This window comes from Ochlerotatus camptorhynchus, unplaced genomic scaffold, assembly GCF_037179485.1.
Source record: "Ochlerotatus camptorhynchus isolate MF236.1 unplaced genomic scaffold, CSIRO-AGI_Acam_v1.1 ptg000137l, whole genome shotgun sequence".
NCBI lineage: Eukaryota > Metazoa > Arthropoda > Insecta > Diptera > Culicidae > Ochlerotatus > Ochlerotatus camptorhynchus.
The window spans coordinates 146575-266714 of NW_027040627.1; the positions used below are offsets into that span (position 1 = coordinate 146575).

General features: G+C 38.9%; 3 protein-coding genes and 1 non-coding gene across 6 annotated transcripts; 2 read left to right on the forward strand and 2 right to left on the reverse strand.

The window, feature by feature from the left end:
* Positions 1-11431: 11431 nt before the first annotated feature.
* LOC135700494 (NADP-dependent malic enzyme-like) lies at positions 11432-80704 on the forward strand. Of its 3 annotated transcripts, XM_065221029.1 has the most exons (5): positions 11432-11620; positions 23854-24133; positions 53083-53377; positions 78528-79461; positions 79523-80704. In XM_065221029.1, the coding sequence occupies exons 2-5, from the start codon at positions 24090-24092 to the stop codon at positions 80200-80202; spliced, it is 1953 nt and encodes a 650-aa protein (XP_065077101.1). In that variant the 5' UTR covers positions 11432-11620; positions 23854-24089; the 3' UTR covers positions 80203-80704. The 3 variants fall into 3 exon arrangements, with proteins under 3 accessions (XP_065077101.1, XP_065077100.1, XP_065077099.1); XM_065221028.1 differs by lacking the exons at positions 11432-11620; positions 23854-24133 and adding an exon at positions 42535-42658; XM_065221027.1 differs by lacking the exons at positions 11432-11620; positions 23854-24133 and having other exon boundaries at positions 52919-53377.
* On the reverse strand, positions 68858-68930 carry TRNAK-CUU (transfer RNA lysine (anticodon CUU)). The gene has a single exon. It is a non-coding gene; the product is annotated as a tRNA-Lys (tRNA).
* Positions 80705-92280: 11576 nt separating the features above from the next.
* On the forward strand, positions 92281-94428 carry dind (diamond). The gene is made up of 3 exons (XM_065220974.1): positions 92281-92580; positions 92641-93255; positions 93310-94428. The coding sequence occupies exons 1-3, from the start codon at positions 92545-92547 to the stop codon at positions 94348-94350; spliced, it is 1692 nt and encodes a 563-aa protein (XP_065077046.1). The 5' UTR covers positions 92281-92544; the 3' UTR covers positions 94351-94428.
* A 14706-nt stretch (positions 94429-109134) lies between these two features.
* On the reverse strand, positions 109135-110364 carry LOC135700457 (uncharacterized). The gene has a single exon (XM_065220975.1). It carries the CDS (start codon positions 110326-110328, stop codon positions 109135-109137), a length of 1194 nt encoding a protein of 397 aa, XP_065077047.1. The 5' UTR covers positions 110329-110364.
* Between the last annotated feature and the right edge of the window lie 9776 nt (positions 110365-120140).

Consider the following 120140-nt stretch of genomic DNA (forward strand, 5'->3'; position numbering starts at 1 on the left):
TCCGCTCATCTCAAATCCATGCGCCCCTTTCTAGAGCGCTCATAATTATGATATGGGAGTGCATAACTGTACTTAATATCCCCTAAATGACACTGGGGTATATGAAGAACTTTTCTGCAATTACCATTCAATAAATTATAAAAAATACTTACAGGGAAGAGCACAAGTCATAAAATGCCATCAATTCGATGTGTTAGCAATCGATAATTGAGACGCAAAATATGTTTTCCAATTAAAGTTGACCGAGACACTCGCCTTGATTAATCACTGAACATGCTTGTTTCACTGTTTTCGTTCACAAATAAGAATTGGGAAGCGATAATAACGAAACTCTTCACAGCATTACAGAGAATTAGGCAAGAGACGAGTTTTATTAATAAATATAATAAATAAATTAACGAATAGAGTAGACAGGGTAACTTTAAACCTGACTGTTATTTGCTACAGTCAGATATTAAAAGTAAGGCAAAGCATTTAGAGTTCCTGCAATTTTTCAATTGTTCATAGAAAAGTCCAGAATTTTCTTAAATTTTCGGAACTCTTAACTTAATTTCCTTGAAAATCTAAACTTTCGTGAATTTCTCATAACTTTCTCGAAAATCTCTTCTCAAAGTTTAGGACAAATTCAAAGTTTCCTATCCTATCTACTGTTGGAGCTTATTTTTCACCTGAACGTTGAACTTGAGTTAGAGCGTTTGAAAACAACAGCAATAGATAACCTCCTACCTTGAACCGGTACGAGGTCAAACGGAATTTTTCTTGAAGATTATAACCGATTGATAAGAGAAACTTTCTCTTTCCTGGGAGATCGATTGTTAGTGGAAGAAAAACAAACTGCCGGTTAATATGTTTACTGCGAGCATTTTTTTTTGTTGTGGACGGTCGAGCGCGTAGTTGCCACGGTACCGAAGGAGGACGCGTGCGCACGACGAAAGTACACGTGGATTATTTGTGCACTTCCTGAATAATTAAAGATAACTTCAACACTTGCATGCCATCGTATACATCCTATGCCACTATCACAGTTGGGTATTTTATCCTTTTTCAGAGGAAAACAGTATCAAAATCGGAGAATAACAAATCCAGGTATGTAACATTAATGTTTATGCTAGGCTCATAAAATGATCAAAACGGAATCACGATCACTTTTCATCGATCTTTCGAAACATATATCTGATCGGGGGGAACAATAGGACAAAAGGATGCACCCATATAAATCCTGGTTAAGAGTAAATCAGTGTAAACCGTGCCACAAGTGGAAGCTTCTAGACTTTGAATAATCTTCAGGACCTTTAGTAGAGGTAGAGGATTTGTCGATCTTGAGCAAAATATTCAAGATCCCATGCTAAGTTGATGTCATACTAAGATTCATGACTTGAAAGGATAATAGACATCTCATGAATATGAATTTTCTATGAAAGCCTGAGATAGAAGAAATTGATCTAATGTCGGCCTAAATACCCCTAATTTGGGCCCATACATTAATTCAGCAATCGACTATATTTTCAATGGCGACCAAAAATATCCATTAGTACCATCCCAATGACACGTTCATCTAGATAAAATTGATAAATAGCAGATTTTTAGCGATGGGCCCAATCCTAGATCCATAGGCCAATATTAGAGCCATTTCCCTTACATTCCAAAATTGTGTGATTTGGGAATTTAATTAAAATTTATTAAGTCCGATATCTCAATTCAATTTCAATAATCACATAATTTTGGAATTTCTCTCAGGAAGTTTTACTGTTGATATTTATAAAACATTGATTAGTTCTCGGAGTTTCGATACACTGATCAATAAGATCTACTCTCGACAAGACGCCTGGCATTGCAACAGCTGGTCATAAAGGCTGACTAAAAATATATTGGTATGCCCCTCGCGCGCCGCTAGCACGCCTCTAGTGTTGGGAATCGAAAATCTTTGGCATTGGTTTGATTAAACTTCTATAGAGAACAACTGGTGCAAGTTTGTTCAAAGTAGTCGATCGCGTTCAGAAATAACGTCAAATGAAACTCGAAAGAAGATAAAATATTGTGCACAAACACCTGGAAAATCCGGAGTGGTCCGGTTCCAAGCTGGCTAAAGTGCTGAAGATGCCGAAAACAACAGTTTGTCGAGTGCTCAAAACCTACAAGGGAACCCTGAGTGTGGAAAGGAATCAGCGGACCTACGAAAAAACTGGAACCAGGGATCGTCAACTGTGCAGCAAAGTGTGGAGGTGTGTTAAAGCCAACCCCGGTCTTCCGATCCGAGATGTGGCCAGAAGGTACAACGCCAACTTTCAAACGGTGCGGAACAGGAGGTGCGACACATCTTAATCTTAATTTTAGATGGTCGGAACTCCCGCTAGCAAATCAATCTACGAAAAATCTTTTTTCATCTCTTGCATCTACATCCATCTTCATGATCTCAAAATCAAAATCTTCAAAATCTTCATCAATCTTTTATTATCTACTAAGTGTGCACGCATCTCACAACAGCAAAGCGAAATTTTTCCTGCATCGTAGATAGAGTCGCCCCCTTGGTGCGGAACATCCTTGACAGGGAAGGATACAAGTCACCAGTAAACATCCGAACCGGCACATGACGCAGAATTCCGTGGCCAAAAAGAGTGCCGTGTTTTGACGAAACACAAGGGCTGCACTTTGATCGATGACGAAACATGCGTCAAACTTGATTTTAAGCAGCTTCCCGGGGAGATTCAAGTTCGTGTTTGCCGACAAGTTCGCAAAGAAGGCCATGATTTGGCAACCGATTTGCAGTTATGGCCTGAAAACGGAAACATTCGTCACATCGATGACATCCCAAGTTTACATCGCCACTACTCCAAGGTGATTCTGGAGTGGTATGCTGCCAACAAGATCGATTTTGTCCCCAAGCTAATGAATCCTCCGAATTTCCTGGAATTTTGACCAATCGAAAATACTGGGCAATTTCAAAGCAGTCAAATACATCCAGCAAATGCGGAAAAAATGGAAGAAATGCGCTGATTCCTTGTTCGTTTCCACTGTGCGGGCGCTGATGGGCTCCATCAAGAGGAAGGTTCGAGATTTAGTTCTAACTGGAGAAATGTAACCATCTAATGCTGTAACTTTTAAGCCTTAATAAAAGTACTGTAAAGCAACCAATAACCGACTTTTTAAACTTATTGAATCACGAATTACAGGTCTTTTTTTGCGTACCAATTTACTTTTAGTCAGCCTTTAGATGAAAAACATTGACTGTCCAGGTCTGCTGCAAGAAGTTACACTCAGCGTGCCTCATCGTCAACTACGGTATCCCACTCTCATCGTCATTCCCGGACACAGAACAAGTTATGGGTTCAATAGTTCCTGCCTTAGAGCTTTCAGTTCTGATTTCAATATCACCAAATATTAGGATAAGGTTACATAGGATAAGCTAAAATTTGGCTGTACGTGCCAGCGAAGACTTCTTTTAATTTAGTGCCAATCACCGACGGACATCGATTGCCATCCATTGACGGCAAGCGAATGTGCAGGAAGTCAGCCTTCACACCTGCGTAGAATATCGCACCCATTCAACACACATGGGCCGGGACAAATGCCTTTACATCCCTTCGGAAGGAAGACGTGACCAGAGATGTTTATGCCTCAGAAAAATCCCACCGACCTCGGCTGGGATTGAACCCAGACCCATTGGGGTGAGAAAGCAGTCACGCTTACAACTACATCACCGGCGCCGGCAACCAGCAAATACAGTAAACAATAAATAAATGAATAAAATGCGGGAGCTTTTCAAAGAAGTTTCGTTAGCTCCAATGATAGGGGGAACTCCACGGGGATCTCAGTTCCGTTAGTTTCAGAAATCTATCGGGAAATTTTGAAGAAGTTTCCAGATTTTCAGAGAACTTCAGAGATGTTAAGAAATTTTTTTGAGTTATTCACATAAGTTTAGAAGTTCACGGAAGATTAAACATTTTTAGGACAGTTCAATTAAATGCAGGGCAGTACAACAAGCTTCATGAGAACAGCAAAACTTTTGAGAAGTTTCTAGAACTTCAGGAAAGAAGAGAGAAACATAAATGTTAAAGAATTTTCGAGATCTTCAACGAATTTTTAAAACTTTAGAGAAGATCCATGATTATTAGAAAAATTGATAAAATTTTAGGAAGACCGAAAAAATTCAGAGAAGTTTCAAAATGCTATGAGAAGTATTGTAGGCATCAAGCTAGTTTTTCAAGTACAAAAGAACTTCACTGCGATGACTACGTTGGTCGTAACGAGAGGAGCAACACAATAGTTGGGTAAAGAAGAATTGCATTATAACACACCATCGACTGGAAATGCTTTCGGCAACGTGGGGTTTTGGGTAGAGATGAAACGTCACTAGAACTATTCCACAGCCGCAGGCGGTATTTGAGCAAAGTCAGGCGCACACTTTTTGCCTGTAGATCTGAAGACATATTTCAAATCTCCGCGTACATTGTAGGGTAAACGCTCCTATAGTTGCGGTACGTTAGAAGCGTTAGGTTCCTATAGTTGTGTATTGAGTCTCCATACACAACTATAGGAACCTAACGCTTCTAATGTACCGCAACTATAGGAGCGTTTCCCCTACGGGTTAGTCAAATAGTGTGCGTTTGACTTGCACTGTCGTATTAATGGCCCTTCGCTAACTTTCTACTTCTATTCAATTTTCATACTGCCTTACTCTAACGAAACTATCTGCCTACCCTTTTCTAAGACCATTATCTAGCTAATAAATTATCACACTAAAGGTTCATGTTAGATAGCATTTCCAACCAACTCTGAACTTCAAGGTAGTTCTATTAACATCAGGCAATTGGGAGCTCAAAAAAGTCCATTCCATATTCAAGGAGATTTATTATGGAAATTCACTTAGAGTTTTCCTCAGCATTCGCTTTGTATTCTCCATAAACTCCCTTGGAATTATTGTAGAAATTCACTTGGAACGCTTTTCTGAATCCTTTAAAAATATCATCAGAATATACGTAGGATACCTCTCGCATTTCTATCGAAATGTTCCTCAAAATTTCGATGGAATCATCCTCCGAATTCAATTTTGATTGGTTTTTTTTTCGGTGAAACCATGAAATTCTCATCAGTAAGAAACAAATTGGACAGATTCTCAGAATTTTCATTGAATTCATTTCAGATTGCCTTTTGATTTTTACTCCATCCCATGCATATCTGCTCACAAATTCCATACATTTCTCCTCGTAATTTGTTCCGTAAACTCTCCTGGAATTATTTTCCGAATTCCGAATTCCAGAACATGTTCTGAAACTACGTTGAAGTGGAACATTTATTTATGTTTGAGGAGCTTCGTAGAAGTTAAGGGAACACTATATTATTCAATTGATCGGGAACCTCTATATAATTTCAGGAAACTTTCTTGAAATCTCATGGATTTGGAATAGTTGTGGAAATTACGTACAAATTCAAGAAATTTCGTTCGTGGAACTTCACGGAAAATCAACGAAAAACGTAGAAGTGCAGCAAACTTTGTAAAAGTTTTGCGAATTTCGTAGCATTTTGAGAAGTTACGTAAAACTTCATATAAGTGTATGGAATTTTGAAACAGTTCAGAGAATTTTGTAGACAGCAGGAAATATTCTAAAGATCTCCATATAGACGAAGATATTATTCAAGTTCTCTAGATATATTTTCCAAGATTTCAGGTTGGTCAAGTTCTGAGGATCTCCAACTGTTTAATAATTCAATGTTCTTTCAAGACTGTAGGTTGTTCAGGAAGTATTCAAAAGTTTTCCAGCTAATTGAATCTGATGGCATCTTGAATCATGAATCTAGATTTTATAGCGGTGGCGGTGGTGTAGTGGTAAGCGTGATTACCTCTCACCCCACCATACCTGGGTTCAATTCCAGTCGGTGCCGCCGGGATGTTCTTAGGCATAACATCTCTGATCATGCCTTCCTTTGGAAGGGAAGTAAAGCCGTTGGTCCCCGGTTCATGAGTTGATGGGTCGATAAGTAGAGTCCAGGTGTGGGAGCTGCCTTTGGTGCCCAGCACGGAAAACAAGATCGACGGGAAACAATCAAGGTAAAAAAGAATCTAGATTTTATGGTCATGTTTGTACATTCTCTATAGGGAAAACCCGTGCTTTGGTGATTTAGCTATATTGTCAAGGATTAGCACTCCATCCGCTGAATTCCACGCATACATTTAAACGAAGAGATGGAAATTTCTACAGTTAATTAGTATGAATAAATTTCTTTATTTTCTATGTAATTTATGCGCGGACTTCAACTGCAGGATACATAACGAAATCCGTTATTTTTGTTGTATTTGTGTAGAACACTGAAATAGCTCGTGTAAATAATAAATTCGTACCGACTGGGTTTAACCAAAACTAACTCCATTTAAAAAAAATCCCAATGGCTTTGTAAAAATAAATTCAATTATTATCTATTTACAAACAGAGACGCAATCATTCATGTTTTGAGTTCATTCCTTTCGATAAAAATTAAAGTTTAATCTTGATTTTATTTATAGCTGGAAAAACTGGAAAATACTTTCAATACCCCACAATATGGGTATCTTTGGAATCGGAGTGACGTGTAGGGACCATAAATCGATGTTCTGGATTATTTTAAACACACTTGCTCTAGTTCCGTTGCCTCCGAACGACATGGATTTATGCAGAAGAGCTCCACTGCATCAAATCTTGTGCAATACACATCTTTTATAATTCGCGAGCTTGAAAAAGGCGAACAAGTTGATGCTAACGGGTGTTCAATAAAAAATGAGCATGAATTCAGTGCCGTCCAGCGCTCTTAAGAGAGAATTGCGACTAAGTTGCGTCGTATGGCTGACCAGGGCCCCTTCTCCAATATTCATTGACGTTTTTTTTTTTTTTGAAGAATAAACATTACAATACTGAATTCGTTGAAAAAAAAATTGTTTTGCTTGCAATATAACTGAAAAAAATCTCATTTTTTATTGAACACCCGTTATCTACACGGATCTCTCTGCTGCGTTTGATAAAATAAACCACAAGATTGCTGTTGCTAAATTAGAGCGATAAGGCTTCCATGGTCCCCTTCTTAATTGGCTTCGTTCTTACCTTACCGGTCGTCAAATGTCAGTGAAAATAGGTGACCGTATTTCTCAGTCGTTTCCGGTTTCTTCTGGTGTACCCCAAGGTAGTCATATTGGGCCGTTTGTATTTCTCCTGTATTTGAATGACATTCACTATTCAATCAGGTGTCCGAAACTATCTTATGCAGATGATTTTAAACTGTATATTGTCGAAAAGGATCATATAGTGATTCAGTTTTCCTTCAACAACAGCTGCAGAAAAAAAAATCACCCATCTGCTTAACGTACAGCCTTCATGGTCAGACACTGAATCGGGAGACTCAGGAGTCATGTTAGATTGTAAACTAACCTTCAAGAAGCATGGTCATATGTCTTCTCAGCTTGGCTTTATTTTTCACTTTGCTAAAGATTTCAGATACCCTTCGTGCTTGAAAACGCTTTAAAAGGCGAACACGAAATTATTGCGACACATTCAACAGGGCATAACTTTTTTACCATTGGGTAAAAATCAACCAAATTTTGCACACTCTCTCATTGATGTGTATTGTGTACATGCTGTCAAACTCGAAGTCGTGTTTTTCGATTCAACGAAAATGGAGGTGAACCAACGCGAGTTGAGAGAACAAATTCTTTCCAAACACCTGGAATTTCCTGACCTGTCGCACCTGTCTCCAGAGTGTTGAAGCGGTTCCAGGAGCGGTTGACGTTGGACCACGGCAAAGGAGCTGGAAGAAAACCGGGACCGGAGAACAAAAAGACGGAGGGAAAGGTGAAGCGGATGATTAAAGCAAATCCCAACGTCTCAAGCCGTGATTTGGCTAAAAAGATAGGCATGTCGCAGAGCTACGTCCGGAATGCAAAGAAGAGAGCTGGACTACATACATACAAGGTACAGAACTTCCCAAACCGCGATGAGCGGCAACAATCGACGGCTAAAACTCGGGCACGGAAGCTCTACGAGAAGATGCTGACAAAATATGGCTGCTGTGTGATGGACGACGAAACGTATATAAAAGCCGATTTTAAGCTAATTCCGGGGTTGGAATTTTTCACCGGCAAGAGCAAGTTCGATGTGGACGACAAATTTAAGAAGAAGAAAATGTCGAAGTTCGCCTCCAAATATCTCATTTGGCAGGCCATCTGCTCTTGCGGACTGAGGAGTGAGCCTTTCGTGACAAAGGGCACAGTAAATGGCGAGATCTACAAATCTGAGTGCCTCGAGAAGCGCCTTTTGCCGTTCTTGCAGCAGCACGACGAAGCTCCGCTATTTTGGCCAGATTTGGCATCATGCCACTATTCTAAAAGTGTCCTGGAGTAGTATGAGGCCAATTCTGTCCATTTTGTTCCAAAGGACATGAATCCGCCAAACTGTCCGGAGCTGCGCCTGGGCAATAATGAAGTGGGAACTTCGGAAGAGCAAGAAGACAGTCAAAGACGAGAAGGACATGTTAAGAAAATGAAAAAAAAAACTGAGAAACTGGTACCGAATGACACTGTAAAGACTTTGATGGAGGGCATCAAGCGAAAATGCGTTCAATTTTACACTCAAGGCTCCATCGATTAACTTTTCTTTTGATTTTTGGAGTAAATATATGTATAAAACTACCCTATAATTTTGGTTTGATTCTAAACATTATAAGAAAATTGGCATGACATTTTCGGTGTCGCAATAATTTCGTGTTCGCCCTTTATTGTTCACTAGTCCGTTCGACACTGGAATACTGTTCAGTAGTTTGGGTACCGTTTTACAATAATGTCACGAATCGACTTGAGTCTATTCAGAGGAGATTTGTTCGCTACGCTCTTCGTTCGCTACCCTGGAGAGACCCAGTAAACCTCCCTTATTATGAAAGTCGATGTAACTTGCTGAGCCTATAACTTCTCAGTGTTCGCCGTGACGTCGCTAAGGCTGTCTTCAAGGCCGATCTCTTACGTTCGGACATTGACTGTAATCCACTTTTGCAACAGCTTAACATTAATATAAGACGAGTCAATTTGCGAACCCACTCTTTCTTTATGATCCCGACTTCTCGCACAAACTATGGTGGAAACGAACCAATTACCAGCATGTGTAAAATTTTTAAAAGATGTTATAACTTTTTTGACTTCAATGCTTCCCGTGCTAGCCTTAAGTAATTATTCTATAAGGTTGTATCATCCTTATTAAGTAAAGATTATTTTTTCCAGAATTAGTTTAAGTATATATGTATCTGTAGGATTTTATGTTATCTGTTGATACAAAAAGAAGAGGGGCAAGGTTGGTCCTCGCAGTTTTTACGAACTAAATCCCAAATAACGGGGTTTTTTTACGCACTAATTCGATTTGCGAACCTCCGGTTCGGTTCGTAAATGGAAGTTCCGGTGTATATCGTTTTTTAGTAACAAATTCTTGAAAACATATGGATTTGGGATTTCAAAACTATTTTTGCTTAAACATTTAGAATCTTGATAATTGTGCATGGACATATATCTTGAACATTTTCCTAAGTCCAATCTGTATGAAATTTATTCTGTGTACACTTTGCCATGTTTCAAGCTCCTAGAATTTAATTTTGGTTCCTATGTCTTAGTCTATGTCTATGAATTTACTTAAGTTTTATATGCTTAAATTTATGACATCCGGACTCTAGGCGTTTTATTAAAACCATGAACAAACGATCATTGCTTGTTCAAAATTAGTAAGCTTTTAAGGCTCCCCAATTAAGGTCCCAATCGTTGTAAGGAAATAAATGATTAAAGCCTCAGTGTCATATTATTGGTCACAGAAAAAAATGTACCCAAAGACAAGTTGCCTTGACGCAATTTGATTGAATAGCATCTTTGTGATGTTTTTATTTAACCGCAGTATAGTAAAAGGCCCCCTCCAGATAAATTATCTAACTACGCCAATGGGTTTGGCCGTAACTGTCTATGGAATATTTCGCTTTAAAGGTTCACACATAAGTGTTTATGAGATACTAATTGAATAAGTCTAACACATAAACATTTATTTGGTGTGCCATCAGATCCGCTATTTTTATTCTCTCAGTTACTTTTTAGTCACTTGTTTTCCACAACTAAGTCACGATTTGGTTGCTTATTTCTTCAACATGGTCAAACAAATTACTATTTTTGACAGTATTGATCGCTACCAGCCTTTAGTTTATCATAACACACACACTTAGAGATTATTACCGACTTCGGACTGAACGTTCGGTAAAACTTTGACCCTAATTTTAAAAGCTGTTTCTCTAAATTTTAATTTAATACCACTGTCAGTATTGTATAAATAATCGAATCTTGCCTTTGCCTTGAAGTTTTCCTTGTTGAAGATTGTCTTATTTTTACCGACTGTTGAAAGTTCAGTAAAAAATTACCGAACTCAGGATCTCTGTTTAAGTGTGCAGGTTTAAGATTTTCGTTTCTTTCTTATGGAATGTGAATGAAATGTAATTCTTATGAAAAATATGCTGCTTTACGCGAAATGAGCATTTTCAACCTTGCTCTGAAATAACTAACAAATGCCTAACCCACCCCTCATCCTCCCACCTGTCTTGCACTTTTTCAAAATTCTTGATACAGCAAGTACAGACATTTTATAAGCTTTCGCACAGACATTTTGCAAAAACTACTTGGCATCGCAGGGGTGAACATGAACAACAACAAAATTCGAGCGTACTTGAAATACTTTAAAAAAATATTATTTCAAAAGAAACGCATTTCAATAAAGTTTAATATTTATTTGGAAAATCACCTGCTATTATCGTGAACCATGAAAACCTTGTTCCTTTGTTGTCGTCTTTTAAATGATGTCTACGATTATTTACAGATTAAAAGGAAAAATTATTTAATTGAGACAATTACACTCATCATAATGATAATTATCACTGGAAGGAAACCAATCCGTTGACGTTGCCCGTCGCTTAACAGACTAGACGATCGTTATCAGATCACACATGGAAGATTAGTACGACGGTGGGTGTGTTGAAGTGTGTGATGGATGTGATAATACCTCGTTCGGGGCTATTTAACTAAACGACGGCGCTTTTGGCGCTCGTGTAAAACAAGAGACACAGATTCGTTTCCAAGTGGATCAACCAGCTTAACGATTGACCCCCAAATTCAACATTCCATTCAACTGCTATCACATCATAACAATCCTCTGATCGATCCACCTGTAATAACTCAGATCCATATCGGACACACATGCATGAGAACATGATTGTGTTTACTTTGAGCCGGGAGCAAGCACGCAATCCGTTGTTGTGGTGTGCCGTATTGTAGTTACCCCTCAGTTGAACCAAAAGCACAATCCTTCGGCTCAGTCTGTCGCGAACTCGTGCCACGCGTGTTTCTATCTCTCCGTTGCTCCAGTCAGTCACTGCAGTGCATAGTGTGTTGTTTTCAACCTGCCGAAGTTGTTGATGTGTTGATTTCGAGTTGGCCTGGCCTCTCTCTCTCACTCGGACGGGCAGTCAGTAGTGCGTTAAACGGTCATTATTTTAACAACTATTGGTTTGCCGCTTCAAACCGAACCGTAACCGATTTGTCGTCATACCGCTAGACAGTGCGACGGCCAATTTAGCTGCCATTTGTGTAAGCCTGTGATTTGGAAATGTTACTTGACGAGTGAAACGACTCAGCACGGTTATTTCATTAGTTAGGTGCCCTCAGAGGTTGAACCGGAGGACATTGATGCACTCATTAAGTTACAAAGGCTAGTTCAAAGTGACGAAAGTGTTAAATGTTTAAAAACTAATTCGTAGCACAACGCTCAGCACCAACTGAAAAAAAAACAAACAAACGTACCAGTAGTGGTTCCATTGTGATGTGATTCTGGTGTCAACAACAGAACGGACAATCTCTTGAAAACAACTCCTTTAACTATTGTGGTATTGGGGTAAGGATTCAGCTACATGGCGAATGAAAACCATCCAAATGTGAGTTTAGCTCACTCATAAATCACATAAAATTCAGCAACTCACCGATGAGTAAATTTGCTCCATGTTTTCCCAGGTTTGTCCAAGAAAAACTTTCCGAATATGAGAAAAGTAAAGATTGGATTCACTCAGTCTATTGGTACTACTCCTAGACTGAGTATTATTATTATTATTTAGCTTTATTAAGGAGGCTTTCAGCCTTAGGCTGGTTCGCCTCCAAAGCTCCTAGACTGAGTATTATTTTCGTCAATTCTCAGATTTTTCTGAGTTTCTGCACTTTCTACGATTATCAGTAAACTAAACTCAAATTTGGGTCGTTCTCATTCACCGTGTACGTGGTGCCAATAACTTTGCACAATATTGGTCTTTCATCAAAACAAACAATTTCAGCTGAAGACCAGCCTACTATATATAGGCAAACATTTGCTGCATAAGACTAATTTTCCTTGTATAAGCTTAACTGCAACTATAATTGTAAGTTGGGATATTAACAATTATATTAACACCATAACTCTTGTTAATAATTATTCCAAAAGCCTATCATATCTTCTCAAAAGCAATTAGTACACTTGATTTTATTATTAAAATATTCCTAGTGGTGGTTAATAATAGAACATCAAAAAAAAATGCAGGCAGAAATTTTTGCCGTGAGACAAACGAAGCGGAACACTTTGTCATTATTCCTGATAAATTGATTCATCTGAGATGCTCCAAAACCTGATCTACAGTTGAAAAATTTAATTCTTCATCGTTTTTGGCGGATCCTACTGGTGTTCAGGAATATTTTTGTTGTGAAAAATGGCAAATTGGAATAATGCTTTAGTGGTTAAGATCTTCCGGATTTCTTGTGTGTGACTACTTTAGATGCAAATCAGTTCCGATCTGTGGAAAATCGTTAAATAAGGCAATTACCGATGGAATTTGACGAAAGTTTCCAAAACAAATTCTTTAATTACCCAGAAGCAACCCAACCTTTAGGCTGAAAACCTCTTAAATAAAGAAAAAATTCTTTAATTTACGTGTGTAAAATCTTTATTTTGATGTAAACAAACAGTTTGGTTGACGTTTCCTCTTGAACTCGCCTGGCGCACTCTACGTTGGTGGTGCATTAAAAAGGCGTATCTCCTAGTAATATTTTCATAAATTTCAGTTGATACTAATTCATCCTCCGCTGATTAAACACATACAAAAACCATGTAAATGTCGGTGCTCTGAGACTGGCATATATCTAAGAGCGTCATTTTTGACATAAAAACATGAGAGATCACATTTACGTTTTGTCGACTAACGTGTTTTTCGATCTCAGAGCACTGAATTTTGTGATTCAGTAATTGTAATTACGTTTGAAAACAAAGACGTCAATCACCAATTTTGCATGAATAAAAACTCAATCGCAGGGCGTGTAGCAGGTCACTTTGTACACCGTTCGAAAAATTCATGTAAATTTCTGCGATATATAGCGCACATAAAATTAACGCTAGATGTGGCATAAATTTACGTGATATTTCGTGTAAATATCAGCGCAAAATCGCATAAGTTAGCAATATTGTATGCAAGTTTGTAAACGATTTCGCTGTTTAGGCCAAGTATAGCTCAAAATTAAACAAAGAGAGATTTTACGCGATAGTTAAAATACAGAATTTTTTTCTGTGTATTGGCTAGGTCACCTTTTTCAAGGCATTTTATTTTTACTGTCGTACAGGTTTAGCCCGAAAGGTCTCAGAATGTTATGAAATTTAAGCCACAGGTAGAGTTTATGGTTATATGAACAAAACAATATTTCAAAAAATTCGAGGTGGTTAAAAATCCCGGAAAATTTTAGATAAGTTTACAGATTTTCCCGGACATCAAGTAAAATTCATAGCTCTTGAACCAGTACTTTGTTTACTGAAATGATAAGGAAATTATCTCAGCAATCCATAAAAAATATCATCTGAATATTTATCAATACCGTCACAGCAATCATTCAAGTCTCATCATAAAATGCCATCAAGATTTCTCTTAATACTTATCCTCGAAAATTTTATTCGCGATGGCTAAAAACGCAATGATTAATTTCCCCCCGTTTATCCATGGTCCGCTGGATTACGGTAGGGGAAATGACGGCTTCGGCATGACAGACTATTTTCGGTAACCCAAATTGAAACACTATTTTCACTGGATTTTCTTACGAAAACACTTCGCTGAATGCATGCAAACGATTCTTTATGCTTTCAGCTTCAATTTGACTATATTTTTACCACTGAGAAAAAGCAATCTAGCAAGGTTTTCTTGAAATGCAACACACGCACTACAAATTGTAGCTGATTTCGAGTTGCCGATAATAGAACAGAAGATTTACATGCAGTTCAAATGGAACGGTTGCCGAAGAAAAACTGGTTGCCGACAATACTCGCTCTCACTAGAGAAGATTGGAGCTTTGTAAAAGCGTTTCAAAACAGTTTTTAACAATTCTTTCGACTGAAATTGTTAGAGCAGCTGGCAGCAAAAAATTGTAAACAAACCAATACTGCATATGTGTGCGTTCTATAGAGAAAAAGGCTATATAAAGAAGGTCGCTGCTTAGGTTGCCGAGAATACGTAAATTCCCCTATTTGTCTAAACATTGAGTAAAAATTGTCGCAGAATCTAGAGTTCTTTCCTAACTAACTAGAATTCTACATGTTCATATCGAAAATTAATCCAGGACCGTACATTTTTTTTTATTTGATGGTGTTAGAAATCTCGAAATCTTAAGTCCCAGCATCAAAAAAATGGTCCAAAATCTCTAAAACTAATTTCTGAATCCAAACATGTTTTAAAGATCAAGATCTTAAGCTCTAGACACTCTCTTTCCATATCTCCATATCTAGACAGGTCTTTCCATATTGGAAATTTTCCAAGTTCCATAATAATGAGATTTTTTCTAAGACTGCGGTCTAGAAAAGTTGCCTAGGTCCCAGTGTTTTAAAAAATGTTCTATTTTTCAAAAAAAATAATATCCTAGATCTTTCAAATTTACTGTCTTAAAATTTTCTGATATTGTATTTTTCTCTGTGGCAATTTTTCGTATTTAACACAAATTCGCGATCGTACTATAAAATCAACTTAGTTAATTGTTTGTTTTAAAAAATCGAGGTAGCTAAATACGCCTTTTTAATAGAAACTAATCGATCGATTCAACCACTGGTGGTGAACATGAGAACGTCAAAAGGGTGTTGTGAGCAGAAATTTTTGCCGTGAGACATTGGAAGCGGAACACTGTTTTCACTTTTCCTGATAAATTGATTCATCTGATATGCCCGAAAACGTGCTCTATAGTTGAAAAATTTAATTCTGTTTAATTTTTGCAAGGATTGTGCTAGTGTTCAGGAATATTTTTGTTGAGAAAAAGGCAATATTCCAATAGTGCCTTAGTGGTTATGAGCTTCCGGATTCCTTGTGTGTGAATAGTTTAGGTGCAAATCAGTTCGGATGTATGGAAAATCGTAAAATAAGACAATTACCGATGAAAACTGGCAAGGTGTTCAATGAAAAATGCTTTAATTTGCGTTGAGAAAAATCCTTCTTCTGATGTAAACAAACCTTTACATGATGACGAACTCGCCTGGTGCCCTCTACGTTGGTGGAGCATTAAAAAGGCCAGAGTGAGGAAAGTTAAAGGAAGTTAAAATTCGACCGTGCTCCAATATTCTCCCACTAATGCTCTTATTCAATTAATGATTATTTTTCGAAAGCAAATTTATGGGATCCATAAACCCATATCCATGTTTTATTTTAAAGAAGAAATGAATGCATGCAAAATGCTGATGATAAGTTTGTGAGTTTAAAATTTTCCGGGGTCGCATTCAACAAAAGATTGGAATTATATCATTCTGATCAATAAATATATTATTGGAAAAAGATATATGAGGTAATTCTGATGGTTGAAATTGTAATGAAATCCCAAAACCTTCATGATATTTTTGAATATTCTGATTTTTCACGTGATTTGTGTGTGCTGTGCTCATGCACTTCTCATACTCGTTGCTGGCGTTGCTAGTTCACTGCTCCTCCATCCGTTTACGCTGCAGCTCCGACATAATCTGAGTGACTGCTCTGGTGACGTGCCCTCCTTTCGACACATTTCATCGACGACATTCTCCACGTTTAGGACGGACATCTCCCTTCGCACTGCCTCGAACCTTGGACAGTCGTAGACCACATGCTCCGGTGTTTCGTCCACGTTGTCGCACTCCGGACAGAGGGGTGACGCTTCGTGATCGAACTGATGCAGGTATTTCCTTAAGCAGCCGTGGCCAGACAGGAACTGCGTTAGGTGGAAGTTAACTTCTCCGTGTTTTCTGTTCACCTAGGTCGAAAGAACCGGTATTAGTCTACGTTCTCTGCCTTGTTACACTCATGTTGCCACTTAGCCAACGGCTCCGCTATCACAACTTTCCGTACTCTTCCGGCTTCTCTCTGACTGTAACACTCGCTGTCCTCCGCCAGGGATCATTCCAGCGATAACGCATAGTTATTCCGACGAGATGGTTCTGTATGCACTCACAACTCGCATGGCCATGATCCGAAACGTACTGCTCAGTTTCCTTTGGTTCTACTTGGTTTTCAGCGCTGCAACCCAGGCTGGACCTCCATACCATATCAACGACGATACATTGGCCAAAAGACGCCTCTTTGCTATCTAACGTGATGGCCTTCAAAGCCTGCTCAGAGGCATATTCGACGTGGCTGTTGACGTTTAGCCGGTCATCGATCATCACTCCCAGGTATGTATTTCAATACGCGCATCGAGGCTATGGCGTGCTCCCCCGACGGTGAATTCTACCCGCTGCACCGCTTTACAGTTACTGGCCAATAGCACTTCGGCTTTGTGGTGTTCTGCAGCGTCGCTCCTTGCATCCAGTTACCAATCATGTCGATCGTCTCGGTCGCCAACATTTCCACCTCTTCCAGCGTCTCACTTGGCCGCAAAGCCAACAATCTCAAATCCTTTGGGCAGCTTCAGCGTGAGCACGTCGTTGTACATCCCGTTCCGGAACGTTGGACCAAGAATGGAGCCTTGTGAAAAAAATCTGAATTTTAACTGTCGAGTAACAACGAAATTGTTTACAAGTTTGCATACAACATTGCTGATTTATGCGATATTGCTAAGGGGTAATCAACTCCGCACAACTCAATCAGCGCCAAGCGCTGTGCTGAAGCGTACGAATCAAGTATCCCATGAGTTTGGCAACCCTGAAGTTTTAATGACTTTTTTGATAGTTTGTTACTGTGCAAGAAAAAATAGTGTGATGAATTGATGTATCCTGCCTAAAATCACTGCTGCAGCCGGAAACTCCACCCGTCTAAGCAAACTGAAGAAAGTAAACCAAATGTGTTCCAAGATTCGGTTTGTTTAACACCAACAAACCACTGATTGTAGCCGTAGCGAACGCCGGTACTGAAGCTCAACTCCGTCGAATCCTCGTATATCCGGGATTGCACGTAAACCACAAGTACATTCTGACATTGTTCGAGTCTACAATTCGAGTTTCTGATGGATTCTGGCCAGCTGGACGTGGCTCTACATCCGTGGCGTTGATTATGAAACAGTATGACAGCGATAACAACTGTGAGGCGGCACACAATAGGGCATCGTAATATTTATTGAAAGAATCCTGATTATTTAAACAGGGTGAGTGACCAGTGGTTCCGTAGATCGCTCATCCCGGGAGGAAGTTGCCTTAATTGTATGACGCTGTACCTGTGAACCATGATTACCGGAAACGCCAAGCAAGTTGGTTGCAAAATGGGATGACCCTAAGAATGACCCACTTATTTTTTTCTTTTTGTAACTATTGGAAAAACATCAGTAAAAACAGTGATGCCATTTTGTATTATATTCTGTGTTATACTAGTCAAAGTGTGTATCCAGCAGGTATATAGGTCTAGGATCCCTCAGCGGTTTTTATGGTTTCGGCAGCAACACTAGTTTCTGTATCTTACACCTGTCAGGGAAGGGAGCCTCATCCAGGCATTTGTTCACTTTCAATCCTTTCGTCACTGCTATGAGTTTCTCGTTGGTAACTAACGTTATATACCTCTCCCTCTCCGAACGGTGTAGGTGGCCAGGTCATTTGGTCGTGATTCGGGAAATGTCCTTCCACTTAATTTTTTTCGCCGAAATTCCAACAACCGAGTATTCCTGCAATTTATTTGACTGAGATTTTGTAAAACAATTGCCGAGACTCAGCTAAAAAATAACATTTTGCTGAGATATCAGCTAACAAACAGATATTTTGCAGAGATATCAGCAAAATTAAATCCCGAGGTAATCGGCTGTTGGAGTTTTTACCGAGCTAGATTACGTGTGTTCCACGATGACTTCCGGCTTCTCTGGGCACATTACAGCGGGAATCATCGGACCTCTGATCTTCGCCATCACGACACGGTATGCGTCGCCCCAGGGGTTGGCATCAGCGTCTCGACACAGCTCCTCAAAACAGTTTGACTTGCTCTGCTTTATCTTTCGTTCCTCTCTGTCTGCTTCTGTTCTTGCTCTCTGAACACGTCTTCTGACTCTGAGACAACTGGCGCGGAGGGTGCTAAGTGCCTAGTTCCACTACGTGGATAGAAATTTCCTTATATCTTTTGGCAAATTTCTATTGCTGATTATTCATGTATAAGGCTGATGTTTTGGCAAAAATGTATAAGTGAAACACATGCATAAAATAATTGATTTTCGTTTCGTGTAGTAAGCTGAACGGCATCTGTTATTTGGCTCCAGATTCCTCGACATGGTCGTGTCACATGCTCTCACTAACGTTTCTGTCAGCTAGTCCACGTTATGATCCGCGGGGCCCCTTTCCACACGGAGTGCTTCAACGAAAAGATCCTTTTCGAAAGCCTTCGTCTTCTACTGCCGGTCACAAGTTCTCGGCCTCCGTACTGCTGTGTGTGTACGCGTGTAACAAAATATTGTGAACCGTGTTTTTCAGCATCCGCTAAAATTGGACGCAATAACCACCCAATCCGAGGGGGGTTACACATCTAAATCTCAATTCTAGATGCTCAACAAATCTCACACTATCGAATCAATCTTTCATTTCTCGCATCTACTTGCATCGTGCATCATCTTTTGCAGGAAATCTTCAGAGTCGTCATCAATCTTCTTTCTATCTACTCAGCGTGCGTGCACAGCTAAACACAGCAAAGCACTATTTTTTCTGCATCGTAGATAGAGGTGGCGCCAACTGGGATTAGACCCAGGCCTGCTGGGGTGAGAGGTAATCACGTTTACCACTACACCACCGGCACCACTTAAGATTGAGCAATTGTTTTTAAATATTTCATCTGAAAATAACAAAACAATAAGTTAAGAAACTCCGAAGTTAGAAATTCGATTGAGCCTTTACTTCCATTGATATTTATGAGTGAAGGGGCGAGGGGGAGGGTACACTATCCCCTCCCCCCCTCTCCATCTACGTATATGAGATAAAAGTATTGTTTTTGAATAATTCATCTGAACATACCAAATGGAAAAGATGTGAAACTCCGAAATTATTTCAGTTTGGAATCTGACTTCCCTTGTTACACCGGCAGTGTTGGCAGGAAAAGTGATTTTTTTTTTGCATTTAATTCGAAATAACAATCTTTGAACAGCTATAACTTTTTTAGAGGCATTCTAGCACCGTACATTTTTTGGCAATGTTGTGAACTATACTTTCACGTGATTAATGGCATGGTTCCTAGGAATGAAAATTCAAAAAAGTAGGTTTTCCCATACTAATATACATACAAATTTCAAAGGCAATGCGGAAAGCCGGGTTAAAAGCAATCATTCCCAAATTTCGCACAATTGTTTGGGACCTCAAATGGAACCAAAAAAAAAACATTTTTCTGAAAAAATGATCATGATGACTCACTCTAGTGTATATGTATGTGTGTATGTCATCCTCTACCCCTCATCCAGTTGGAGGCGTTGGACAAATAGCACTACGAATAATTTGATAAAATCCAATGCTCTGTAATGATGATTAGTATTTTGAAAAGGATAACTTTTGAGGCAAGACAGAGCGTCCTCAACATGTTTAAGGAAAAGGATGTACTAATGTCAGGAGACTGGCAACCCCATATCAATCCTATACGATCGACAGTAGGCAAGATCACGGGCCTTATTTAAGGCTATGAACCATTTGACGAGTTAAATTTAATTCGTGGTTAAAAGTGACATTTCGAAAGTTATTTTCTATGTTCGAAAATCCCTGTGCTGCCGATCGACCGGTTTTCGAGAAGAACTTAACCAAGGTTGTCAACATTTAACTTCTTGTCTGTCAGAAGTAACCACGCTCGGATAGCAGGGTTAGGCTGTGAACCATTTGCCGAGTTAAATTTAACTCGTGGTTAAAAGTGACATTTCGAACGTTATTTTCTATGTTCGAAAATCCCCGTGCTGTCGATCGGCCGGTTTTCGAGCCATGGTTGTCAAAATTTAACTTCTTGTCTGTCAGAAATAACCATGCTCGGATAGCAGGGTTAGTCAATAACTTTCCATCTGTCAAATTTTAACCAAAACTTAAAATAATCCACCAAATGGTTCAGAGCCTAAATACGGCTCGCCTGACGTATACATGAAGGACAGGAACGCAAAATCGTGTTGTAAGCAGAAAGACAAGAGCAGATGAAAGCATCAAAAACATGGCCGCCAGCCAGGCCCCTGACTAATGCCCACAACAGGTACAGCAAAACATCACATATACGCCCTTATTCGCACTATCTATTCAGGGGTAGAAGGAAAAGAACAGCCACCACAGCCAACAGAAGCTTGGACCGAGAACCTGGGTAATCCACAATACCCTTGACAACAGCCAGCAAACAATGACCTGTCATATTAAGTAATATAATTTTAATTTTATCTAATTTGAGCCGACTGGCTCAAATTGTTCCAAAAGCAGTATAAAACCCAGTAACGCTTAAAATACCAACTACTCTCCGGTGAATCATCGAACTGGATATATCAAAGCTCAACAATTCAGTCAAAGACTGCTTTATGAATACTTGAAACCAAATACCAACACAAAATGGAACGCTTTTAATGCAAATGGCCAAATTTGCATATGAAAAACACGCAGCAAAAAATAAACATGTTTGCCTTCAAGCGCGGCCTACTGCCCTCTTCACGAATAAAATCTATCATGTCAAGACCAACAATTAAAAAGACCTTAACTCCATTTTGTAAACAAACCTTTTAAGGCCATTTCCTCGGGAACCGAGATCTACATTCGCAAACCTAAAACACAATCGACCGAACAAGGTTTGTTTACAAAATAGAGTTAATGCCTTTTCAATTGTTGGTCTTGATGTGGCACCTAAAATCACATTCGAATTAAAAAAAAACTAGTTCAATACAAGCCAGATGAAGTACCCATGATCACACTGGCCGCATCCGAACATGTTCCGGGTACCGCCGGGGAAGTGATCAGGTTCTGACTAGGGTCAAAATCCGATATCTCAAATCACATGAGAATTCAAAAACCAGTTCAATTGAAGTCATTTGAAGTGCACAGGAACACATTGGCCACATCCGGATATGTTCCGGATACCTCCGGAGAAATGGTCAGTTTCTAACCAGAGTCAAATTTCTGCATGCGACACTACTAATCACAAGAGAATTCAAAAACCAGTTCCAAGGATGTCATTTTGAGTGCCCAGGACTACATCTGCTACATCCGGATGTGTTCCGGATAGTTCCGGGGATGTGGCCAGTTTCTGACCATGGTCAAAATATATCGATACTTGAAATCACATGAGAATTCAATAACTATTTCAATTGAAGTTATTTTGAGTGCCCAGGACCATATTGGCCACATTCGAATATGTTCAGGATACCCTCGGGGAAGTGGTCAGTTTTTGACTAGGGACAAAATCCATAATGTGATAGCTTAGTTCACATGAGGAATTGTTTATTATATCACATCGTATGAGCAATTTGTCGGAATTCATATTAGTAAGAAGGGTCAGATCTTACCATAGGTGGATTAATTCAGGTTTTTCTTTTTTTTTGCCGATTTCCATCGTTAGTAAAACGCAATATTCAAGAGTAAAGGGCCACCCACATTCGATCCGTTTGCGTTGCGTTGACGTAAATTTGACAGTTAGACAATAGATTTAGCTGTCACTTTGCCGCAACGCGTCCGATCCGGATCTAATGTGCGTGGGCCTTAAAACGTTAGATCACTCCAACAAATATTTGAGATCTCATGCTCAGAAAATATTTGAAGATCTCGGATTGAGAATTTTTTGACGTTTCTGTTCATTAACTACACACTAAAAAATCTGAATTTTACTGGTGATGTAAACATCCATTCATGCAAACATTCATGCATGTAAACTTCCTTTTCACGTAAACTAGCAGCTTGCAAGAAATGTTGCAAACAAAGGTGGAAAGTTGCATACAATATATGGAATATTGCATGACATGTCTCATAAATCTACACGATTTATAATGTAAATTTGTATGATTTATGACGCTCCATTTATGTGCATCATAGTAACGGAAATTTACACTACTTGTTTTTAGCTGTGTACGTAGACATTTTAGGTGGCAATTATCCACGGCCCATACAAATTTTAAAAATTGTTTATGCACAATTGTCTATGGAGGAGAGGGGGGTCAAGAATCCCAAAAAACTGTCTACGTAGTTAATGCACAGCCCTTAAGCGATCATACTTTGATGGCGATAAGCTCCAACTTGGATTAACTTTTAATTAAACGTTTCTGTTTTGATGATCTGCAAAGTGATTGCTTAGAATCGTGTTGATTAACTCTGATGTGGACATCAAAGCAGCCGGACAGCCTTGATCGGGATTTAATCCGAAGATACTACCAGTTGGAGCTTACGACCATGAAATATGCAAATATATGGCCAATTCAAGCTAAACATTGCATTACGTCCTAAGTAACATTGATCGATTCTTTTCGTCGACTTTCTCTTTCTTTAATAACTTGAGCATAGAATCGTTTCGTGATATGTTATAGTCATATTAGATGCTAGATAAAAGCTTCTTTTATCGATCTGCTGAAAAAACCTGGGAAAGTCTTTACATGGCCGTAAGAATGCAAAGAGGAAGTTGAGGAAGAGAATCTGTCAATGTTACTTAGGACCTAATGCAATGTTCAGCTAGAATTTAAGACCTCGCCTTCGCCCCTTGTGGCGCATTTTCATACACCAAATACATGTCCGGTCACAAATTTTGCAAGCCTAACCTCCTTGTCAAATGATAAGTCATTTATGTATGATCCATGAGTTGGTCTTATGAGCCGCTATTTCGTGTTTTTAGAATTATATCATACCTGTATTTGCATATTTATAGTGCTTTCAATGTTGAAAATATTGCATTGAAATGCGCTTAATTTAAAAAATTAAATTCCATCGCAACTTAACAAATTTTTAATTGTGCAATTATTCTAGAGAAAATTGAAAAAAAAATAATAAAATTTACATTTTTTTTTAATCTACATCAAAATAACTTCCAAATTTTTTCATATTTCCTTGATGGCCATTAGAAAAAGCGTGCATAATAAAAAAAATGCCAATAGAGGTTTTGATTCAAAAATGCCCATCACAAAAGTTTTTCTAGCATGTTAACTTTTGATACAAAAAATCCCTAGAAGAAATCATTTTAAGGATGTTTCTAACCGCCCTGCGTATTAATAGGCTGTCATCAACAACGATAGATTTATCAAAATATACATACAATTTCCTACCAAGGCCTTAATTTGGATCCCTATCATTTATGACCAACAAATCAATTCATAAACAAACTATCCAAAATGTGAAGTTGACATCACAATCACACCACTGGCGTTCCCCCGCCGACTTCCGTATTCCAATTTGATTAATACAACCGGTGTGCAACCTTTTCCAGTTGTTGACGCTCAAAGGAGACAACGCGATCGGTCTACTAAATCTAGAACAGTGTCATTCAAACAAGCATCCGGTAGTGACATACTCGAGGCAAGAGTAAACAAAAACCGACCAATTAGGTCCGGCACCGTGGAAGTGTATCATTAGCCTACTAGACAGAGTGGAAGTGAACAATCAAATTAATTTTACCAGCAGGCATCTACTCCTACCGATCGAAGCAACCAGTCACTGGCAACCATGGGAAACGCATGCTCAGACAATTCCAAATCTCCAATACCCGGGTGAGTAAAACCGCTTCTTAATAAAGTCATTAGCCAAAATTTACTTCCTAGTTGCGTAAAGGTAGTTAGGGTTAGGGTTGAAAAAGTGACAAATCAAATTTTGAACAATAATTCAAACTAATACGTGTGTTATGGCTGTTGAGATCTCCCCCACGCCGCTGTGATCCATATGTGAATTGTTTTGAAAGGCAAGGTTGAAGGCTTATTAACTCACAACTTACCCTGATTGTTTTGTCTTTCGCGAGACTGCTTTAAAGTTACAGTGAGAGTTGGATTTTCTTAACATCATATGAATATGGTGAAGTCAGAAATGACCTAACATGTACTCCTGTATGAAAATTCAACTGTTCCAAAAATTGGGTCTTTCCTTCCATGCCCGCTCATAATTCAGTGCGAGAATCACATGACCTATGACACAACATCCCTGTGGTCTTGGAATCGACTGGCGAATAATTTATTATTTTAACATGAACAGTATAAAAAGCGCCGTTTCACCTGCTAGGTATCTCAATGGAAAATTAAACAAGATCACGATTGTCAGCAGCGCACTGCGTACTCTCGGTTATCCTTGAAAAGATCGAGCATAATATATTGACTTATTGAGATTGAGACATAGTGCGTTGAATGCTACACGGTCTACTAGAGGAAACCGTATAACAGTAAAGGTATTTTAGCAGCAGCTAAGGTGCTAAAATTCCTTGAATGTAACATGCAGTTTTCACTATTATGGTAAGCTATGTTCAAGCCTGTTGAGCAAAGGAATTTCCAGGTCAACTTAAATGTCAGTCTGTTTTCTGGAACCGGAATGTTGTTCCATTTGAACTTTAGACAAGACGGCGACGCCCAGTGGCAGTTGCGTAACTGCTATAAAAGTATAGTTTCAAGATCAGCCGTAAATCGAACCATTATTTCATTAATTGTATTAAGCGGCGGAAAACGACGGTTGCGACGTTCTCTCGACCTTCGCCCTTGATAGAAAAGTAATACTGACACTGACGCTAGAGTGTATAATAAAAACGTCACCGCAAGCCATAATAAAGGACCACGTAGCGCACGACGGGTTAGAGCACGTGATAGATCTACTGATCGAGATTGAGATCACTATCGTACTGATTACAGACTGATCAGTTGGATGAGAGCGTTTTGTTTGGTTGACTTTCTAAAGGTTGAATTGCCATGTCTAGTTCAGTGGATTCTCCCTTAGTTCAGTCGGTGAATGTTTGGCTACAAAGCAAAACCATGCTGGAGACGGAGGGATCGATTATATGTCTAATAGAGGATTTTTTAGGGTGAAAAATGTTATTCCTGTTGTACCGGTTTGCACTGAATTATTTTATTTCATTAAAGCCCAAGGTGTTTCACAATTGAGAAATATGTATGAATGATGTATGGGCATATAAAGCAAGGTAGCCTACATTTTCATGAAAAATTTGAAATTCTATGGTAAAGTTCCAAACAAATTCTTCAACTAGTGTCCTCAATTTCTGCTTAATGTTGATTGTTGTAGGTCTTTTAACTATAAACAAATTTGACTCAGTTTGGCCCATATTGGTTTTGGAAGTAACTTTGCCGAAGACATCGTTCATCTAGCACTTCGTATAGCAGAGTTAGAGGAATTTTAAAGTTTTTAATTAGGGTGTTCCTAAAAATAAAAATTTTCTCTTTCTATCATTTTTTATTCGCATTTCTATAAAACAGCTAGTTCCAGTTTTGTTTTGTTCATAAGACTGCATGACCATTCAGGTGGTTATGGGCTAAACGTATTTTTTTTTTTTTAATTTTAAAGATTATTTTCGCAATTAAATAAAACATGCACAGTGGTCCAGAATGCAGATTTAGGCGGAATGATATGTTTTGAGCCTGAAATTGAAACTTTAGACTAAAAGACTCTTGTACAAAGTTGTTCCTTATAGTTAGGTGCTAATTATTATGACATTGAATTCTAGGGTGGTTCTTATTATCATTAAAATCAAAAATCTAACTTTTTTGTTTGAATAAATTAAGGTATATATTCTTGGGCAAAGTTATAGCTGAGCTAATTTCAAGCAACTTTGTTGAAAACAACTTTTTTGTGTCTCTTAAATTGGCCGATTTAGAGCTATTAGGCAACAAATTTCGCTATAAAACATTCGCCTTAAAGAGTATTAAAAGTCTATAGAAAATGACTTTCATGAGAAATTTTGCGCCTTCTAAAGATCTAAAAGTCTTTTAAAGCCACCTTTGCTGAGAAATTTGAAATAAGAAAACTAGAGCAAAATAACTGTTTTTTTTAGCACCACCCTTACTCAATTCAAGAAAATAGCTCTAAATCGGCCAATTTAAGAGATACAAAAAAGTTGTTTTCAACAAAGTTGCTTGAAATTAGTTCAACTATAACTTTGCCAAAGAATGTATACCTTAATTTATTCAAACAAAAAAGTTAGATTTTTGATTTTAATGATAATAAGAACCACCCTAGAACTCATTGTCATAAAAATGAGGGCCTAACTATAAGGAACAACTTTGTAGAAGAGACTTTTAGTCTAAAGTTTCAATTTCAGTCTCAAAACATATCATTCCACCTAAATCTGCAGTGGCTTTTCAGTTGCCGAATCAAGAATCGAATGATTATCTAGAATGTCGAGGGGCTTCGGTCCCCCAAGACCCTATTAGAAGCATCAGGTAAAAAATAACAGGATGTCTATTATTTGTTAAATCCTAAAAAACTTGGGAAAAATGAGAAAAACTGCAAAATCTAGAATTCTCAGAAAATTTTCCAATTCCTTTATCAAGTTATTTTTTTAGAATATAATCTATTGTAGACGTCAGCAAACTTTCTCATGAATTTTTAAATATTCTTTAATATCGACAGTCTACTTTATCTTACTTTGTACATCATAATCCTGGAGGGAATTGACATTTTTATATTTTTTATATCTTCAGTAATATCGTAAATTCTTAGGTTTGAATTATGTTTTTTTTAAGTTTCTGGAACATGGATAATTTTTACAATTTGCAAACTTAGACTATTTATTTAAATCTTTGGCCTAATGTTCACCAAATGAAATCAAATTCGGAGAAATTTTCAAGAAACTGGAGTGACAAATATATTCAAAGCTATGGACATAACAAACATTCCAAGAACCCAGATTTCAAATAAATTGTGGGCCGTGCAAAATTTGCAAAACCTATGATCGTTACTGAATTAATTTGATGTGAATTTTCAAGGTTCTCCAGGAATCAGTGCTGTTAATTTTCATATCATTCGATTGAAGATGAACCAATACAACCATTCAATCAATTCTGTGAAAACGAATTCTCACATGACCATAATTTTAAGAACCCCTTTCTCATTCGAAGCTCATCGTCACTGTCAATTGAGTCGTCAATTGACTAAGCAACTGTTTTCACCCATTCGAAGGAGGTTCCCTTTGATAGCGGATAGCTGCTTTTCTCATTTTCATCAAAAATGTTCAATTGATTTTGAGAATTTACAGCACAGCTAGGAATAATTTCACTTGAATTGAAAGAAAAATATTACAGGATGACTTTTTTTTTTGAAAATGAGGATTCCTTCCAAATTAGTTCTGAGGAACTTCAGACTCTAGGTGAAATGAAAGGAGAGTTCCAAGATGCACTCAAAATACTCGTTGACAGTTTTACTCTGCCCTGTGTCAGCCAGAGTCGCTGTTATAATAAGAGTCCCGCCAAGAGAAAATGTTAAGAACAAGCAGCACTGTTTGTGATTTATTTTCCGTCAGAGTAAACGGCAACCAGATTTTTTGCGTTAGTATCATTCAGAAGTGAAAAATTTCATGTCGAAACGGAGCTTGTGGGAGACAAAAACAATTATAGAACCTGGAAAATGTTCAAACAAGCAGTGCTGCAAAATATCCAAAATAAACGGCGATATTCAAAATTCTGCTTTGGTCACTCATTTGAGCTAACACTCATCACAAGGCAAACCATGTCGATTATCAGTGACAATGTTGTCAGTGACAAACATGTGGAGATTTTTTTTGTTAGTCAAGTTTGTAACGAAAATAAATGACTTGAGCAAAACAATTACATTGAGCCATTAAAGTGAACAAGCATCTTCGTCCTGAACTGCTTGGATAACAATAATGTGACATAGAATGCACGAAATTACACTTATTGTTACCAGATCAATTTTTGTCAGTGACTATGTGAAAAACAATTTTGTCAATATCGCGCGAAAGTATGTCAATGACAATCACAAATCGCAGAACTGCAAACAAGTGCTTTGTATAACTTATAAACACCACAATGTACTAAATAAAGCGAAGAAATGTTTTTCATCTAAAATTACTAAAATATTGTCAGTAATGAATGCAGTACTTGTAGTTCACTGGCTATGGAAAAAATAATGTTTATTTACTTTGCTTGTTTGGTACCTCGCTTAACAGTTCGATTGGTACTTCTGGCTTCACTCTTGGCGGGACTCTTTTTATAAAATTTTCTCTGGTGCCAGCCATTGATGCCGTTCAGTCAAAATTTGCAGAAACGAAAATCGATGAAAAAGCTCTTTAAAAAATATACTGCGCCTGCGATTGAGCATGAACGCATATGAATGCATTCCGCGCCACGTGACCGAGAGAACAATTCAAACGTGTAATTGACCTCTTACAAATTACACCAAATTTGGAGGGGATGTTTATTTTAGTCTAACTTTTAAGAATCCAAATTTTTAGGACGATTGATGCACCACAGACAAACGGACAACACTCGCAAGGTGTTCATCGAATACGCATTTAACGGTCAATTTAAATGTTTTTTGTTGGTAGTAACGCCACCTGTGGTGCGCATAGTCAATTCCCTTGCGTTTGACGTTTACACACTACCGTTATCTATTCAGCGTACTACCCATCACAGTATACTCAACAGATGGCGGTAGTGTTTTAGCGACGATGTTTTATATTGAAAAATATTAAATGTGTTATGTCTGTTTGTCTATGGATGCACCTTTCGGTCCAAGAAGAGCATTTTCTATTTTTCGTGATTTTCAAGAAAGCACTACTTTCTTTTATCTACGGAACATGTAAAGGTACAATTAAAATCATACAGTGTTTTTATGAGAAAATTAGACAAAGAATCTAAATATGAATTTGCTATTTTTGTACAGTGTTGCCAAATATTTTATGTATGTGTTTAAAAACTTAAAACGCAATTTTCTCAGAATGGATGTATTTATATTTACAATCTGACAGCAATATCATGTTCCTCATCCTTTTTTACATCAGAAACACTTATTGACAAAAAATAATTTACGTATTTCCTGAGATACAGCATTTTGAAGCAAATAAAATCAGAAATAGTGAGATAAAAATATGTTTTCAATTTTCTTTTTGCGCGCTCTTCCAAGTAAGAGATATGATTTTTCTCGCCTACTGTTTCAAATGTTTTTAAGCAAGAAACATTAAATCAAGTTAAAAAGAATATAATATGTTGCCAAACATAAGTTTAATTATCCAACTAAACCATTCATGAATTTTTAGTGGATCGTCTACGATCGCCCCAAAAATTTGGATTCTTAAAAGTAAGACCAAAATAAACATATCCTCCAAATTTGGCCTAAACTGGAAGAGGTAAATTTCACTTGCCTCGGACACTTGGCGAGAAATGACGCATGTGTGTGAGTGTAAGATGAAATTAAGCTGGTGTGCGTATCCTAGAGTGACGTATCAATGTAGTAGTGCAGTCTAAAGCCCTCTAGTTAAGGTATGGACGACTGTCACCACAAAACTGAAAAAGCTGTTTCAATCGAGCAAAGCGGTGCATTTGACGGTTCGATTGTAACATCTTTTGACAGGCGTCCATACTTATACTGTAGGGCTTTAGTGCAGCCTGCAGACACGTGGGTGATTTTTCTTCTTCTTGATTTTGTTTCCGTCGATCGCTACCGACGCCAGGGAGACAGCTCCCACACTTGGACCCTACCTATCAACCCATCAACTAATGAACCGGGGACCAACGGCTTTACTTCCCCGAAGGAAGGCGTGATTAGAGATGTTATGCCTCAGAACATCCCGACGGCACAAACTTGTATTGAACCCAGGCCTGCTGGGGTGAGAAGTCATCACACTCATCACTACATCCTGGTAGTTGAACTCTCAAAGTTGAATCATCAAAGCAAGTGATTTTTGGGAATTGTCTGCCACGTAACTGCATATTTTCGGAAAGGAAAATTTTTTCGTCCTCATTCCGAAAATATGCATATTGTAAGGAGTTTGAGGAGTTTTCCGTAAACCGGAAGTCACCATCTTGCATTTCAACATTCCAGCCTCTACAATCGTTGTCTGATAACATTGGAATGCAAGATGGTGATTATAAGATGGCAACTTCCGGTTGACGGAAAACCCTTCAATACCTTTCAATATGCTTATTTGCGGAATGAAGACCAGAATGAGTAGAGGCTGGAAATCAGTGCCTGCCCAGTTTGGAATCAAAGAAGGCTATTTCCGGTTTACGGAAACCCTCAAATATCATACAATTGCATATTTTTGGATATGGAGGTGACGTGTAGAGGCCGAAGATCTTTGTCTGGCTATTTTGGAATCCAAGATGGTGACTTCCGGTTTGAAAAAAAAAACTCTTAAATAGCATACAATATGCATATTTTCGTCATGAAAACGAGGCCGAAGTCCACTGTCTCATCTTTTTGGAATCTAAAATGGCGGCTTCCAAATTACGGAAAACCCTCAAATACCTTACAATATGCATATCTTGGAATGAAGATGATGTGTAAAGACCGGAAATCGTTGTCTGACCATTTTGGAATCCAAGATGGCGTCACCCGATGCACGGAGAACCCTCAAATACCTTACAATAAGCATATATTCAGAATGTGGATGACGTGTAAAGGCCGGAAATCGTTATCTGACCATTTTGGAATCCAAGATGGTGAGTTTTTGTTTACGGAAAACCCTGAAATACCTGGTATAAGAACGACATGTTGAGGCCTCTATATGCTATTTATATTCACAAAATATGCATGTTGTAAGGTATTTGAGGATTTTCCGTAAACCGGAAGTTGCCGCCTTGAATTATAAATAATCAGACAACAATTTCCGGCCTCTACATGTTATTTATATTCAGAAAACATGCATATTTTAAGGTATTTTAGGGTTTTCCAAAAATCGGAAGTGACCATCTTGAATTTCTAAATGGTCACATGCTACATGTCCTCCCCATTTTAAAAGTATGCATATTGTAAGGTATTTGATGGTTTCCGAAAACTGGAAGCTGTCATTTTGAATCACCGGGTGAAGGTTTTTTATAATCCGGAAGTCTTAATCTTTAATTCAAAAATGGTTTGATATCGACTTACAGTCGTTAAACGAATCTGCTGTTTTCCATTTTTTCAATATCGGTAAATCTTTAGATCTGGCAACACTGTTGTAAATATGCGTTCCACACGTTCCACCACATTCGTATTTCACAACGGGTTATGCCACTCAGCAAAGTGTGCCGAAATTAGATTCGACACAGCTTGGGCACATCCATCGGCACACCTTCGATACAATCTCGTAGGCATTGGTTTGTTCAATAAATAACGTGGGAGCACTGCTGAACAGCTGTCATTGAAGTTGTTCACAACATTAGTTGCTGTTTGACTTTAGAGGAACCCAGACCAGTAGTTCAATTCTCGGTTGACAGTTAAATTTAAAACGTATGCTTCCGAGGGCTGTCGATTACTATCGATGCTGGTCACAAATGTTTCAGCTACACAGCAAAAAAATAATTTTGATATCACGTCAAAGTGGATGCACTACAATCATGTCGAAAATATGGTGTAATATTACTTGCTAAAAAGGACAAAATTATCATTATTACAATGCATGAACTGACATTACGCTGCTTTTACTGCATTTGTTTATTTATGTGGTCATAAAAATTACATGAAATTTTCGACATGATTGTAGTGCATCCACTTTGATGTGATATCAAAATTAATTTTTTGCTGTGTAGTACTCAAATGGAGTGTACTACAAACCGGAATGCAAGAACAATTTGGATGGTTTGGATCATGCAGTGGTGGTGGTTGGATACGGAAAACTCAAAGGAGAAGATTACTGACTAATCAAGAACTCCTGTTCCAACTACTGGGGCAATGATGGATATGCTATGCTTAACACCAATGAGACGTATGTAAAAATAAAGTGAGATTTCTGTTAAATTAGAATTAAGTAAAAGAGTAGTTTTATTTTCGGATATGTGTCATCTTATACGAGATAGAATAAATGGTTTTCGATTTTTGTAACATGATAAAACAAAATGTATGTTAATTAGGTTGAGTGGCAGCAATAAAAATTCCGTATGATTGTATCGTGAAAAGTAGTTCGGTATTGTTCAAATAAGTTTGGTTTGGTAGATGACCAATGGACCGAGGGCTGGTGATTTGCTGCTACACGGCACAATCACATGAAGTTTTTATTACTTCCATTCAACCTAACCCAACTTTTTATTACTTCCGTTCAACCTAACCCAACCAACAATTTTTTAACCGGATTTCACTGGTTAATGTACTAAGATCGATTTCTCCCGTAACTCCAACCCAATGGCAAAACCGAACGTCTTAGCTTGGGATGCTCCTTCTTGGCATAATCCATTCCGACGTCGAAAACCTCCGAGCGTTTCTTGCCCGGAATCATCACCTTCAGCAGTTGCTCTTCAAGATTTATCAGAAAGGTGTAGTGCTTCTGAATCGTTTCCGTCGGATTGACCAGCAACGTTTGGACGACATTGGAGCAGTAGGACTTTTAATGCGCATCCAGTGCACAGATGATCGATTCGAAGTGCAGATAGTTCTTGTCCTGAAAGAACTGAACTTCAAGGTGTAATTGCCAACCGACTGGATAACACGACAGTTTGGCATGTTTTACTTTCTTATCAGCAACGATAATCTCCATGATGTGATCCTTGAGATACTTGTCGAACACGTCTACCGTTACAAGGCCGGCCTTCTTGATGGTGATAACCTCGGAGTCCTGCTTGGAGCACATGATGTACCCGATTGGGACGCTGATGTCCACCGTGTTGAAACTCTTGTCCTTGACGAAGGCTCACCACGATTCACAGAATTCACCCGGGAAGTTGTCCTTGGCAAAGACGCCCAACGTTTTACCATCCTTGGATCCCTTGATAGCCTCCAGTAGTTTTTCAAAATTAGCCTTGTCTTTGTCGTTCTTATCCCGAACCAACAGCTTCACCGACGGAATGGCCTCCTCACTGGCCTTCTCGGTCTGATTCAAGAAGTCGACCTTTTTCTTGCTGGTCAGGAAAAAAGATGGACTTTTCGCACAGCACCGTAATCGTATCGGTCAGCTCGTATCCCAGCAGCCAGTAGTGCAGCGAAGTGGATTTTCTGTAGATGGTTTCCTCGTCTACGCCGATCGCCGTCAGGATGTAGTCCCCCTTCTGCAGTGAATCATCATGCGAAAACTATGGTTCCTTCCAGTTGGCGTAGAGGCGTTTTTTTCGTTGGTAGAAGTAATTCTTATCGAGTACGATATTCGACATGTTCGGGGCCGTTGCGATTGCAAACATTCAAGCTGTCAGAAATACCGGGGTGCCAAATATACCATAATATTCGCATTTTACAAAAAATCGCTGCTTGCTCTATGACCGGCACAATCGGCACATCTGCGGCACACTTTGACCCAAGATTGGTGTGCGGAGTACCCCTTGGTATTACAACATAAATCTCCGGAGACAAACCAGCCTTGGAGTGAGAGACACCTTAATAAAGAAACATCAACATACATACACCTTAGTAGGCGGATATTACATAATAGTCTACACGGAGACGAAAAACTGCCCAAAATTAAGTACTTTGGGGTTCAGCCCAATAACCCAAACTTGAGTAAATAGCATATAGTAGCACCAGCAAAAAAATACTTACTTTTTAGTATATTCTACCTAAAATTAAGTTTAATTCACGTAAATTTGAGAATATGCAATTTACTCAAGAGTAACTTACAGGGTGCGTGACGAATTTTTGCAGTAAATTTCAAATAGTAATTTCTCATGCTTGTGCATCATGATTTAGATATATTTGGCAGCACTGGATAGCTTATACTGTTAGGTGTAAGATTTAAACAAACAATGTTGAGTAAACGTAAAGATGTAGAAACAAGAGAGCAATCTGTCAGCCGTTGTCGCTTTGTTGCGCGCCGGAGTATGCATGAAAGAAATAATTCGGTCGGTAAATGTGTCTGAAAGAACAGTGTATAATATCAAAAAAGGCTTGGGAAAGTGATAAGACGGAGCACCTGCTCATACTGCTAATATAGCACAGAAATGGCTTACGGAAAATATTTCGTAAAATTTGAGGAAGAAATTTAGCCCCCAAGCAGTCCCGATATCAATCCGTTGGATTATTTTGTATAGGGCGTCGTCAAACGGGATACCAATAGAACCCCTCACACCACACTTAAGTCGCTAAAAGCTAAAATCAAGGCAGTGATGACATCTATGAATCGAAAAATTTTGAAACGTGCATACTGCAGTTTCCGGAAGCGTCTAACTACAGTCGTCGAAAAGGAAGGCATTTTTTTTTAATAAATTTACTTACAACTTCCATATGTTGCGAAACAAAATAAATCGCACAAAATTCATTGCAAGAATAACTAACTGGTGTATTTTTTCTCAAATATGCCATTTACTGCAAAAAATCGTCACGCACCCTGTATATGGCTGTCCACGAGGCAGTTGCGATCAGCTGACTTTTTTGTTTACCAAGAACTTTTGACAGATCACAGTTGAACTGGCAATTTATTCTCACATGAATTTCTGCTTTGTTTATGTTTACATTCAGCACCATTAATTAATTAACACCAGATCACTCACACACTCTAGATTTCTAGCTGTCAGTTCCAATGAGAAACATCTCTTAGTCAGCGTTGCCAGATATACCGATTCACCGATTTCCAGAATAGATACCGATATACAGATAAGGTTCCTCAGAATACCGATTTTTAAGATTTTATACAGATTTATACCGTTTTTTTTAAATAATCAAAATTATTATTGCCTGCCCGTGCTCGAATTTTGGAGAATTTTTTTGTGAGAGACTTGTATCTTTTTGAATACACCTTATTTTTGTGCCTTCAAAATTCTAAACAATCATCTCTAAAGATGCCTTATCTTTCGATTAATGTTTGCATTTCCTCACCCATCAATCGAGAAATAGTCGATGGCTCTTTCCGGTTATTCCTAGGGAATCGAAACATGTATTTAAAACATTATTTAACTTCCGGAAGTTTTTATGCATTTTTAAACTTCCTGAAGTTTCATCCAACTTTTCCTGGAATTTTCTTCCACCTTACCTTGGAAGCTTCTTTAGCCTTCGCTCGAATGATTCTTTCATCTTCTCTCGCCAGTTTTGTTATTACTTTCCCGGAACTTCAAGGATGCTATCAGATTTTTATTGCGGATCCACACTAGCTGCCGGCACATTTAAGAAGTTCTGAAACTTCAGAAAAGTCCAGACTTTTATGTAAGTTTCGATAAATTAAAGGCAGTTTCATTCAATTCTGTTAAAATTTGAAAACCCGAAAATTTCAGAAAAGTCCAGCAAACTCCAATGAACTTAAGGAAACATCATAAATATTTTGGAAACTTCACAAGTCTAAAGAACTTCAGGTAAATTTAATTGTTTTTTTGGAACTTTAGTGAAGCTCAGAGAGCATCAGGACAGACCAATTAATTTCAATGAATTTGCTGAAATTATAAAGGAGAAACTCAGGCAATTTCCGAAAACTTCAGCAATGTCAATGCAAATTTAGGAAACGTAAGGGAAGTTACATGAACACATTAGATCATTGTGAAAACATTTGATGGGAAGTTCTATGCTTTTTAATGGCAGTATCGATAACTTTAAAAAAATAAAAAATAAATCGGGAAGATCAGAGAACTTCAATGCTGATGTTTCAATAAATTCAAGAAAATTGTGAGAGCACTTAAGAGGTTTTGTTATCTTCAAGAAAGTCCAGAGACCTTCTAAGATGATTAGAGATATTCCAGTAGTCTTATTATAATCAGGAAAGATCCGAGCGCTTCCAGGATGACCAGAGAACTCCAAAACAGCCCCTAATTTTAGGAAAATTACAAGAACTTTTAAGGAATTTCGAGGAATTATGGAATATTCCTAAGTGCATTTCAGAAATGTTCCGAAAACTTCAGGGAAATTTTAGAGTCTTCAGGGATGTTTTTTGAATATCATGAAAATTTTCTGGATCACCAGTTCAGGTTGACGTATGCTGGCGGTCGGACGTACGTTGGTGTCTCTGCTTGAGTGTCGTGTATTTAACCGTAGTGCTTTTTTATTTTGAAATTATTTTAGTCAGCGTATGTTCCTGGCAAGCATGAAAACCGTGGAAAGTGATTTAAATCCAAAATCCGCGATTGTTGATAGCATTAGAGTTTATTTAGTTGCGATTTTGAGTGCTTATCGGCGTAGCTCGAACATGGAAGCTTTCCGCCTGATATCGGTTTCCTCCTCCTTGTTGTGTGCGTTTGTGTTGCAAAACAAAGCAACGTTCTTCGGTGTGATTGTGTTGGTATAAGAAAAATATTAGTGAGTGTGTAGTGCTGCCGTACAAATTTGGAAGAGCGGGCAATAGTTAGCTGGCGAGACGGCGATGTTATCATCTCAGGCGTGCTGTGACATATGCTGACAGCAACGTTCAACTTCATATGCGAAAAAAAAACATCACGATGGCGATAAGTGGCATGCTGTGTTTATCATGGTGGAGAACTTGGTGAGAATGTTCCATTACAACTATGTTTTTGATTTGCTGTTTTTTTTTTAATATTTGGTATCGACGGTTCCCTTCTGGTTGCCCGATTTTTTGTTCAACCTCTTGTTTGCTCGCTTTACATACCATTAAACTTTATTGTTCCGAGCATCCATTAATTACGTCACAATTTGATTATTATAAATAAACTTTCCCTTCTCATTTTCACAACGCTTTTCGTATAACATGGGCTGTTTGTCACAGATTTCTAAAACCCCCATCGACTCTTCTTAAAGCGTGACGAACTGAATGGATGGCCCCTTTTGATGCCTTTCGGGCTAGAAATTTTTCCTGTTTGTGTATGTTTTTTTCCCCATGACGATGTAAATGTAGTTGTCTCGTGTTGCTTTTGACTCATGACTAGTAGAGGAGAACGAGCGGTGTGAAACTGGTCGTCCCTTTCTTTTGCTCGTGTTTGTATGGTACAACGTGGTGGATGAACTGTTCAGTGTTTGAAACTAATTAGATTCTTCCTCTTATTGACATAAGTTTCGCATAGCATGAACTTTTATGTGAGTTTTCATGTGCGTGGTGCTCCAGAGCTGCAGTGTACGGGAGCTTTTTTAACAAGTGTTAGCAGAATGACCGACAGTGCTTATAAGAGCTAGATGAATGATTCTCCATTTCCCTAATAATTATTTAAATCACTTTTGTCCAGATATTATTTATTTATTATTTATAGGTTGTGGACCAGGTTTTTGTTTTGGTACTTCACATTGTAATAAAATGGAATACATCATTGTTTAACATCAATATTTCTCATTTTGTTTCAGTCAAATTAGAAATCCGTTAGCCCACAATGCCAAATGATTGAATTAATATTATGCAACTTACTGAACAATATTACACAAAAAGCATTATTTTCTATTGGCCTAGCTTAGCTGTAAATATGTTGATTTCTTGAATACAATTTTTCAGTTCAACATACCTGCATACATTTGTCAAATTAATTGTATTTGTCATTACCTTGATTATTCGTTCAAATATTAATTTAAATTTTATTAGGTAGTCGCGAGGGACGTCAAGTGATCTTATGCCCGCCTTAATTGAAGACACCAACGTGTACGAGGTATATCCCGGATTCCATGGTCTCTACAAGGTTGTCTGTTGAAAATTATACTTATGTATTAATTTGTTTAAAATCAATGTTTCTCTAAAGTTGCAGACAACAAATTATTGTTATGAAATTTCATTCCTTAACAATAAATGTTATTTTATATTGGCTGAAATGATGATATGTTCTTTTTTTATTTTTTTTTTTTTACATAATTTTTTAGCACAACAAACCTGATTTTTTTTTTCATTTTTAGAATAAAGTTAATGATTTAGAAGGACCCTTGTGATTTTAAAACATTAATGCATTGCTATCAACATGAAAACATTTCAAACAAATACTAATTAATACACTATTGTGTCATAATTATATTAACGGATCTTCTCACAGTAGCAGCACATTGAACCCCTAGTGGCTTTAGATGGGATTGATTACAAGTCTTCAGAAGTAAGTGCCAATCTTTATTCCGTATTGAAATTTGGGTAAATAGAGAATGTTTTTAATTATTTCATTATTCTTTTTCAATCGTTGCTACAATGTCATCTTTTATTTAATGGTATTATATGTTCGATCAGACTGTATATTATTATTATTATTATTTCATATCATTATATTATGCTACATTTTTAATTACAATTTATGTTCGTTCATCACATTATGTATTGTTTAATAGTATTGTACTATGTGTAAATGTTATTACAGACTTCATGTTATATTATATTATTATACATGCTTATTTATTTATTTTACTATTATTCCTTACTCCTTCTTTTCATATGAAATTGTGTTATATAATATTAATTTGTATTTCATCCGTTTATGGCATTAGTTTTCAAATAATGTGATATTAGCTTTTTATATTCAATTCATGGTAAAGCATTTTAGATCATCCAGGGCATCTGTAGGAGCGATTCCGTTTTCTAGTTATCGGATTCCAATAATTAAAATTTTGATATTCAATGACAGCTGACTGATTTTATTTATTATTTTTTTTTTTAATTTCAGAATTAACATAACTGCAATATATAGATACATACATTTGTTTGATATTATTGCTCATATACTGTCTGCGGCTGTGGAATAGTTATAGCAACGTTTCATCACTACCTGCAGCCCAGCAGTGCCAAAAGCATTTCCAGTCGATGATGTGTTATAATGCAATTCTTCTTTACCCAACTATTGTATTGCTCCTCTCAAACGTCAATTGATTGCATGTTTATGCAATTATGTGTAAGTTTTCCATCCGTTGATGCAGGAAATAAAAAGCAATGAATTTTTGTACCAGAAAAATAATCGGGGTGATTTTTCAGCAGTTGAATTTTGCGAGCCAAAATTCATAGGCGAATAAACTCACGCACGAGATTTGAGGTTTCGAATTTTTCCAAACACTGATCTTGATATGTGTTTTTCAGCCTTTTATCAACTTTTTTCAACTTTTTTCAGCTCTTCAAAGGAGAAACATCTTTAGATTTGTATTGTAATAATTTATTTTTTCAGCATTCGTTCAGGTTAATTCAAGAATAGTCTAATGCATCGTACTTTGACGCGAAGCGCAGTGGATTATGAGATGCTCGATGACCCTGGAGGGATCGTATTTGCTTACTGAGCAGAAAATCATGGGTTCAATCCCAAGCTCTCCGTCATGACCCTTAAAATTCATGATCACTATACAAAATAAATATATTTAATTGCTTAATATATCCTATACATTTCAGTGTTGCATCCACTTACCATTGTGAGCTGAGGAGGTATAAAGCTGCATCTTATTATATGTAAAATACTTTTTCATTGCAGTAGCAACTATATTATCTTATGTAATATTTTAATGTTCTGATATATTTCATTTCTCCATTGCATATATATTTTCATTATATAAATAAATACTGGGTTGGGAGGGAGCATCAGGGTATCATTCAAACTGAAACTGGACGATGGTATGATTGACAGCCGGAGTCTAGGAGGGAATAAACACTATCATTTTCTTTATCCTACCGATTCGATTGTGGTGGTGTGAATTCTACTCCAACAGTTTCAGGGAGATTGACGCGCCCTTCTTAACAAACCATCCAGTAGAAAGCTTAATAAGTATTGCGAATTGTGTTATTCGATTTGTTGGAGCGTACCGTTGGAAGGAGATTCTTAAATTCCCGTGGATTTCGCGTAAGTGTCTCTGCTTACGGGTCCGCCCTTCCGTTTTTGGCCCTTCATACAGCGATATTGTGAATTCAGATCGGTAGCTCAAATTGATCTTGCTATTAAGTGGAGCTGCATACAAGACAAGTCTTGAAAGGATGGTGGCTACTTTACATACATACATACATACATCATGAAAATTTTCTGGATCATTAGAACATCCCCCAGGAATCTGTTTCTTCCGGAATTATGTCCTTTTTTCTTTCGACTGTTCCGTAAGCGGTCTGGCTTCCGACTTTCTTCAGATGTTTCTTCCAATCTACCTTAGGAAGTTTCTGCCAGCGCCTCCAGGAAGTTTATTTCGTTTTCTCAAGGAAGTTCAATTAATTCTCCCAGAAATTTCTTTCGTCTTCTTCTGGAAGTTTGACCATAAGCCAAAGGTTTTTTTGTTCGACTTCTCTTGGAAGGTTTTTCCGAGCTTCTTCTGGCTTTCCCTGGAAATGGCTACTTCTGAAAATTTACTTCTGGTTTCCGAAACTTTTCTGGCTTCTTTTGGATGTGACACCCAATTTTTTCCGATAGTTTATTTAAATTTTCGCCACCAGTTTCTCAATTCGTGTCTTGGAAGTTTCCCGGAGGTTTTTCTAGTTTTTCTCGAACTTCATCCAGAAGAGCTTCTTTCGTCTTTCTCTGGATGTTTTTTCAGCTCCATTCAGAAGCTAATTCAAACATTCCCCGGAGTTTTCTTCCGGAATATTCTGATCATAGTTCATAAACTAAAATTTTGCTGTGATTACCAGCTTTCTCTGCGAAACTGAGAGACTCAGAAAGCCGTCAAACAAAGCAACTCCCCTCAATCTCAAATTTTCGCTTTCAAAAACGGCAAAAATATAAAATTAAATAAATGGTAAATACTTATAGATACCGATTTTTTAATACCTTTTATACCGATAAGCATTAAAAGAAACTGGCAACGCTGTTGGATCACCTTATTGGGCTGAACCTGGGAGGGAGAAGCAGACTCGAAAAATATGAACGTCAAAAGGAGCCAAAATCAAGCTCTCACGAACCGTCATTTGGAGCCAAGCAGTTTGATGATGCTTTTCTTACAGTTGAACAAGAATACACAAGGCGGTATTGAAATCTTGCATATAATAAACTGTCGTTTCCAGCTATCTTATTCAATAGGACATCGTCCAAAGTAATAACGGTAACAATATTTTTTTACAAATGTCTGAGAACAACTAGGGAAATTGCGCCAGCTATGGCACTCTCAGTAGCCATTCGGTCTAAATCAAGTTAAAATTATGTTTTTCAAAAAATATCAACATAGACATGCAGAACATCATTGAAACTAGCATCCTGTGAAAGAAATTTTGAGTTTGATGAAAACTTTGAGCTTTTGACCACTAGTGGGGGACTACTAGGGAACTAGTAGTGCCATAATTGGTACACTTTCCCTAGTTAATCTCGAAATACATCCATTGCACAGCTTGTAGTTTTGCTCGTACACCACCGGAAACTGCTGTATTTTTTGCAGCACTACTAGAATGATGGTCAATCTTGATTCGTAGAATTCTAAAAGTCACCGTGGCAACTAACCGCCTCGATCCACCTAACACCAAAAAATAGCAGTCATATCTGTATCACTAGCCCATGGTATGATCTGCACCGATCACTCGACTCTCAGACTGTGTGCATCTCGCAACGTGTGCCTCCTCTTCCTGATAGGCCATTACCTACACCATGCGATCATTACGTAAAATTTACCGACTGCCCCCGTTCGTTTGTCGGACGCTTTTCCATCGCGTTGTGGATCTTGCCGTGGTCCTGTAATCTCTTACGATGCAGAACGACCAAAGATGACTGTAGGAGCACGAGTCGAATCGATCATTTCCCACGAACGCAGACTCATCGATGTCCCGGACGAACGGACGTTTGGGATCGAGAGTCGCTCGGGGTTATATTTTGCTAATCATTTCGAATACGTAGAAGACTCACTTTGCAAGGTGGACAGTGTAGGTGAATCGATAATGGTGAATGTCGAAAAGTCAAACTTACCGGTTAGTAAACAATCCTGGACACAACTGGTTTCAGCGCTTACTTGGGAAACAAAGTATCTATCCCATTCTACGTCACATTATAACGTAGGACTTTTACATGACTTCCTCAATTATATTGAGGTTTTTTTTTGCGCGATTCGGATGACATGTGAGCACGAGTTCTGTTATCAGTAGAAGCGCTGGAAAAGATGCCGTCCTAGTTGACGAAACAACTTCTGGCTTATCAATCAGCTGTTCACCGAGGATGCCTTCTTTAAAACACTGTGGCTACCAGCTCGTCTGCCAGTTTAGTTCAAGAAGTGATTCCGTGAAGGTTTCTGAACTAAAAAACTTCATTTCTAAAAAGTGTCTCAATTACGCGGGTCGTAATTTGTTATCTTTGCTTAATCATATAGTGTGTACTTAATAATCAATCAAACAGAAAGACAAAAATGGCTGCTGAAGTTTACAACTATCCAAGCAGTAAAAGCTTCATGAAGTAAGTAACCATTTACCTACACCCAGCCGAATATCGTGAGTCTATTTAAAAAGTAATTTGGCGTGACCTAGTCGAATCCAGTTGTTGCGAACAAAAGCACATGAAACTCGAACAGACGAATGATAAATTTTGCACAATTGTTATGAAATTGAGTGTACAAGAAAGAAGTGAAAATGCGAAGCCGCGCTTCGAAGGCGAAACAGCAAACAAGTTTCTACGGTTGGCTTGATGTTTGTTTGGGTGTTTTCGCGTCGCCGCGTCGATTGTGAAGCTATGAAGAAGGTCGTTCGGCGCTGGTCATGTGAAGCAACGCTTCCCAAATTATTTGCGAAAGTGAATGTAATTCTTGGAACGGAGTCTAGCTGGACTTATGTATTGTCGTTACAGCTGAAAACTGGAATCGACTTTACTCTCGTTCTAAACGTTATATGTACATACACATTACAGTGCATCATTGTGCGAATACAGCGATACCTACAAAAATATATCTAATCGTTTAAAGTCAAAAGTGACCGACTCTATTCATGATTTGAAACCGGCTGATGTTTTTTCCGCTGTAGATCGTATGACGATCACCTGAATCGTTTGGAATTAGCGGATTAGAGGATGAATTAATCGCGCCAATCGTCATCATCATCATCATCATCATCATCATCATCATCATTAACATAGTGGTCCGATGGGTATAGACAAACAGACGCACTCATCTCCTTCTTTTAGTTTTTGCATACTTTCGAGCACTTGGCAACAGCCACATATCGGTGCGCTTGCTTTATGCACTGCACGTGTACCTTTCCATTCATGTTGTTGGTGTTTGGCACTGTATTGCGATGATCGCCAGCATCTAGAAGTATGATACACTCTGTTGCAGCATACACCAATACAAAATAACCCTTTTGTGTATTTTGGGTGGCGTGATATGCGGCAAAACAGTGTGAAAACATACGGGGAAGTATTGTAACCCAGCTAACTACGGTATTGAATTTCCATAGTTTGCGCTTCTAAGGTATGAAACACGTTTATGCTTTCACCTCACATTGACGAAATATCTTCTACTTGATAGCAGAAAATGTGAACAACCTGAAGTAATGAAGTCATGAAATTGGGTTGTTAGCGGAATATTTTAAATAAAACAGCAAAAAGGGTTATCTTCCATTTAATTCCACTTAATTAATTTTCATATCCATGACAGATACGTATTTCGACTACAATGTGCACTCTTCATCAGTGTCATTCCCACTAAAGAACTTATCAAAACCTAACCCCCTTAAGTACTCATACCCTGTAAAAAAATTTTTTTAATTAAATGGAAAATAACCTTTTTGCTGTTTTATTTAAAGCTAACAACCCAATTTCATTACTTCATTATGATGGCTACCAAGCCTTTGGGGATTTTCCTTATTATAGATTAGTATCGATTTTTCTCCTTTAGTTTACTTATATCTTTTGTTTTTTAGTTTGGTAGGTTCCGATTCTAACATTGTAGTTTCATTTTTATACCTGTGATCTGGACATTTTCACCTTGGGGATGAGTACTTAAGGGGGTTAGGTTTTGATAAGCTCTTTAGTACATTAATAAAAATTCAATTTTTATTTTTTATTTTTGTTCCATACATGAATTTTTGCAATGTGATAAACAAATGATATATATGTATATGTCGGACACATAGTTCTTCTGTGTACACATCAAATTCATGTGTAACCGCACATATTATTCATTTGACTCATAAATTTCATGTGTACTTCTGTGTGGATTCTGTTTATGTGTGGACACATGAAAACATGTGAAATTTTACATGGAAATTTGCCAATAAAAATGTGTCGAATTTTATGAGTGTGGGAATGACGCTGATGAAGACTGCACATTTTAGTCGAAATACGTATCTGTCATGGATACCAAAATTAATTAAGTGGAATTAAATGGAAGTGAACAACCTACTTTGAGTTACATCCGAGCTGAACAATAAGATTTTTTAATTGTCTCGCTCAATCACTAAACATCCCAACTAACCTATAAGCCAAATCTAGAGCAACATGTGAAAAGAGAGTACCCAAGTAACCAAAAGTTCCGCATTCAACGATTAGAATCACTTCCAAGTTCCATAAAGTTCAAATAAAGTTCCGACCGAACTTTCAAGTTCCATAAAGTTCAAATAAAGTTCCGACAGAACTTTCATGTTCCATAAAGTTCGAATAAAGTTCCGGCAGAACTTTCAAGTTCCATAAAGTTCAAATAAAGTTCCGGCAGAACTTTCAAGCTCAATCCGCACAAGTCTTTATTAGTAACAAAATTTAATGTACGTTAATATGAAATGATCAGTTGCCCGAATAATTCAGAATTCTTATATTTATGCAGTGCATCAACATTCTATCCAAACATAAAAAATAAATAAAAGAGTAATTTCCTGGATTCGAACCCGTGTATTCGGCATGCGATCTACGATTGCTAACCACTGCGCCACAAGTGTGTTGGAATACCAAGCGGGCAAACACCAATTCAAAATTTATCAAGGTGTTGTGTTTCGTATTCAAGTCAGTCAGCTTGCACTGAGAACTCCAACAGTAGGTGGGACAACAGTTCTATTTAATATATTTCAGATGACGTAGCGGTTCGTTCTGGGGCTCTCACGCAGAAGGACGGGGTTTAATTCTAATTCTTCAAACAGCTCCAATTCTACTACTAATGCTGATAAATCAATACATATTAATACCTGGATTTAGAAATAACTTTCATAAAAGTGCGAACTAAATATAGAATTTTGGTGTAGTGGACAAAAACCTTTCTTAATTTATTTTCTTAAAGTTCCGTTCAAGTTCCGCCAGAAGCTGCTTAGAATGCTCTTCAAACCAGAACTTTCACGTTCTTATAACGACTTAAAAATGAGGCTGCTTAGAATTCTATAGACCACCTTCAACCAAGTTGGTTAAGCCAGAACCCTCCTAAAACCATAACTTACTTGGGAATGGTTATGGTTATCAGTACAAAGCCTCAAATTTGCTTTATTTCAGCATTACTAGTGCTAAAAAGCCTTTAAACAGCCTTGCTAATGCTAAGAAGCCTTTAATCAACATTGTTATTGCTAGAAACCTTCATTCAACACTGCTAATGTTGAATGACCTTAACTAGCATTAAATGAGTATTAGTAATGCTTGTTAATTTTTTTTTATAGGAAAACCACATGGTCAGTATTTGTGAGTTTTAGTTAGGTGAATGTATCAAACATTTTCACAAACACCCACATAAGTGTTTGAAAAAGATGGTTGAAGAAAGCTTGACGGATGCGAGGGGGGCGACACATCTAAATCTTAATTCTAGATGCTCAAAAAATCTCACACTAGCGAATCAATCTTCGAAAGATCATCTTACATTTCTCGCATCTACTTGCATCGTGCTTCATCTTTTTGCAGGAAACCTTCAAAATCGACATAAATCTTCCTTCTATCTACTCAGCGTGCGTGCAGCTAGCCACAGCAAAACGCAATCTTTTCTGCATTGTAGATAGAGTCGCCCCCCTCGGACGGATGAAACATCGTAATACCAACCGGTGGAAACTAATGATTTTAAATTGGCTCACTACTTGACTAGCCTATTGGTCCCAAGTACATCTATAAGCGTACCCTATTAGCGGCGCCGGTGGTGTAGTGGTAAGCGTGATTACCTCTCACGCCAGCAGGCCTGGGTTCAATCCCAGTCGGCGCCGCTGGGATGTTCTGAGGCATAACATCTCTGATCACGCCTTCCTTCGGCAGGGAAGTAAAGCCGTTGGTCCCCGGTTCATGAGTTGATGGGTCGATAGGTAGGTTCCAGGTGTTGGAGCTGCCTTCCTGGCGTCGGTAGCATTGGTGCTCAGCACGGAAAACAAATCAAGGAAAAAAAAAGCGTACCCTATTCTAGTCGAAATTCTAGTACTGACTAAGATTGTTTTGATTCGCTATGAAAGTTTGACAGATAAAATGAGGGGTTCGTAGATTTTCCTATGTTTCGAGGGGTGCATCAATTAGCTTGGGACCGAAGATAGTACCAGAGCTGAGCCAAAAAGTTAAGCACGTTCCTTCGGGACGATCTAGAGTTACCTCTATGCTGCTAATGCTTACGAAACGTCAAACACTTTCGCTTCCATTCCATTGATTTTTATACAAACAAAATCGCAATTTTCTAACTTCAGACGCTATTAAGCTGACTTAAACATGTTCCTCCCTCCTCGCCATAATAACATATGTTTGTTCAAAATTTACCCATTTAAAACCCAATACCGTAATAGGAAATTATATGTTCAACAACTTTGTGAAACAATGTCTGACTGATTTTTATTTTTATTATTTGTTTTTCTTTCTCTTTTTTCTTTTAAATCTGTCAGTCATTGATTCAATAAAATGCTAATAACTTTTCACGATCAAGTAAGATCGTCTTCCGGTCTTCGACAAACTTGTTAAGCATATAATTGCATATTAGGATATTGAGTTCAGTAATGTTTGAGACGTTTGCAACGCCACCTAGCAACAAAACTTTTAAATTGTGTGTTTTTTATAAACTTCAACTCGGAAAAAAATAGCTTCAATCTGGTAAATGTTGACCGAGTTGGCTAAAATTTTGAACCTGAAGATTGCATAGATTGAAGCCTCAAGATTGCATAAAAAATAAGTGATATTATGGCGAGAGCATGGTCATGCTTTGGTCTGGCGTATAAAGTTAAATGCGATTTGTTTGTATAAAAATCATTTATGATTAGAAAAATCTTAACGATTTTCAGTAAAATCACCATAAATCCATATATTCCAAAAGCTCTGACTGTTTGCTTTCCAAAACCGTTTAAAATAGAAAATCGGTTGAAAAATTTTAAGTATGCAGACACTAACCCAAAATCCGTTTTTTAACCATTTCATTGTGTTCTCGACTAGATTGTAGACAAGCCATGTAACACAGTGTTAATGAAGTTTTTCTTATTGAAATACGCCCGTTTTAAATGTTAATATTTCTGACTGCGGCCCACATAAAAATATATTTTAACAACTTTTTTTTTTAATATAACAGTGTATAACTCAAGGGGTAAGTCCTCAGCACAGTGTGCCGAAATTCAGCACAGCTTCGGCACATTCATCGGCACACCTTCAGTACAATCTCGCAGGCATTGGATTGTTCATTAAATAAAATGGGAGCACTGCTGGACAACTGTCATTGAAGTTTTTCATCAATCAAGACCAACAATTGAAATGGCCTCAACTCCATTCTGTAAACAAACCTTGTAAGGCCATTTTCTCGCGAACCGAAACCTTCAATCGCAAACCTAAACAATCTGGTAGAGGAGAATTTCCCCTACCTGTTCATTATGTTGGTTTGCCTTTGCGGACTTCGGTTCGCGAAAAAAATTGCCTTTCAAGGTTTATTTACAAAATGAAGTTAAGGCCATTTCAATTGTTGGTCTTGCAATGTCCTTTTTTATAAGGTCTGGGGCATATTGAGATTTTCACGTCCGGTTGTATTGGTGCGATATGTGAGAGCGTGTTAGTGAAAATCCGAGGAAAATACATAACAAATCGCTGTCAAACTCATATTGACAGATCTAATTTCGTACATTTTCCAGGTTAGTCAGAGGAAAATAATAAACAACTTTACATGGCGATGCTCGCTAGTGTACGTGCGTTAAATATATTTAGTGCTAATATTTAGTTTGGTTTGTAATTCAAACTTGTCAAAACACCGCACGCCATGCTAAAATATTGCTTCCCTTTCGAAGCGAACACGCCCTTGGTTTCGGTACCTCTTCCCGGCACGCCACCGATGCGAAGAACAAGCTATACCGAAGAGCCGTTCTGTTATGCTTGGTGCCGTGCTTAAGTTGTTCGGTGCGTGCCGTGCGGCACTGTGCCAACGTACCGTCCTTCTATCAATTACCGTTAATGGGTGTGACTATTTTGTTTGCAGTATTACGTGAGAAAGTGAAGTAGCGAATATTTGTTTGCATTTTTTCACACACATGTTTGGAGTAAAGATAAAGGGTATCCCACATCAAATTGCATCACGAAAAAAACGCTGTAGAAAATTACCTAGCTGATCGATCCTTTTAAAACTTTCAGACATTAAAATATAACCCATTAGTAAGCTTTTGGCATTTTTATTTCATTCAACTTCAATACCATAACCGTACGCTCGCACCTTACGCTTAACTCCACTCATTAGGTTCTGTGCAACATCTGGCTGCAGCTTCTTCTGTACGGAAACCCACTTTTTCTTCATGTCTTCCTCAGATTTAACCTCCTTGGGATCCTTCCGTAGTGCCTGCTTCATAATAGCCCAGTATTTTTCGATGGGCCTTAGTTCCGGTGCGTTGATGGGGGGTGGGGGGGGGTTTATTTTCTTGGGTACGAAAGTTACCCCGTTGGCTTCGTACCACTCCAGGACAACATTTGAAGATCGTAAGGCCCTCGTGTTGCTTCAACAGAGGAAGCAGATGCTTCTGTACACACTCCTTGAGGTAGATCTCCCCGTTTACAGTCCCGGTAGTCACGAACGGCGCACTCCGTTTGCCACATGAGCAGATCGCCTGCCAAATCATGTATTTCTTGGCAAACTTTGAAAGTTTCTGCTTCCTTACTTCCTCCGGAACATCAAACTTGTGCTGGGCGGTGAAGACTAGGATCCCCGGAAGCTGCCGGAAGTCCGCCTTGACGTAAGTCTCATCATCCATGATGAGACAATGAGGCTTCGTCAGCATCTGGGTGTACAGTTTCTGGGCCCGTGACTTTCTCACCGTATTTTGTCGTTCATCACGGTTTGGAGTCTTCTGCACTTTGTACGTATGCAGTCCCTGCCGGTCCTTGGCTCTCTGAACGAAAGACTTGGACAGATTCAACTTTTTGGCCACATCCCTGACTGAAGCTTTGGGATTCCGCTTAAACGCTTTCACGACATGCTTGTGATCCTGATCACTAATAGAACATCCATTCTGACCGCATTCATCCTTCCGTCCTATGCTCAGAGTTTCGTAGTAACGTTTAATCACACGACTCACCGTTGACTGCACGATTCCGAGTTGTTTTCCGATGTCCCGATGAGAGAGTTGAGGATTTTCCAGGTGCTTGCGCAAAATCAATTCGCGACGTTGATTTTCACGTGACGCCATTTTTTCCAACTTTCGAAAAACTGACAGCGATCAAAATAAACTAACTATGAACTGCCAAATTTTCAAGAGAAAATACCCAGTGGATAATTTTCTACACCGTTTTTTCCGTGATGCAATTTGATGTGGGACACCCTTTAGTGTCCCGGCTCAGAGCTAGTAGAGTTAACGCCAATAAACTGATGCGTGTAGGACGGATGTCTCTCTCTCTAACTTATGACTACCAAGCATTGGTGAGAAAGAGACTTTCATCCTAAAAGGGCCATCTACACGTTGTGTTAATATACGTCTCACTCTCGGGAGAGATGCATATGTGATATATGTGATAAGAAATGAATTTGATAAAGGAGCAATTTCCAAAGAGGGTGCTTGATTTTCCTGAATTTTTCGTGGAGTAATGCACGTTACGTAATGCATGCTTCTCTTGTGATATTTGCCTATTACCACTTCTTGTCAATTTGACATCAATAGACAGTTTAATCGCCGTGATCTGAGCGTATTAAATTTAATTCTGCTTAAGGCGGGTTTTTAATGACTTTCTAACAATGTTTTTTGACAATTACACAAATATATTGAGGTTTTGTGAATGTGTAAGTGATGATATTTTTTTTTCGGTGTGATAATGAGGAAGATAAATCGAAACATTGCATATTTCATAAAAGTTCAAGTAGAAGCAACATCATTTTCAACTGCTCGAATGAAATTGATAATGGATCATATTATATCATATCATCCACTGCCATTATTCGCATAACTGCCCCATGTTCTATACATTTCTTATGCACCGTGGGACTCTTATGCATAAAGGGTGATACGGTCAAAATTTGGTCAAGGGAAAACGCGTGTAAATCGGTGAAATCGTTTATTTAAAAAATCAAATTAAATTTCTTTTTCAAGTTCAATTAGTATAAAATTCAGGAAAAATATTCAGTTAGGCTTCCGCTTTTACAAATCCGAATTGCCGGGCCTTACGCTTGACCCCTGCCATCAGATTTTGTACAGCCACCTTGTCCACCTTCTTCGCCGCAGAAAGCCAGTTTGCCTTGAACTGCTGCTCGCCCTTAGCAGTTTTTTTTGGTCTTCTTTAGGTTTTGCTTGACAATAGCCCAGTATTTCTCAATTGGGCGGAGCTCTGGCGTGTTGGGAGGGTTCTTGTCCTTGGGAACCACCTGCACGTTGTTGGCGGCGTACCACTCCATGGCCTTTTTACCGTAATGGCAAGATGCCAAATCCGGCCAAAACAGTACGGAACAACCGTGTTTCTTCAGGAAAGGCAGCAGACGTTTATTCAAACACTCTTTCACGTAAATTTCTTGGTTGACAGTCCCGGAAGCTATGAAAATGCTGCTTTTCAAGCCACAGGTACAGATGGCTTGCCAAACCAGATATTTCTTTGCGAACTTTGACAGTTTCATGTGCTTGAAAACATCTGCTACCTTTCCCCTTCCTTTTGCCGTATAAAACTCCTGTCCCGGAAGCTGCTTGTAGTCGGCTTTGACGTAGGTTTCGTCGTCTATTACCACGCAGTCAAACTTCGTCAGCATCGTCGTGTACAGCCTCCGGGATCGCGCTTTGGCCGTCGTATTTTGTTTATCATCGCGATTTGGAGTCACTGCCTTCTTGTAAGTCGATAGTCCGGCTCGTTTTTTGGCTCGATGCACGGTTGTAGACGATACACCCAGCTTATTTGCGGCATCTCGGAGAGAGAGGTTAGGGTTTCGCTTGAAACTACCGGCAACTCTCTTTGTCGTCTCAGCGGCTTCCGGTTTTCGATTTCCCCCCGATCCAGACTTCCTGGCTGTCGACAAACGTTCCCCAAACACTTTAATTACATTTGTAACGGTTGATTTGGCAACTTTTAGCGATTTTGCCAACTTTGCGTGCGAGTAGCTCGGATTTTCGCGATGCGCGAGCAAAATTTTGATACGCTGCTCTTCTTGCTTGGACGGCATTTTGACAACTGAAGAGTGAATTCCAAAATCAAAATAGGAGCAACATTCTACACACACACACCTTCAAAATGAGGGGTGTTCAGGTTTTTTAAATGCAAAATTGAAAGAAATACGTCAAGTTGATATTGACCAAATTTTGACCGTATCACCCTTTAAGTATCTTCTTCATTATAATCTTTTTATAGAAGCTTATTCTAGACGCCTGCCCGTCGCTCCGCTTCTCTGACAAAAAAAAAACATGCGCAGGACAGTAAATCTGAGTAGCTATGGAGTGAAGTTTCCAAGTTTTAAGGAGAATTTCATCGTTTTAATATTACAAAAACCATTTTCTCATTTTCAAATGCTTATTCATGAAAATCAATATCAATATCTATCAATAAATCAATCTTGCATCCCTTCAATCGCTTACATTTTCAGAATTTTGATTATTCCAACGCTTTACAAAAGTCCATTGTACCCCACATTCCCCTTATTGTTAATAATTGAAACGTTAACTTGTGTTCAGCCAATCCAAGATCCTGTTGTTGATCTATCCCCATAGTGCGTCATAAAATGACTCAACATAACCGATAGCAGTGATGTATCTTGTCACAGTAAAAAAGTCACTCGAGTGATGAGTATGTATCTCAATTTTCCACTCGCCCAAATATTGTGCTGTAGGGGTAAGATATCATAGCACTAGTGTTGGGGCAAACGTACATCTGTGTGGTCGCTTAAAAGTGATTTGGCTGTATTCGTGAGCTGCCAGTTGTGTATCTACCCGAAACATATGACCGATAATCACATAGCAGGTATAGGTAGCTTCCGAAGGGCCTGCCCACTAGGTTCTACCCGATATGGGAAGATGTCAATTCAACTTTGAACAATTTATGGTAATTTTTCAGTCATAGATAAGCCCTGTTCAAAATTATGTCCAATATATATATATGCGCAAAATATAATGCGCAATTCTTCGCACAGTGATAAGAGAGAATCTAGTGACCGGTCTCAGTACCAGAGAGTACCGATACCGATTCGAGCAAATAGGATAGAGAACAATATATTGTCTTATAAATAAGCTTTTTGAAAAACGTTTCTTTCATTCTTGCTACCTATTTACGATTTAGACGAGAAAAAAAAAGCGTAGAAACCAAATGACGTCCAGCAGTGACGAAAGCGTAGCTGGCTGTTATATCACATCCTAGGATAGCTCATATTTTCGCAAAACTCCGACTGCTTCGGACCATAAGTTACAAAGTGATCGCAAGTGATCTCAAGTTCAATCTATTAGGAGAAGAGAATCGCATTAAAAAGTGAAAATGTTATCACGGTACGATAAACTGATTCGTCTTTCGATTTCTCTGCAATCTTTCAGTGGTAGATACCAGCCTGAGAGCGCCGCCACCGCGAAAACGCACACCACAGCAGGCCTGATGACCAGCAGCAGTCATGGTGCCTCGTCCCGTAACAACGGAGCGGCAGTCTGTAGTGAGCTGTCAAACGGCAAACAAGCACCAGCGAATAGATCAGCCGTCTGTAAATTCAGTACCACCAGCAACATGAGCGAAACCAGCCGCGATCGTTTGGGCCAGTGGCCAGTGGAGTCCGACGGTGAAGTAGCCGGTGGAGTGTCCGGGTTCGCCCGGCTGCATAATGGGCGTTTCAATAAGGTAAGTGTCTGGGGTGGCCTATAACATCACTAGTGTGATATACCAGAGTAGTTAGAAGGGGGTGTACTGCAATGATATCGATTGGACTTTCCTGATGTATTATTTTGCTTTCTAGTACTATCAGAATCTCATGGATAAGTTCTATGCATCGTTTAGTAATTTATTGGGATCCAGACAACTTGTCTGGAATGTCAACTCCAAAATTTTGAGGACTCATTTTGGGTGGTAGCATTTTGTGACAACTGTGTGACTCGCGTGCCGCCCCAATCGATATCATCATGACACATCAAATTTGAACTGAGCGTATTCCTGTAACTATGCTCTCAAATCAACAACCACAACTATTTCCTGTTTCCTATTATTCAATTTGGTTTGACCTTGCCCCATAAAGAAGGTTAAACAACCGCGAGTAACACATTCAATGCAGAAATTCACTAACCAAAAGTGTGCCATAGCGCCCATAGCACCATCCCGCAGTTCACCGATCACCACCTTCCATAAGAAAATGACTCAACACTTCCCGACGACTACGGCTTCGAAGTTGCAAACCCAAAATCTATTGCAAAAAATTAATCAATCTCCTATTGACCGACTGTTTCTAAAATTTCGTCATGTTTCCATTCTCCTTGTACACGCTGCTGTTCACACTTGCGCTTGTATGATTAATCATGATGAAAGAAACCTTCACGATAAAATGTTTTATTTTCACGCTGGCTGGTGGTGTTTTTGAATCGCCTTATGTTAGTTTGCTTCTCTGGCGGTACTTGCGCACAGCGAACACCAGCGACGTCTCTCCCTGATGTCTGCTCGGTTCTCTCGGTTTTGAGTCCTGTTGTGTCGGAGAGCGTCGTCTATGGTCTGATGTTTTGATATTTATCCCAAACAACGCGAAGACACCGTGAGTGAATGTTTGTAAACTATTCATCCGCGTGTTGCTCGGGTGGGAAGAAAGGACGGAAAATGCCAAAAAAAAATAGCAAACGAAGAATGCTAATGTGTGACCTTAAGAACGGACGGTCATTGAACAGAAAAGGGCAAAAATTAATATTCTTCGTTGTGGAGTCGTTCGTCGTCAATCAGTCAGTGAGTGTCTTTATCGAGTAACGGCATTTGATAGAGTATCGTTACATGTCAAGTGCCTATAATAGGTACTCGAGAGGATGAGCCACAAGTGGATGTAAGATTATCAAGCTTCAGAGTGCCAAATACCTAACTCCTATCTAAATAAGGCATTTTTCAATTGTTCCTTTCCATTCATAAGCTATTACTTTCCTCAGATTTATACTAGTACTTTCTGGATAATTTTTCATGAACCACCAAGTATATAAAAGTCTAGTACAATCACAAATCGGAAAAAAAACGATCGATGAATGTCATAGAAAGCAAAGAAGACAAAAATCGGGTTTTGCCAAAAACGGAAAGGCACTGTAAAACATCTCTGGTAGAAAGCATTTACTATCAATTGAAGTTTTCAAAACTTATCTAGCAGTTTCTTCTTTGATCCTAAACGGTTTGAAAGACAACCCAATAGGGTATGAATACTTCCGAATCGGAAAATTGAAGCCCCTTGCAAATAGTTGAAATGCTACATGAGTAGGGGTGATATGGTCATATGGTCCCCCTAAGAAAAACACATCATAAAACATGGAAAACCGTTCCTAAATGTATGATACCTGCAATCAACTAATGCTTTGGAATATGTTTATATGTTACGATGATCATGATGATGAAGGTCCCACCTCTTACCCCTACAAAGGTTTGAGCTGGACGACTTATCTTTAAGATAAATAAATATGACATTTCAACCAGGTTAGCAAACAAAATCGAACTGGTTTCAGTTACAGATATAAATTCCCTCTAGAGTTTACAGTTACTTCACAGCGATATAAATGTGGAAAAGCTTAGGCGTCTACCTCTTAGTTTGCATTTTTGTCCACCTAAAATATTCATAAGTATTACAAGCAATCAAGAATTAATGAACAATCAACAAAGCATCCTATTACACTAGCAACTCCGCAATCTGATGCAATCATAATTTTCAGCAATGTCAAGAATGCTCACGAGCCCCCAACATTTGCCAGAAAACTTATAACTAACTCAAGCTATCTTCCAAATAAGCTTCAAAATTTCAAAACATGTTATACTTAAAACTATAATGAACAACTGCTGCAAGTCGATTTCATGCTCCAGAAAACATAAATTAGCATTCGGAACTCAGATTGCAGATAGTCAAATATACAATTCTTTGCTTCACCGACAACCATTGTAAGGCGTCCAGCATAAAAGTGAAGGAAGTGAATCTATTACATCTCAAAATCAAACGCATTATTTTATTCTGCATACGCTGTAATCTCGATATTTGTGTTGCATTGGCCAGAAATAAAATGGAAGGGCAAAAGTCTAGATGATTCATTTGTATAGCTGTATTTTACTGGCAATAGTTAAATTGTTTTTCAAATGACATAGAATTCCATACTTCTTGGCAATTTTCTTGATGACATTGTCAATGTGAGAGTTGAACTTAAGTTTGTTATCAATAATCACGCCAAGATATTTAAGCTCCCAAACGCGATCAATAGTCTCATCATCAATTACAACAGAGACGTTCTCATTTACTCTATTCCGCGAAATTACCATAAATTTAGTTTTACTTGTATTCAATTTCAACTGCGCATACTTCAACCATCTACTTAGAGAACGCAAATCTTCATTTTAGTGTAAAACGGCATCATCTAAATCCTTAGCTGCAATGAATAACACAGTATCATCTGCAAAAAGATTAATGTCGCAAAATCGTAAAACACGTCGCAAGTCATTAATATACATAATAAATAAAAGGGGCCCTAATACACTTCCCTGGGGCACTCCAAGGTTTTTCCCCACGGGACTGGAAACAGAATCTTTAAAAACAGTCCGTTGAGTTCTGTCAGACAAATAGCTTTCAAACCATTTATATGCAGTACTCGTAATTCCAAAGCGTTTGATTGATCTTAACAATAAGGGCCTAGAAATTGTTTCAAAATCACGTTTAAGATCCAAACAAACAGCAACAATCGTATCTTTACAATCTAAGTTATGTTTCCACTTCGCTAACACCAAATTTAACGCGGTTTCACAAGAATGACCTTCCCGATATCCCGATTGTTCTGGTATCAACAAACTATTACTATTTAAGTATGATATACCCATTAAATGCTTATTTTTAAAAAATGACAGTTTTTGCTCCGATCAACAACTTTACGGGGCATGATGGGTCATCATACGGGACAATATGATCACCTTAGTAAAAGTTAACGTTTTGGCAGATTGTCACTAGAAAATAACGTTGTAAATCATGCCAAATGGAAATAGAACGTATGTTAGCAGATGTCTTATTCGTTATAACAGCAAGCTAAAAAAAACTGTTGAAGATTTTTCTTCTCTATGGGCTCTTATGGATTGGACAATACAGTTTTGGTATTTTTCGTGACATTTTCTGAACAAAGTAGGAAACTTTTGATATACATTGTAAAGTGATGGTACTTGACAATCGATTCCAATGTATAACTCATTTTCGCCAAAAATGCTAATTGGACTGTTATGCCGCACAGGGCAGTACAGTGCTCATAAGGACCCATGCATTAATTATGTCACGCTAAATCGAGAAAAAATTTAATCCCCCCCCCCCTATCGTCACGGTTTTCCTATACCTTATTCATTGCTTGTCACAAAATCTTAGACCCCCATCAACCCTAATTATTATACAAATAATGCTCATGCTCATAGTGTGTCATCCAAGTGTATCCGCGGCATAAGATATTATTGATTCTCTGCTTATAGTACAAACAAAAAACACTTTACCGGTGCAACAGCAAAAAATCATTAAGGTGTTTCATTCTTGAAAAATTTTGATATTTTTGATAGGCCACCCCCTAGTTGAGTTCATAACAAAAAAACAAACATCTGTGCAAAAAATCAGCTCAACACACACAAGAAATCGCGCCAACGACAATGACAATGATGACCCACTAAAATCAGTCTAACTTTTTTCCTAACGAACCGATTTGCATGAAATAAAATATGTTATACATAAAACTATAATGAACAACTTTGTTGAAGGCTGCAAGTCGATTTGATGCTCCAAAAAAACATTAAACTCAGATTGCTGATAAACCTTGATTTGAGCAGAAAAGCAGGTATGCTGATAGAGCATATTTCATAGTATGCTTTGCCAGATTATTTTTACCTCAATGTTTATAAACATATTGTGCTGTCATCTCAATGAGCTGGATTACCGAGTTGAAGTTGTGTTAGTAAAACCCCTGTATGATACATGCAATTAGTGACGTCACTAATTGTGTTTACGTTGATTTTTTGGATTACTAATACAACCATATTTCACGATCTGCTTCACCTCTCTCTGTACCTCATTGCTGTCATCTCTGGATACAATAGTGCCATGGAGTTGAAGAGTGATACGGAGAAGTGGTTGATCGGTCAGCCCATTACCTGGTTCACCGGTGGAAAACTTCCGAGTAACCGACAAGTACTGCAGCTCTTCTTTTTTCATCGCGCACAATCTCGCTCCACGATACGACAATGCTGCTGGAAGGTGTTTCAATCGGCAGAACAAGTTTGGGTCAAAGTTCGTATCCCAATGAGGAAAACCAGCCATAGTATCAAGGCTTTGGAAAAGCTTCACGATCGGTGGACAAGCATAAATTATCTCCAAATTCCAGAATGAAATTCCCTATCTGATCTTATTTACACATATGAATATGAAAAACAATGGTTTATTAATCCACATGATTTCTATCCGGATGCAGCCAATATGAACAAAGGCATACGATAAGACTGTCAATTCTTGAAATTTGATATCTCGCATGAAAGGTTGTGGTTCATTTACCCCAATGACGATTGAAACAATTAGTGAAGTCTTCCCCAACCCAATTGTGATGCTGGTTTGAGCGGACGTGTCTTGAATTCCTATAAACCATCGAGAGAAGTCATTGTTTACAAAAGCTGTTAGGTCCTTATTCTAAGTCTATCTAGAGTTGTGATAGACGTTAAATATAAAGGCTGACTAAAAGTAAATTGGTACGCACAAAAAGACCTGTAATTCATGATTCAATAAGTTTAAAAGTCCATTCATGGTTGCTTTACAGCACTCTTATTAAAACTTCAAGGTTACAACATTAGATGGTTACATTTCTTCAGTTTGAACGAAATCTCGAACCTTCCTTTTGACGGGAGCCCATCATCGCCCGCACAGTGGAAACGGACACGGAATCAGCGCATTTCTTTCATTTTGCCCGCATTTACTGGATGCCTTTGACTGCTCCGCCGCTTCTTCGAAGTCGCTGCTTTGAAGTTGCCCAGTATTTTTCGATTGGTCGAAATTCCGGGCAATTCTGAGGATTCATTAGCTTGGGGACAAAATCGATCTTGTTGGCAGCATACCACTCCACCTTGGAGTAGTGGCAGCTGGCCAAATCGAGCCAAAAGATGACTCTGCCCCTATGCTTGCGGATAAACGGCAATACACGCTTTTTCAGGCATTCTTCGATGTAAACTTGGGATGTCATCGTCGAGGATGTGACGAATGACTCCGTTTTCAAATCGCTTGCCAAATCATGGCCTTCTTCGCTAACTTGTCGGCAAACACGAACTTGAATCTTCATGGCATATCCAGTACGTCAAGTTGCGCTGTAAAACTTTTGACCGGGAAGCTGCTTAAAATCGAGTTTGACGTATGCTTCGTCATCGATCAAAGTACAGCCCTTGTGTTTGTCAAAACACGGTCGTACGAGAGCCTAGCACACATTTTGGTCACGGAATTCTGCTTCATGTGCCGGTTCGGATGTTTACTGGCTTTGTACGACTCGTATCCTTCCCTCGCAAGGATGTTCCTCGCCGTTTGAATGCTGCCGTTGTACCTTCTGGCCACATCTCAGATCGAAAGATTGGCTTTAACGCACCTCAACACCTTGCTGCGCAGCTGAAGATCCCTGGTTCCAGTTTTTTTCGTAGGTCCACTATTTCCTTTCCACACTCAGGGTTTCCTTGTAGATTTTGAGCAATCGACAAACTGTTGTTTTCAGCATCTTCAGCACTTTAGCCAGCTTGGAATCGGACCACTCCGGATTTTCCATGTGTTTGTGCACAATATTTTATCTTCTTTCGAGTTCCATTTGACGTTATTTCTGAACGCGATCGACTACTTTGATCAAACTTGCACCAGTTGTTCTCTATAGTAGTGTAAACAAACCACTGTCAAAGATTTTCGATTCCCAACACTAGAGGCGTGCTAGCGGCGCGCGAGGGGCGTACCAATTCACTTTTAGTCAGCCTTTAGTCGCAAATAATTGAAATCATTAAAGCTCAGGAGATTTGATCCATCGCATTTATATAAGCGTTGGGACATCTGTGTAACAGTGCTAATGGAATCACAACTGTCTTGTGGAAGATTTATTGTCGAACGCCTACTTAGTTGTTACAATCATATTTGCCTACTACATCTCTCCCTTGTTTTAATTTTAACATTTATTAAGTTTTAGTGTTATTTTCAAACAAACTAAGGAATAGTTCTTATTCATCAATTTAATCTAAACGAGAACACTTATAAAGAAAAAAATCATTGAAATCATTTTCACGGCAACTACGTTTCTCCTGTGGGATAGCTGGAAGACCCTCAGTATCATCTTGGACGGCACTTGATGATTGAAATTCGCTTGAGGCTTCAGGCTACGTATCTTCCATGATCGATTTTGCGTTAATACTATTTTTCAAGAGATTATTAGAAATTAAACATTTTGCATGGTTGACATGTCTATCCATTTCTACACCCGTTATTAAATTCTTCACTGTAATTCTTGTTTTATTTTTCCGTACTATGTATGGCTGAAATTAGTTGTCAGCTTACATTCTTCAGAACAACATGATCGCCAACATCAATCGTAGAGTATTTCGATCTCCTTCTTTGGTCGCCATAACACTTTCCTTTCTCCTTCTTACTGTTGTCCAAATTCTTCATTTCCTCCATGTCATTTGCTCCATTGTGGGTAGCGGGTGAACCTCCCTAACGATTGCCTTGTTCGCTTCTCGTAAATCTTTGATTATTCTGACTTCATCTGAACTTTTCCTTTTTACAAGCATGGGAGGCACCCATTCTGATGCTTGGTTAACTCTTTCTACGAAACCCTGACTTTCCAACTCTTTTAATTTGAGAAGTGTAATCTCTTCAAGAGGAATGCGAATTTTTCGATAAGCTTGTCTTGGTGGAGGGACAGACTTGCCTATTTTTAAAGATGCACACATACACACTAATCCAGCATTTAGTTGTTCGGTATTTTTTTGTACTGGGCTTACACGGTAAAACGAAAGATGTACTGAAAATTCAGTTTAAATCAGGTGAATAACCGACGTTCTGTAAAACACAAACTGAACTTCGGTATCGTTTGATGCAAAATACTGTACACAGAACATTTATTTACTGAGAAAGTCGTTAATTTCCAAATTTTCGTGATTTCACGAAAAGTCAGTAAAAATAATTACTGTGCACAAAGTAGTCTTTATTTTTTTACCGACTGGTCAGCAAAATAGCCACCTTGTTTTACCGACCACGAATTGTAAACTCTAACCTGTCAATTTTATTCCCGCCGCCATTTTAGCTTCAGTAAAATCCGGGAGCAAATGTTGAATCGCGCAGTTTTGTTAAAATTTGAATAATATCATGAATTATATCATGACGGAACTGGGAAAGCTCGACAGCGAAATTGAAGACCTATTTCGTTGGTACCAACACTAATTATTTACTCTTTTTGCAGTTCCTTGATCTCCAACAAATTTTGATTAACAAAATGGATGTTTGTATTGTTTGCTTTCACTGTCGACGCGCTATTCCGGGGTACGTCAAGGGATTAAGTCGTCATATTAATTGGCATATTATAAACGGTGAATTGCACCAGGATTCATGCTTTTATTACTGCACATTCGCTACTTTTAATATAACTGGGTAGCTCGGTATAATAATGAACCAAATAACTGTCTTCTCAGTTAAATTGCAGCGAAATAAACAAAAAGAAAATACTGGGTTTTCCAGTATACGCAACTAGAACCAATTACTGAATGAACAGTTATTTTTGACAGATTGACTTTACGGACAGTTCGGTAATGCAAATTATTTCTGTGATGATTACTGGGCGATCCGCAATTCAAAAACCCAGTAAAATTTTACTGACTCCAGTAATCTAAAGTTAGTGTGTATATTTGATGTGAGGCACCTCCTCAGTAGACAACGAATGCAGAAACTTTACTACCCCAAGTTTTTCTGCAGAATTTCCACACAGCAGTGAGCATTTTCCATCTTGAATCACGAAGAAGTTTGTATAACAGCTGGCATCGCCGATTTTGATTTCTGCGTCCACTTCACCGAGTACCGTCAGAGGCTTTGTCGATCCACAAGCTTGAAACACCTTGTCACTGCCCTTATGTGGACCGAACACGATTGCTTTTATTGACAATAATCGTATTGTCAATACATTTTATATTGACGTCAATACATCGGTATTGACAATATTTCTGTATTCACATCATCAATATTATTGTCAATACTTGTAAGTATTGACAATATTTCTTACCGTGTGGGGTTCGCTTTACGCACATCATACGCGGTGAAACCAACCCGTTTCAGCATTTTCCAATCGTCTTCACTAAGCACGTCCACGTCAGCTCCGGTATCCACAATAAACTTGATATTTACTCCGCCTAAAGGGTGATACGATCAAAATTTGGTCAAGGGAAAACGCGTGTAAATCGGTGAAATCGTTTATTTAAAAAACCAATTAAATTTCTTTTTCAAGTTCAATTAGTATAAAATTCAGGAAAAATATTCAGTTAGGCTTCCGCTTTTCCAAATCCGAATTGCCGGGCCTTACGCTTGACCCCTGCCATCAGATTTTGTACAACCACCTTGTCCACCTTCTTCGCCGCAGAAAGCCAGTTTGCCTTGAACTGCTGCTCGCCCTTAGCAGTTTTTTTTGGTCTTCTTTAGGTTCCGCTTGACAATAGCCCAGTATTTCTCAATTGGGCGGAGCTCTGGCGTGTTGGGAGGGTTCTTGTCCTTGGGAACCACCTGCACGTTGTTGGCGGCGTACCACTCCATGGCCTTTTTACCGTAATGGCAAGATGCCAAATCCGGCCAAAACAGTACGGAACAACCGTGTTTCTTCAGGAAAGGCAGCAGACGTTTATTCAAACACTCTTTCACGTAAATTTCTTGGTTGACAGTCCCGGAAGCTATGAAAATGCTGCTTTTCAAGCCACAGGTACAGATGGCTTGCCAAACCAGATATTTCTTTGCGAACTTTGACAGTTTCATGTACTTGAAAACATCTGCTACCTTTCCCCTTCCTTTTGCCGTAAAAAACTCCTGTCCCGGAAGCTGCTTGTAGTCGGCTTTGACGTAGGTTTCGTCGTCCATTACCACGCAGTCAAACTTCGTCAGCATCGTCGTGTACAGCCTCCGGGATCGCGCTTTGGCCGTCGTATTTTGTTTATCATCGCGATTTGGAGTCACTACCTTCTTGTAAGTCGATAGTCCGGCTCGTTTTTTGGCTCGATGCATTCGATGTGTTCAGGTTTTTTAAATGCAAAATTGAAAGAAATACGTCAAGTTGATATTGACCAAATTTTGACCGTATCACCCTTTACAGCACCTACCACGCTTCGCTTTCCACTAAGAACGCACGAATTTCAGCTTTCGGTTGAATTTCTTCCGATCATCTCGGGAATTGAATGCAGTCTTGTCTCTTCGTTCAAATTGTCTATGGCATCTCTGGATCCATGGCAGCATCGCGCATAATGCCCCACCTTCCTGCATAGGTTGCAGCGCGATTCTCGGGCAAGACATTGCCGATCATTTTGCAAATGGTCTCCGGAACACCTCTTGCATGTTTGTTTCTTGCTTACGACATTCAATTCCTCTGGTAGGTTCGACACGTGTACTTCCCTAAGTTCGTGAATGTGTGACTTCACAGACTCGAACTTTCGCCCAATTTTAAGTAACTCCTCCAGTGACGTGTCAGCTTCGAGGTATTTAGCTCTCAGCTAGTCGTCTCCATTCGTAGCGTACACAATCTGGTTCATTATCATCTGCTCGATTTGTTCACCAAATCTACATAGCATCGCCTGAGATCGTAATCGAATAGCAAACTGGTCGAGTTTCTCATTCGGATGAAAGTGGAGTTGACGAAACTTGAAGCGCTCGTATCGCAGTGTCATTCGTGGAGAATAATAATCATCCAAAACACATTCCTCAGTGGTACAGATGTTTTGAGCAACCTTTCTAACGTCTGGACCACCGAAACACATGAGCGCTTTATACATCTCGTCATGGTCATCAACCGCTTTTAAAGCCAGATACGCAACAAACTGATCCTTCCATCACAGACACACAGACGTAACACTCGCAAGTAGATCATCGAACAAGCATTTAACGGTCAATTTAAAAGTATCGTAGTTGGTAGTACCGCCACCTGTGGCGCGCACAGTCAATTCCCTTGCGTTTGACGTTTACACACTACCGCCATCTGTTCAGCGTACTACCCACCACAGTGTACTCAACAGATGGCGATAATGTTTTAGCGACGATTTTTTACAGTGAGAAATATTCAATGTGCTATGTCTGTTTGTCTGTGCTTCCATCTTTCCCAACGAGACGACGTAGGACAATCACCCGTTTCAACAAACGGCGTTATGTTGAAGTTTAGCTGAAATTTAATTTCAAATAATCACATCAAGTTACCTTTTTTTCCCTTTGGATTTGTCTTCTCGACAAGCTAAGACCATAAGTTGGTCCATCCCGCGGCTTGTTGCCTTGAAAACGTGTTAAAAAAAAAATCTGTTTTAATTTATTTGATTAATCGAATTAACTTTACAGAGCCGAGGATTCTTGTTCACTATACAATACATCTTAAAACTATAGTCAAAAGGTACAACACAATATACATTTTATCTTCCGCTGTCCAATAAGCCTCCTCCACCAGAAAGGGAGCAGCTACGATTTTTTAGTGAGAAATATTCAGTGGTTTCGTTCTATGGCAGATTCGCCAACGAGGGTCAGAGCGCTTCCATTGCAGCAATGGACGCAAAACGTGATCAGTACTCACACATTCATCACGAAACGGTTGCTTTCCAAAGTCGACGACGCATCGACTCACGACCAGGGCGTCACAATATCAGCTTCAATCGACTAAATCGATGCGACGAAGAGACTGCTGGCTTTCTTTTTCTGTTAAAGTCGAACAGCTCCGTAGCATTCTAGAACCTCAGTCGGCGTGCACAAACAAATGTTCAATCGCTTGTCACTCTTTCTCCCGTCGCTCCATTGGTCTTCCTTTCAAGCTTTGGTGAAACGGATGAGCGAAAGAGCGCTCGACTTTGATAGTTTTCTCTTTCATGAAACACATCAATAGAGGTTTCATGACGTATATGACGGAAAATGAAATTACATATTAAAAGCATTTCTCACGTGAAAACACTTGAAGATTACACGTAATATGTTTAATTTATCTTCCATCCACATATTTATCTAACAAAAATTTAACGAAAACGGGACATAACGCATTTTAAACAAATTGAAAGAGCCGTGATAGATTGTTCGTGAAAGGGGAAGGAAAGCCATAATGAGGTTTCGTTTAACTAGAAAATCGACGATACTTACATTGAAAGCGATGAGCAAAGCAACAACGAGAAGATCTACAGCCAGCGTTTCCTTCTAAGCGTGCTTCTTGTTCATTATCGTTTGTTGCTGATAGTCAAGCTAGGCGTTATAGAAATGAAGCATTGAACACGTTTGCATGAGAGAAACAAAACTCGAGTTCATTTTAGAGCTTCGAAAATGTAGAGCCCTGCTCACGACTGAAAGAACTGCTGATGAAGAACAATGAGGAGGACCACACAATGGTTGCTGCCGAGTAAACAGACGATCGCGTAACACACATTGAGAGTGGTCTGCTTCTGTCGACAGCCGAGTGAACACTGAAAACGTGTTAATGGTAACTGGTGAAAATTTCCAAACACTTTGGTTTTTCCTATTTTTCCGGTGCCAAATGGACTGAGAGTTTTTCTCTTACATTTAGTCTTCTGACGGACTAGGGCCAGAGCTGGTAAATATCACGTCCTTCATGTGACGATGAGAAAACCTCTCACTATCACGTGACAAAACTACCTATCATTAGCTTTCTTGTCATTTTCCAATGATCAAGCACTCATGAGAATAATTCTTGTAAGGTTTTGACATCAACATTTCTAACTGATGTAGATGAATTTAAGCAAACAACCATATGTAATCCGTAGAGTGAATATATTATTAAGATTTCTTAGGTACAAGTAACTTTAATAGCATTAAATGAGCTAGAAATTACGATGATCACAACACTATCACGTAATGTCATAACAAAAAATTCGATTAGATTTTGAAGAAAATCTCTATCATCGTTTTCTCATCCAATGATAGTGACAGAAGTATCTCTGCAAATATCGCGCGAGATCTTTCATTGAAAATGGCATTTGCCAGCCCTGACTAGGGCCACTTCTGCACCCCCTACGTCATTGAAAATGGACTGGGATTTCATCCCTTATCATTTTCACTTGCGGACTAGGATTTTTCTTGGATCTCCTTCGCTTCATGTTGAGAACAGACTGGAAGGACACTACATTTCCTGTGTTTCCCATATGCGGGCTAGAACTGCTAGTTCTCTTCGCTTATTGACCAGGTGCACGGACTGGAATAAAGATTCCCTGTGTCATGCTGGGTTTTGCTGTAAGCACAACGGACAAGAAAATTGTTCCCTTCGTTTGCTTTTGATTTAATACCCAAACGGTCTGGAAATTTTCCCTTCGTTTAGGCCGAGCCGTTTCCAATATTGGCTGGGCTAATTATATAACTTATTTAATATTTACCATCGACATTACTGATATCCTTGTTCCGTTCCGCTTCGTCTCCGTCGTTTTTCCACGCGCTCCGATTTTCCTCGTCGCCAATGTAACAGTGCTAATGGAACCACTGTCTTGCTAAAGGGGTACGATCCAAGTGGAAGATTTATTGTCGAACGCCTACTTAGTTTTTACAATCATCTTTGCCTACTACAATCTGGAACAAGTCTGAATGCTAGGGGCACGCAATAACCTGTAATTAAATTTATTCCATTAACTACTGCTCTAATTACAGTTACTACTTTTTGAGTCAATTAATTACAGTCGAAATTTCGTAATTAAAGTACATTAATTACATTTTCAATACTTTTAATTACATTAACTATGGATAGTTAAATTTAATTACCGTCAGTACTACTTCAAAACGCATTAATTACTTAAAGTACTTTTGATTGCATTTAAACTCCAACGTACCGGTTCTTTGTGTCTGAATGTGGCCCTAAAACCCTGAACATTCAATAAAACTGATTTGTCTTATGATTAGTTTTGGTATAAATTAAAGATGGTACGGACCATTTCCCGAGAACACCTGAACCATGTTCGGATGTGGCTGTTGGGTCATAGGTACCCGATGATCGCTAATTATCATGTTTTTAAAATTCCTTTGATTATCATCGGAATCATATAATGCAGAAACTCCGTATTTAAGATATCCAATTATATAACTAAAACAACACTACATAGAACATCGACCAATGGACTTATGGACAATAATGTGGATGGAAAAATTATGAATATCGAGTTATGTAGATATACCTGTAGATATACCGTCCGGGACCGAAATTAGTTCACCTAAAACAAGATTGAACTCCGTACACCGCATACACATTTCGAATAGTTTTTCAGGTATATGAATTTTGTTCCCGCACACAGTGCCCAGACGACCAGCTTTCGAAACGACACATAGTTCGATTATACCTACAATGTGTACTCCGATTTTGAAATCCCACTCCAATCGGGAAACTTCCCATTCGTAATAAACTTACCTCAAACAGTTTAAATACCGTATTGCATGACTAGAATGAATCAGCTAAATAGCTCTTACGTAGCTATCTATTGATATTCATCTATCGACGTATTTCCTCAATATGTAAGCTCTCCCAAGTTACCGGTAGGTGCTAGGTGGTGCTGTTATCATCCCGCATTGTACTGACAGGCCTTGATTCCAGATGTTTACTGACTCGTTCATTATCTCTTGTTGACAATGCCATATTGGGTCGATAAACATGTTGGCTGTGATTACACACGTCCTATTTTGGTTAAAATCAGCTGTTCATAGGCAGAGATTTGTGAAGCAAAACAGATGCGCTTTCAGCAAGATTTCTGATAGGAGAGACCGTTTTATTGCACTTGCCAAATGCTTCTTATATCTCATTTCCAAACTTCCGCTGATTATTTCATCATGACAAGTGTGATCTCAACCCTTGACTAAGCCCGTACGTGTCGTCCATCCAATAATGCGTTTGTTTTTTATTCACACATAGCTGCCCCTGCCAGTCACCGAAGCCACAATTTTCGAGTGTGGTGATTTTATTGTTTCGGTTATATTTGATTATTCCCATATATTCCAAGGTGACTGGCCAATGAGGGAGCGCAAGAACCGACGTGGTGTTCGGATTTAACCTCTAAATGATCTTGAGCAGAGGGAAAAACGCGGGCAAACCGCTACACCGCGTCGGTGACCGCGATCGTTGGCGGCGAGACGTGCATGTCTCTTTGTGGCGGTCGATGGACCGAACCACTTCTCATGTCGCGCCAAGTGGTCTCCATTGATATTGCTATTATGAACGGTGCGTCGGTGGATTTGTTTGAGATAGGTCTAGATCGCTGTAGAGGTCTGGTTTACTTTCACAATTTTCAGATTTGCGATGATAAACCGTTCGCGTTCGTATGCTGCAAATGCGATAAGCGATTAAGCCATTCTGTAAATTTAATTTATTGGTTCTATTAATCTTGATAGGTACACATATAACCAGAACGTAATTACTGTAAAGGCGTTTGCTTGAATTAGGTTCGGTGCGTTTGCGTTCCAAGGAAACTACACTGACGATCGAAATAACTGCACAACTTGTGTCAAGTGGGTAACTGGAGAATTCATCTAATCTTAAGTATTATTCCTCAAAAGATAATTTTAAACTTCTAACACACTTCTGCCCACTTTGCCTACCAGTGTAGTTGGCAAATATGAAAAATTAACGATCGGAGCCATTTTCGCAACACCCACCGTAAATTACACGTTGATTGCCGTTCCAGTGCCCTTGTTGCCGGTGTGCGTATGATCGATCAAAAATGAGGCACTAAGGGGCGATGCATATCATGTATTTATGTCTCAATTATAAACAAGCGCATACCGCCAACAAAATTCAATTTGCTCAAATTGTCGGCTTTCTTGTCAGGTTTAATTTTATCAAATTACACTAATAAACCGTCACAATATCATAACTTCGTGAGAATCTTTAATCCTTGAGCTCAGGAAAAATACAAAACGTTCAAAATAGACAAACTCGCCCAACGTGGGGCTCGAACCCACGACCCTGAGATTAAGAGTCTCATGCTCTACCGACTGAGCTAGCCGGGCGATATGTGATCGATTGCGGTTGGATCACGAACCATCCCATTGATTTCCATGAATCCGTGGAAAACATGAGTGAATTAAACTTGAATGTACCTGCTTGCTACCATGTTTTGATCTGATTCACCCATCATAAGTTTTGTTTTGTCAAGCTATTCGCTTTAATCCACTGTCTTGCGCCGTGCCTTGTTTCTCAAAGTCACGCATGTGGATCCCTCGCGGCCCGTGGAGCAACACCATTCTAGTCGATTATTATATTTCGTATTTACAAATCAGGTGGATTGTTGAGACTGTGGCGGTCGGAGTTGTATCTACTAACTAGTAACTAGAATGTTTGCACTTTGTTGCCTCTGCCTCGCTCTGCTCCTCCGTAGGTTGTTTTATGGGTAAATCATGCACGTTTTGTGTAGCTCATTACTAAATCTAACTTGCAACGTTACTAGGGGCGGAACCTGTTGGTTCTTATTCCACATTAGCAACAGGTGACATTTTCTCGGGCGGTTGGGTGATTTTAGAAAGGATTTTGGATTGGAAATAAATCATTCTAAAGTGATCAGTAACCGGAGAGAACGTAGCTGTGAGAAGCTTTCGTAGAACAGCATTCGTATTGAATAAAAGTTGAACACGAAAAAATCCGGACACATTTAAAACGCTGATATTAGGCAATTTTTTGAGTATTTTTTTCAATATGTCACTGAATCAAGCTGCCTTTGATAAAAAGTCACAAATTGTTGAGACATTGTGTAACACTGCTTCTTGAATCCAAATTCGTTCTACGGGTTTCAATTCCGTCCTAACGCATTGAAACGTCATGGCGTGCTTTTGGGTTTTCTTCGTTCTACGGATGAAGGCAGAAAAATTGATTCGCTTCCTTTGTTTTGAGAACAATTAGCGTAAATATTCATACAACGCGCTCGTAAAGGCTTTGATTTGTAGCTTATGAGCTAACGCATCGATTTTTTTTTTATCTAGTTCGTTTATTTGGAAGGCTCAACCGCGTTAGCTTTACGGAGCCGATAATTCATTGTTCACTGTGTGTAACAAAATTCACTTAATTCTATTTCTAGTAGGAGTTGGGCCGATTACTCGCGGCTTACTCGAGGTTAGAAGGGTACATTTTAACGCATCGATTGATAACACATTGATGGTGAAAACATTGATAGGATTATTGTTTTTTCAGCTTAATAGAATGGAAATGGGCTATAACGACGAATTAGCGCACTATCCTATTGATTGATTCTTAGTAGGGTAGAGCACTACTTCGTCGTAATCGCCCATTTCCGTTCTATCGATCAGAAAAGATCAATAATACCAATGATTTCACCATGCACAATTCAATAAAAGGTTTGTTCAGATGCGTTAGTTCATTAGCTACAACATCAATCCTATAAGAGCGCATTGTATGAATATTTACGCTCATTGCTCTCAAAACAAAAGAAGCGCTCCTAGCGAATCTCCTTTTTCTAAGTTTATCCGTAGGACGAAGAAAATCTAATGGCGTTTCAATGTGTTTGGACGGAATTGAAATTTGTAGGACGAATTTAGAATCAAGAAGTAGTATTAGATTTTGAGCAATATCTCAAAAATTTGTGACTCTTCATCAAATCCAACGGTATGGAAAAATGAATAAATTTTGAAGTCATCTTTGAGAAAAATTTTCTTTTTTTTTTTGTTCAAACCCGTTCAAAAAAGAGAGGTAAAGCGAGGGTTGTGCCTAGTACGACGGAAATTAGATCAAAAACCCTAGATAGGTATTTTTTTAACTAGTTCGTTTATTTACTAGGCTCAATCGTGTGTGACACTTTGCGTAGCCAAAAATCAGTAATGTTTGAATTTACATTTTAAACAGCAGTTGTTCTAGGTTAATATTGGGTACCAATTACTCGTGGTGGGCTCGAGGTTAATAGGTAAAAATTTCGATTGGAAGGAGCTAGGTAGGAAACTGAAGCCACCTTCAGATACTCTCGGACGGTTGACCAAATCCTGGCTGAGCAGGGGCAAGTAGCACAGAAACAGGAGGATAATTAGATAGATATTTTAGATATCCTTTAAAGTGATCCTTGTTCACTGGTTCAAATACGCTAGATAAAAATTATTTATTGAATTAAAAAAAAATTGAATTATATTAAAATCAGAAAATTTGCTACATTAAACGAACACGAACAGCTATAATGCGCATACAATTAATTTTCAGTCACGCAGCTCTCTTTTTTCCTTTATTTGTTTCCGTCGATCTTGTTTTTCGTGCTGAGCACCAATGCTACCGACGCCAAGGAGGCAGCTCCCACACCTGGACCCTACCTATCGACCCATCAACTCATGAACCGGGGACCAACGGCTTTACTTCCCTTACTCGTGATCAGAGATGTTATGCCTCAGAACATCCCGGCGGTGCCGACTGCAGGGCTGATAGTGGGTCACTTTTTTAAGGTGGTCACTTAAAAGTCCCTATTTTCGACAAAAAGTCACTAAAGTCACTTTTTTCGCCATTCCCGCTTGAATTGCCATGTAAAATTCGTTAAAAATTAAATAAAAATTGTTACAGTGCACAGTGGTCCAGAATGCAGATTTAGGTGGAATGATATGTTTTGAGCCTGAAATTGAAACTTTAGACTAAAAGTCTATTGTACAAAGTTGTTCCTTATAGTTAGGCCCTCATTTTTATGGCAATGAATTCTAGGGTGGTTCCTATTATCATTAAAATCAAAAATCTAACTTTTTTGTTTGAATAAGAATTCTTCGGCAAAGTTATAGCTGAGCTAATTTCAAGCAACTTTGTTGAAAACAACTTTTTTGTATCGGCGAAAGATATTGACAAGCTTTGTGCCGCAAAAATTTGCGCCTACTTAAGATCTAAAAGTTATCCGAAGACACTTTTGCTGAGAAATTCGAAAAAAGAAAACTAGAGCAAAATAACTGTTTTTTTTTTAAGAGCCACCCTAACTCAACTTAAGAAAATAACTCTAAATCGGCCAATTTAAGAGATACAAAAAAGTTATATTCAACAAAGTTGCTTGAAATTAGCTCAGCTATAACTTTGCCGAAAAATGTATACCTTAATTTATTCAAACAAAAAAGTTAGATTTTTTATTTTAATGATAATAGGAACCACCCTAGAATTCATTGTCATAAAAATTAGGGCCTAACTATAAGGAACAACTTTGTAGAAGAGACTTTTAGTCTAAAGTTTCGATTTCAGGCTCGAAAGATATCATTCCACCTAAATCTGCATTCTGGACCACTGTGCAGTGCTACAGTATGCTTAGTTCTTAGTTGGAAGTTCATCAAACTAACGAACGAAAAAGTACGCAGAAGAAATCAAGACAATAAATCATCAAAGCACTCTTTTAATTCCGGTTTCGCACCTTTGAAGAGTCCAGTTTCAACTGCAAAATTAAATAATCAGGGTGACCGAAAAATCGGGATAACCGGAAAATACCGGAAATTCGATGTCACCGGGATAAACTCGTAAACTTCGATGCCAAATTGAAAAAAAATGTGCTTCTTCATCTCTTTAAAAAATCTCAAGAACCTTGGAATGGACTAGATTTTCATGATACAGTTACTTTGAACAACTATTAAAAGAACTTTTTTCCAAAGCAGTTTCGAACAGATTTTAAAATAGATTCTAGAGATATATAACACCAAGATACTTCGGCCAAAAAGTTCTAGGAAGTTTTGGGTTATGACTAGAGTTCCAAGTCAATTTCTTTATCAAGCTAAGAGTGTATAGAATCACAGTAGGCATTGGTAGTCAGGATAAGTTCATTTGTTTACATCATGGCTTCACCGGAACAAGCCCAAAAGAAATTGAAATTCCCCAAAAAGTTCCTTTCCTGGCAAGCAATCTGCAGTTGTGGGATTAAAAGCGAAATGGAACCATGAACCAGCAAAACCAGGAGGAGTGCATACGGAAAAGAATACTGCCTTTTCTGGAGCAGCATGAGGTGGATTGCCTATTCTGGCTGGACTTGGCAAGCTGCCACTACTCAAATTCCACCAAACAGTGGTACAGTGAAAATAGCGTCACAGTGGTTCCCAAGGAGATGAATCCGACCAATACTCTTCGGAACTAAGGCCAATTGAGGAGTACTGGTCAATTGTGAAGCACATACTGAAGAAAAAGGGTGAAACTGCAATTGACCTGAAAGATTTCAAGCGGAAATGGAATTTGGCAGCCAAACAAGTGGGAACAGGGCTCGTGCAAAAGATGATTGGCCTTGTACAAAGAAAAGTTCGAGAAATGGCCTATAGTATGAAGGAAGACTGAAACAATGGTCCTACAATAAGCATAATACTTACAAATGTATAGCTGCTACATTGAACTATGAAAAATAAATCGCATTTTAAACCCCCAACAAGATCTTCTTGCCCGGGTTTTTTCGTGTTCAACCTTTATAATGGCGCTTTACCATGTCGACCTAATAACTCATTTAGTCTTGTTCAGCCCAGTAGAATGAATAGCAACTCCTGTTGTAGAAGAATTAAGCTTTTTTCAGTAATTCAAAAATTAGATCTGGGTATCTATATCATTTAATATTTTAAAACGCTATCTCGACGTTTCATTCCTCATTTCAGAAATAGTTCTAATAAATAGGCAATGTCTTATTATTAGGTAACTAAGCAAACGCGGAGCACCTTCGTGATGCAAGTTTGTAGACCGCATAGAGATCATGATAGTTCATATCTAAAAAGCGTGACGTGTTAGAGAATAGATTTATTCTAGACTTTAATTCAGGAGACCATAAGAATTTCAAATATGGTTCTCTGTTATTGAAAGTCGCGTTACAGAGTATTGTTAATTTTTAATCTAGTTGTGCAAGATTTTACAATATAAACTTTTGACGAATGCGTGCAGTTACGAATCCGATGCATACCTTTTTTGGATGACTGACAAATCAATTTGTATGATTCTATTTCTGAAAGTTTTCTGATAATGTTTAAGTCACATTTCGGTAACTTTTTGAATGATTTTGGTCACTTTTTTAAATGATTTTAGTCACTAATTCACTATTTTTATTGCTTAACACTGCTATCAGCCCTGCGACTGGGATTAAACCCAGGCCTGCTGGGGTGAGAGGCAATCACGCTTACCACTACACTACCGGCGCCGCTATCGCGCAACTCTCGTTACTGTAACGCATCGTTAGCATAACCACAGACACACAGATGTATACATTTTTCTTGTATACATAGTATCTCAAAACATAGAAACTTCAGAAACGCTCAGACATTTGGGTAACTTCAAAGAACTATAAGGGTAAGTTAAAATAAAGACAGTTTCATTAACTTCTGTTAAAATTCGAGAACCCGGAAATTTCAGGAAAGTCCAGAGAACTCCAGTGAACTTACAGAAACATCACAAATATTTCGGAAAGTTCACAAGTATCGGGTTTTCAGGGCAGTTACATTTGTTTCTGAAGAATTTATAGAACTTTAAGGATGCTCTGAGAACATCATAATCAATTGATTTCGAGGAAATTACTGAAATGTTGAAAGAGTTCAGAGAAACTCAGGGAGTTTCCGAAAACGTCAGCAAAATTTCGAGAGGTTCATGACAATTTTGGGAACGTTAGGGAAGTTTAATGAACATCAGAAAATTGTGAGAACATTTTAAGGGAAGTTCTGTGCTTTCTAATGGCAGTTTTGAGAAATTTTAAAAATTATAATAAATTGGAAGTTCAAAGAAAATTAAAGCTAATGTTCTATTAATTTCAAGAAAATTATGAGAGCACTTAAGAAGTTCTGAAATCTTCAAAATAGTCCCGAGACCTTCAAAGAAGATTTTCAGGTAGTTTCATTATAATGAGGGAAATTCGGAGTACTTCGAGGATGATCAGAAAATTTCAAAACAGACCCACTGTCTTCTGAAAAATTGCAAGAACTCTTAAGGAGTTTTGAGGAATTATAAACTATAACTAAATCATGTGTTAGTTAAATCTGATTGAGAGGGTCTAAAGTGCGCCCCACACGACAAGAGTTTCTTCAATATTTTCAACAATATGGTCGGGGGGTCATCAATACAAAGTCGCTCCTCACTAATAGCGATTTTTTTTATTATTCAAATCCAACAACAATCAATTCGAAACTAACGATTTTAAATTGGCTCACTACTTGACTAGCCTATTGGTCCCAAGCAAATCGATTAACGTACCCCATTCTAGTATAAATTCCAGTACTACACTATGTTTGTTTTGATTCGCTATGAAAGTTTGACAGATAAAATTAGGGGTTCGTGGATTTTCCTATGTTTCGAGAAGTGCATCGATTAGCTTGGGACCGAAGATAGTACCAGAGCTGAGCCAAAAAGTTAAGCTCGTTTCTTTGGGACCTTCTGGTCTTAGAGTTGCCTCTATGGTTCCAACCTGGAACGGCTTGGCTTGTTTTCTGACAAAAGTCAGTTTGATCGTTTGTTTTTAAAAACTATCTCAGGCTGAGGTTCGCACTGACAAAAAGTTCGGTTTCACATTAACTATAATTAACAAATTCGCTATAACATTGTTGTAGCCGCTGGCATATTCCGAGTCGAATCACAACCACCTTGACAAAAGATGTCAAACAGAAGGGGTGAGCTTAAATATTAAAACATCAAATCAAACTTTTTTTGATTTTGCGTCAATATGTTCATCAATATGTTCATCGTCAATATTTGCATCAATATAACTTTTGAGTATTGACAATATTTTTGCCCGTGTGATGCTTGCTCAAGGCCATTCCACGTTTCGTTAAATGTCAGTATATTCGTTGATAATGTGGTTCGTATTCCAAATTGGAAAGGAGCCAGAGTTGTAGGAAGGTTTCTGCCTGTGTTGATAACCAGGATTCGGTCACGTTCCGGGAATTGGTTTTAATATGGATTTGGTAGGCTATGTTAGTGAGGTTTTAGTTAGAAGGCTACAATTCTTGGCTCGGGACGAGACTGCTCCTCTGTTCGCTCGTTTTGATAAGTAATTCGAGAGCTCATCTATTGGCCAGTGTTTAGCCGGGTATCGCAGAGCACGCCGCGAGGTCCTATTCAGGTAGCGCATAATAGTTTTTTTACAGAATCAAGCACCCAGCATCAGCAGTTGGTACGTTCTAAAAAGTTGTAGAACATATTATCAGAAGCAGCTTTAAAGAGCACGCCACCAATATATTTTAAAAGGCATACGCGTTTCATACAGAGCAGAGCATTACATTCTTAAATTATCAATAATGATCTATAAAATAACCCTATAACCCTATGGAAACCTCCCTATACCTTAGACATAACATTTCATTCACTACAGAAGGGTCCTGAAATCTTACTCAGAATTTTCTTGTAATGCTCTTGAAATTTCCCTTCAAAATATGCTCCACATTTTCTTTGAATATTGTACAAAACAATATCCTTGAAGTTCTCTTCAAGATTTTCAAAGAATACCCTTCGAAGTTCTCTAGGAGCTCATCTCGGAATTCCCTTCAAACTCTCCTAAAAAAATTCAGAATTCGAATTTCGTACGGATTGTGATGTCAGTTGAATGGAAAACTCGCTTTCAATCTGTTTCGCAATTTTCGGAGCTGATAGTCTCCGGTCCAGCTGCGCCTTCTTCAGCTCCGCCTTCTTCAGCTCCGCCTTCTTCATGATAGCTCTGTCAATTCGGCCAGTTGTCTTTGAAGGACGCCCCGATCACTTAGCTGGTGAGATAGAACCACGCTTTTTGTACATCTGCACAATTCTAGCGACCGTATCTTTGTGAAGCTGGACAATATCGGCAATATCACGGTAGCTTTTGCCAGCTTTGTGATGTTCAATAATCAAATTTCGGATACTGATCGAAATTTGTGCCTTTTTGGGCATTTTGTTTAATTGAATAACTTCCAATTTTGAACACGAAACTGACATTTTGAGCACGAAAACTTCAAGAGCACTAAATGACAGCTAGACACAATGTTTACATTCGAGAAAGTTGCAGAATATACACTTAAACCATAGAGGTAACTCTAAGACTAGAAGGTCCCGAAGAAACGTGCTCAACTTTTTGGCTCAGCTCTGGTACTTTCTTCGGTCCCAAGCTAATCAATTCACCCCTCGAAACATAGGAAAAACCAATCACCCCTCATTTTATCTGTCAAACTTTCATAGCGAATCAAAACAAACATTGTGTAGTACTAGAATTTCGACTAGAATGGGGTACGTTAATCGTTTTCTTGGGACCAATAGGCTAGTCAAGTAGTGAGCCAATTTAAAATCGATAGTTTCGTATTGATTGTTGATTGTTGATCTCCTATTTACGCTAATATGTACTTTAGCGCAGATAATAAAAAGAGGCTTAAAGACGAATAAAATGCAAATCGAAATAACACTCATGGCAAAATCAAAGCGTAAACCTTTGTGACTTAGGTTTCAATGAACATTCTTACGATACTCAATCTGCCCTTAAAAATTAAATTCAAAGTTCCAAACAGTGCTCACTGGTGCGTGTTCTAGGTGTCTCTGCTTGCGCGTCGAGATTAACACTCGTGTGTGATCATCGATCTGACTTTAATCGATATCAAGCTAGCGGTCCTGCCCTTCGGCGACACTTTGCTTTTGATTACAGACACCATGCTACCGGACCACGGGGACCTCCCAAGTCGTCGTCGGCGACCGAAGAAACAAATGGTTAGTGCGACAGTGTGAAGGTCTGGGAATCTATCGGTGGGTATCCTGAGCTGTCAGCCAACACTAGCCAGTCGCATAAAACTGTTAATCACCGTTAATGCGCCACTAATCAAGTGCAATCAAATTATAAAACAATTAACTACACGCAATCAATTTGAGTTTGTGAGATTCGTCGATAGAAGCAGACTTGCTAAGACCTGTAAGTTCAGATTGACCGCACTTTGTGCACATTGCATATTTAGAATGTACCATCCTATATCCGCTGCGGTAGGTTTGCATCTGATTATAGTAATTTTAGTCCGATCGGTGAACGGTACAACGTGACTGAGTTGTCTGTTGGTAATAACTTTATTATCGTTATCGTGCTGGTGTCTATGTTCGAAGGCCTTAGAGATATGCTTCGAAGCGATGCCTTCCTTTTCAAAGCGCTTCAATCGCATATCCAATGATGAATCTCGTAGATCAAAAAGAATTTCTGTTTGTTGTACAAAACAGCAAAACAATTACGTCAATGATGCTTACCTTAAGCCAACAATGAGCGATTATCGTCACCGAAGTTCGCACCTTGCACGGAAGTCGTGTCAGCAAGTTTAATTATATGCGACTTCGTCATTCGATGTTTAACCGTCGTTCGCAGCAAAAACATTTTTCATTATTGGTGAACTTGAAAGTGAAAACGTCCTACCTATAGTCGCAATATAGCGATTTTAGTACATACTACATACCTGCATAGGATTCTCTTCTTATTATGACACACTGTGATTCGTCAGTCACAAACCAGTTCGCCGAAACACTTCGATTACCGGAATGGCCTTTGGTCATGCTCACGGTCATTGTGGTGTAACTTCTCTTTAGCACACCCCCCCCCCCTTTCTCTGGTTTCAGATTTGGACTCATTCGCAACCATTCGATTTTATGAAACACCTGTGTGAGGCACACCATTTAATTCGATTTTCGTTTTGTCTTTTCCATCTACACAGGGTTTGGCATTTACCATTGAGGAGCGCCAAGCGCTGGGTCTGCACGGACTGATGCCTGCCACCGTTCGTTCCGAGGAAGAGCAGCTCAAGCACTGTCTCACCCTGCTGAACCGCTATGAAAATGATCTGGATAAGTACATTTATCTGGTTGGACTGCTGGATCGCAACGAGCGATTGTTCTACCGGGTGCTGTCTTCGGACATCAGCGGCATGATGCCTCTGGTCTATACACCGACGGTAGGATTGGCTTGTCAGAAGTACAGCCTGATCTTCCAGCAGCCTAAGGGTATGTACATCACGATCAACGACAAGGGCCATGTCTATGACGTGCTGAAAAACTGGTCCGAAACTGACGTGCGCGCCATCTGCGTCACCGATGGTGAACGTATTTTGGGCCTGGGAGATTTAGGTGCCAACGGTATGGGTATTCCTGTCGGTAAGCTCGCCCTCTACACGGCTTTGGCAGGAATCAAACCGCATCAGTGCTTACCCATCACCCTGGACGTTGGTACCAACACGCAAAGCATTCTGGATGACCCTCTGTACGTTGGACTCCGGCATAAGCGCGTTACCGGCGAGGCATACGACGAATTCATCGAAGAATTCATGCAAGCTGCAGTACGACGCTTCGGTCGCAACTGCTTGATTCAGTTCGAAGACTTTGGAAACTCCAATGCATTCCGTTTCCTGGATAAATACCGCGATAACTACTGTACCTTCAACGATGACATCCAGGGGACCGCTTCGGTTGCCGTTGCCGGGCTACTAGCTTCGCTGCGTGTCACCAAGACCAAACTGAGCGAAAACAGAGTCTTGTTCCAAGGAGCCGGTGAAGCTGCTCTTGGTATCGCCGAGCTTTGTGTGATGGCAATGCGACAGGACGGAATGAGCGAGGAAGCTGCTCGCAAGAATATCTGGCTTGTGGACAGCAAAGGTAGGTTGATTTAAAATTTAAAAATCCCAAAATTCCATATTACAACAACATTTTCCGGCAGGTCTTATCGTTAAGGACCGCCCGAAGGGTGGTATCTCCGGTCACAAGCATCGATTTGCCCACGAACATACGCCCGTCGACACGCTGACGGAAGCAGTCAAGGATATCAAGCCTACCGTCATCATTGGCGCCGCTGCCATTGCGGGAGCCTTCACGCCGGAGATCCTACGTACCATGGCTGAACTGAACGAGCGCCCGATCATCTTTGCCCTGTCGAATCCAACCAGCAAAGCCGAATGTACCGCTGAACAAGCCTACGAGAACACTGATGGCCGCTGCGTGTTCGCTTCGGGATCTCCATTTGCTCCAGTAACATACAAGGGAAAAACGTACCACCCAGGCCAAGGCAACAACTCGTACATTTTCCCAGGTGTAGCCCTTGGTGTGATCTGCGCTGGAGCGGCCACCATTCCGGAGGAAATCTTCCTCATCTCAGCACAACGTTTGGCTGAAATCGTCAATGACGACGATCTTGAACGTGGTAGCCTATACCCACCGCTGGAAACAATTCAGGATTGTTCCATTAAAATTGCCGTCCGTATTATGGAGCATGCGTACCAGAATGGCCTCGCCTGCACCAAGCCGGAACCAAGTGATAAGGAAGCATTCATTCGCTCTCAGATGTATGACGTGTCCTATAAGTCCGCGCTGCCAGCGGTTTACCCTTGGCCCAAGTTGTAAGCGACTTGACAGTCGTCTCATTTTTGTACATTTTGTTTCGTTTCTTAACAAGCCTTTCATTTTCGTATTTGCATAGAGACAACGGAAGATTTCAAGCGGGTTTAGAGTTTCGGGTGTACTTTGAAAGGAACAATAATTGCTTCTTTTGAACTCAAATGCAATTTTTTTAACTTTCATAGACCATTATTTTTTAGCAAATTTTATCAACACAAAATCCGCAATTATTTGCGTTGCTCATCTCTTATTCGTTGTCTGCGCTTGTAATATTGTCCTTGTTGATACTAACCAATGTGTACTTGTCGGTTCGTATCTGTATTCTTACATCACTTTCTCATAAATAGCAAACACATTCAAAAGAGGAAAAAAAATAAAAACTGTAATTTATTCGAACCAATGTCTTATAAGATAAATGTTGATGTATAAATAGTAAGCTGTATGATCAACAGCTAGCTGATGTATGGTACTACAAATAAATAATCGTAAGTGGCTATCGAGTTGGTAATGAATGGTGTTTTTATTACGATCTGAAAGAAAAGGACAACGAGCAGATTCGGCGAATCGATGCTGTTTGTTGCGGGTATGAACAGCTCCTATTGTTTAAGAAATCTTTTTTTTTTATTCTATAATGCACATCAGCATACAGTCGAAGGTTTCTGATTTTGATTTTGTAACTCAGAAAACTGCAAACTTTTTAATATTTGATATATTTGTACACTTAAGCTGGGTTTAGACAGTGCAAATCAATTGATCAAGTCAGTTGAATTCAACTGACTTCAACGCTAATTGAACGTGTAACCATGCCATTCAACTGACTTGATCAACTCACTTGAATTGAAAAAAGTTGAACCAACTTTTCAAGCCAATTGAATTCAACTGAGTTGATCATTTGACTTGCCTAGTCTAAACCCAGCTTTAGACAAAGTCATCCCCCCTATTGGCGATCTAGCGATAGCGCTCGTGGCGAATAGGAGAAATAGAAAAACACTATGGTCTTAAAATTTTGCACGTTGAGGTATAGGAAAGAAATCTTGAAAAGCATTTATTATCTGAAAAAAAAAATATTTGTCAGGTTTTTTAAAGCTGCTACGGGGGAAGAAACCTCAAAAGGTATCCGATAGACGCATTATTTTTTGTTTAGATCTTTAGATCTGAACTTTCATTACCTTGTATGCACAAACAAATGTATAGAAAATACTTTATTCGTTAAATAAAAACGTTTTTAAAATATTCTTCCATGCCTCTCCGTGCAAAATTATGATACCACAGACAAACAGACATACACGTAGGCAAAAGAACGTAAGAATTCCATAAGAAACACTTGTGAATTTTAGCCATAGGAAATGAGTGTGTATTTCATTGATTTTCCTTATGAAAAATAATGTTGACGAAAAAATAATAAATCGGAGCAGACTGGAACCGGCAAATGGTCGTTGAGGTTAGGGGGCCCGTATGTTGACCACTTGTCTTTCAACGCTTGTGAAAATGAAAAGGTTAAAGGCGTATAAGAACTACCTCATGCTACCCGAAAATCATTCATTAGTCGCGCTTATGAATTTCATATATGTTGTTCATAAGTCGAGCCTTATGAAATTCTTAGGTCTATTTGCCTCAGTGTAACACATTGAATATTTCTCACTGTAAAACATCGTCGCTAAAACATTACCGCCATCTGTTGAGTACACTGTTGTAGGTAGTTCGCTGCACAGATATGGCGGTATTGTACAAACGTCAAACGCAAGGGAATTGACTATGCACGCCACAGGTGGCAGTACTACCAACAATCAATACAAAACTAACGATTTTAAATTGGCTCACTACTTGACTAGCCTATTGGTCCCAAGCAAAGGATTAACGTACCCCATTCTAGTTGAAATTCTACACTACACAATGTTTGTTTTGATTCGCTATGAAAGTTTGACAGATAAAATGAGAGGTTAGTGGATTTTCCTATGTTTCGAGGGGTGAATCGATTAGCTTGGGACCGAAGAGAACACGAGAGCTGAGCCAAAAAGTTGAGCACGTTATGTCGGGACCTTCTAGTCTTAGAGTTACCTCTATGGTACTACAAACAATCAATACGAAACTATCGATTTCAAATTGGCTTACTACTGATACCCTTCTTCATTCAATTCCTCTCGTGTTTGCCTCCAGGACTTTTATAGTTCCTCTGTAAATTTTGATCTGACCATGTTACAAAAAATCCGTGGAATACCAGATCACCATCGGTCGATGGTTGTTCCCTTAATTTTTGCAAACAATTACCACCATGCTAGTAGCAATAAGAGTTTTTTTTTTCACAGCTGGGTTAACTATAAACGCTTCCACTGGATTTGAAGTATTCAACGAATTTCATACCGCCTCATATCAACTGCAAAAACCCTGTTGCGTATACGTTGCGGAACTAGCAGCCATATTTTACGCAGTAGAGCAAATTGCCTCACTACCATCTGATCACTATTTTATTTTTACTGATAGGCTTAGCTCGTTGGAGGCTATTCGATCAATGAGGCCGATGAAGCACTCCTCGTATTTCCTGACCGAAATCCGAGCTAAATTGAGTACTTTATCTAACTGCTCCTATACTATCACCTTAGTTTGGGTCCCATCTCATTGCTCGATTCCGGGTAATGAGAAAGCGGACTCGCTAGCTAAGGTGGCCGCTATGGAAGGCGATATTTTTGATCGACAAATCGCCTTTGCGGAATTTTTCTCAATTACCCGTCAGCACGTCCTCACCAACTGGCAACAAAAATGGAATGAGAGTGATCTGGGAAGATGGTTACATTCTATTCTCCCACAGGTATCGAACAAGCCATGGTTCAAAGGATTGGACATGAGCCGTGACTTTATACGTGGCATATCAAGGGTCATGTCCGATCACTACTCGTTAGACTCGCATTTCTTCCGAATCGGGCTCGAAGGCAGCAATTTCGACCACGTGCTTTGGTCATGCACCCTCCATTGTGTTGCTAGATCCGAGTTATCCGCATCCCTCAGGGCCCAAGGAAAACAACCTATGCGGCCCGTTAGAGACATCTTGGCGAGCCGAGATCTGGACTATTGCAATTTAATTTATGTGTTTTTAAAACGGATAGATCTGAGGATTTAGTAGTTAGTGTCATCTTGTGTTTCCCCAAGTTGTTAGCTGCCCATCGGTGTACCCCCATGTTTGTCTTTTTCATCAGTTGGTCGCTTAGTTCGAGATCAAGAGCACATTGCTCTCCAAACCTTGTGTTCTCAATCCCTACCCTGCCATCCATTTGTTACAATTTGTTACCTCTAACCTCGAGATAGCCGAGAGTAATCCACCCCCGCTTTACTAACGTTAGTTTTAAGAAATTTTGTAATCCAAACAATGAATATCGGCTCCGCAAAGCTACGGCAAATGAGCCTGGAAAAATAAACGCATTATAAAAAAAATGCTCACTACTTGACTAGCCTATAAGCACAAACGAAGTGACAGACGACTAACTGGCGAAGAAATCCATTTAAATAATGTGGTTCACTGTAATAGAATTTTCTTGGAAGCTTATGCCATCATCCACCAGATGGGTTAGTTTTTTTGTTTTGATTTGAACAAAGTTGATTTTGTGTACAATGATTCTTTGACAGTGTGCAAAGAGTGCGTATTATTTTGTCATTTTTTTATGCATTTCAGTTTTGAGTAGAGTGAAAGAGATAGAACCAAAACATTCCAGTACATTTGGTGAAAATGCTAGTTCAATCCAGTAGTAGTGTTACCATGTGGTTCAATCCAGTAGTAGTGGTGTTGCCATGTGGTACACTGAAAAATTGCAATAGCAGGTTAGTCACCAAAGTTTTCGAGCCGCTCCGTCTGTCACTTCGTTTGTGCTATAAGTCCCAAGCAAATGATTAACGAACCCTATTCTAGTCGAAATTCTAGTACTAGTACACCATGTTTTTTTCCTCCCTTGTTATGGCACAGACCTGTTGGTCCATATTAAAACTACACAATGTTTGTTTTGATTTGCCATGAAAGTTTGACAGATAAAATGAGTGGTTCGTGGATTTTCCTATGTTTCGAGGGTGCATCGATTAGCTTGGGACCGAAGATAGTAGCAGAGCTGAGCCAAAAAGTTGAGCACGTTTCTTCGGGACCTACTAGTCTTAGAGTTACCTCTATGCTCGCCTCTATGGTACTACCACAAACGAAGTGACAGACGACTAACTGGCGAAGAAATCAATTAAAATAATGTGGTTCGCTGTAATAGAATTTTCTTAGAAGCTTGTGCCATCATCCACCAGATGGGATAGTATTTTTGTTTTGGTTTTGCACAAAGTTGATTTTGTATACAATGATTCTTTGACAGTGTGCAAAGAGTGTATCATTTTGTCATTTTTTTATGCATTTCAGTTTTGAGTAGAGTGAAAGAGATAGAATCAAAATATTCTAGTACATTTGGTGAAAATGCTAGTTCAATCCAATAGTAGTGTTGCCATGTGGTACAATCCAGTAGTAGTGGTGTTGCCATGTGGTACACTGAAAAATTGCAATAGCAGGTTAGTCACCAAAGTTTTCGAGCCGCTCCGTCTGTCACTTCGTTTGTGGTACTACCATAGAGGTAATTCTAAGACTAGAAGGTCCCGAAATAACGTGCTCAACTTTTTGGCTCAGCTCTGGTACTCTCTTCGGTCCCAAGCTAATCGATTCACCCCTCGAAACATAGGGAAAACCAATAACCCCTCATTTTATCTGTCAAACTTTCATAGCGAATCAAAACAAACATTGCGTAGTACTAGAATTTCGACTAGAATAGAGTACGTTAATCGTTTGCTTGGGACCAATAGGCTAGTCAAGTGGTGAGCCAATTTAAAATCGTTAGTTTCGTATTGATTGTTGGTACTACCAACTACAATACTTTTAAATTGACCGTTAAATGCTTGTTCGATGAACAACTTGCGAGTGTTATGTCTGTTTGTCTGTCATCATCAGTTTTCTAGTCCTCCTATTTGCCACAAGTGGCGCTTTATGCTATCGTTAGATTGCCAATTGGCAAATCAAAGTTGGCACTCGTGGAGAATAGAAGAACTATGAAAGTGATGATGGTTTCAAAATTTTCCACTGGAAGGTATACGAGTGCAACCTTGAGGTAAGTAAGTATGCTGCAGTTCGCTGTAATACACAACACAATTACTCTTGGCCAGAAACAATCCAAAGATCCTATCAAGTCAGAGACTTAGGTGTTATCCTCGACACCAAATTAACTTTTGCTGATCACTACAATAACATTATCTACAAAGAAAGCAACATGCTTGGGTGCATTAAAAGATTTAGTTTGCACGTCAATGATCCCTACCCAATCAAAACACTTTACGTAGCATATGTGAGGCCTCTTCTCAAACATTGTAGCATAGTTTGGGCTCCATATCATGATACACATGTAAACCGCATTGAATCAGTTCAAAAGCAGTTCTTGTTGTTTGCTCTAAGAAAGTTGGGTTCGACGAGTTTTCTACTTCCATCTTATGAATCGCGTTGTATGCTAATTAATTTAGATGAGCTCAAAAAGCGAAGAGAGTTCGCAATGATTGTTTTTATAAACGATGTGATTTCGCAAAGAGTTAACAGCCCAGAGATTTTGTTAAATATCAATTTTTATGCTCCCACTTGCTCACTGCGGAATAGAAATTTGTTTAGCATCAACAATCAAAGAACAGACTATGCCAAAAACAACCCACTGAATAGAATGATGTCTTGCTTTAATACATACTGTGAATATATTGACATAACAATGAATAAAAGTACGCTTAAAAAAACTTTCTTCACGAGGTTAGCTAGGCATCAATAATAAAATATAAATGTTATGCAAGTACTTGAAGTAAAATTGTAACAATTAGCGTTTAAGTAAAATTGTAAAACGGTCCACACTTATTTTTTTATTATTATTTATTATAGTCACTTTAACGCTCTTGGGTCATTCATTGTCCGGGGGTGAGATTTGAACTCGTGACTTTGGCGTGAGAGGTATGGATGCTAACCACTACGCCGGTGTCGCCCCCACGGTCTATAAATAAAAAAATATATATATCGGTTTTTTTTTACTAAGCAGATTTTTAGGCTTTGGCTAGTTTATTTCCGGCCAAAAGTAAGTTAGTTGTACTCAAAGTAGGTAAATATGATTATACTCAACGTTGGGTTCCCACACTGTACTATCCCTTTTGGGTGGTTTTGCTTCTCCGTTTTTGAAAACATTAGTAGGAGCAAAGGAGACAGTGGAAAATTCCATACAAACTGCACACAAGTAAATGAAAATTACTTTGACCCGCTTTACCTACTTTTGGGTTCCTGCACTATAGTGCCGTGTGGGACACATAAAAACAATATTTGAAATTTTATTGGTGTAAAGGCCGGCGCACAATGGATACACGGAGAAACGAAACAACTTAAAATTAAGTCTTTTGTACTCATCTTGACACCTAAGTGAAACCAGTCAAAATTGAGTTCTTTGCGAAGAATCCAAATTTGAGTATTTGGCAAAGACTTTGTTTTGAGTAGAATTTAACTGTTTCAGGAAGAGTGAATGTTGGATAAAAACTACACAAAACTGGGTTTTCATTATAGAAAATTTAGTTGAAAAGAGGATTTTTCAGTTGTTTTCTATATTTGTGATGAGTACTAAAAATCAATGTTATGTTCGGCTTTATTTATCTTTATTACAATAAAATCTATCCACATATTGTCCCTGAATAAGCAATAAATCGCATCCTACACTCAAAAAATTCCACACGTTTGATCGAAGTGTTTAAACACTTGATTTTTTAAATGCAGAATCACATTTATTTTAAGTGTATTTCACCTTGGATCGATGTGTTATACACGTTAATTAAGAGTGTTTCAAACTTTGAAATGTTGAAAATTTTTCACTTTCTATTCAAGTGTATTGCACATTGAATCACGCTACTGTTCAAAACAGATGGATTTAAAGTGTTTTGCATTTCAATACGATGTGAATTGCTTGCTCAGAAAGGTAAACATCGAAAACAAGAGTTGTGACTTTATCCTATTAACCCGCCTCATATATGAGAACAACTCTGGCACAGTGAGATAGAACGTAGACTCCGGCAGCAGCACACCCCCAACAGTCCATGATCGAATCCCAAATCAGACCCATTAAAAAGATATGTGAAAGCTCTGGCCTCTGGCAGTTTTGATTATATATTTGTCGTTTCAATTTTTAGAGTCGGTAAAGTAGAAGCCGATAAAGTAGAATATTGTAGAATATTGAGCTATGGTGTGCAAAGCTATTGATATCACCATATGAGAAACATAGAATCCAAGTGTGTCACAATTAAAATCCATAGTGTTCAGGCATGGTTCATAGCATAAGATTTACACATGAAATGGATGTGTTTCACAATAAGCACAAAATTAAGTGTGAGACACATGATGATGGCGTGTTGAATTTTTTGAGTGTACTAAATCCATCGTGTTGAGTTGGTTGACCGGGTAAAATTCCAAACTTCTCCATTTTCGTTGGATGTACTGACGGCTCCCGATTCCGGCTGGTACACTCGAGGAAACGTAGCAGACTCATAAATTCAGCATGATTGATCAGTATTTGTGGGAAAAAATAAAAAAAGAAGCAAAAATTAATCATCCTGAAAAATGGATCGAAAAAATAAAATGTCATTACCTTCATTGATCCGCTGCCTTTGGATGCTGGTTATATTCCTAACAGTGGAGTCATCGGTGGCTTGTGGTGGCAATTTTGCCCACAAGATACGTTTTGGCCCGCACCTAAAAAGGAATTATGTTTAATTCGAGGATAATTACGCTCGTAATTACGGCCACTTTCCGGGAAATCTCTCACGTACTGTTAAGTAGAACTATGTAGAACTTACCTTTTTCCTCTCCGGAACAGTAAACTAACATAACGTACCATAACGTGGAATTAACTAGTTATGGTACGCAGCTCCGAAGTTAAAATTCGGAACGGGTCAAATTTTGTTTTCGGCAGGAGACATAACCGAAATAAAAATGGCGCTCGTCGCGATTTTTCATCCAAAATGAAGTACAATCGCAACACTTTATTTTGGATACTTTCAAAGTAAAAGTGACTGTTTTGGTTATACTGCAAGATTAAGTTAAAAGTGCTCATCAATGAGAACAGAAATGTATCCAAAACAGTAGTGTTAGAGAAATACTTATTTTCAAGTATTTTCAATCTCGATTTTGAGTTGTTTCGTTTCTCCGTGTACGTTTTCAGGTTTTTTAACAGTAAGCCTAGAGTCGGTGTATAGAGATTGCTAAAGTATGATTGTGTCAGTGATTTGTTTTCATCGAGAAAATTTTCTGCTATGAAGTTTTTTTTCCCGATGAAAACATTTTGCGTATACGTATACGTGACGTAGTGTGCGTACGATAAACGTCAGCAATCTCTATTGAGTTCTCCAAGCAGGATCTCACGTACACTACACTAATAACATAATTTTACACACACTAGCGTATACTGTCATGTGCACGGTAAGAATCGAACATCCATTTATGAGTAAAAGTGAACCCATTGTCAATAAAAGCGGCACCATTAATTAATGAGTAGTTCATTATGCCAATTAAGTACTCACTGTTAGCTACTATTAGCAGAAACTCATTGTTGTTAAAATAATTGACTCATTAATGAGTAAAGCCACCTTTATAAAAAATGGGTTAACCTTTACTCACAAAAGGGTGCTTGACTGTTACCGTGCAAGCATAGGGTTTGTTTTCGTTTTGTTGTTTATTTTTACTTTAGAATGACAGTTCTTACAGCAAACAAAAAATTTCTCACAGCTAACAAAAAATTTCATCTCACTAACACACGCAAATCGCACCAATACGAACCCTCGTACGAACCCGCCTGGAGAGGACTATAATGAGTCACGCCAAGACAAAAACAGTTGAACTCGCATCACGGGTTTCGAAAGATTCCCTTTCTTTTCACTTGGCAACAGAGGACTGCTACATCAACTTCAAATGACTTCTAGCGAGCAAAAAAAAATAGCAGCTGTTGTAAATCATTATATCAGTGATTTTGTCCCATCATCTTAACAAAAAATTGTAGAAATTCTCATTACTGATCGTTACCAAACGTATCCCATGACAATTTAATGTTCGCTGCGTGTTTATGATCATTTCTCCAATTATGTTTTAAATTTTATTGCAATACCTTTCGTGGACCTTCATAGCATCGTAATGTTTGTTTACTTTGCACGATAGGTAGCCGGTTTGACAGTTCAATAGGTAGACTTGGCTTCACTCTTGGCGTGACTCATTATACACCGACTCTAAGTAAGCCCATGCATTATCTGTCAAAAAACCCGAAAACGTATGCATTGTGCGCCGGCCTTAAGTCTCGGTGTAAGTACGCTCAAAAAATATTGAAATCTAAATAGTATAAAAGTTACGCTAAATAGCAACTCTCCGTACCGACGCAAAGGTTGATATAAAGGGAGAGAATGCAAACTTAGTATAAAAATGGTTTCCCTAATAAATTTATTATGGTTATTTTGCTTAACGACGTGTTTAGGGTATCATCCAAACCATTTGTGAAAAAGTTCGACTGTCTAGGTTATTGTTCGTTTATGGTATTTGTTTATTAGGGTTATGCGTGTCATAGTATAAAATCGAAATATACTCACAATACATAGATACGGTTTATTCAAGAGAATGTATTTTTCGCTTCTTTATTTCATTTATGGTGAATATTATTGTTTTCAAATGAAAATAAAAATTGTCTCAGGAAGCTTTTTTCATAAGTTTATTTTTTATTAATAATATTTAAAAAAATACTTACAATTTCGATGCTGCCCAGCAGATTACAGGCGCAGTAGAAATCTGCTGGGACAAAGCCCTACCCGGAAAAAAATAACCATACAATAACCATAAAATAATATAAAATCACAACACAATCTATTGCCAACAATCGATCCTATTGTATGTATATCATACAAGTAAATTTAAAATATTGTTATTACAATAGATCTACAATACGTTCCATAGAGCATGCATTTTCAACAATAGAAAAACAATAAAATTAATGGTAAATGACTCAAGTTTATTCGGGAAAAAGTGATTTTCTGTACGGTTAAGATACATAACAACCCCCTTGTTCTATTGTAGATTTCCACATTTACCATAGATTCTATTGTGGAAATTATAAATTCTATGGTTGTTTTATCGTTGCTGACAATAAAATTTATTTTAAGTACAATAAATTCTATTGTATGGTTACAATACATTTCATTGTACCTGTATCGTACTTTTTTTTACGGGTACACCAGCACGAAGCTCCAAAGGGAATCCAGATGTTCTTATTCCTGGCATTTTAGAAAATACTGATCGAATTCCACTCCGTTATTCGGACTTATAGTACGTTCAGACTACAGAGTTATAACATGTTATAACGGTTGTCAAATAGTTGCAACACAGAAACCACCCTCAAGATAGCGCTATAACATGTTATAACTCCGTAGTCTGAACAAGGCATTAGTATAATTTTGAAGAAGGTTTTAATCGAACCAATGATTAAATTTTGTAAAACCATAAAATGCATAAAATTTAATCTATATTCGTTTTGTAATATTTTTGAGTGTAGGAAAAATGCCGTTGGGTCTTTTATCTTAAACGCCGGCCAGACTGGCGAGTTATAACATGTTATAACGGTTGTCAAATAATTGCAACACAGAAAGCACCATCAAGATAGCGCTATAACATGTTATAACTCTGTAGTCTGAACGTACTATTACCGTGTACATATCTTAAATATTTAAACCAAAATTTAGCGTGTAATCATTGGTAGCAAGTTTCTGGGCACACTATTCCTATGATTTTGACAGTTGGCTGGATGGATGATGTTGTTTTCCTGAGCCGGTGTAAAAGGTCGATACCCCATAAAAAATCCTCCCGATTTTCCCTTCGACTAAATCGGTTCACGTCGGTAAGATCGACCGACTATGAAACCGACGTATTTATAAATTGTTGCATCGACTCTTATGGGACTGCTTAAGGGGAGGCTGCCGACAGGTCAGCACACTAAATCGGTAGTCGAAAACATAGGAAATCAGTCAACCAGAAGCGACCAAATTGAACGGTTAGTAGGATGACAGAATTGTAGCAGGGATTCTATGAAACCAGACGAAATATACTTATTGATCAGTTTATTAAATTGTTTCTACGATGGAAACAGATTAAGGCGATAAATAAATCAGCATACGAAATTGATGAAACCAAATGAAATAGAATGGTTAATCGGTTCATTCAGTTGTTTGTATGATGGAAAAGATTAAGTCAACTGTTAAATCGGCTTATGAAATTGATGAAACCAGATGAAATACACTAATTAATCGGGTAATTAAATTGGATTCTTTAGGGGTATTGGGGTAATTGCATATTCGTAATCTGCATTACAAATGGAATCGAAATTCAAAATTTCATCAATTTTGAAGCACTGGAACTACTTTAAATAAGTGTGATTACATTAGCAAAAATCACCATCTTAGCGTTCCTCGATGGTACTTAATATGGAACGAGCTGTCAGTTTGTTAGTTTTGTGTCAAACAGTGAAGTGATCATTTTGCTTCAATCAAGATTAAAAATTGAGATGGAAGTAAATGGGATCGAAAAAAAATATTGTTGTGCTCAGAGAACATAATTATTACGCCAAGTACTCCAGTACATTCTTGCCATTGTAAGATTTCAACAAAAAAAAAAAAAACAAAACTATTAATACCAACTTACCAGGTTGTAATGATATTTAATAATAAAGTTGCACTCACTTAGTCTAACTATGCCACTATTTTATAACCACTAGCTAAATCGACATCGTCTGTATATTAATATGTACACTAAAATAAACACCGATTAAAAAACATACAATTGCCGGATTTTACAATAGATAAAATCTATGGCTGTCGGTCCCGGCGGTATTCGATTTAATACATTAACGAATATGTTGACAATAATAACTAGTGTACTAATCCCGACGTTGTCGGTTTATTAATAGGCCTTTTTTGTAAACAACCGATTTCGCCGGTCGACAGTGAAATTCCCCATCTGTCAAATTTTTTATGGGGTAGTTTTACAATCTGTAACATTTACAGATTTAATCTGTCAGTAATTTAGTTACTAATATAATTATAGTTGATTAAAGTGTGTGAAACATTTTATTTTTCAAAGCTTCGAGTATATGTTGCCTTGTCCTGAAATTTATTTTTCCTTGACCTGATGAAAGGTTCTACCAGCAGTGTATCATCGTACACTAAACAAATTACAATTAAGGGTTTATTCACCAGCATTGTTTGCCTGAATAATATTTCCAATTACAATTTTCTGTGGCTTGGAGGATGTCTTTTATCGCTGCAGAAATCAAAGGTTTTCAGGTAAGTAACGACCGTCGTGAAGAGCTTAGATGATGCTAATCCATAAACTAAACAATTTAGGAATTCCAAACGGATGTTCTGCTGCAAGTTTTAAACTCCAAACGTTTACTTATCGACCATGTTGAGTTGCTGGAAGAGTGTCTGGAGGACACCGTAGGACAAACTAAACGCAAATCTAATTTTACTGCCATCAGGCTTTTGCTGAGTTCGATTCCTGTAGCAACAACTTTTTTGACCGGACAATCTAGTCATAAATGGGTTTATCCGCTGTCTGGGTTGACCGCAGCCTATGGAACTAGTTGTTGCATCAAATGGGCTAACCAACATCGTTTCCGACAGCAAAGAAAGTTACTTACGCGGTTTATCCAATCCCTGGAACAATTCGAGATGGCAGTTAAGAAGAATCTACTTTTTTTGAACGAAAGTCAGCACATACGAACGATGCAAATCGCACTGGATAAATCCGGACTGGATGTTGGCTTCTATGCTGCAAATTGTGCAAAATGTTGTATTGATACAATCAAAGTGATACATGCTGCTGTACAGCACTTGGAACAGCAATTTACGCTAACTCCAAAATGGAATGGTTTATATTCACCTATAGAGCCATTGGAAGATTGCGATATGTTTTCTGAAGAAGCCGTTGCAAATTTAGGTGAGCCAAAAGCAATAAAGGTAAGTCCGATTAAAAGTTTTGATGATTCCATTTCAATAATTGATTGCTTTCAGGATAATTACAACATCTTTGCCTACATCCAATCTCAGTACTTAACGAGACTTGCGCTCTCAGTTGCAAGTGGCCTTTCGAATTTTGCATTTTTTAATCTTCCTGAACTTTGTGAAAAACTGGATGATCAAAAAGCTTTATGCATGAAGCATCTCAATTTAATATTTGATTCAAATCGAGAACGTGCTCCGCGCGTTGATATCAAAGTACTTCCACCAGAGTTGTCCAACCTTCGATCCTTGTCTATGGGATTATCTGCTAAGCTGTACAGCACTGTTCATCGGTATAATCAACTTGAAGAATCGTTGGAAGAAATTGCCGCAAACTCCAAAGATGTAAAATTGACTTCACAGCTTCAAGCACTAGAACCTCCAGTTGAAGACATTATCAACGATCTGAATGCCTCCGCTGAAGAATGTCAGCGATTGCTGATAACATTGAAAAAGATACTCAACAAGGATGACGAAAGTATTCCATTAGAAATTGATCCACGATTCAAAGAGAATTTAGAGCAGGCACTGGATTCGGTTCCAAACGTGGAACGAATTTTCTCTGAACAGGATAAACCATGTATCAGAGATGAGTTCTTCGCAGTGGATGGCACTGAACAAGATTGGTTGGACGATGATGAACAAAGATCCCTTGCTTCTGTGGATAATTTGGAAAACATCAATTCAAAGATTGTAAAGCGACACTTCAAACCGGTTCTGAAGCAGCTTCGGGAACGGATCGAACCAATTGGAGTTGAATTCAAGGAACGAGAGAAGCGAGCACTAAAGGATAAAGGAATAGACGTTGAGATTTCGGAGCAAGAGGAAGAAGATGACGAGGATGGTAGCTTAGATCACGTACCTGTAAAGCGGACACTGTATAGTAGTGACTCGGAAGACGATCGAGAGGAGGATGAACGAAGTGCAATCAAGTTTCAGAGAAGCGTCCAGCGGTACGATGACATCCGAGGTTTTTTGGCTACAAAGGAGCAAATGAATATCTTTGGGCTGAAACCAATGACAAGCGTGGTTAACGAAGACGTGCTTGAGTAACAGTGAACCTGAGCTGAATTTTACTGTTTTATTTATTGTATGTTGAATAAGGTCGTGTAGGGTACAAGCAATATAAAGTTTGCTTTTTTATAACAATAGAGTGTACAATGCGCTATTTTTCAATGCTGACAGCCATAGTTCCGATCGATGCCACTAGAATGCCATCTCCAGGGTTGCTACAGCTGGCGCGGAATGTGCGAGAAGCTTATCAACAAATGGTTTTAGTTGATTTTAATTTCTATATTTTTATTGCTATCAATAAATCTCATCTAACTTACTCAGTTAATTTAAAAAAGATAATTTGTTGCAAAAACAATCATACGACTTTAAGTCCTATCAATAGCGAAAGGAAGATTAATTCATCTTACTTATATCACCGACGGTGCTTATATCATGCTTTTCAAAAACTCATGGAAAATCCGGGATTATCGAAACTTCAGAAACTTAGAAACCCGAGGAACTTAAAGATATTCTTGACTATTGAGACTTGAGCTCCAGAAACGCCACTGTGGCAGACAAAGTAGAGTTTCGAATAATAATTAGTATTTCAAACTACACCCTATCTACAATGCCCAAGTTTCGAAATCACATAGATTGTTCCAGTACTACCCTGATCACTGATTTTAAAGTTTGTTCCGGAAGTTCCTGGAATTTTCGAAGTGGATGATGCACTGTAACTTCCTACTTACTTAACGATCCTGCGCACCTCCAGGACTGCAAAGGGCCTTTGTGAAAGATTTCCATCCTGGGCAATTACTAGCTTTGGCCTTGACCTGTGCCCAAATTTCGGTCAACGTTCTTAATTTCATTGTTTAGGCTCCGCCGCCACGAGCCTCTGGGTCTGCCTCTGCTGCGACGTCCTGCTGGATTCCAGTCCAGTGCTTGTTTGCAGATTTCGTTTTCGCTCCGTCGTAGTGTGTGGCCGACCCACCTTCACTTCCGTTCACGAATTTCTGTCTCTATCGGCTTCTGATGGCACAAACGATGAAGCTCGGAATTTGAGATCCAATTGTGGGGCCACCAGGCACGAGTTAAGTACCGCAGGCATCGGTTGATAAACACCTGCAGCTTCTGAGTGTTCTCCGCTTTTACACAGCATGTTTCACTGACGTATAATAGCACAGACTTCACGTTCGAGTTAAAAATTCGGATTTTGGTGCGTCGACTGATCTGATTCGCTCTCCATACATTTCGCAAAAGCAGCCCTCACCTTCTTAATCCGTGCACCTATGTCGCTCTTGGTACCGCCGTCCGACGCTATTTGGCTGCCAAGATATTGGAAGCTTTCAACTTTTTCCACTGCCTGCCCAGGTACCGTGAAATTGGAACGGTTTTCCATGTTGACATCCAACGGTTTGGTCTTGTTGACGTTGATGGTTAGACCTGCTTCAGAGGAGCGTTCCACAAGGTCGTCGAGCTTACTCTGCACGTCAGAGCGCCTTTGTGCTAATAACGCAACATCATCAGCCAAATCGAAGTCGTTGAGATGCTCCAGAGTAATAGGCTGCCACAGCAACCCACGGTTCGGTATACGGTCAACGGCTCCAACCACGATCTCGTCGATTACGATGAGGAACAGTAGCGGTGATAATATACATCCTTGCCTCACACCCGCGATTACCCGAATCGGGTCAGACAAAGCTCCGTTGTGCATGAGAAAGCCTCGTACTGCGCTTCGATTAGGTTGACGATCTTATCAGGGACTTCCTTGCGTCTCAGAGCGCCCCACAAGCTTATTCGTAGTCAATGAATACCAAGTACAGGGACTCTTGGAACTCATTGACCTGCTCCAAGATGATGCGGAGCGTGACAATATGGTCCACACAGGATCTTCCAGCACGGAATCCTGCCTGCTGTCGTCGGAGAGTCGCGTCGATCTTCTCCTGTCTCCAATTGAGGATAACTTTACACAGAACTTTGAAAACAATACACAGTAACATGATGCCTCGCCAGTTGTCGCATACAGTTGGATCCCCCTTCTTGGGGACTTTTACCAAGACGCCCTGCATCCAGCCGGCCGGAAAAGTCGCGGTGTCCCAGATATTGACGAATAGTTGGTGCAACATTTGTGAGGATAGCATGGGGTCAGCTTTGAGCATCTCTGCTGATATGCGATCGACCCCCGGGGCTTTGTTGGACTTCATACTTCGGATGGCTGCTTCTATCTCCTGCAATGATGGAGCTTCAGTGTTGACGCGAGTAACGCGCCTCACCCTTGGCGGATCATGCCGAGATGTCGAGAAGTTGTTCAAAGTGCTCAAACCAACGTTTCAACTGGTCAGTGGGGTCGGTGAGCAACTGACCAGTCGCGTCTTTCACATGCATCCTTGGGTTGCCCCGCTCAGGCGTCGTGAAACATCATAGAGGAGGCGGATATCGCCAGTTGCTGCGGCTTTCTCCCCTTCATCAGCCAAGGAGTCCACCCACGCTCGCTTGTCCCGTATACAGGAACGCTTAACTTCCATCTCTAAAGTCGAATACTGCTGACGGGCCTCGTTCTTGGCTGCTCGGGTCCTTGCTCGCTCTATCGCGGCTTTTGCTTCTCTCCACTCCTCGATCTTCCTCCAGGTTTCATCGGTGATCCACTCCTTCCTCTGAGTGCGCAGCCTAGGGGTACGCAAAAGCCTTTAACTCCAACGCAGGCAACGGCTGTAATTAAATTAATTCCATTAACTACTGCCACAAACGAAGTGACAGACGGAGCGTCTCGAAAACTTTGGTGACTAACCTGCTATTTCAATTTTTCAGTGTACCACATGGCAACACCAGTACTACTGGATTGTACCACATGGCAACACTACTACTGGATTGTATTAGCATTTTCACCAAATGTATTAGAATGTTTTGGTTCTATCTCTTTCACTCTACTCAAAACTGAAATGCATAAAAAAATGACAAAATGATACGCACTCTTTGCACACTGTCAAAGAATCATTGTACACAAAATCAACTTTGTTCAAATGAAAACAAAAAAACTAACCCATCTGGTGGATGATGGCACAAGCTTCCAAGAAAATTCTATTACAGTGAACCACATTATTTTAATGGATTTCTTCGCCAGTTAGTCGTCTGTCACTTCGTTTGTGCTACTGCTTTAATTACATTACTTACACCATGTTGAACATTAACTACTTTTCAGTACTACTTCAAAACGCATTAATTACTTTAAGTACTTTTGATTGCATTTTAACCAAAGATGAAACTGTCGGAAGAAAAACTTTCTATTTTAGTGTCTTCTTTCACGGTCCCTTTCATCCAATGAGAACCCCCCGTATTCAAGGTAATTTTGTGGTTTTGCTGCCCCCTCGGAAGAGATGAAATTTTGCGCTCATTTTTATCAAAACAATCACACCAAAATCAGAGATGTCCCATTTTTTATTTACTCGATTAACAACTAATCGATTATTTTTTGTTCGCTGTGCTGCCATTTTTCCACCAATGAGAGCCCAAGTAGCATTTCTTGTTTTATTGCACTCTATTAGCGGTTATTGAGATCAATTTCATAAAACCGCCAATAAAATTAATAGCTCCAGCACAACCTTTTGATAACCGCTATAAGATCGTCATACAGCTTAGTGGACCACCCTTGATAAGGTTTATAAAGCATGTTTGAGAATTACAATAAAGCTGTCTTAAAACCTTTTGTCAGGAAGCCTCATACTCTATAAAAGGTTCTCATAGCCTCTATAAGAGTAATATTGTATCCAAGCAGTTTTATGACGCTTTGGTGAAAATCAGTTATAAAGCCAATTTAATTTTTATTGCATCAAAGCAACCGCCATAAATTAGCTTGTTGTTGTTCTGTTCTGCTGAAACTTTTTTTTTCCAAATGGAAATCTTTAGCGGTAAAAATAGGTTTGAGTGTTGGTGTCAAGATCACCATGCAATCAATTTTGTTTCATGGCGACATTAGTGAAAATCTTAAAGAAAATATATTACTTTTTAGAAGTTCCAAAACATATGCGCTTGAAATGTCATCGTGTATATTGAGATAATATGAGCGTTAAATAAATGCGCCTCCAAAATAATTCAACTTAACAAAAAAGATTGTTTCAGAAATCAAATGAATTTGATGGAATCACCTTAATTTTACAGAAAATAGATCTCAATACACAAATTCATACCAATGCACACTGGAAATCATTTCGGATCTCTTATCTAGCCATTATTTTATTGAAATTTCTTGGATTTTATTCCAAGGCTAATGGCATTTTCATAATGACAATATGGCGACAGAGGACAGCAGGCAAGAAAAACATCAAGCGCAATTTCTTAAAATGTCTAATGCTTACATTGCATACTGGGTCAGGAATGCAACCTAGCGGAGCAAAATTAATAACTCCGAAACGGAGCATTTCCGCGACTTGGTGTCTTCGGCAAAATTTCTCGTCATAATAAGGACCATCTATTGACATAAACAAATAGTTCAAAACTCTTCCGCAAAGATAGTGCCACAATCTTACTTCTTTCTCTGTCGTTTTGGAGACTTTATGTCTTAGGCAAAGTTGTTTATCTTGACAAAATGAACAGCTCTTTCAAAGACATTAAATTTCCACTGTCTACTGGTTCCAAGTTATATGGAGTTAAAGAAAAAATGTCGAAAATATGGTTTTTTCTGTTTCGGTTTTTTTGCTTACAGCTTTATAATGTTATATTTTTCTCTTATGCAAATACATTAAATAAATAGCTCTTGTGAAGAAACATACTGTATTAAGCTTCAAATTTCAAAGATATTGTTGAAAAAACGAGAAAAAAATACAATTTTTGAACATTAATATCTCCCAAAGCGCAAAAAATCGCAACCTGACATTTTCAGCAAAAATTAAGCAATACTCGATTAACAAAATATCAAAATTTGAGAGAGGTATATTTTGGTGATTTTTTTTAGATTTCTTCATTTTAGTGGAACATGATTTTTTTCTATAACTTTTTTTAATGCATTGAATTTGTGTTTCGAAGACTTCAAGACTTTTTCAAAGTTGGTTATCTTGATAAAATAAACAACTTTTCTTAATACGTTAAAACTTCACAGCCTACAGCCGTTAATAACTTATTCACAGAATCGTTTCTTGATGTCGTATTGGATGCTAGATAAAAGCTTCTTTTATCGATTTATGTGCTGAAAATACCTGGGAATGTCTTTAAATGACCTTGAGGATGCAAAGAGAAAGTTGACGAAACGAATCTGTCAATATTACTTAGGACCTAATGCAATGTTCAGCTTGAATTCATTTTTTTTTTTATTTGAGGGCAAATGTATATTCCTATTCTACGGGTGCAACCGATGAATTTTACAAACATTTAGAAAAGTTTTGAATGGTACATTAACCTTTATGAAAAGTTATGCTTGATTTCAACCTTTTTGCCCTAGGACTGTTACCGTGTCCAAGACCGTGTCACCCCATGTATATGCGAGCGAGAACGGAAGAATCATGGAGATTGCTGACGTTTATTATTTATTTTTTTATTTATTTATTTATACGTTTACACGAAATGTTTTCATGCTAACAATTTTGTTGATTTTCTTTGCGCTCCGCTTGGAAGTACCGGAAAGTTGTGATTCTTTTCTATGTTGTAAAAATAAACCATATATTTACATTTCTGACAAGTTGCAACTGAATGCTTATAATTGTTTTAAAATAACTGTTTCATGGCCAACTAGTTTTATTGCGCTTACTTATAAAGCAACGAAAGGATATATTTTTTGGTTTTATAAGGGCAATTCATATTACTTTTTTTTATACTTCAAAGCAAGCATAAAACCTTTCATAAGTGAAAATAGCATAAGCATCAGTTGGTTTTTTAATTAGCTTTATAGGGGTTTTGTAGATAGCTATAAGAATGTTTCATGACTTGCATTGTATATGACCGTGATAAAGCTGTAGGTAATGGTTGCAGCTGCAATAAAACCTTTATAAATTTTGAATATAGCCAAGCAGCTCTAGATTTGTTACTTGGGAGTGCAGCACATGTTTGAAACGATCGGTGATGATCATGTGGAGATGTTAATGCTTATATCTGCATGATCTAACCGATTATAAATAGTTTACTTTTCGGTTCGTTAATCGATTAAACGATTATTCGAATGAAAATCGGACATCACTAGATGAATGTGAAACGTCATTTCAAATATAAGGCCGTTCATAAATAATGATACCACTACAATTTGAAAGGCACCGGGGCTAATCACAAATTACGTCTCCATGGTAACTGAAATAAACACGAGTGTTCACCGGTTGTTTTAACTTCAACGCACCGGTTCTTTGTATTGCCTGCCCCTCGTGCGCAGCTCACCCAGGTTGTTCTCGCTTGTTTCGATAAAGGCATTCTTGATGCTCGTCCACTGTTCTTCTACGCTGCCACCTTCCGGAATATTAGCTGCGCGAGCCTCGAGTTCTTCGACGAACGATCTCTTCACTACTGGGTCTTCCAGTCGGCGTGTGTTGAATCTCCGCCTGAGTCTCTCCTTCCGCCGTTGAACCCACGCAATGCATAGGCGGATCTCACCGACCAGGAAATGATGGTCAGACGCGATGTCAGCGCTTCGTTTATTCCGAACATCAAGAAGGCTCCGTCTCCATTTTCGGCTGATGCAGATGTGGTCGATTTGTTTCTCTGTATATCCATCACGGGAGACCCCTGTTACTTTATGCACTGGGCGATGGGGGAAGAGCAAACCCCCGATCACCATGTCGTTGTTGCCACAAAACTCTGCAAGCAGCTCGCCGTTCTCGCTCATATCTCCGAGACCATATGGCGTCTCATAATGCGCTCATAGCACCGACAAACCGACATGAAACTAAAACTTAACTTTTGATCGAGAATCCATAACGGCGGATTGAAATGTGCAGCGATCCCATCTGTCAAAACCATAGAAATTTGATATCTAGATAAACATAATTTGCCCGGAATAGATTAGACACGAACCAACTCATACATTTAGTATGTGTGTTCGTGGCTAGGATACACATTTTTCGCGAACACGGCGGCAGATGTCAGTTTTGTGCTTTGATCAGAAATTTGATGATACTTTGTATGATCATTCATGTCGGTTTGTCGGTGCTCATAGTCCAATTGTCGGAGCCGATCTTCGTATTGAAGTCGCCTGTGTAGATCTTGATATCACCTCTTGGAGTCTTATCCACGACAGCATTCAGTTGACTGTAAAAGTTCTCTTTGTCCAGCAATTCGGCAGCATCGGTTGGCGCATAACATTGGATTATGGTAAGGTTTCGGACCCGTGTTCTGAATCTGGCAACGATTATTCTCTCATTGATAGGTTCCCACTTGATGAGCGCAGCCTGTGCTTGGGCGCTAAGTAGAAAGCCAACTCTACGATGTCGCGGAGCGTTTTCACCTCGCATACCAGAATATAAAAGTACCTGTCCCGAAGGCAGCTTGTGTTCTCCAAAGTTCGGCCAGCGGACTTCACTAAGTCCCAGGATTTTTAGCTTCATACGGCCAGTGATGCCAGTTTACCCTGTTGGGCTAGCGTCAGTACATTCCATGTTCCAATTCTTGTCCGTTGTTTAGCGCTAAAAGTCGTTGCCATAAAATCAGTTCGTAATCTTTCACTATAGGTTTCTGTAACAATTTGAAGATTTCGGAGATAGTAGGTGGTTGGCCTAAGGTCTCCTATCCGCCGTGATGGGACTGCCATCTTGGGTATAGCTTTCGGGGAGAAGCATTTCGTATTCAGCCGCTGGATGCCAGTCAGACGCTGTTTGAGCCGCCCCTAACAGTGTTGGCAAAATCAGAAATCAATTGATATTTTTCCGCTCTCATGGGCTCGCAATATCACGCGTGATATTGGAACAAAATATCATGCTTGATATTGATTTTACAAGCTCCTTTGATATTGCGAGACTATTCACAACGTGCAAAAATCAAGCTGAGAGTTGACTCGACACAAAAATGATTCCATTGCACATCGTTTTCTTAGAAAGAGAAGCATAGTTTGCTATCTCTTTTTTATCTTCACCGATGGCAGACGCGAAGGGACTCCTGCAAGCCGTTATGGATGTTTTGGTTGCATTCGGGTGTAAAGCAAAAATCATTAAACTCAATCCCAGCACAACTTGGTGAGATTTGCAGTTGGTGAGTTTTGTTAGCTTGATATACCGAGCTGCGATATCACAGCTTGCAAAATCAACCGCAGTTATTTGCTTGTTGATTTTTGTCTACAAAAATCAAGCGTGATCTTGAGCGTTGGTGAGATTTGATTTTTTGATATTTTCCCAACACTGGCCCCTAATATGGAGAATATGGAGGTCAGCATACGACCAAAGTTCCCACCGGGGTTGGTTACCCGATCTTCCCTAAGGTTACTCGTACAGGGCTGGTAGCGAGTCACTTTTTAGTGACTTAGTCACTTTTTCAAGTCAGTCACTAAAAAGTCTCTTTTTTTAAGGCCAAGTCACTAAAGCCACTTTTTCTTGTAGTAAGTCACTATTTTCAACTTTTTTAGCGTGAATTTATTTTATGATTATTCTTTGCATTGTGACATTTAATCGTCTTTCTCTATATATAGGGTGTCTACACATTTTTTCTGGATAAAATTACCTAAGTTTTACAAGTAAGTAAGTCCAAGATTTAAAAATATTCAATGTCGTGAAGTTTTGTATTCCATGTACAAGTTCAAGATATTGATTTTTTTTTTAATCCAGGGAACTAAATTTAGATATTTTTAGATAGTTTAATGATATTCAGCGAAGTTGCGAGTACTTCGAGGACGATCAGATAGCTTTAGAATAATCCCATTAACTTAAGCAAATTTACAGCGACTTACAAGGAGTTCCGGGGAATTATAGGGTATCCCAAGAATTTTATGATTGATCCGAAAACGTCAGAAGCGTCAGGGAATTATGAATATATATATCAGAAAATTTGCTGGACTATTAAACAAATTTAGAGAACTTCAGGGAAAATTAGCGAGTTTTAATAATGGTTATAATAACGGGTCTTCATTAAAAAATGAGAATGATTTCAGTGCCATCCAGCGCTTTTGAGAGAGCATCGCGACTAAGTTGCGTCGTACGGCTGATATTCATTGACGTTTTTTTGAAGAATAAACATTATGTTTTTAATTCGTTGAAAATTTTTTTTCTAGCTATATGACTGAAAAAATTCTCATTTTTTAATGAACACCCGTTACTTAAGGAAAATTTTCGAAACTTCAAGGCAAATCAATTAATTTCAGTAAAGTTGCGGGTTCTTAAAAACTACTGATAAATTCAGGGCAGTCTAGAGAACTTAAAAGAAATCCAGTAATCGTTTAGGCACCAGAAAAGTCTTGACTATTGAATTTTAAATTAATGTCGATAATTTAAGGGAAGTTGTATGAACTTCAGAAAAATCTTGAGAACCTGAGTGAAAATCATAGAACTATATTAAATATTTCGTCCTAATTCCATATAAATTTCGGGACCACAAAAGTTCCAGAAATTTAGAAAAACTACCACATTACTTCATAGAAATCTATGGAGCTTAAGATGAGATCCGCGAACTTCAGGAAATTTTATGAACATTAGCAAAATGCGGGAGCATTTGAAAAAAGTTTAGTAAGCTCCGAAGATTGGAGGAATTTCAGGGGGAGGTCAGTTCCATTAGTTTAAGAAAAGTGGGGAATTTAAAGTAGTTCCTAGATTTCCAGATAACTTTCAGATTATTTGATGTTTTTAGGTGAAGTTCAGAAGTTCACTGAAGCTTAAACATTTTTAGGACGATTTAATTAAATTCAGCGCAGTACAACAAGCTTCATGAAAACTGCAAAAACGTTAGAAAAGTTTTGAGAATTTCAGAAAAGAACAGAGAACCTCAGAGCAGTTCCGTCAACATTAGAGAAGTCACATAGATTTTAAAGAAGTTTAGAGAGCTTCAGTGAATTGATAAACCTTTAAAGGAGAGCCATGATCTTTAGAAAAATTAGGGTTGAGTAACGAGTAACGAGCTATTGACACTATTGATTAGTCTACGGTATTCAGAAGTTTTTTCGCACGTATTCTCGGTCGTATCGCAGTAAATTACCGTGGAAAACATACAGCAACACCTGCTTCGCAGTAAGACCATAGAGGTAACTCTAAGACCACTGGGTCCCGAAGAAAATCATTATTATTTTTGGCTCACTCAGTACCAGAACAACGGTCCCAAGCAGTCCCAAGCTATTTCACTCACCCCTGCATGTTCTGCATGAATTCACACACCCCTGATGTTATCTGTCAAACTTTCATAGCGAATCAAAACAAACATAGTGTAGTAATAGAATTTCAACTAGAATAGGGTACGTTAATCGTTTGCTTGGGACCAATAGGCTACTAAAGTGGTGAGCCAATTTAAAATCGTTAGTTTCGTATTGATTGTTGGTAAGACTTAGAAGGTTGATCAAATTTCGTCGCGGTTGGAGTGTAAAAGTGTTCCAAAGTTTTTCCACACGCCTGCTGAAGCCACTGATTGTTTGGATTGTTCGTGAAAGGGATCCAGTTGAGTTTCTCACGAGGCGTTACATTGGTACACTCACCGTCGGTTGTCAGTTGCGCTGCACTCCCTATTGAAAAGTACTGTTTATCGCTTCCCTAATAAAAAATAACCATAAACGAACGATAACCCAAATCATTGAACTATTCCACAAATGGTTTGGATGATACCCAGAACACGTCGTTAAGCAAATTAACCATACAATTTTTATTAGGGTTGGTTTGTTTTGCTCTGTGCATTTGCACACCCGGTTTCTTATCGCATATAATATCGTAAACAAGGACTCAAAGCAGCAGGCTCGAAAGTTGTGAAGTGCTCCATTGTTTCGGTCTGCATACTAATCGGTGGTGCCGTTGAATTGGATAGAGAAATGCGTCTCGGTTCTCTCAGTGGTCTCTAAAATTGAGGAATCGATTGATGTGTACGCCCTGGTTAAATTCCGGCTTTAGTGAAGGTACAGTTAGCAGCAGAACCATAAGTGTTGTGGTAGGAAATTCATAGTGTTTGCAGTCGTACTGGCTCGGGGTGTGTTTACTATAAGTTTTCGCTTTTGTAAACTACTCAAGTGGTTTCAATTTAGGAAAAATCCTTTTTTATCATTCAACTTCTGGTTGGGTTTGGAAAATATTGGTATCATGAATTCATGTAAGGCTTGCGGTGGGATCTTTGATCGATCCGAAAAGTGCGTACTGTGCAGTGGGATTTGTGATAAAGTTTTCCATCCCGGTTGTGTCGGACTGAATGTGACGAATTTCAAGGCATGGACTGCAAATGTTGGGTTGCTGTGGTTCTGTGAGACCTGCAGAGTAAACTTTAACCTTATCGTCATGAATCGTGAGGCCGTCATCATGAAGACAATGCGCGATCTACTTCTGCGCGTCGATTCGTTGGATCTTCGAGTGGGTCAGTTTGGCGAAAATCTCAAAACGCTGAATGGTTTTCTTTCCATGCCGACATCTGGTAGGCGCGAATCCAATATTTCTACGAGACTGCAACAGTTCCTGGTAAGCGGAGCTGCAATGAATGATTCATCTGAGTTTTACAACAGCATCGATCGGTTCAACCTCGATTCTTCACTTCTTTCAAATGCGGCTAACAACACAATCGTAAATGCTGATGAATTATCCATTCTCACTAGCGCGAATGATGTAATGGGGTCAACTACAATTACTGAAGCTACCCTTACTAGTGCCATGACTACAACAACTTCTGCTGCCCCTGCTACTTCTAATGTCATCAATGCTACTGCTACTGCTGCTCCTATCACTGCTACTGAAACTGCTATCACTGCTACTGCCACTACTTTTTTTTTTTCTATTTAAGAGACTTTCAGCCTTGGGCTGGTTCGTACTGCCACTACTATTAATACTACTGCTTCCACCGCTCTTGTTGCTTCTACCGCTCCTGCTACTTCTACTCGTCCTGCTCCAGTCGCTTCAACATCTGGCCTTATCAACCGCCCTTCTCCTGACAATCCGTCGGCTGATGACAACTGTCGCTTGAAAGTGGTTTGCATAAACCGTTTGAGGATACGACGTGAATCCATTTACTCCCTTAAATCGTTCTACGTTACGCCTTTTCACAATGGACAGACAGAGGAAGACATCATCGATTACCTGCGTGAAGTTACGAACACCGATACCTCGAGGATCAATTGTGTGAAGCTAGTGCCCCGCAACAAAAACATCGAAGAATGTACATTCGTGTATCGTTCAAGCTCTCCGTATCTGACGATTTGGCTTCTATCGTCGGTGACGCTTTCTACTGGCCAGAGGGAGTAGAAGCATAGAGGTAACTCTAAGACCACTGGGTCCCGAAGAAAATCATTATTATTTTTGGCTCACTCAGTACCAGAACAACGGTCCCAAGCAGTCCCAAGCTATTTCACTCACCCCTGCATGTTCTGCATGAATCCACACACCCCTGATGTTATCTGTCAAACTTTCATAGCGAATCAAAACAAACATAGTGTAGTAATAGAATTTCAACTAGAATAGGGTACGTTAATCGTTTTCTTGGGACCAATAGGCTACTAAAGTGGTGAGCCAATTTAAAATCGTTAGTTTCGTATTGATTGTTGGTAGAAGTTAGAGAATTCCGTCCAAAAAACGACAAAGTCCAGATCTCCACCAAACCGGCATGAAAAGTTTAATTTGTCTGTCCATTCACCAAAACGTTGTAGTTTTTCTACCAGAAATGTTCAATAAAACTTGCCCCTCCATTCATCAGAACTGTGCAATTTTTAGATCAGGAATTCTCAATTCATCTTGCCCCTCCATGCAGCAGAATGTTGTAAATCATACACCAGAAATTTTCAATACAAACTTGCCCCCAGAAAATTTAACACCAGAAAATTTGAATTGACCAGACCGATGCAAATTTTCCACCGTTAGTGTTCAATTAAAATTGCTTCTCCAATCTTCTGATTGGTGCCGATTTCCTTTTTCCATTTTCCACTAGACCTTTTCAAATAAAGCTTGCCCCTATTTTCACATTTTTCACCATAAATTTTCAGTAAAGCAGCTTCCCTCCAATCATCAGAATGGTGCAAATTGTACACCAGAAATTATTATTAAAATTTGTTTCTCTATTCAGTAAATTTAAGACCAAAAACTTTCCGAAAAGCTTGCCCATCCGTTCACCACAATGGTGCAGGTTTTCCACCAGAAATTTAAAATTAAGCTTAATTTTAAATAAAGCTTGTGCCTTCATTTGCCAGACTAGTGCAAGTTTTCCACCAGAAATTTTCTGTTCATTTCATTTATCAAAGTGATGCAAATTTCGCAACAGAAATTTTCAATAGAGCATGCTCCTCCATTCACCAGAACGCACCACCAAAAATTGTCAGTGAAGTTTTTTTCACCATGCACCTTTGTGCAATTTTCAGGCTTTGCCTCTTCATGCAGAATGGTGCAAATTTTCCACCATCAATTTTCAATGAAGCTTACATTCATCAGAACGATGCAAATTATGCACCAGAAAAATTAAGAAACCTTGCTTTTGCATTCACCATAGTATTGCGAACTTTCCACCAGAAATTTTCAGTTAAATGTGCACTTCCAAATTTTTAGCGCGATTCAATTTTAGAACTAGAACTAGAAATATTCAATCAAAAGCTTTTTCTTCGATTTACCAGCACGATGGTGAATTTTTTTAAACTTTAAATTTATCCTTTTCTTTTAACCCTCCATGAACAATCTTGAAAAAAAAATACACCAGAAATTTTTTGTATTCACCAATGTGGTGCAATTTTTTGACCAAAAAATTTCATTGAAGTTTGTCCCTTCATGCACCTTTGTGGTGCAATTTTCAGGCACCATCTCAAAGGAATTGACGCAATAAAAGGGTTTCAATTTTACCTTCAAATCAAGTTATCAAGAACTCTAGATATTTTTTATCATAACTTTGAAAATGTGGAAAATAAAAATCTTATTTATAAAAGGTGGGGCAATTGCCCCACCTTGCCCCACCCTGTGCACGCCAGTCGGAATGAGACTTGGAAAATTATGTATGTAAACCCCCCCCCCCCCCCCCCCCTTAACAACAACCTCTCCACCTCCCTTAACAACAACCCGAAAATGATATGGACTTTGACGATCACCGATTCCGGGACATAAATTTTAAGCAAACCACAATACATATAAGTAAAAACAATTTTTTACACGCAGAGCCATAGTTTTTTAAATTCTTTGAGACTTCCAGGTTTTATAAGGAGACAAATAAATTCCTGAGGATTCCCGGTTTTCCAGATTTTTTAAGTTAGTAAACACCGTGACTAATACCATGGGTTTGGTTATAAACTTTCTATTGAATCTTTTGCTTCAAAGGTTCATATCGTACATAAGTGTTTATGAGATAATAATTTAATAAGTCTAAAACATCAAACATTTATTTGATGCGCCTTCTCTTAGGTCACTTTTTAGTCACTATTTTTACAACCATAAGTCACTATTTGGTCACTTATTTATTCAACATGGTCACTAAAATCACTATTTCTGACAGGAGTGATCGCTACCAGCCCTGCTCGTACCCCAGCCGGCGCCGCGGGGAGGAAGGGATAGGAGTTACTGGGCAAGAGGCTAAGGACCAGCCTTTAACTTCCTACCAATTCTCGGAAATGTTTCGTTTACGATATATAGGGTTTGTTGTCTAAATTGCATTTCTGGCTCACTGTGTAGTGAACTAAATTTCCTGCATAAAAATTAAAAAAAAACGCAAAACTGCAATTTCGGTGAATTCACATACAATATAAAATAAAAAAAGGTATAACATTTGAAAATCAACATTTAATTACAAGTACGTAAGATAAAACTATACATCAATAACATCTTCTTCATCTTCCATATCAAATCTATGAAATTGTAAACGATCGTACGGAGGCTCATTTGTAATCCTGTCGGGAATTTCTTCATAAATATTAGTGTGCAATGTACTGGCTTCAAAATGTCGTATCGGTTGTTCGTAAAAGAAGGAATCCGTTCGGGTGGTGATCGTTTCCCGAATGTTAAATAATCTTCTTTCCTTCGGCAGTCTTCGATAAAATGGTATAAAGTGGTGGCGTTTGTAGTTGTTGTAGATCATAAAAATCACATGTGACATCAATACACCTGTGCCAACTGTTGCGAACAGAATCTTCCACTTTGAAGGGATGTAGTAAGGCTCAGTAATCGTTCTGGTGGGGTATGGTTGAATGAGACCAGATGGATGATAGGATATGGTTGAAGTCGGTGCCATTTCTGTTGATATTTGCTTAACATTACACGGAAGACCTCGCACTGCTAATCTGTCATGCTTTACTGTGTACTTAAACCGAACGAAATATTCTGGCTCACGCTCTGCTATTTGATAAAGCCATAAGCAATCCCAAGGATTTAGATCCACTTGAATCATTATCAGGACTGAGTTAAATATTAACTGTAATTTAAACAACCGATTACCGGTAAGATTTAAATTTATGAGATGATTGAATCCGCTAAACACATTGGCATTCAAATAACTAATATGATTGTAACTTAGATTGATTTGGTTTATCTTTTCACACGCGTCAACATTTGATTCTGTTAAAGTATTGAACTTGTTATGGCTTAGATCTAATGTTTTCAAAACCGAGAGTTGACAAATATAGGAGGATGATTCGTTTAATTCATTTAAAGATAAATCTAATGAAACAAGATATTCAAGGCCACAAATAAGAAGTTTCTGAACTTTTGAACGTTTCAAAACAATATCTCGTAATTGACTTACATCACTTCTGTTTACAATAATTTGAGATTCATTTAAACTATCAACGCCTTCTACTTTAATTGACCACAAGCTTTCTGGGATATGTGTGAACACTGTTTGTAAATCAGTAAAGAAAGTGTTCATTACATTGAAATATCTCAAGTGTTTTGAATTATTCATAATCAAATCGATACCACCACAATTGATCATCGATATTTCATGCAAATTCAAAAGCGTATCCATAACATATGTACCATTATTCTTTACGTGAATATTTTCCATTCTAATCGTTTTAACTTCATTCAATCCAACAAAACTATCTGCGGCTAACCGAAAAATTGTAATACTTTGGAGATCCAACTGTTTTAAATTAATAAATCGCACAAAGGAAAGTTTTTCTAATTCTTCCACACAAAAGTTACTCAGCACTAAGCGTTCAACGATTCTGGGAAATTGAATGTAGCGCAAACCCAGTTCATTTCCAGAAGGTCCACAGCCATTAAGCTTAAAGCTTGTTACGTTCGAAAACACTTTCACGGTGTGATGATTGAAAATCGGTTTTTTTGCACAATCAAAGTTTATTGAAAATTCCATTTCGCTGAAACCGTAATTGACAACTACTTCCAGTACACATCCGCTCGTATTTCTCAAACAGGAGCAATTTGAATTCAAACCGTTTGGTTGCACGGACAATGCATCTTTTTCACTTTCCCAACAGAGCGTTGATCTTGACATTGAAATTAAAAGAACAAGAGATAGAAGAATTCTGAAACTATCGCAAATACTTCGATCCATTGCGTGGTGTTTTTCGATCGATACTGAATCTCTTCTATCCATTTGAAATAAGTGGGCATCGTATAAACAAAACTGAGAATATAATTCACGCACGCACGCGCATGCACGTATTGGCTATTTAGCCAGAATGGGATGTACAGAAATGTGCACCTTACTGGCATGGTTGATTCTGATGGATTTTGTAATTATCGATCATCAATTATCAAACACCAACCGATGTACAGGGGATACTCAAAAATACTAGGATAGGCACATGTTTTTTGTCAACTTTGGAGTTTTGCTACTTTGTCAAATATGGTCCAATATTAGTTATTTTTAAAGCATTCGATGTAGCTATGAAAATAACCATGGTCACCGAATACTGGAGATACTCCGGGATTCCGGAAGCCTTGTCTTACGTGCTAAATTTGTTGTGATTATATAGGATGCCGGTTAAAAATCGATATTTTTAGTAAATAGAAACCAATAGAAAGAAGAACCATTTCCAAAGCGAATGATACGCTAAGAACTAAAATCGGGCTATAACCAATCGAGATATCACCATTTCTCTGGAATCGATTCGGATGGAGGGTCCTGAATGCGGTCAGATCTTTTAATCACTCAAAAATGCCGTGCGACAGCTTTTTCTGCGTGGTTTTTAATCAATAGGCTTTAGATAGACTTTAAACTAAGACATCATATCAAGAAGACTGGCAACTTTTTTTAGAATCCAAGCGACAGATACAATAGTGCTGCGCTTGAGTGAAGGTGGAAGCAACGCATAGAAAAATGAGCAAATACACAAACCTTTCTTCTGAGGATGTAATCTTTGCTATCAAATTCATTCAAAGCACTTACCTTTGAGCGGCAGATGACGCGATTGTACCTGTCTCATAGCGTTCGTATAAGAAAATGAAGAGTTGCCAGTCTTCTTGATTTGTTGTCTTCGCTTTAAATGATTAAAATTGACCACATTAGGCACTCTCGTAACCTCCGGGATGCCCCCGGGGGAACCTGTAGCAGGGGACAATGCTGACACACATGTGTAGATTTTTTGACGTAGGACTTGTTGTTGTATGGCAACACAGATCATATCACTTGTTTTTTATATTTGAAAACCATGGAGTGATTTCAGTGCATTTTCTTCTATATTCTCGAAATTATCAAAATGTGTTCACGTGTTTTATTTTTGATCAAAACGTTTCTAATAAAATAATCCGTATTTTCATGATAAACTGCCCAACAGGTTACGGGCCCAGCGGAGCAGGCGGATAAAGCAACAATCAATACGAAACTAACGATTTTAAATTGGCTCACCACTTTAGTAGCCTATTGGTCCCAAGCAAACGATTAACGTACCCTATTCTAGTTGAAATTCTATTACTACACTATGTTTGTTTTGATTCGCTATGAAAGTTTGACAGATAACATCAGGGGTGTGTGGATTCATGCAGAACATGCAGGGGTGAGTGAAATAGCTTGGGACTGCTTGGGACCGTTGTTCTGGTACTGAGTGAGCCAAAAATAATAATGATTTTCTTCGGGACCCAGTGGTCTTAGAGTTACCTCTATGGATAAAGTGCGTGGAACTGTTTTTTGAGCTGTATTCTCATTGAATTGTCGTTTCAATTCGGATTTTTGTTGTTGCGATGGCTACCGGTGAGAAAATGCTGTCTTTCCCCAAGCTGAATGGGTCAAATTACGACAATTGGATCTTCCGGATGAAGCTGCTCCTCTTGAAGGAAGGTAATTGGGCTATTGTCCGTGAGGAGAGGCCTGCGGGTACGAGTGCGGCAGCAACAGCGGAATGGACCAATAAGAACGACCAAGCAATGGCCACTATTGGTTTGGCAGTGGAAGATGGACAATTGATCCACATCAGGAAGGCCAAATTAGCGTCGGAGGCATGGAAAAACCTGGAGAAATTCCATGTCAAGCGTACACTAACCACAAAGGTGTCACTAATGCGCAAAATCTGCCGTCTCCGGCTCGAAAGAGGCGGTGATATGGAAGTGCATATCGGTCGTCTTACGGAACTTTTTGAGAAGCTGAATGATTTGCAGGAGGCCAAAGTACTCAATGATCACTGGCTCGTTGCGATATTGTTCAGCAGCTTACCTGAGGAGTAAGAAACACTCGTAACTGCGTTGGAGGCACGCCCAGATGAAGATCTGACCTTGCATTTCGCCAAAGGAAAGCTGATAGATGAATGGCAGAAGCGGAAAAATCGCTCTGAAGATGATGATGATCTAGAGGCGACGTTGCGTGCCGGTCCGAGTAATAATAGTGGAAAGTGTTTTTTTTTCTGTAAAACGTCCGGGCACAAGAAGGTCGAGTGTGATAAGTTCAAGGACTGGAAGAAGAACAGGGAAACGAAGCAAAACGAAGAAAAAGTTCACTGTGCGGTGAACGTTCAGAATGAAGATTGTCAATGGGCATTTCTTTAGCAAACCCCACACGCATCAATATATTGACGCGAAAGGGAATTATTGACAATAATATTGATGGTGTGACTTCAGAAATATTGTCAATCTCGATATATTGACGTCAATATAGAATGTATTGACAATACGATTATTGTCAATAAAATCAATCGTGTAGGGTCCACTTTTCTGCGGGTTCCGAGTCAGCGGAAAGACTGTGGATTTTAGATTCGGGTGCTACGTGCCACATAGTGAATAACCGTGATTTTTTTGATACAATTGACGAAACTGTTCGGGAAGTAGTGTACGTAGCTAACGGTGCCAGAGTGATGGCAAAAGGTCATGGACACGGTAAGATGAAAGTGTTAGATAACAAGAACAGAAGTCGTGTTATCACAGTGGAAGAAGCTTTGTTCGTTCCGGAGATGAATACTAATCTTCTGTCTGTGAAAATGCTCGTGCGTAAAGGCTATGTGGTGACATTTGTTAGCAAAGGAGCTGGAATCGCTCGTGATGAAGTTGTCGGTGCATACGCGGATCTGAAACGCAATTTATTTGTTTTGCGAGTATATGGTGAATCTGCAGCGTTGGTACAGAACGACAGTGGTTGCATTCATGGTTGGCATCGTCGATTGGGTCACAGAAACTGCAACGCAGTTGTGAAGATGTGTAAGTTGGCAGACGGTTGCGAAGTCGTAGAGTGCGAGTGTGATGATGTTTGTGAAGTGTGTATAAAAGGCAAAATGCACAGAAGTTCCTTCCCGAAAGGATCAGAGTGCAAGTCAGTGATGGATCTGGTGCACACAGATATTTGCGGACCGATGCGAACGGCGACGTTGGGCGGTTGGAAGTATTTTCTTACTTTCATTCACGACCACAGCAAATCGTTTTTGGGGAGAGGCGGTAGTCACGGCGAATCATATGCAAAATCGCTTACCATCTCGCTCGATCGAAGGTACTCCCTATGAACGATGGTTCGGGCAAAAACCCAATCTGAATTATATTAAACCATTCGGTATCGATGTTTACTGTCATGTACCCAAACAAAAACGAGGTAAGCTGGACGAGAAGGCTGTGAAGCTGAAGTTCATGAGGTACAGTGAAGAGACCAAAGGGTACCGTTTGGTGGACGCTAATACCGGGAAATTGACGATAAGCAGGGATGTTAGATTTCTAAATACGTTCGATCCTTTTAGGGACGGTCCATTAATTATGTCACGCAAATTGGCCCATTTTTAAAACCCCCCTCCCCCCTTTGTCACATTTTTTGTATAAACCTTTTTTTTTGTATGGCTCGTCATAGTTTTCAAAACCCCCCTCCCCCCTAAATGTGTGACATAATTAATGGACCCCTTATGGAGAATCGAGAAGATGATGTTGTTGTCCCGTTGAGTGTTTCACCTGTCGCTGTATCTGAAGATACTGCACTGCTGGTTGATGACCCTGATGACATGTGGGTCGATTCCGATTGTTTTTTGAACGATGACGTTAATGACGATGAACCTAATGGCGATGAATTATTTCATGAACCGTTAGACGATCCTTTAGAGCTGGCAGTTCGTCGTTCAGAGCGAACAACCAAGGGTATTCTGCCGCAGAGATATGCCTGTGTAGCGGCACAGCTAGGGATGGAGCCCCGGAATTACGCAGAATCGCAAGCTAGTCATCACAAGAATGAATGGCGGCATGCTATGATAGAGGAGTTGGAGTCCATTCAAGAAAATGACACCTGGGAAATTGTTGACCTGCCACCAGGAAAACGAGTGTACAAGTTGAAGCGGGATGCGGAAGGAAAAGTCAAGCGTTTCAAGGCACGACTTGTTGCTCAAGGCTTCAACCAGCGGTACGGGACTGAGTACGACGAAGTTTTTGCACCAGTTGTACGTTTGACCACATTTCGTGCTCTTTTATCGGTTGCGGCGAAGAGAGGTATGATAGTGCAACAGTATGATGTGAAATCAGCTTTTCTCTATGGCAACTTTGAGGAGGAGATTTTTATCCGGCAACCTCCCGGATTTGCTGTGGATGGTGCGCAAAACAAGGTGTGCCGTCTGAAGAAGAGCTTATTCGGATTGAAGCAAGCGGCTCGATCTTGGAACAATCGGCTCCATGAAGTTTTGGTTCACGAAGGGTTCCAGAGATGTGATTCGGATCCATGCCTATATCGCAAGCAAATTCTTGTCTACGTTGACGATCTGATCATTTCAAGCGACGACAGAACTATCATCGATTCTTTGGAGCAGACACTGAAGAAGAATTTCGCCATCAGCAGTTTGGGAGATGTACGACAGTATCTTGGTGTTGATGTTAAGCAGGATGCAGGAGGAGATTACTTCATAAGTCAGCAGCGTTACATCGCCGATGTCGTAGAAACAGCTGGTCTGGAAAACGCTAAAGTGTCGGCGATTCCTTTCGATTCAGGATATGAAAAGCAAGAGCCGGATGTAACCTTCCTACCGGACAACCATGAATATCAACGGTTGGTTGGAAAGTTACTGTTTATAGCAGTGAATTCACGACCAGATATAGCTGCGTCTGTATCTATCCTTAGTCGGAGAACAATCAATCCCTCTCAGCGAGACTGGAATGAGCTTAAACTGGTCATACGCTATCTTAAAGGTACCGCAAATCTGCGGCTTCGTCTGAGTAACATGGATGACGACTGGGTGGAGTGTCGTGATGGTCGAAAATCGAATAGTGGCTTCGTATTTTAGTACAGTGACGGAACAATTTCTTGGGCGTGCCGCAAACAGTTTTGCGTTTCGCTTTCGACAGCTGAAGCCGAGTTTGTAGCTCTTTCAGAAGCTTCGCTGGAAGCACTATGGCTTAAGCGATTACTGGTTGACTTGGGAGAGAACGTGACAACCATTCGGATGAACGACGATAACAAAAGCTGCCTGCGGATGCTGGAATGTGACAAGTTCAGCAATCGCACTAAGCATATAGATACCAAATATTATTTCATCAAGGATTTGAAACAAGCTGGAGTGATGGAGTATCAATACTGCCCGAGTGAGATAATGCGAGCTGATCTTTTAACGAAACCGCTCTCAAGAATCCGGCTTGGCGCGTTGAGAAAGCTGTGTGGCCTTGATGTCATGAACTGAAGCAATGATATGCGTGAGGAGGAGTGTTGTTGTATGGCAACACAGATCATATCAGTTGTTTTTTATGTTTGAAAACCATGGAGTGATTTTGTTCAGTGCATTTTCTTTTGTTGACATTTTCTTTTATATTCTCGAAATTATGAAAATGTGTTCGCGTTTTTTTTTTTATCAAAACGTTTATAATAATCCGTATTTTCATGACAAACTGCGTGTTTTCTTTCGAACGATCCGAAACCTGTCTCTGCCCAACAGGACTACGTCTGTTATTTCTATATGGGGGTACACACTTAGATTTTTTCGCCGAGATGGGCACCACCGAACAGCTCGGCATTTTATTTTACTGGATCTCAGTGAAAAACTTGCCGAGATTCAGCTAACAAACGAGAAATTTGCCGAGATCTCAGCTAACAAACATATTTTTTGCTGAATTTCCAGCAAAATAAAATGCCGAGCTGCTCGGTGGTGCCCATCTCGGCAAAAAATTCTAAGTGTGTAGGGGTAAAGAGGGTCATACACACTTAAATTTTTTCGCCGAGATTCCAACAGCCGAGCAGTTCTGCAATTTATTTGGCTGAGATTCAGTAAAACAATTGCCGAGGCACAGCTAACAAATAACTATTTGCTGAAATATCAGCTAACAAAAAGATATTTTGTAGAGATATCAGCAAAAGTAAATGCCGAGGTAATCTGCTGTTGGAGATTTTACCGAGCTAGATTAAGTGTGTAGTGAACAGGTGGGGCATAGTGAGCATCCCGTGCACCATCTTGGACTTCCGGCCGTTTGGAACCAACTGGTTGGTGGTAGGATCAATATCATAATGATATTGAATCTACTACCAGTTGATTTGTTTCATGCAGCTGGAGATCCATAGCCAAACTGCGGGATGCTCACTATGCCCCTTCTCCTCCTATACTTTGTGAAAACCGAAATTGGAACATGTAGCAAAATTATCAAAGATTTTGAACGTTAATAACTCAGCTGAAATACGCATCTAATTTAAGACCTTATTATTTTTAAAAATATCACTATTGAAAATTGCACGAATGTGCAACTGTTGCTATGATAATTAAAATTATCTCCAATTGCCAGCGAGAGAACCCCGCTCAAATTCCTATTCCTACACAAAACAGAAGCTCATGCTGTAGTTAACAAATAAGATTTATTATATAAGACCACGTAGTCCTACGTCACCATTGCGTACAACCCCATAGGGCTGTCCCTTGTTGTTTTTTATTAATTAAATTTGTAACGAAATTAAATGACTTAAGCACCACAACTACATAGAGCCGTTAAAGTGAACAAGCATCTACTTCCTGAACTGCTTGGATAACAATAATGTTACACACAATGCTCGAAATTACACTTTTAGCTACCGGGTGAATCTTTGTCATTGATAAAAAAAATAAATGAGATTTTGACGAAGGTTTTCTTAGGATCAAGTCTGTCAGTGACTATGAGAAAGCCAATTTTGTCAATATCGCGTGAAAGTCTGTCAATGACAATGACAAATCTCAGCACTGGCGACAGCTCATTCTTCGTGGGTTTTCATGAATAGGTTTTCGATAGGCTTTAAATGGATCATTGACCACATTGGCCGCTCTCTGAGCCACCAGGATGCTCTTGGGGGGAACGAGTGCATTTTTACACCAAAACAGTTTATGCATTATTTATCTCTGTGGTACGATTCTTAAAATATTAAGAATAAATTTTACATTCTTACGAATTAGGCACAGCTGGGGGTAAGACAGCTTGCGATCATGAGTAAAATCTGTTGGAAGTATGTAGTGAAAGCCCCTGGATGCGTGTCTATACCAGCTCCCGGGAACGTTGATGACAGCTGCCAGTATGAGTGTGTATGAGTGCGTGAGAGTGAGAGACTGACGAAGCATAAATTGCTGATGTGTGTACAATTTATGTTTGTTGACTAGTCCATTGTAACTTGTAAATAAAGACGCGCCTAGAACGTAGTCCGCGGTTGTTATTTTTCTTCGTTATCACGCGACTCCCGGGACGGGTGTTTATTGTCCGGTAGTTCGGTTTGGATAACCTGTGTACACCTGCGCTGGGATTCCCACAAAATCTGGGTCTTTAGTGTGTCCAGTGTGACCTGGTCACACACATAGCAACCTGATTGTTAAAGTAAAGTTGACGTGCTTTCCAGGTTTCACCTAAGAGGAAGGTGACAATTGGCTTCTTCCTCTTTTATTTCTATCTCTATCTTTATCTTTATCTATCTCTATCTTAATCTTACGCACATGAAATCGGCCAATCAGGAGCTGGTTCACGTTTGACAGAAAAGTGGTTCATTTTCGCCCCCGTAAACCTCTTCTCTTAGGGTTTCACTGATGAGCCTCGATGTAAAGGGCCACGCACATTAGATCCGTTTGCCTTGCGTTGACGTAAATTTGACAGTTAGACAATAGATTTAGCTGTCACTTTGCCGCAATGCGTCCGATCCAGATCTAATGTGCGTGGGCCTTAAGAATCAGTGAAAAAAAGGAAACTAATAATCTATTCGAATTATAAAACTACATAACATAAGAACAGTGTTATACGTACTATTTTAAAAAATTCAGATATTATCCTTTATATTCCAAAAGTGTAAAATATTAAACTGTCGATCAACTTACGTAATGTGTTCTTTCCCCACATAAAAACAGTCTGAAGTTGGAAGGGCTAGTAGCAATACTCACTCGAAAAGACATTTCGGCGATGGAACTGCAAATGCGTTTTCGTATAGCACGTGAACAAAACGAAATTCAAGCTGTCCCTTAAAAGTCGATGGAAGATTTTTATGGCGATTATGCCGAACAACCAGTGACATTCGAGTACAGCAAACGTTAGCAGCCACAGTTAGCAAGAACAGGTTGAGTAGATACATTGTGGCAGCGAATCAAACTGCTGGTGATGAGCATGCCCAGCCAACAACGATGTGTTAAGACGATAAACCAAGCAAAAGAGCGGACTGAGTTCATCGGTCAACGCAAGCAGCGTTATTCTAATTGGGATTGTTTTAATAGTTGTAAAATATGTCGTAATATGTACGATAACAAATCTAAAACAGTACTTTAGGTTATGAAGAATTGGAAGACATTACGCATTTATTGAACTCGATAACCGTTAAATTTGAAGGAGCCTCCGGTGATAAAAACTATCGCCCTTGTGTCTAGTTCAGTTTGCCATATATAAAAACAAGCGGAAGGAACTGAACGTGGTTAAAGAACATGCAAGGAGCTGGCCATTGTATATTCAAAAGATTTTCAAATATAAATAGATTAAAAGTTACGCTAAATCGCAACTCTCCTAACCGACGCCTAGCTTGGTATAAAGTAAGAGAATACGAATTTATTACAAACATTGTTTATACAGAGATAGAATAAAGTGAATGTATTTATTCGATGCATAACCGATATTTTATTTGTATGCTTTTTCTGTCAGTTTCGTTTGCTATTGTTTTTTTTTAATGCAAATCAAAAATGATGCAAAAAATACTTTATTTTCCTGGTACTATAAACAGAAAAAAAAAGTTGTTGAATATTACATCCAAACTGCTTCAATCCATGGGTTGTGTAATATAACGTTGTACGATGTACATCGATTTTGCGAACAAAATTTCATCCATTCAGGCATAACATTTGATAACGGCACAAAAGCATTTGTAAACAAACTTTCTAAGGCCCTTTACACGCGAACCAAAGTACGCCCACGCAAACCAATACCACTTTCGGAAAGGTGATAGTTGCTCTTATCCGATGATGTTGTTGGTTTGCGTGGGCGTACTTTGGTTCG

Bases quoted from the DNA above. Each gene is read 5' to 3' on its own strand.
- dind (XM_065220974.1), top strand. From the start codon at position 92,545: ATGTCTTTTATCGCTGCAGAAATCAAAGGTTTTCAG. The intron at 92,581-92,640 runs GTAAGTAACGAC...TAAACAATTTAG, and splicing joins CAGAAATCAAAGGTTTTCAG to GAATTCCAAACGGATGTTCT. The intron at 93,256-93,309 runs GTAAGTCCGATT...GATTGCTTTCAG, and splicing joins GTGAGCCAAAAGCAATAAAG to GATAATTACAACATCTTTGC.
- LOC135700494 (XM_065221027.1), top strand. From the start codon at position 53,027: ATGTTATCACGGTACGATAAACTGATTCGTCTTTCGATTTCTCTGCAA. The intron at 53,378-78,527 runs GTAAGTGTCTGG...CCATCTACACAG, and splicing joins ATAATGGGCGTTTCAATAAG to GGTTTGGCATTTACCATTGA. The intron at 79,462-79,522 runs GTAGGTTGATTT...ATTTTCCGGCAG, and splicing joins CTGGCTTGTGGACAGCAAAG to GTCTTATCGTTAAGGACCGC.
- LOC135700457 (XM_065220975.1), bottom strand. From the start codon at position 110,328: ATGGAAAATATTCACGTAAAGAATAATGGTACATATGTTATGGATACG.